This window comes from Diabrotica undecimpunctata, chromosome 4 (genome assembly GCF_040954645.1).
Source record: "Diabrotica undecimpunctata isolate CICGRU chromosome 4, icDiaUnde3, whole genome shotgun sequence".
In the NCBI taxonomy this organism is placed as follows: domain Eukaryota; kingdom Metazoa; phylum Arthropoda; class Insecta; order Coleoptera; family Chrysomelidae; genus Diabrotica; species Diabrotica undecimpunctata.
The window spans coordinates 151407182-151529077 of NC_092806.1; the positions used below are offsets into that span (position 1 = coordinate 151407182).

General features: G+C 33.0%; 2 protein-coding genes across 2 annotated transcripts; one reads left to right on the forward strand and one right to left on the reverse strand.

Annotated features, from left to right (window-relative positions):
• Window positions 1–9103: 9103 nt before the first annotated feature.
• Window positions 9104–109909, reverse strand: LOC140438513 (melatonin receptor type 1C-like). The gene is made up of 8 exons (XM_072528174.1): window positions 109690–109909; window positions 48370–48514; window positions 47662–47919; window positions 31517–31726; window positions 29387–29646; window positions 15224–15527; window positions 11491–11796; window positions 9104–9319 (listed from the first exon to the last, which is right to left on the reverse strand). Exons 2-8 carry the CDS (start codon window positions 48466–48468, stop codon window positions 9197–9199), a joined length of 1560 nt encoding a protein of 519 aa, XP_072384275.1. The 5' UTR covers window positions 48469–48514; window positions 109690–109909; the 3' UTR covers window positions 9104–9196.
• Window positions 109910–119724: 9815 nt separating this feature from the next.
• Window positions 119725–121571, forward strand: LOC140438514 (thioredoxin reductase 1, mitochondrial-like). The gene has a single exon (XM_072528175.1). The coding sequence runs from the start codon at window positions 119809–119811 to the stop codon at window positions 121363–121365; it is 1557 nt and encodes a 518-aa protein (XP_072384276.1). The 5' UTR covers window positions 119725–119808; the 3' UTR covers window positions 121366–121571.
• Window positions 121572–121896: the final 325 nt, after the last annotated feature.

Here is a 121896-nt window from a genome sequence, read left to right on the forward strand (position 1 = left end):
CGATTGCTGATACTATAAATCAATATATACATATATGTATATATATATATATATATATATATATATATATATATATATATATATATATATAACATAATTAATGGTGCTTTTAGTCATTATGAAATACGGTTATTATTATTGATTCCATAATGTGTAGATGATATCACTTCATATAATGCTTTCACGCCTTGCAATAAAACTAACATTTTTTTATCGCATCTATTATCGCAAACCAATTTAAACAACAGCAACTGTTTACATGGAATTGTGTACGGTGAAATACATAAGTTTAAGTAAATACATAAGTTTGAATACATCAGGTGGTTAGATAGTAGTATTACATCTAACCAAGTATAACATAGTATCTAACGAAATAAAAATTTAGATATAGAATATAACATGTTGCCAGGTGATTTTAATGGCAAAATTCAAATTCAATCGAATAAAAAAGTTATCTAATGTCAGATTGTGGCGGTCTAAAATATGAACCTGAAAATCATGAACCCCAATTTATAGGCTTTGAAAACGAATGATTATCAACGATATTTATGTAAGTTAAATAAAAATTACATGAGATGTTGGTTCAACTATTTAACAAATGCTTAAAAGGACAAAATATTCTTGATGATTGGAATGTTGGATACATCAGCTCAATATTCAAGAAAGGGGATAAACGCAAATGCTCCAATTATAGGGGAATAACTGTTATCAGCTCAGTGGGGAGGTTGTACGGTCGAATAATAAAAGAAAGATTAGAATCAGAATACGAAGACATACAAGAACAAAATGGATTTCGTGCAGGAAGATCGTGCACTGATAGTATATTCGTTCTCGTAATTGAAAAACGAAAGGCAAGGAATCTATCTATCTATCTGAACCTATTGTTTGTAGATTTAGAGAAGGCATACGATACGGTACCTTTGAAAAAACTGTTTCAAACATTGACGAAAGTAGGTCTCAGTAGAGAGTATGTGGATGCTATCGCAAATATATACAAAAATGAGTGTAAAAGTGTCGTTAAAGAAGGAAACTTTATATCTGAATCATTTCCAATAACAAAGGGGCTTGTTAACAAACAAATTTCCAATAACAAAGGACAAACAAGGATGTTGTCTATCTCCGACCTTATTTAAAATATATATTGAATCATCACTAGAGCAGTGAAGGAAACAAGTATCCGGAATGGGAATAGACATAGGCGGTGGTAAATGTCTAACAACTTTATTTTTCGCAGATGATCAGGTAGTCGTAGCGAATGATGGGGAAGACATGGACTACATGTTTAGAAAACTAAAGAAAGAATATGAAAAATGTAACCTAAATATGAATATATCAAAGACAGAGTATCTTAAAATAGGAGATGATGAAGATTCAGAGTTAGAAATTAGAAACACAAAAACATGAAATGAATATAAATATCTCGGATCTATAATATCTAAAGAAGGCACTACAGAACATCGAAAACAGAACGCAAGAGGGAAAAAAGCGGTAAACATTCTAAACTCTCTACTATGATCTAAAGATATTAGACAAGAAACGAAATTGACAATCTATCGAACCTTGGTAGAGCCTATTATGACTTATGGGGCAGAAGTTTGTCAGATCACGAAAAATGATAGAAAAAGAACAGAAGTAGTAGAAATAGATTGTCTAAGGAGAGCGTGTGGTGTATCCAAAAATAATTAGATCAGGAATAAAGATATTAGAAGGAGGACACATACTGTGTACTCCAGTGTAGACAGAATTGAAACGAGACAACGTGAAGCGAATGAATAAAGATAGATAGCCAAAGAAAGCTTTAAATTACATACACAACAAAGAAGAAGAAGGGGAAGGCCTTCAGTTGCTTGGGAAGAAAATGTACGGCACATAATGAGAGATAGAGCCATCAAAGAAGACGAATGAATGGACAGACAACGATGGCGGTCGAAATGCGAGAAGCGGCACAGGCTGTAGCATATATATATATATATATATATATATATATATATATATATATATATATATATATATATATATATCTATATATACATATATATATATATATATATATATATATATATATATATATATATATATAACCATAACCACTACCAAACAGTCTATAGAGTTCTAAATTATATCGAATTCTTCACAGCCTTGTTCGTTATCTCCGCTATATATGGTACTCAATACTCCATAACTCCTCCATTTTAGGCAGAAGTCGTTCTCCTCTGGTGTTTCTAGTGCCCAAGCTAGATGACGCTACAATATCTCTTAAATGTGGTTCATTTTTTATTTTTTCGACCTTGGCGTGAAAGTTTCCAATAATATCTACTGGCTCTTTTTGTGGGATTTTCTTCATGATGTTTTCTATGTTGTTGTCAATATCATTAATATCTTTATCTGCGGCATATGTTGTGAGCATATATACTTGAATGACATGGAAATTTTCTGGTTTTACTTCTAATGTTATTTTTATAAATCTATCGTTTACTGTTTCATATTGCTTGATATATTTCGATATTTTATTGTTTATAAGTATGGCTACTCCACTGTATCCTGTGTTTTCAGATATATAGACATTGCGGTTTTTTGTTCTAAAGTATCCTTGATCTCTCCAGTGTGTTTTTGCTAGACCACATACGTTTATATTTTGCCTTATTAGCTCCTTCTCTACTATGTGAAGTTTTCCAGTTTGGAGAAGACCTCTGACGTTCCATGTCCCTATATTCATCGATTTTCTACTTTGAAGCTTCTGTGTTTAGCTTTTTCTTCCAGTCGCCCATTTACCATGAGTGTCTTGGTTGCTCGCGCGCTCGTGCCCGGTGACCCATTTCACACTGTCTGACCCGGAATGAGGACAGCGCTGGTCGCTTCCCGGATCGCATGGCATTTTTCCTTTTTTCGTTACGCTATTCATTCATTTGAAGTGTACTCTTGGGAAGATAATCAGGTGGTTCAGACACATTATACTGAGACTTCCCTCCCCTCTATTTTTGTGTGTTCAATACTATAGAGTTAGTTTGGGGACAATTGAAAGCTAGTACACGGTGTGCAAATAAATTTTCTAATTTGGATAAGACGGTAATAAAAAAAAAGAAGTATCTAATATTGCCAGAGAAGACTGGTAGAAAAGAGTCACCAAAGTAATTATTTCTTATCATATCACCAATAATCCCTCATTATTTTGTTACAATTATTAATAAAACACGAAAGTGTATTCTATTTATTTTCGACATATCTCAGCTCAAATAAAACGAGTACTTGTCTCGTCTGCTTTCCGCCGAGACGCCTACTAAAGCAGGTTGTTTTAGTAGGCGTCTCAGCGGAATTTGGTATCGAAACACACATCGATATTTTGTTACTGCCAATTTTCCTCTTCTCAATATAAAAAGTTGTCATTTTTACGACCACAACTGGTCATAAATGTTTTTTTTCTAATACCAACCGCTTTGCTAATTCGTTACAAAAAACAAGTTTTTTGTCTACTTAGAAATGGGCCAATAATGTTTATTTGTTCTGGAACTCGTAAAAGGGCAATAAACATTTAGTTTCATTGTTTGAATATTAAGCAGTTTTTTCGTAAATGTATGGAAAAAGTGGCTTTTTAGAACCCACTGTTGGGACGTTTAAAGGTCGTTAAAACCGTTGAAATTTGGCGTCTCTTTTTGATATAAAATCTTGGATTGAAGCGGCATTCACAGACTTTGTGCCGACTGTGTCGACACAGTCCTTGTGCCGGACAGTGGTTACATTCGAGACTGCTCTCTCGATCCTCATGTGGGATAGTCTTCCCATCGGGACCAGTCTCCGTTCTTGGTGCTGGTACCTGTCAGTAGATACATCACTACCTCTCAAGATTTCTGTAAAAATACACATGCCCTACGTAAACTTTCGTTTACACGTAGGAGAAAATTCAAAGTATTAGTTACATTCGTGTGTAAATAAATATCTTTTGTAACAGTGCAACGTAAAATAAAGTAGCCTTAAGCTCATCTTTCTTATTCACGTGTCATCTCCGCGACGGAGGTTGGCAATCATCATCGCTATTCTGATCTTAGATGCTGCTGCTCTGAATAGTTCAATTGATGTGCATCCGTACCATTCCCTCAACTTACGCAACCATGAGATTCTTCTTCTTCCTACACTTCTCTTGCCCTGGATTTTCCCTTGTATAATCAATTGAAGTAGGTTGTATCTCTCATTACGCATAACATGCCCCAGGTATTGCAGCTTTCGTGTGTTGATGGTTTCCAATACTTCTATTCTTTTGTTGATTCTTCTCATGACTTCGATGTTTGTTACACGCTCGGTCTATGATATCTTCAGGATTCTTCTATACACCCACATTTCAAATGCTTCCAACTTTTTAGCAGTCGACGCCTTAAGTGTCCATGCTTCTATCCCATAAAGCAGAGTCGAGAAAATATAACACCTTGCCAGCCTAACTCTCAAGTCCAATTTTTGTTCTCTTGCACAAAGTGCCTTTCTCATTTTATTGAAGTTTGTACGTGCTTTCTCTATTCGAACTTTGATTTCTTTGGAGTAATCGTTTGTGTGATTAATTATTGTGCCCAGATAGTGGTAGTTTTCAACTTGTTCTAAAGCACTACCGTTAATTGTCAGGTTTTAACCATTATTTTGGGTTTTTGATATCCTCATAAATTTAGTTTTCTTGATGTTTATTGATAATCCATATTCTTCTCCATACTCAACTATCTTGTTCTTAGCTTTTGGAGGTTTTGGAGGTTGTCTGTTAATATGATAGTATCGTCCGCATATCTAATGTTGTTAATTGGTGTTCCATTGACCTTGATTCCTGCTGTTTCTCCCTCAAGAACTCTTTTCATAATTTCTTCAGAGTATGCATTGAATAGTAGTGGTGACAATACACACCCCTGTCGCACTCCTCTTTTAACTTCGAACTCTTCTGATGTGTGTTCATTAATGCGTACGTGTGCCTGCTGTTTATAATATAGATTTGTTATAATTCGAAGGTCATTGTGTTGTAGTTGTTTTGCTTTGAGGATGTCCATTAGCTCTTTGTGGCGGACTTTGTCGAAAGCTTTGTTGTAGTCTATGAAACAGACGTACATATCTTGGTTCACATCCAAGCATCTCTGGATTAGTACGTTGAATGCAAATAGAGCTTCACGGGTACCTACGCCATTACGGAATCCAAATTAAGTTTCTTCAATATCCATATCAAGTGTTTTGTAAATGCGTTTATGAATGATCTTTAAAAACAATTTAAGTGTGTGAGACATCAGGCTTATGGTACGGTGGTCGGTGCATTCTCTAGCATTTTTCTTTTTTGGGAGACAAATGAATGTTGAGGTCAACCATTCGTTGGGTATGTCACCCGATTGATAAATTTTATTAAAAAGCTTTAAGAGGACATCAATGTACTCATTTTCTATTATTTTAAGGATATCAATAGGCAGTTGATCTGGCCCCGGGCTTTTTCCGTTTCTGGTGTTCTTTAATGCATACAGTATTTCTTCCTTTGTAATTTCTACACTTGTTTCTCTGTCCTCAAAAGACAAGTCTTGTGGGTTTCCTCTTTCGTCGTCGAAGAGCTCTTCCATATACTCTTCCCATCGTTTTAGTTTTTCGTCAGTCGTTATCTTAGTATTTCCATTTTTATCTAAAAGAGTTGTGTTGTGGTTTCTTTTTTGCAGTCCTGCCATTTCTTTAAGCTCGTCAATCATTATTATTACCACTTTGACTTTAAAAATTATTTCGACGAATGATTATTTAATCCAAATTCACATACTTAGCTAGTTCCAACTTCTAGAGTATTCTTCAATCAAAATTGAAGAATACTATAAGAAGATTGGGAACTTCCAGAATAATGGTGGAAATAAATTTATTATTGAATTCGTTTTAAAACAGTTGTTATATTTATAGGTTTTGTATTTTTGAAATAAACACAATAAACATGGAACGGGTATATGCTTGCATTTTATGCTGAATTTAAAACATTTTGAACTGTATGCTTACGTTAATTTTAGATTTAACTCTGTTTATGTAAAGATCTTTTAGTATTAATAATTCTAACAATAACAAGATTAATTACAAAAGCTATTCTACATCAGTTATCAACGCAAGCATGCGGGAAGAGGGAGAGTCCCTGTAAGGTGAAATATAAATAAATAATGGTCAAAATTAATTTTAGAACATACGATGTGTCATGATTTAACGTTATATAACTAAATAAAACCTAATGATACCTAATAATACCTAAGTAAAAAATAAATGTTTTTAATAACGTATTTAATTACCAGAACAACCAGCCGCTGCACTGTATTTGAAAGCAGAACTATCAAAACCCACAAATCTAAGCGTTCTACTATATTTCTTACCACACCTATACTTTTTGCCTAATTATATTTTTTGACATTATGTTTCTCATGTTGTGTCATCAATGACCGGTAGTTTTATTCCCACAAGTTTTCAAAAATTGATTGTGTATGATTTTTATTGCATTGCAAGCAGTACGTCTTTGTTTCGAATTAATATTTTTGAAAAACGTATCTACTAGAACTAGATCTTTTTTGTTTCGGTAAATTTACGTTTACTATTAAAATCACTACCCATAAAATTTTATTAGTTGTCATTAATTTTGACTTTGTAACACAGTCGTTAAAGTATGTAACATTCTAACTGATCGGTATTGGCTGCTGTGTTCAAACGTGTTTTCATTTACGTAATTCCATGTAAAAATTTGCTGTTGTTTCATTTGGTTTGCGATAAAAATATTTTTATCGCAAGGCATCAAGCATTATCATACAGGGTGAGTCACGAGGAACTGTACATAGGGGAGCTTGAGTTACAGTGAACTACTTTTTATTTTAAATGGTATAACTCAGGAACGAATGTAAGAAATACATATATGTCTGAAAATTTGATGATAAATGCTATAAGGTACGAACTTCTACTGTCAGTAGTAAAACAGGATCTAACCAGATGTTTGGTACTAGTTAAAATATATATTTTTTAAAGCGGTAAATGATTAAGTATGTCTCTGTCCTTGTGAACAGTGAACCAGGTTATGGGTAATATTGAAACAAATGGGGGTACAGAGAATCACCAAGTTTCTTGAAGAAAAGAAAACGCATGATACAGCAAAAGCTTTAATAAGTCACTGCTACTTAAACTAGCGTATGTCTATTTGAGTAAAATTTAATTTGAATGAATAGAATGACTGGTGTATTTTAGTACTCCCACAGATCGTTGTGTGGTAATATGGTAATGATCCCAAAGATTGTGGTAATATAAATTTTACGTCTGAGAGTGCAACCGGAGACACGTCCAAAACGTCTGGCAAACGGAATATGTTTTCCAGTTTATAATTCCTCCTTAAAAATCTTATTTCTACTTCTTGTTCCTTGACCTCTTGTAATACCTTGGCAACGTAATATATTTTAAGATTCTTCCAGTTGAATTTAACCAATATATAGTCTCCTTCACTGGGTAATTTTTGTACAGGCTTTAAAGAGTCGGGTTCATAAGGTTCTTCTCATCACCGCTTTCATAAAAGTCTTCTTCCCCAGAATGAACACTGAACGTATCTTCTTCACCTGTTGTGTCTTCTGGTTCTTAAAACACTTTTTTCTTTATGAGTTGAGCTTTCTTCTTTCTCTGCTTTTGTGCTTCGTGCTCCTCAATTTCCATTTTTTCTGGAGTGTCCGTGGCTATCATAGATTTACCCTTTCGTTTTGGTTATCTATTATTTTTTCTTGAACCAGCCTTTAGCAGCCCTCGAATTTGATTCGGAGTTATAAATGCCAAAGATATTTCAGCCTCAGAGTCAGGAGTTATACTTCTACTATGTTCTGTTTCGACTGCTAGTGGATTTTCTGCATTTTTAGTAATGGGCCTGCTAGTAACTTCACTTGACAAGAAGTCCATATCGGTAAAAACATTTCTATCATACGGGAAGATGCCGGTCTTTTTAAAGGCACTACAAATATTTGACGGAGTCATTGCCTTCATATGTGCTTCCCAACGCAAGTAGCTACCTCATAAATCGTTAGAGGTTTTTCCTGGATTCTGCATCATCCAACTGTCTTCAGCTGAATTGTATGCAGTTTTAAAAGGTTTATAAATGCAAACGTCTAAGGGTTGAATCTTTCTGGTAGAATGAGGAGGGACTGTTAATATTGTCACATAATTTTCCTTTGTCAATTCAATAGCTTTTATGTAAATATGAGCTTCAAAGTTATCCATTATCAGTAAACTAAGGTTTTCTTTGCCAGTGTTTGAGAATTTAATAAAGTGTTAACTTGTTACACTAAAGTGTAACGTGCCGGTGGGAGCCCCATTTGTCATGTGACACTTAAAATGGACACGAAGGAAAATAATGACTGGTGGTAAAAAATTGTCGAAAGCATTGATGATACAACAGGTACTTAATGTTCCCTTTTCACCGCTAGTGACTTTGCTTAGCTGTTTTTCCTTTCGCTGCGAGCACCGTTTGAGATTTTTGCACGGTCAAGGAACTAGTTTCGTCAAAAATCCTAGCCTCATTAGATTCAGGCTTATGTAACATAATTTCTTGTAACTTATCATAAAATATTTTCTTATTATGTCGGTTAAATGACGTAGTTTGGGACAGGCTACAACCTTCATGTGTCATAAGGTTTAACCGGGGATGTCGCTTTTAAAAAATTGTATAGCCATTCCATGACAGACAGCTGTCGATCATTCCATTTTTCAGGAAAAAGACTATTGCCATTTCGTAGGCCAGCTGACGGCATGGGATATTTACAGTCCATTAGGTCAAAAATTTTGCAGTTTCCGTTAAAAAAGTATCTCCGCATGGGCGTAGTACTCTTATTTCTAGCCGAAGAAAAATGGTTAAATTGAAAATGGATAATAAAGTTGTTCTATTTAAAACCAGCATTTCGTTTAGTTCTGACATGTTCGCCTTTTTTTTTTAATAGTTTACGCATGGTACAACTCTTGTAAAATCCATTTCATTATTTCACAAACTTCGTTCCAACAGATTATGTGTAAAATATTCACAATGTGTATTTTATAGAAGAAGATAATTATATTTTTAAATTCGCCTGTGCGTGTATTTTTAAATTGGAAAAACAAAAAAAAAACTCACATATTTCTATCATAAACTAATATTTATTTTAGCTAAAGTTTCATATATTTCTGTTAAAGTTTTGCACTGTACGATTTGTGGGGGAGCAATCTGTGTTTAGTACTGATATGTTGAAGTTTGGGGTTTCTCGATATGTTGTTCTTCAAAACTTGGTATATCTAAGATAATGGGTTTAAAGGTGCAACTTTCTACTACGATTTGACACTTCGTTTCTTCCTCCTAAAACAAACCGAAAACATATTTTAATAATAAAAAATGCAGATGTTCAAAGTTTTTGGTCATCGCTGTGATGTTTTTGTTGACTTTTTAAATTCTTGGTAATAAGTGCCTAACCTAAACCCTCTATTGCATGAATTTATTTTATTTTATTTTTTGACAAAATAAAATAAAATTATATTAAATTACTCTTAATAGATGTATGTAGAATTTACCGTTACACATTTTTTTTAAATGATCCGGTTTTTGAAAAAAAAATGTGTCCATTTGGGAACATTATGTATAAAAACTTTTATTAGAACCAATTGTCATACACATTAGATCGATGTATTGTCAGTATCAAACTATTTCAAATTGTGAAACTTCTTAAAACAGTTACTATTAGGATAAACGCATAAATGCACCTTACATTTCTCGCACTGGACCCTTGATTTTCCCTTAAAGTTTATCATCTTACATTTTTCCCTGTTTACAGTCCAGTTTGGCCAGTGTAAAAACTGATCTGTTTGTACATATATATTGGGTCTAGGTTCAATGCATCTTCTTTTGGATGGTTGTTCGGGTGTGGAACTTATAGGCCGACCTACTTTTCTTTTTTGTAAAACATCACTGTTAGTTAGTTGTTCAGCTAGAATTGTTTTAAAACTCAGCAGTGGTATATTCTTTTCAGTTTTTTCTAATAGCCAAGCATTGACTACTGCTACATCCAGCATATGATAGAAAATACGGTGGTACCATTTTTTGCTTTTGATTTTGATTGAATATAATCCCAATAAGGAATCTTGCAGATCCAAACCGCCCATGTGCCTGGTATATTGTTGTACAATGTCTGGGCAATCAATTTCTTTCCTAAATATTCGTTCTCCTTTTTTTTTATAGTTCTTTCGGTGCGAAAGAATCTTTCCACTTTGGCTGTTGGTTGAGTTCCACAATAATCTGACAGTAAAGACACAATTTTGTTGTCAGAATACTGGACTGTATGTATTGCAGAATTCTCATAGCTACCAGAGTGTTACTAAATGCTTCCCCTTTGTAATTTTTTAATTTCTTTCTTTTGACAACCTTTATAAACCAGAATTCGATTTGTACGGATTGTTGCGATAGAATGTATGCCTAGTTTTGACAAATATGACACCAGTGGTATACTTGAAAAATAATTATCGTAAAACAGTTTGTGGTGTTTATTGGACGGTATTTCTCTGCTAAATCGAACTACAACATTACTAGCAGCTCCCAAATTTACTTCATTCGGTAATTCTGTGTAACCATCTTTTCCAGCCAAAATTTCAAAATTATATGAAAATCCTCAGATTTCTGAGAGAACCCACATCTTGTATCCCCATTTAAGAGGCTTTTTAGTATTGCATGTCTCCATACTCGAACGTCCTTTGAAAAAACTTGTTCATCACAAAATAAATGTTCTTCTATAGGTATCTGCAAACACGGTCTTTTTATTTGTTTAATCAGGGGCGAGATTTTATCAATACTCCGTGTATTTTTTAAATTATTACTAAAACGAAAAAACCTTTTAATCGTTTCAAAACGATTGATAGGCATTACGTCTGCAACTTGTGAAATTCTTGTTGTCGGAGCCCAATAGCGTCTTGTAGTAGGTTGTCTTATTAAAGTATCCCTAGCAATATCCCCATAAATTTTCAATTTTCAATTTCTACAGAACATGTGGTAGATTTGTTTGAGCACTGTATATACAAGTTTTTCGAACTACCTCAATTATAAAATCTGGTGTCAAAAAAAACTGAACAATGTGTAAGGAGAATTGAGCTGCAATATGTTGGTTGAAAAGTTGAAAGTAATTCACTATGTTCAAAATGCAGTTCATCTCAATTTCGCACATTTATTGAAGAACACCATGTCATATGACTTTTTTGGAGCAAAGAGAACATCTCAGGTTCCTTAGGACGTCTTAGTAGAGTTTAATAAAAGAACATGCTTTGGAACAAAAGTCTCACAACAATAACAGAAACAAGTTTTGTTCCACCTGAGTTAAGATACATATATTATAGATATATTACTTGAGCCCAACACTGTCAGGAACATCTTCTCTGTGGTACATGAGGACTTCCTTGACAAAAAATTATTACACGACTATGATAAACTTCTGACTTTCCGTTACATTTTCGTTCTGAAATATCGTAAATAAATTAAATACTTACCAATAAGATATTGGTTGTTTTATATTCGTTCTCGAGCAAAGGCTTTCGATTGGCATTGCTCTCAGAACTCGAAATACTTTTCTCAGAAGAGGCCTTCGTGAGTAATATCGTTGGTGATTTTTTCTCCGTGTGATTTTTAAAGTTACTTGTTAACGGTATATACATATTAGGTACATCCTCTTTTTTATGTTTTCCAAAAATATTTCGTAGAAAATTATACGTTGAGCTTTTTTTGTTAGATTTCAATTTGTGGAAAATTTCATCCTCTGTCACCAAAGAAACTCCTTGGCTGTTACTACTTGGCACCTAAAAATAATCAATTAGGAATTTGTATAACATTAAGTAGTTATGTAGTGCATAAAATATCATTTTTCTCCATAAAAGAATAAATATTTCGAAAATTATCAACTTTTTGATTATCAACAAAATTTTCAAAGACACCAATAAACGTACAGGTGTATGCAAAGGGTCAAATAATAGAACAGGCAAATTCCATAAAATATTTGGGAACAAATATTAATAGTGAGTGTAATCCAAAAAAAAGAAATCCTATCAAGAATCGAACAAGCAAGGAAAACATTCATGAGCATGAAAACATTTTTTACAAGATCAGACCTTAGTCTACAGCTTAGAATCCGAATGATCAGATCTTACGTTTTTTCTGTCTTACTGTATGGCTGTGAAAGTTGGACAATGGACTCTGAAATAGAAAAAAGAATAGATGCCTTTGAGATGTATATATACAGACGAATGTTGAGGATTCCATGGATACAAAGAGTTACTAATGTTGAGGTACTTTGTCGCATGTGTAAACAAAAAGAATTACTAAGAATAATCAAAGAGAGGAAAATGCAATACTTGGGTCATGTGTTGAGAGGCGAAAGATATGAATTACTTCAAGTTATACTGGAAGGAAAAGTACAGGGCAAAAGATCAGTAGGAAGACGCCGGAACTCGTGACTGAAAGACCTGAGGAGATGGTTCGACAGCTCATCCGCAGAGATCTTTCGCGCAGCAGTTTCCAAAACTACAATGGCCATTTGGATCGCCAACCTTCGAAAGGAGACGGCGCAATGAGAAGAAGAAGATTCAAAATTGCTTTAATATACATGGTGTTCCTTTTTAAAAAACACAACTTTGTTTCATTCCTTTGTTCCTATTGACCATGTATAATCGAAAATAATTTTAAATTACAGGCGTCTTTGATTTACATCAGTTTCGTTGTAAAAATTTTTATATACTCCATAATTTAGCCGTATTAAAAAAATCGATAGATTTGGCGCATACTATATATATATATATATATATATATATATATATATATATATATATATATATATATATATATATATATATATATATATATAATATATATATATAGTTACAATAAAAAATGCATTTAACCATTAACAGCCTGTTGCCGCATTTCCATCATCCTTCGCAAACCATGATCTACCACGTTTTTTCCTTTGTGGTGTTCAATGAAATATTCGTATTGGTCATCACTCGTATTAATAAAAGTCCGAACCACATTAACGTCATCTTTTTAAGAAATCCACTACCTACTCTTTCTCTCGATTTCATGCGAGTTCTTACTTTGTCATTACTTACTTCTCTTCCGTATTATCTAATCTGTCAAAAATTCTCTGTAGCATAGCATCAGTGATTAATTTTTATTCTACTGATACTTGGATGCAGTGCCTTGCTTCTTTAGTTCCTTCGGTTGCTTGACTACCTTAATTTTTTTCAGTTTTTTAGCCATAATGCACAAATCGGAAATGAAATAGATCCAGGAGTAAAACAAAGATTTAATGAAAACCATGTCAACGCAAATGGGTAACTCATGGATAATCTCTGTGCATTTAACGAACTGAGAATCAATAATACATTTTTCGACCATAAGATCCAGTATAAATATCAATTTGAAAACTTCAGGGGGCACAAATCTATGATTGATTTTATAGTTACTAATAGAAAATCCACCCAAAGCAGATTCTAGATATCCGAACTTTAAACTTAGCAGACGCAGGGGGTGAACACAAACTAGTACTAGCAAAAATAAGAATGATAACACCACAACATTTTCTACAGGAAATCACCGAGGAAAAATTCAATGTAGAGTCACTATGGAACGACTCTACAAGGGAAATGTACTAAAGAAGGCTAGCACAGAAGATACAGCTGAAACAAATAAATAAAAGAGAAATGTAAAGAGAAACGAGAGGCCTACACGAAATACAAAATATCAAATACTTCAGAATCCCGAGACACCTATAAAAGAATACGAAATGAAACAAAGCAGTTAAGAAGAACAAAAAATGAACACTGGGAACAGTTTACAAAAAGGATGAAAAGCGACTTCTACGGTACACAAAAACAAATATAGAGATTCATAAGAAACCAACGGAAAAAATAAAAGAATTAAAGGAATACAATAACATACCAGCAAACGAATGGGAAAGATACCTGACGGAACTGTTTAAAGGAAAGAAAAATAATAATCAACACAATAGCATACCTGAATTAAGACACCAAATAGAAATCAGTTTTCCTAGAGATAGCCATAAATTCACTGAGAGAATGATTCATTCTCTCTCCTGTTGCCGACAAGAATGTAGCGTAGAATCTTTTTAAATAATTTTAAACTGTTTGTCCTTGTTCTAGTGTAGTGTTATGTACAATTTATGTTTCAATTTCATGTTTATTACATTCTGCGCTTGCTGAAAAGCCCAAATTTGACGAAATGCCCCTGATGATGCTGTAGAAAGCGAAAGTACTTGGGCAAGATTTGATTATTAAAATTGTGCTCGATATTTGCCTTAAATTTTTCAAAGTTCATTTATTCGAGCATTCAACCTTATATCAAATGTAAATAACCCTGTTCTTCTTCTATCGACAATCGACAACGGTCCTGTAGAATGTGATCCAACTGGAAAGCCAGATATCATTAAATTTTATAATGCAACCAAGTAAGAGTAGACACACTTGGCCAAATGTGCGGAAACATGAACATCTTCAGAAAAACAGGAAGATGGCATCTTTGCCTGTTCTATGGCATAATAAATATACCTTGCATAAACTCTTGGATAATTTATAATCATAACCACAACGACAGCAGAAAAAAACCATCACCAGAAAAAAATTATGGTCATTTTGTCTGAACAACTGACGAAACTTTGGCTACGGCATCGTCTAAATTGGCCAACTTTGAACCGCTCGGTAAAGTTGTTTATTGAAAATATTTTAAATCTGGAGCCACAGCAAGAACGAATATGCCCTATTGTGTCGTCGAAAACGTCGAATGTCAACCCATTATTGCGAGCACTGCCGACTTCCATTTTGTGGTGAAAATCGCGCCCTTTGTTGTCAGCAGTGTACTTGTAAAATGTAGAATTTTTGATTTTGAAACATCTCTTTGTTCAAAATAATTTGTAAAATTAAGACAAATAAAATTCTTTTTCAGTAACCACTTTTTTTCTCAGCGTAGTAAATTTTACGATGGTTAGGTAAATAAAGGTAAAAATACGGTTAGTATTCTAGGGTTAATAAACTCAAGCATATGCAAATAACGAGCTGATAAAATATATCAAGTTAAAATTTCTAATTAAGAATTAAGAAAATAAACAATATCCAAACATGCCTTACATATTATATCTATACTACCACAACATATACGTACATTTAATTCCTAAAAGACGGCACAAATACATCCAAGACATTAAGACTCCTTTACCTGCAAAGTGTTCAAGTTGTTCTGGCTTCTTAAAGGGGATCTTAGGATTTTATTAACGTCTCCAATAACATTCTTCGGATTAATGAGTATCGAAGGTCGTCTACTGCCGCAAACGGAAGGTGTTCTCGCTTGAATCTCCTGATTTAAATCGTGCGTGTTTTGCTTTTTCCTCCAGTAGTTCTTTATTACTTGTCTCAGCGGTTTGCTTTTGACGCCGTATAAAAAACCGTTTACCGGAATCGTAAAAAGCAGGAGACTGGAAGATATTGTGTAATAATTGGAGTTTAAGCTTTTTGTGCTATCGCTAAAATAATATAAACAATTAGATCTAAATACCTATATTAAACAAAAAAAAAAACTGATAAATATTTGCATAATCAGAGTTGAAGTTCCTGCATCTGAATAATTAATTACTATAAAAGGTAACGATAGCACAAAGGGAACTGATAAACACGCACTTTCCGAGTTCATCAATTCTGGAAGATAGGCAAACCAAGATAGACCAACTCACTAGGCCAAGGTCTTCAGATTGGGAAATAGCCACAGCAATCACAAGACCAAACACAATTAGATGGGATATAAATAAAGTATCAGACCTAACACAAAAGTCATATAGACCGATAAGCGTATCTTTTTTTCTATTAAAAACGCTGTAAAGGCTTCTTGATAGGTACATCAGAGACGAAGTGCAAAAAGATAATCGTCTAAGCAATCGTCTATATGCATACCAACCTGGTAAATCTAAGGATGATCTAAATAGGCTTATCTCAAAGTCAATGGAAGTTATAGAGATAGCAATGGCCGCTTTTTTAGGTATAGAAGGGGCATTTATTAATGTTACTTCCAGATCTTTGATAGGGGCTATTAGTAGACGAGACCCACCTGCGGTAATATGCAGATGGATACAGAATTGGACAGTAATATCCACTCTGGGTAAAGCAACTATTAAAGCAAAAGTAAGTGTAGGCTGTTCACAGGGAGGAGTTCTGTCCCCTCTACTTTGGGCAACCTTGGTATGATCTCCTCAGAAATCTGTCCACAGAAGGCTTTTACTGTCTAGGATATGCTGACGATATAGCAATCGTTGTAAGGGGCACGTTTGCCCAGGTGGTGTCTGAGAGAATGCAAGTAGTCCTAAATATAGTTGACGATTAGTGTAAACAAGAGACAATGATAGTCAATGCTCAGAAAATACAAATCGTTAACTTCACAAAAAAAAAACAGCACTACAAGGCCTAAAACCACCGGTGCTGGGAGGAACAGAGAAAACCACACAGAAAACTACTATGTCCCTGGGCAGATGTAGAAGAATGTGCGGTAAGAGTTAGGGACTTAACCACAAAATGACTCCATGGTTATACACAAGGGTTATTAGACCAATGATAACCTATGGCTCGGTGACGTAGTGGACAAAGACGCAGCAAGTTGGAGCCATAAGGCTGCTAGGTAATACAAAAAGGCTAGCATGCCTGTGTATTATGAGGGTAATAAAAACAACTCCTACAGCAGCGTTGGAAGTCCTGCTGAATCTATCAACTCTTCATATCTTTATACAGGGCGAAGCTAGATCGGTGATGCACAGATTAATTCATAGTCAGCGACATATAAGCCAGATGCATGGTGCTGACCATCCACCTGATTAGCTGAAAGCTAATCGAGGAACTAAAACCCGATATTGGGATAGGGCAACCTATAAAGGCGACAGCTACGAGATATAGTTTTAACAATAAGTTCATAATTAAGATACCAGGCAAGGGACACTGGAATGAAGGTGTACCCATACAAGCTGCTGCTATATGGTGCACGGATGGCTCAAAACATCGGAGGGTGTGGAAGCCTTCATAGTAGGGACAAATCAAGAGATACATTTCTTGGTAAGTCTATCTAATAATGTGAGAGTTTCCAAGCGGAAATAATGGCAATCCATCACTGCGTGGAAGATATAGAAAGGCAGGAAAGAACGTTCCGCTAAGTTGCTATCTTCACAAATAGTCAGGGAGCGCTTAAGGAACTCAATTCTGAGAGGTCAATTCTAAGCTAGATTGACACACATTCCCCGGCAAATTCAAGAATAGGTCTAACGTATATTGAGTAAAGTTTACCAACAGAGGTTGGAGATATACGTGTAAAATATTTACGGATCAAAAACAGTTTCGAGTTTGCACGTTTACATACCAACACGATATGATCAGACCAATTTAAGTCACTATTAATTATCACTCCGAGATCATTGTGGGATGTTACCGGGTTTAAGGGATCTCCATTAATAAAGTACGATAGTAATAGGTTATTTTTGCCGATATGTAGAACAACACATTTTTCAATGTTAAGCGGAAGTAACCATTCTGAGGACCATTCGAATATTGCATCAAGATCGTGTTTTCACACTTAATTTCGTATCATCAGCGTAAATGGAAGCCTTACTGGGTACAATGAGCGAAAGATCACTAGAGTAGATACAAAAAAATAGATCCTTGTGGAACTCCACTCTTGACTGACTTATCTAGTCTAGTCAACGCGAGCCCTGAAGTATTTGTCGGATAGAAAATCTTGAATCTAAATGTTTAACTTTTCGCGGATAGCATATTGATCCAATTTACCTAGTAATCGATTTCGGAACACGGTCGAAAGCTTTGGAGAATTCTAAGTAGAATACATCAACAGGATGCCGATTGTTTAAAGATAATGACCAATCGTTTACACAATAAAGTAAGTTAGTGATCACTGAACGACTTTTGATAAAGACATGCTGTTGGTGAGGGATGACAGTTTCTTGAAGGAGAAACTCAGACATGGATTCCATGACTTTGCCGACAATAGGAACCAGGCTGATTGGACGATAATTATTGCAATCAAGTATATGTTCTTTTTTGAATAAAGGAGCAACTGAAGCCAATTTCCAGGACAAGGGAGAGAATCTTGATTAAACGAAGCATTCATTATGAGAGTTATAGGTATGACTATAGATTCTGCACACTGTTTGAGGAAAATGTTATTGCGTAGTTTCCATAAATAATGTTTAATTTCATTCGGAGTGAAAGAGATATTATCAAGAGTTTTAAGGAAACGTCGACAAATTATTTAAGGAATGGTATCGTCAGGTTTATCTGTAAAAACCTAAGAAAAAATAGCGATCAACATTCCGAAGATTCGTTATTCGAAGAACATAAAGACAAAGATCTGTAAATCTACAGATAAACTTTTTAGAAATATTACGGTGAGCGAGAAAATCATCAAGAATACTAATGAGTTTATATGTTTGGGTTATATAAATCCAACGTTTTAATCGATTTCCATATAGCTGCCGTTCGATTGTATGATCAAAAATGGTTGTAATAGCAGTATGAAGAAAAGAATCCCACATTGACGATGGATCAGAGTGATTAAGAAAAATAGATTGCCAGTTTAACTGGGATAAAACTGAATTAACATTAACGAAATCAGTAATGGCATACGTTACGAAATTATTTTTGCAAAGCGGTGTTCAAGTAAATTGAATGTAAGCAATCATAAGCGAGTGGTCAGAAAGACCCAAAGGAGATACAGCAGTAATTTCCTTCAAATGAAAAATGTCTAATTTAGTAGCAAACTGGGTCACGGTTTTAGACACATATTTCTTCTGCATTATCAGATTTCCATTAAGTAAGCTTATGACCGTAAAATGTATTGTAAGTGGGTTAATAAATTATTTAAATAAACAATTATTTTGGAAATTATTTAAAATTCTTTGTTCCCGATAAGGGAGGGGCACGTGCATACGTCACACTGGATGATATGAATACTGGACGGAATATATGTCACTTCCGAGTATCTTCTACTTGATTACTTGACGTGTAAAATAATGACAGAACCAATTAGTGGTAAAATATCTCATGAAAAATATAATTTCTTCAAACCGTAAAAATATTTTTATTAGTATTTACTTTTACCGTAGCACATAACATATTGTTAATTCTCCGTATGATTTATTGGGTGTAATTTGGATTTATCGTCTAAATTTTACAACATATTTATTCATGGCTCTTATTTTGTATTTAAATTTTTGTTCACGATATATAATAGAAATATAATAAACACGTTTTAGCTCACTTCTTAATTACCCTTAAAACTGGATAATATTTTTAAACTCCGAATTTCCTCAGGTCGTTTTATGTCGCTTGTGCGTATTTGCACCAATTTATTTGCACTATTTATAATTTTCCAACAGTTGATAAGATTGGGTTGGCAAATATAAGTCAGTGACAGTGACCTTAGAAAAGATATGTGCAATTATATTCATATATATGTGCATGATAGTTTTATACTTTACAATGTTTACACGCTTAATCACATGTCTACAACATTATCTTTGTCTTTTATCAGTTAATTATGTTTATTAATGATACCTTTTTACAATTACAATTGCGATTACAATCTTGTTAATATACGGAAGACTATTTAAAACTTATCAACTTATATATATATATATATATATATATATATATATATATATATATATATATATATATATATATATATATACGTGGCATGTTTTTTAAGTAAGTACCGTTTTGCGATTCCGCCGCCGCAGCGCTACGGTCGGCGTTCCGCGCATGAGCGCTGGTTACCTACATCTCTTGTCTACGCACTGACGCCATTACAGTCTGATTCTTCATTGTATACTTGTTTACTCCAGTGTTTAAGATGCCTCCAACAATCGTGAGTCACGCTGATTGTGAAGTACGGGCTGTTATACGATTTCTTAGTGCTAAAGGCGTAAAACCGATCGATATTCATCATGAGATCGTTGAAGTTTACGGACAAAACATTATGAGTGATGGAATGGTAAGGAAATGGGTGAGAGCATTTAAAGATGGCCGCACAAATGTGCATGATGAAGAACGGAGCGGGCGTCCTTTGGTCGTTAATGAAAATTTGGTGCAGAAAGTGGACGAAAAGGTGAGAGAAAACAGACGCTTTACAATTTCATCATTGTCCGACTGCTTTCCTTAGTATTCTCGTAGTGTTTTGTATCGCATTGTTACCGAGAACTTGAATTACCGGAAATTGTGTTCACGTTGGGTTCCTAAAATGTTGAAGGATTTGCACAAAACCCAATGTTTAGGCAGTGCATTGACTTTCCTTGAGCGGTACCACAGTGAAGGTGAAGATTTTTTAAAACAAATTGTTACTGGTGACGAAACATGGGTGGCCTACGTCACACCAGAATCGAAACAACAATCCATGGAATGGCGACATTCATCATCACCCAAAAGAGTGAAGTTTAAGCAAACAATTTCTGCCCGGAAAATCATGTGCACAGTTTTTTGGGACAGAAAAGGAGTATTGCTAGTGGAGTTTCTGCCTCGTAATGAGACAATCAATGCAGCGTCTTATTGTGCGACATTGATAAATCTGCGTCGTGCAATCAAGAACAAAAGACGTGGCAAGTTGAGTAAGGGTATCGTTTTGCTGCATGACAATGCCCGTCCACATGAGGCTAATCAGACCAAAGATCTCATCAAATCATTTAAATGGGAACACCTGGGCGGTCAGCGTCTTCAAGACGATAACGAAGTCAAAACATTTGTGATGCAGTGGTTAACAAGTCAGGCGGCAGAATTTTATCAGGAGGGTATTCAAAAACTGGTGCCACGTTATGACAAGTGCCTCAATATTCACAGAAATTATGTAGAAAAGTAGATTAAGGTACAGGCTTTCATGTAAAAATAAAATTATTGCCATATCTTTGCACGTCTTTTTTTAATTCAAAAACGGTACTTACTTAAAAAACACGCCTATATATATATATATATATATATATATATATATATATATATATATATATATATATATATATATATATATATATACACTACCGAGCATAAAATTAGGGTCACCCCGTAATTTGAATTTATTTTAGAAATTATTATTCTGTTTTAACTATTTTCGATTGTAACATAGTTTACTAACGGATTGCTTAAAGAAAACAACGTTTTTTTCGTTTAAAGTTTATTAAAAATAATGAAAATGAAGAATTTTCCTTTGATATACTAAATATTGAAAAGGGACAATTTTAATTTGATGTGCTTTTTGTTGAAAAAAAGAAATTTTAAGAACTTCAGTAGCGAGTATTCCCTCCTCTGGCAGTGATAACAGCTTGCAAACGACGAGGCATGTTTTGGATCAGATTTTGGATCACATTATGCGGAAGATTATTCCATTCTTGCACCAATATGTCGCGAAGCTCTCTCGAATTTCTGAGGGCCGGCACATGACTCCGTAAACGTCTCTTCTTCTTATCCCAAACATGTTCTATGGGATTGATATCTGGACTGCAAGCAGGCCAAACAAATCGTGTGATTTGAACCTCGTCAAGATACTCAGTAACTATCCTAGCAGTGTGGTGCCGGTGCATTATCATGCATAAATGTTGCGTCGTCTCCAAGAATAACCATAAACGGTAAAACATGGTCTTCCAGAATTTGTGTCAGGTACCTATGCACTGTCAATGTCCCATTCTCGATAAAGACTAACTCCGTGCAAGCATCAAACGATATGCCTCCCCATGCCATAACTGACCCTCCACCAAATGGAAGACGCTCGGCAATACATGCTTGAGTATATCTCTTGCCTGGACGTCGCCACAACCTTACACGTTTGTCTGAGCCCGTAAGACAGAATCTCGATTCATCGGAAAACAATACACGACTCCAATCCTGCATTGTCCAAGCCAAGTGCTCTCGTGCAAAATTCAATCTGGCAATTCGGTGTTCACGGGAAAGCGGTGGTCTAGTTACTCTAGTTCGAGAAGATAAACCAGCAGCATGAAGTCGTCTCCTAACTGTCCATTCACTTATGTTTACATTTTTCACTTCTTGGAGATGATTTCGAAGAGAAACTGCCGTGACCGTTTGGTTTCTCAAAGCACTAGAAACGACAAAGCGGTCATCTCTAGCTGTTGTAATCCTGCCTCGACCTGAACCAGGTGTTCGAGTAAGCAGACCGGTCTCTTCGTACCGTTGCCATACTCGTTGCACACTCGAGAGACTTACACCAACGTTTCTCGCAGTTTCGCGCTGACCGTGGCCATCTTCTAACGCCGCCACAATTCTTGCTGCCACAACAGAATTTATGCTCATTGCAATACATTGACAGTGATAACAATACACAAACAATTTACAATTGAAGGGGTCAGAAGCAAAACCGCCTAAGTAGCAAAATACACATTTTGAGAAATAAAGCATCAAAGTTTTTCCTCCTTTAAAAATTCTGGATGTTCAAAATTAAAAATTTTAAAGTGCTAAACAATTCAAAATAAGTATAAAATTTAAAAGATACTTCTGGTGAAAATTTTTTTTTATTTTTTTGCCTCTTTCGACAAAAAAATGCACTTAGGTTGTTTTACCTTTAAGCAAAAATGGCTTTATAATACACAAAAAGAACTAAACAAAAGCTTAATTTTCAATTAATATTTATTTTTTCTTAAAAAAAAAACGAAAATGTTACTCTTTTAGAACGCTAGAGTTACTCATAATTAGAGAAAAAATCTATGTAGTCGTCTTGTTCGTCGTTGGCATCTTCTTTTTAAGACTTGACAGCAGTGCTTTCTTTTTTCCTTGTTTTTTTGCTGCTTTGACTCATGCGGCAAATCATTCTAAAATTGATGGAAAATGGGGTGTATGAACTCTAGCAGCTGTTGTAAATTTTCTCATTTTTGATACTTAACTTGTCTCGTACTTCTTTTTTTTCGTCTTCAGTTGATGATGAGATTAAGTTTACCAATCTATCGCATTTATTACAAGTGTATGAATGAGGATGGTGAAATTTTAAATTTTATTGAAAATATGGCGGTGATATAATTCCTCAACTTGGGGTTCATTGTTATCAGTGCAATTATCCTTTTCCATGCATGTATGTTACGCTTCCTTTTTCGGGTAGTTTTTGGAGTTACTGAAAAGAAGAAATATGTTAACCCCTTAAGTTGAACGTAACTTCGAAATTTCTTCTTCTTCTTCAGGTGCCATCTCCGCTACGGAGGTTGGCAATCATCGTAGCTATTTTAATTTTTGAGGCAGTAGCTCTAAATAGTTCTTTTGAGCTGCATCCAAACCATTCTCTTAGGTTCTTGAGCCATGAAATTCGTCATTTTCCGATGCTTCTTCTGCCATCTATCTTTGCTTGCATTATGGGTCGCAGGATGCCATACTTCTCGCCCCGCATCACATGTCCGAGATACTGTAGTTTTCTTTCTTTAATTGTAAGTTCAACTTCCTTCTCTTTACCTATTCTTCTCAGTACTTCATTGTTCGTAACTCTATCTACCCAGGAAACCCTCATAATTCCTCTATAGGTCCACATTTCAAAGGCGTTAAGTCGTCTCATTGTGTCTAGATTTAACGTCAATGATTCCATAGTATAGTACACTGTATACGTAACATTTTGTTAGGCGCACTTTAAGAGCTAATGTTAAATCTTTACCACATAGGACCTTTTTCATTTTCATAAAATTAGAACGTGCTTTTTCGATTCTGACTTTGATTTCTGTAGTGTAGTCATTATTTTCTGTTAAGTTCTGTTAATAAGTGTTCCTAGTAAGTGTACGTTTTACACTTTCGATCTGCTGGCCTTCTACTGTCAAGATTTCGTTAGTATTATGGTTGTTTTTACAAATTTTCATAAACTTTCGTCTTTTTGATATTGAGCGAGAGTCCGTACTCCCTACTACACATTACTATTTTACTTATGATATCGGCTATATCAAAATTTCTAAAAGTACATAACTGTAATAGGTACTAAATTTACCAGTATCTACAAGTTTAATATTTACATAATAAATTAATTTTTGTTAGGGATATCACGCTTAAACTGAAACTAACAAGCTAAAACACACACTTTTACTGCTCAAATATTATACTCCACATGTGTGCTTGTAGTTGCTTCCTCGGCAGATATTATGGAATTATCGCTGTCGTTATCTTCTTCATATTCACTCGGAATAAAATCAGATTCTCCATCTGTAGCGTATAGATCACTATCTGACTCTAAAAATAATATTATAACATTAAAATTATTTAACTAATAGATTCTGATTTTATTTTTTTTTTCCAAAAATCATTATAACTTACTTGACTCAAAAAACATGATCGAAATAGTATAATCACAAAATATATAATTTCTGCAAACAATAGTATTACGTAAAACACTGTTATTAATCCAATAAAGAACCTTTACACCATAAACAAATCCAAACCGTTGAGTGGAACCCAAACAACATAAGTAATAAAAATATATATATTTCCAGTCGCTTGTTTGGAAGTAAAACAGCCTAGGTGCGCTAAGGCGATTTCTGCTCTTAACGGTTGGTGAATTTCATTTTGGTTGTTTTTTCTATTCATCAAAAGATGGCGATAAAGTAGGGTTGGAGCGTAGTCGATTTTACTACCAAACAATATAAGATATTCAGAACGTGAAACATCACTAAAGTCGTTTTGGTGAAAATTGGACTTAGGCGGTTTTACTTCTAACCCCTTCAATTGACTTTAAAACCATAGAAACAAAAACTGTGCTGATAACGGTTTTTAGGAATAAGGCTAAGGGGCCCTTTTTATCTCAAACGCTTGTCGAAACAACAACGACAACAATTTTTTTTTCAAGAAATCCATTAGTAAATTATGTTACAACCGAAAATAGTTAAAACAGAATAATAATTTCTAAAATAAATTCAAATTGCGGGGTGACCCTAATTTTATGCTCGGTAGTGTATATATATATATATATATATATATATATATATATATATATATATATATATATATATATATATATATATATGTATATATATGTATATATATATATATATATATATATATATATATATATATATGTATATATATGTATATATATATATATATATATATATATATATATATATATATATATATATATATATATATATCAATTTTTAATAGGTCCGGCCAAAAACTATTCGATAACATTATTAAAAACCCGGTTTTATCACTGAGGATGGAGCCATCCAATTAGCAAAAGAATTTGCCTTAGTTCACGCCAGCGGAAATTTTGAAATATGAAAGATTCAATAGAATTTTAATAGAAAGATTTAATAGAATTTTAAGAGCAACTGAATATATGTTTCGATTTTTAAGAATTGTTTTTGCAAAATTGATGAAATCTGAAGAGCCTAAAGAAATATTAACTTCGGAAGAACTTTTAGATGCTAGGAATATTTTAATAAAGCAAACTCAATATCAATATTTCAAAAATGAAATAAAACAATTAAAAACTAATAATTCTTTTAGTTTACAGAAAACAGTTAATAGATAAAGCAGTTTATTTAAATTATCGCCATATCTGGATGAAGATGGTTTACTCCTTATAAGAGGAAGATTAGGTGAAGCTAGAGATGTTATTTCAGAAACAAAAATGCCAATAATTTTACCGAGAGAAAGTCGTTTAACTTTACTATTTGTTGAAGACTATCACAAAAGATGTCACCATAGAAATCATGAAATTGTAGTCAATGAGATAAGACAAAAATTTTATATACCAAAACTTGGACAACTAGTTAATAAGATTAGGAATAATTGTCAAAATTGCAAGGTCAAATTTGCTAAGCCAAAACCACCAGAAATGTCACCTCTACCGCCATGTAGACTTGCAACATTTGCTGCACTATTTACACACACTGGTATGGATTATTTTGGTCCAATAAATGTAACTGTTGTGGACGATGGACGGAGAAAAGATGGGGAGCTTTATTTACGTATCTCACGACTAGAGCAGTCCATCTCGAAGTAGCTTACAAACTAGATGTGGACAGTTTTATTTATTATATTGGGAATTTGTCTTTATTGTACAGCCAACAGTTGACGGATTTGTAGTAAACTATTTTTATTTGCGAAAAAACAACTCAAATTCCTAATTCCAAGATACTTTCTTATTAAACTTGAAAAAGAGCTAAAATTTCACTTCAACGCAGCGCTGTTTCCATATATGGGTGGAGCCTGGGAGCGCGTAGTGAAAGTGGTTTTTTCGTTATATGATTCATTACCAACCAGAAACCCTACTGAAGAATTATCTCCCTTTAAATCCCACCACATTCCTAGAACCTTCTCCCTATTATTTACATGTCTCACGACTAGAGCAGTCCATCTCGAAGTAGCTTACAAACTAGATGTGGACAGTTTTATACTATGCTTGACAAATTTTATTAACAGAAGGGAATGACCAAGAATGGAAACAAAGATGTTTTCAGTGAATTAAGAAAGCCAACAAAGCAAGAAATTATACAAATCTTAATGTCTCTATATGACAGTTTGGGTTTGTTAGCAAACTTTTTGATTTATGTGAAGATTCTTTTATAGGAAATATGGAGAAGTAACATTTCTTGGAATCAACCAATAACCAATGAACAGTTTCAAAAATGGCTGGTTTGGTTAAAACAGCTTCCAGAAATAGAGAAGGTTTCAATTCCAAGATATTTTTTAATAAACTCGAAAACTGGAAGGATACCAATACGTAAATGCACATATTTGTAGATGCCAGCGAACACGCAATTGCTTTTGTGGCATATCTAAGAATAATGAAAAAAGATGTCATAGAGTGTACTTTGATTGGAACGAAAACACATGTAGCACCATTAAAAGCACAAACTATTCCTCGATTGGAACTTTATGGTGCGGTAATGGGTTAAAGGTTTGAAGACCCAAGAAAATTACCAAAATATGTAGCTTACAGGGTGGCCGAAATTTAACGAAACTCAATGGTATCACATTGGAGATATGTACCTACTAAGAATAACATAGCCAACGAAGCTACTAAATGGACAAAACGTCCCATTTGAAAAACACGAGGTGTTGGTTTAAAGGTCCTGATTTTCTGGATCAATTAGAAAACAGTTGGCCTCCAGACACCACCCTTAAACAAGGAAAAAGCTGATGAAATCTTAACCACTCATGAAGTAAAATTTAATAGTCCACTTTTAATAGATTTTTAAAGATTCAGTCAATTTAATAGAATTTTAAGAGCAACTGCATATATATGTTTCGATTTTTAAGAATTGTTTATGCTAAGAATATTTTAATAAAACAACAACTGAATGTGAATATTTCAAAAATGAAATAAAACAATTAAAAACTAATAATTCTGGTAGTTTAGAAAACAGTTAATAAATTAAGCAGTTTATGTCTAGATGAAGCCAAAGATGTCATTTCAGAAACAAAAAGGCCAATAATTTTACCGAGAGAAAGTCGTTTAACTTTACTAGTTGTTGAAGACTATCACAAAAGATATCACCATAGAAATCATGAAATTGTAGTAAATGAGATAAGACAAAAAATTTTATATACCAAAACATAGACAACTAGTTAATAAGATTAGGACCAATTGTCAAAACTGCAAGGTCAAATTTGCTAAGACAAAACCACAAGAAATGTCACCTTTACCGCCATCTAGACTTGCAACATTTACTGCTCCGTTTATACACACTAGTATGGATTATTTTAGTGCAATAAATGTAACTTTTGGAAGATGGATGAATTTATTTACGTGTCTCACGACTAGAGCAGTCCATCTCGAAGTAGCTTACAACCTAGATGTGGACAGTTTTATACTATGTTTGACAAATTTTATTAACACAAGAGGACGACCAAGGCATATTTATTGTGATCGAAGTACGAATTTCATTGCAGCTGAACGAGTATTGAGAGAAGAGCTGCAAGAGGTTGACAGTAAATTAATAGACAATTCATTGATTAGCCCAGATTTCACTTCAACGCACCCCAAATCATTTTTTAATTGGATCTTCAAACGGAGATAAACCAATTGGATTTTTAAACGAAGACGTTAAAGTATTTAAATTTAATTATTTATACAGAGAGCAATTTGCAAATAAATGTTGGCCACGCTTTATTTCTGAATACATACCTGAACTACTACTTAGGGCAAAATGGCATAAACAAATTGTACCAATTAAATAGGGCGATATTGTAATTATATGTGATAAATATTTACCAAGATGCAATTGGCCAAAGGGTAAGGTAATTGAAGTTAAAAAATCACCTGATGGGCAAGTGCGACGAGCAATAGTTTAAACGAAAAATGGAATATATGAACGCTATTTGCGTTCATACGAAGCCATATTAGAGTTGCTTCCCAAGACAGGAAAAATTTATTTTCACGTTCAGAGCGTCTGTGAATTTCCGTCTCTGATGATCCCTATTAGGGTGAAATACGTATAAGCGGATATACAGACGCACTATAAGTGAAATCAAATCTTAACTGTCTTTTTCCTTTTGTTCCGGTATACTCTTTATGAGTACTAGAAACCAATTCGCTAAGGATTTTTGCTTAGTTGATAAGATATGTTGTGGAATGCAATTTTAGATTCCCCATGTTTTAATAACATCTTTATCATCGTCTATTTTGCCTTGCAATTCTTAGAAGGCACAGATAAAAGCATAAATCTGAATTTGGTTTCGAAAAATTAGTTTACGGATTTATTATCAGATGTCGCTATTTGCGTCCATACGAAGCCATGTTAGAGTTGCTTCCCAAGACAGTTAAGATTTATTTTCACGTTCAGAGCGTCTTTGAATAGCCGTCTCTGATGATCCCTATTAGGGTGAAATACGTATAAGCGGATATACAGACGCACTATACGTGAAATCAAATATTAACTGTCTTTTTCCCATAATATTAAAACTTCAGACAACAAACTGTCACCGATTAGGAAAAAAATTTTAAATAATTTAGCAGAAAGCAAAAGAACAGTAAGTAATGAGAATTAATTAGTTTTTTATATTGTTAATTTTATATATTGTAGGAATTTGAGTTGTTTTTTCGCAAATAAAAACAGTTTACTACAAATCCGTCAATTGCTGGCTGTACAATAAAGACAAATTCCCATCAATGCAGCTTGAATAATAAATAAGGCTGTAATAAAATTCTGCCTCGTTAAAATTTCATATTTTTCTACCTCTTTTATAACGTCACTTTTTTTACTGGACCCTTCAATGACGCTATAAGCAAGTTCCACTGTATATATAATGGGTAATAGCATGTGCTGCTTTAACAAGCTCGATTTATATCATAGACCAGGGAAATCAGAAGTTGTTAAGACAGTATGTAACTATTATTTTATAGTAATTATTACATTAATCCTACCTGCTGTAAAATGATTCTATAGCCGCCTCCCACAGTATAACCAAATAATGTGGCAAATACAGGAGAAAAAAGGATCCAACGATCTGCAAAAGTGTATATAGGGCACTGTGAAACTTTGGGCCATTTGGGGGTGTCGCTATCCTTCCGAAAGACATCGATAACGGATTTTTCTGATGCGTTATAGCAACTTGAGCTGAAATCGCTACTTGAAATATTGCTGAAGCTATCCTGTGACGGTGATATCGAGCTATTATAAATATCTGAAAATACAAGGACAATTTTATACGGCTATATTATGATTTATTGAAAAGTTTTTGATTTAGTTCAAAATATAATTTCTGTAACCAATACAAATAAATTCTTTTTCTTCTTTCTCTTAATAAGCAATTCTGCTTGTTAATTGGCAGATTAATAACTCTATGGAAGGTTGTCACTCCATCTTTTGCGCTATAGTACGATTCTTCTTTTGCCGATTGGTGGCTTATCTCTTGCTATTTTGACGACACGGGTCTCCTCCATTATTTTTTTCTATTTTGTATCCATTCATTTATACACTGTACTTTTTTCCCAGTAGCCTTTGCGTTGTGGCTGTGTCGGGTCTTGTTTCTGAGGCATATGCCATTATTGATCTTACACTGTCTTTATAAATTCTTGACTTCATCTCAGTGTCAATATGTCTGTTTCGCCATATAGTGTCAGTTCTCCATAGCTGGACAATGTAATTCTCAGGTATTTTTATTTCCATTCCTTGTTCAATATTGATGCTATCAATTTCTATTTTAAATCTTGGTTGGTTCTTTGCTGACTACTATTGTTTTAGTTTTCTGAGATGAGATTGTCATATTAAATTCTTTTGCTCTTATGTTAAATCTGTGGACCAGTCTTTGCAGACTGTCTTCATCTTGGGCTATCAATATTGCGTCGTCTGCGTAACAGAGTATTTTTATTTCTTTGTTTCCCATTCTGTATCCTCTTCCTTTGTTAAAGCGTTGATGATTTCATTCATAAATAAATTAAACAGCATGGGGCTCAATCAATCCCGTTGTCTTATTCCGCTGCCTATTTCTATAATTCTGTAAGTTGTCCATCTATTATGACTTACATTTTGTTGTTTTGATAGATGTTTTCGATACTTTTTATAATATTTATTGGAACTTCTCTATTATACAAAAAAAAAGGATTTGAGTCTTACTCTATCAAACTCGTTCTTTAGGTCAATCGGACACAAAAATGATGGTCAATTATACTCTAGTGATTTCCCAATAATTTGATTTATAACGAAAATTGCATCTGTACACGATCTTCCACTACGAAATCCCTGTTGTTTATCTACTAAACTTATCCTCTGATTTATTAGCACTTGTAAATTTTTAGTTGTAAGTTTTAGGGTAATATTTAACAAGTTTATACCTCTGTAGTTTTCTGGCTGCTTTTTATCTCCTGTTTTGAATAGTAGAATTAGTTGGCTCGTTCTCCATTCTTCTGGTATTTTATTTTGTTTTATAATTTTATTAATTTATGTTGTTACAACACAAATCAACGAGTAAATAAAATTAAACTTAAAAGCTAGTTGTACATTATACGACTATATTGAACAACGCAGTGGCTACCAAATATGACTACAGAGAGATTTATTTTGTAAGACCATTCAAATTAACGAAAAATAAGGCGTCTACATTTTACAATCCTATCTTTCCCCCGTGTGTTTCTACACTATTCCGAATTTTAGCCTCCAGATCATTTTCTCTGCTGGATAGGCTTAATTCAAATCTAGGCCTTTCCCCTATATAGTAAGATTCACTTCGTCCTTCTAGAATAATTAAATTTTACTTCTTTTTTTTTGTTAGTAATCTCTTTGACAATTATCCATTGTTTAAGCTCTTTCAATTTTCAATCCTTTGTAATTATCATCTCTCTTTGTCAAAGCTCAACATTCTATTTTTCTATATTTTCTACTTTTACTTTATGATTATGAAGCTTTGTGTGAATTTTTATCATTTTTTAAAAGCGTAAATTTAGGCAACCATTTCTTCTCCCCATTGTGTCCTCTAGCACAGGCTCTTGGAAAATACTTATTATTTTCAAGATATTAGTCACTAAAACAGAGCAAAAAATATACTGAAACTTTACCTTTACATTACAAAATATGATGAAAAGGGCTGGTACGAATAACGTGAAAATTGCGTATACAGTAGAGTACCACAGGATTCCAGTTCCGGAAGTGTTTTGAGGTCTGCAAGCTCCTAGACGTGGGACGAACGTAAACGGTGTTAGTTTAAAAAATGGCGGAGTGCTCAGCAAAAGTGATATGGTCCAGCCGGCTCCAATGGCAACCAAAATCTGAAAAAAATATTTTAATTCCAATTTTAATATTATAAGCTCGCAAAGTTACAAATACCAATACGAGTTTGTCTTTTTAGTTTTGCATATAGCAGCACCAATAAATCTTACCTTGACATTTAATAAAAAGTCATTTTTTACTTTAAATATTTATTATTTTTATATTGTCGTAATCACAATAAAAAATTAGTCTTTATTCTGACATGTTGGGGCAATATGACATTTAGAATTGGACAATACGTTAGATCTTTTTTTCTTCAAGTGCCATCTTCGTTCCGAAAGTTGGCGATCATCAGGGCTACACGTATTTTCGAAACTGCTGACCGAAACAATTCGTTGCTGCTACAGCTATACCATTCCCGTAGATTCTTTAGCCAGGAGTTTCGTCTTCTTCCTATGGGCCTTTTTCCTGCTATTTTCCCTTGCATAAATATTCGAAGCAGTTCATATCTTTCGCCTCTTGTAATGTGTCCCAAGTATTGCAGTTTTCGTTTTTTGATCGTAAGAATGACTTCCTTTTCTTTATTCATTCTTCTCAAGACCTCGACATTTGTGACTCTCTCGGTCCATGATATTCTCAGGATTCTGCGATATATCCACAGTTCAAATGCCTCTAATTTTTTGGTATCAATCTTTTTCAACGTCCATGACTCCATTCCGTAGATCAGCACAGAAAGTAAGTAACATCTCATCAGGCGAAGTTTCATTTCAGGGCTCAAATCTTCCGCAGAACACTCTTCATTTTAGTGAATATAGATCTGGCTTTTTCTATTCTTATTTTGATTTCTGCTGAGCTATCGTTGTCTTCATTTATAAAAGTGCCTAAATATTTGTATTTGCTAACTCGATCGATAATTTCGTTGTGTAAATATAAATTTTGGACATTTTGTGTTGATTTCGATATTACCATAAATTTAGTTTTCTTTATGTTCAAAGATAGTCCATATTCTTCGCTCCAGTCTGCTATCTTATTCACCAATGTCTGTAGCTCTTTAAGTGTTTTTGCGATCAGAACGGTGTCGTCGGCAAATCTCAGATTGTTTAATCTAACACCATTTATTTTAATACCTACGGATTGCTCAGAGAGTGTTCTATTCATTACGTCTTCGGAATAGAGATTAAACAGGGTTGGTAACAGTATACACCCTTGTCTCACACCTCGCTTTATTTCAATTTCTTCAGTGGTATTATTCTCTACTCTCACTACTGCTTTCTGATTGTAGTACATATTTGCTATTAGTCGGATGTCTCGTTTATCTAAATTCTTTTCTGTCAGGAGTCTGATTGGGTGATCATGCCGCACTTTATCAAAGGCCTTGTTGTAATCTAGATCTTTTACATTTACATAATTTTAAAAAGCATTTTTATTGCAGTAGCAGATTTTAAAGTCTTGTCTCCTAAATTTGGAATCTTTTACCCTGGTTTCTCTTAGAGACAGCTGAACGTTGGGCATATCTTGGAGATTAAGAAAATTCTCTTTGCATTCTTTTATTTGATTTCTCGAAAAAGTGTGTTTTTTGTTTAATGTTTTGTCCCTGCTCTGTATAAACCGTCAACTGTTTTATCTTGTATGATACCCAAAACATTTCGAGCATCTCTTTGGCTCTGTCAAAGCTCGAAATAGGTATGATTACAGTTTTTCCAATGGCAATTGGCGGAAATTTTCGTTCAGTTTGTTTTATAACATTAGCTTGAGCATGAGCAAGAAGACCTTTATATGCATAACTAAAAAGACAACCCTTCGGGATTTTTATTCAACAGAGAATTATCATTTCGTCTGTTTTCAAATTGTTAAGAATAAATTTTAAAAATTGACAAAAATATTTTATAGGTAATACATAATAAAGTGGATTCTTTGGTTATAATTCTAGTATAACTTGTGCCAGGATAGGCACGGACTAGGACGCAGTTAGTGCTCTTGGCTAAAAATATCCAATATCGAACACATTTTTGAAATTAATTTGCCAAAATTTTGCCAATATGTCGAAATATAAAAGATATAAGATTGTGGTTAAATATTGCCATTGTTCCTAATACTGCCACCCTCTATATCACAGATAGCATCAACGTTGCAAGTAAGGTGGCAACAATGGCAAGTTTCTTTGTCTATCAGAAACTTATTTTCTATTCGACGGTTTTAGTCTATGGTATTCGTCAGAGCTTGCTATGTGATTTTTGTGTCCTCGTTATAAATAAACATGTTTCTCCCATTGACCCTATGCAAGATATATTAAAATTTTCTGGATTTTTGTAATTAAGTTTAGGTAAGTAGACTCCAGTGGTTATTATTCTATGAATTGCATACATTATTTCAAATGTATTTTTAAGTTACGGATTTTTTTTCTGCACGTCATTTGTTCCTAATATTGTCATCGCTAATAATTGCTAATATTGACAGTGACAATATTGGGAACTAAATATTAAACTCTTTTGCAGAATGCCAAGAAAATGAGCTGAGTGGTCAGAAGAAAATTTACGCTTGGCGCTGAAAGCCATAGCGAACGGAATGTAAATCAAAGGTGCTTATAACATTCGTCGCTCAAAGCTAGGTCTTCATCACAGAACACAATATCCCGTAAGAAAGCTTGGAAGATTACCAGTATTGTCAGCAGTACAAGAAAATGATCTTTTCGAAAGAATTCACAGATTAGCTGAGGTAGGTATGCCTATTACAACCAAGATTCTAGAGAAAAGTGTGTTTTCTTATGCTACAACAAATCGCATACCACTTGTTACCTGGATCAAAAGCTATTGTCACAAATAATTTTGGTCACGCCACAAAACATTTGTTTTGTGGCTTGATCATTTCTCTTCATTCAGAAATCCTGGTCATACCGTACTGATATTTGATGGAGCTAAAAGTCACCCTGATATTTCCGTAGTTGAAGCGGCTTACCGACTGGACATAACTTTATTTTGTCTTCCTAGCAACACATCACACTAGTTGCAACCTATGGACAAATCAGTGTTTTAAAGCTTTTTGATATTTTGGGACCAAGAAGCCCCTGCCTTTGCACCAAGTTTGATCACTCACAGAGAAGAAGACGAAGTAGACCACAGTAGCTCCCAAGATTTATCAGATGTCGTTAGAAGTTCTAGCAAGTCGAATGAACCTGCATATAAAAACCAGGCGATATCAAGCGGATATCAAGTGCCAGAGAAAACTAATAACAAAAAAAAGCATTTAATTACTGTCTCAAGTAGCGAATCATTATCAGATCTTAGTCATCACGACGACTCACTTGACGATGTCTCTAGTGAAGATGAACCTATGAAAATCGACCGGAAGACAGCTGAGATTCGAAGATAACATAATTTCAGAATGCCATAATATACCCAGTGAAACACATGACAAAAGTGTATTGAACGGATATCTGCTAATAGGACTAATAATACTAATAATAATATATAAGGGTCAGCGAAAAGTACGAACCCTTCTCACGAAGACGCAAAAACACCATCCACGCAGTGCAGTAGAGAGAACAACGTTACCGCGGTATCAAGGGGGAAGAGGACTTATGGATATAGGTGAGCAACTGGATAAACAGGTTGCTAATTTAAGAACTTATTTTCAGGTTCAGGCTGAGACATCTACTTTACATCGAGCAATTTGCGCAGTAGATGATACAACGCCGCTTAAACTAAGGGAACAAGAAATGCGCATAAACCACCTAACTAAACAAAAAAAGCGCACCTGAATGAGTAAACCTCTGCATGGGCGACATCTCAATGAGATCAGTCAAGAATATGTCGATAATACAGCGTCGAACTATTGGTTGACTGATGGTTTCCTACTTGCCATTTAGGATCAGGTTATTCCAATTAAAAATTACCTGAAATATATTCTTAAAGATCCTCTAGACCAAAATGACAAATGCCGATATGGATGCCAAGTTCAAGAAACTATCCAACTTCTTACCGGTGGTTGCCAGGCGTTTGTCGGTACTGATTATAAAGAACGCCATAACTCAGAAGGAAATATTATCCATCAAGAAGTAGCTGAAAAACTGGGACTTCTCCAAACCGAGAATGGAAAGTACGCAGACAGTACTTATTATTCTATCTACTACTGGTGTTATTCCCAAAAATCTCGTAGAGAACATAAAATAACAGAGTCTAAATGAACATTTCTATAAGGCCACGCAGAAAACTATACTCCTCTCGACGTCCAGATGTGTACAAAAATGTTTGGGAGATACTTCAGCGTACCAAGTCATCTAGGGCTCGATAACAAGGAAACAGTCCCACCAGAGCAAAATCCTTTTGATACCGTAAGTATCTGGGATAAGTGAATTTTTCCCTTAGAGGGAATGTGAGCCGTATTGCTAAATCTGGATATATAATAATAAAAAGGCCTTTGATTCAGTACCACATGAATGATATATTGAAAATATATAAAATCGATGATAATATAGTGATCTTTTTAAAGCATAAAATGACGGAGGGAAAGACTAAAATTCACCTTCAAATACCCGCTGAAAACAATATCGAAACTGAAGATATCCCAATTAACAGAGACCTCTTCCAGAGTCCCAGCTCAAAGAGTCCCTGTAGAGTTCAATCCTTTTGATACCGCATGGTATGAATACCGGATGAATGAATTTTTCTCTTAGAGGAAGTGTGAGCCGTATGGATAAATCTGATTATTTATAGCATAATATTATTAGAACTACGAAAAAGAAACAGGAATCAACTCAAAGTTATAACGTGCTTCTTCCTTATTTGACATGCGCTAGTCAAGGGACACCTGAATACAATGGGACAATGTAAAATTTTCTTTTATGTCATAAAACCTTTGATTAAGAAACGTCTAATTATTGTATGCTTACTTTTCTGGTAATTGTTTTTAGATCTGCTTCGACTGCATCAAAAATAGGTAGTTCTTGTAACGATATATTGCTCAGATTATTATATTATTCAAATTAATTTAAAAACAACGTGATCCTTATAGAAACAATTTTTTGAAAACCAATAAAAATTGCTAAAGGCTGAAATGTTCAGCATATTTTTTTATTTTTTTTAAGAAACCTAAAGATCATTTTTATGATACAATTGATGGCGACAAATTACGTAATCTGAAATACCAGACTACCAATATTTTATTGATACTTTATCACTTTCATTTCGAAATTAAAAATTATGACAAGTCGTACTCTACGATAATTCGTTAATACTGTAATAATTTTATTACGATTATAGTGCTTAAACTATAAGTGTTTTAATAACTTATCACTTTTAAGAAATGTATTACTAAGTACTTGTCTTTTCATTTTCTTTATCCTAGGGATAATAAACCTAGAGGTTTATTATCTCTTGATTTATTGATTATTTAACTTTTCATCTTTTTATTATACATATCTGGCTTTTTTATAATGTTTTTTGTTTGTTAAGATGACTATATAGCTGATACAATAGCCAAGGAGCGACTTAGTTTGCCGACGAACGGATAAAAAATAGATATGTATTATCAAAAATTTATTTATTTTATTAAGTCCTCTCCATGTAAATTAATATTGCTTTGAAATTTTTGTCCTTTAAGGATTTTTTTTTATTTTTCTACATTGAAATAATTGTTTGATTAAAAAAGTTATTGAAATTAAACTCCTTAACGCACGATTTGCTAAAAAAATAAATGGGAACAATAGAAACAACATGGAAGTTCTTCTTTTAATTCCTTTAAAATAAAAAGCACTTACACAGTGGTCTATACAAACTTAAATGTGGCGACTGTCCAGAAACTTATATCGGTCAAACTGGTAAAACTTTTAAGAAAGTAAACGTATAGCAGAACATAAAACTCTTCTTATCCAAAAAGGCCGTAAGATATCTTTATTTGAATCTATAAAAGATACAGACATAATTCTGAATGACCAACTTGAAACAAACAGTTCTTCCCTTCTCAACCTATTCAGTTAAAGACTATAAAGTGTAAATATATACCAAAAATCGATCACTTGAGAAAGGCACTCTGCCGAAACAGCTGCAGTGATAAGATATAACAAATTTTGTAGAAGTTTTGAAAACAAAAGTTTTCAGTGTTTTATTGTTATATAAAATGAATTTCCATCAAGTAACGGTCTCTTTAAGTTTTATATTCATAAGCGTTTAAGTCTTCTTTCTACTGGGTGGTTGAATAGTTTTCTTATTAGATAATTTTTGGTGTAGTCTGTAATGTGGTGTCGATATTTTTTTGCACAAGAGAACGCTCTATACATGTAAATTAGCTTCAATAGAATAACGACATATCCTAGTGCAGACCACAATCATCTAATACAGGGGTTTCCAAACTTTTGTGTACCACACCCTCTTTTGTTGAAATGAAAGCGTCTCGCGCTCTTCCCCTTAAAAATAAATTGTATGGGCCAAGGAACAAAATAAAAACAAATAAGTATTACATTGAAAACAAAACATTTATTGATACTGCCATAAGATACAACAATATCAGCTATCACAAAATACAAAAATTATTAATAAAAGAAAAATAGATTAACATTTAGCATAGCTTGCATTTTTCTTGATTAATATACCCATTCTTGGCTAAGTCTAAGTTTTAGTAAGTGCACATCGTAAGTCACTAGCAATATCAAGTTTATTTCGATACTTTGTTTTAATTGCCACAAGTGTTGAAATTTCTTTTTCGCACATATAGGTGCTTGAAAAAGGCAAATATAAACGAAGAACTTCGGTGATACACTAGGATACATTTTAAAATATTTTAACCAAAATGAAGGTTTGTCCATTATATCAATGTTGTATTTGGCAGAGTAATCATATTTTATTTGCAAAACATCTTCTTAAAGGGATTCGGGAAGGAGATCTATGTTAACATGGAATAGGTCAGATGAGATTCAAATAGGCTCTCCAAATGGTTTGATATATGGATTTTCAAACTTGATCCTGTATAAATGTCCTTGACGTATTTCTTCTGAGATTTACTTTACTTTAGGAACATTAAAATATTTGCAGGGGATTTACATCAAGATAAGTAACTATATTTGAGTCTCCACGATACAGTTTTAGGTTAAGGCTGTTCAACGAGTCGAAGATGTCTGACAAATAAGCCAATATTACTTGGGTACAATGTTTTTTGAAGGCCACGCTTAGTTCACTTTGCTTTTCCAATGTTCCAATACGGTGATTACTTCATCTCGAAGGCCAAGAGCATAATAGATCAATATAAAATAGCAGTGTTTTGTGATCACTTCCTAAATCTTCACAAAGTGTTTTAAACAATCGAGTATTCAACGCACTGTTTTTTTTTATGTAATTCATTACTTTAATACACAAATTTAAGAGAGCATTAGGTTTATTTGGAAGCATTTTTTGCTACCAAGGCTTGTCGATGTATAAAGCAATGTATATAAGTCACATCAGTATTTTTCTCTCTTACTAATTGCACAAAGCCTAAGCGAGAACCAAGCATTGAAGGAGCACCATCCGTACATAAACCGTTTACATTTTGACAAGGGAGTTCACATTTGTCAAAAAAGTCTGATACTGCTTTTATAACATACCGAACATAAACAATTAACTGAGAACATTGTGCTATGTCTGTACTCTTGTCTAGCTGAATAGCAAAAAATGGCGATTGTTTTACTGCATCAACTACCTGGTTTTGTATTTCTTCGGCCATATCATCAATGCGACGTTTCACACTGTTGTCAGAAAGAGGTATTTAAGATAACTTCTACTTACTCTGCGTTTCAAGAATAATATCAGCTGCCTTTAAAAGACACGGTTTAACAAGCGCCTTTCCAATAATATGGCTGTTCTTTTCTTTAAAAATAAAAAGTGAGAGCTTTTATGAAGTTTTAAGCACTTTTTTAGATGACTGAGCAGTAGAACCAGTAGTATCCAAGTTCATGCGTTTTAAATTTTCAGATTTTGTAGCGAAAAGTTCCTTTGGTTTTTCCTTAAAAGAGTTATTTTAATGACAAATATTTTTCAAGCCGATTAGGTCTGATTGCCTCATTGCTTAACACTTCATAGCAAATTACACACAAGGGTGTTCGACATTATCTTTAAACATGCAAATAAACCCGTATTTGATATAATCATCACCATACTTGCGTTTTTCTGCTGAGCTCATCTTGACTACAATATCTTCTCTCATTTCAATCACGCTATATTGAAAGTCAACAATAAATACAGTCTTATAATGCAAGAACACATATGCAGGCTAGGCCGCGGTTAGCTGGTCTGCGTTTGGGGGTAGGGGAGGTAGTTAGGAAGAAGAATGGCAGTGCTTGGAAACGCTTGGTTGTCTAAATGCGCGCTGTTGCCACATTAAACGGCTCACATTTCATTTTTTCAAGCCTTTGATTTCAAGTTTATGTAGTAAAGTCAGATGTTACAGTGGTGTATTTTAATTTTTTAAACATCATGATTGATTTAGAATTTTAGAAAGACTACCTATATTTAATTTAATGTTTCTTCTTAGATTCCCTCAGTTTTCCCCAAAGTTCCAACAAAAATAAATATAACAGAAGACAACAAAAAACAAAGAAGATCTATAAATAATAAAAGTAGTGTAAAATCTATGAACACTGATGGAAAACAGTAATATATTTAATGATATTGAAAACATAAAGGTTGTACAAAAAGAATGTACATATTATGTGAAATTATAAATATAATTGCAGTTAATAAGGACTGTATTACATAGGGATGGTTCAAATAAATTAGGATATGTGGTAAAAGGTTATACAGATTATAGCAAATTAAGTTTATACAAAGTCTTACCAATATTTTTGCTCCACACACTCGCGGTATTGACAGGCTTACACGCGCGGTTATTTTTCATACGCGGAATCTGTCCGGGTACCGGTTTCTGAACACGTATTTCGCGGTACTAACACTGAGATCACGAGATAGAGCACATTTGCGTCTGTACACGATTTAAAACAGTATTTGCGGTATTTTTCGCGTAACTAAAAGCAGGAGAAAGATAATTAGTTAGCGGCAGTCAACAGTAGAGAAAACACCCCTGTCACCAAACGACAGTCAACAGGGGAGAGAGTGTCCGTTCTCATCGATAGACAACAGGCAAGAGAGGTACGTCTGTACCAAGCTATAGGTAACAGGCAAGAGAGAGTATACGGCTGCCTAGCGAGACTCAGCAGACAAAAGAGCGAACGACTATCCCTAGCGACAGTCAACAATCAAGACAGAAAACACCTCTGTCACCAAACGACAGTCAACAGGGGAGAGAAAGCGTCCGTTCTCATCGATAGATATGGTAAGAGAGGGTCTTCTTGTTTGCTATTTTAAAACTGTCTGTATTTCTAAAGGAGGGGAAACAGAAATCGCGGAAGGATTATCAAGGATTGGACTAAGGTAAAGATGGTAAAATTGTGGTAGAAGGAGAGTTAGTAATACAGCGAAAAAATGACATTTTCGCATGTGAAAAAATTGAACAAAGGTGTTAAAATAAATCTTTTTGTAGATACATTATTATTCATGCTGGTAATGAAAATGGCTTTATTGAGGGTGCAGAGGCTAATATTTTCCTCTAAATCTTATTATTTATTATCTAATACCTATTTATTGTTTTTTTAATACTAATTTTTTTATTTATTTAAGTACATTAAATATTAATTTTTACATATTTTATATATTACAGTTTTGTTAAGTGTACACTTCTGTAATAATTATATGATATATTTCATTTAAAATACTTTTTATAATTTTTTTATAATCTGGCAACACGGTCAACGTAGATCTCTGACGTAGATAATGACGTGCATCGAAATTTATACTGTACCAATTGTACTTCAAATAATAATATGGTCAAAAGGGGCAGTCAATACTGGAATACAATAAAGTATGAAGTATACTATGTGTATTTGCTGATAAATCGTAATTATTGATCAGTTCAAATTAGAAATAAAGCAGGAATTGAAATTAACATAACGTGCAATATTTATTTCGCGTATCATACATTATGAATCAATGGGATTAGAGTGTCAGTAGGTATTAGAGCTAGCTTATAACGTCAATTGACATTATTTAAAATCAAAAAATATTTTTTTTCTGTTCACCTTTGATATAAAATACCAAAAGCGCTCTTTTTACACCAGGTTTAGCGAGTTAACACTCATAGCTCATCTATATTCAGTAATTTTGTTTGTGTCAAAGGAAGTATCTGAAATGCCGGACAAAAAAAAAACGAAATAAAACAAAATTTTGTTTAAACAGAAAGGGCGCCAAATTTAATTTATCGAAGTTTATTCGGGCAGAATTTAATTTTCTTCCGTTCAAACTCCCATTTCCCTTTGGGACATTAAGTAAAATAAATATTTTACAAATACTTCACGGATCTAAAAAAGCGTACAGAATCATTTACTTAAAAATACAGTCCAGAGAGTGTAATTTATTTAGGAGGCAGTTTAATATTGACGTACAGAGTGGTGTGTAGCAAAAGTCAAGAGTATATTGTTACGTTTTATTGTGGGTTCAGAGATTAAGATAAGCAAACGTGGTTTAACTAATTTTATTTTATCAAAACTAATAAATCACTAAATTACAAATATCTCATAAAGTCACCATCATCATCATCATTCTGGCTTTACAACCATGCGTGGGTCCTAGCCTCCTCAAGAATTTCTCCCCAGTCATATCTATCCATCGTCTTCCTTCGCCAAGCATGTATTCCCATATTTCTGATATCTTCATCGATGTTATCAAGGAACCTTGTTCTGGGTCTTCCTCTTCTTTTATGACCAATGGATCTATCAAGAAGCGTTTTTCTAGCTGGGTAATTTTGTTCCATCCACTTTACATGCCCTATCCACCTCAGACGTCCTATCTTAATGAACGATATGTAACGATATAAAGACATAAATGAAGCATTAAAGGTCACAAAGAAAAACGATATCAATATCATAATGGGTGATTTTAATGCCAAAGTCGGTAGGTGTAGATGTGGTAATGCGGTCGGTGATTTCGGTCTGGGTAACAAAAATAAGCGAGGAGAGTTACTAATTGAATTTTGTAATGACCACGATTTCGTCATATCCAATACGTGATATCAACTCCCATTAAGAAGATTGTATACATGGCGAGCACCATGAGATCGTCCAGGTCATATGATACGAAATCAAATTGAATACATCTTGATAAACAAAAGATTCCGCAACTATATAAAAAGTGTGGCCGCTTACCCTGGTGCGGACATTTCGTCTGACCACAACCCCCTAATCGCGAATGTAAGGCTTCGATTGGTAAAGGTTAAAAAGCCATCTAATAAAAAATATATAAACACTAGAGAATTATTGAGAGATGAAGAGCTTAGATCTACATACAGTAAGCACATCAACGAGAACTTGAGAAACATGCGAACATAGAACATTTGATCTAATGGAGCAACGCAGACAGTACAATATACATCAGAATCAACAGGAATACAAGGAAATCCAACGTACGTTAAGGGCAAGAATTAAAAACGCAAAGAAAAGCTGGATGAAAGAACGTTGTGAAGAATTGGAATCACTACAAGAAAAGGGAGACAGCTTTGGACTACATAAAAAGGTCAAAGAAATTTCGAGTATATACAAGAAACACCATGAGACTCGCCTGAAGAATGATCAAGGAAACTACGTTCATACCCAGGAAGAACTAGCTAAATTCTGGGCAAACTATGCTTCGTCCCTCTTTGCGGTTAATACATCGAATCTGCCAACTACTAACTTACCCACGGAAAATTTATCCGGCCCTTCCATTATTCACGCCGAGGTGGAGTACGCTATAAAAGTAGCAAAAGTAGGCAAGGCCCCTGGACCGGAAGGAATTACTACGGAAGCCATAAAACTGTTGGAAGATGATAACATCGACATGCTGGTAACAATTTTCAATGCCATATATAACACCGGCCACATTCCAACCGATTAGTTTTATTCAACCTTTATAATGATCTCCATAAAGGTGTTTCTTCGCATCCTTCACACAAGAATGTTCAGAAAGCTAGAAGATCTAAGCGGTGAGACACAAATTGGTTTCAAGAGCGGACTGGGTACCCGTGAAGCAGCTTTCTGCTTGAATACGCTTGTACAAAACTGCATGGATCAACGAAAGGATGAAGTCATAACATTCCTTGATTGTGAAAAAGCGTTTGACACCGTAAAACATGACGCAATGATAAAAATGCAACACAACGCTAACAATGACGAGAAAGATATAAGAGTTATCCAGAATCTCTATTGGAAGTAAAAAGGCACGAATGGTATTTTGTCTCTTATGCGCTTTTGTCTGAGAGAGAACTATTCAATTTGATCAAGGTACGAAAAATTGAATACCTAGGCCATATTCTGAAAGGAAAAAATACGCAATGCCTCAACTAATTATCCAGGGAAAGATTAAAGGCAAGAGAGGAGTAGGTCGCAAACAAATGTCGTGGCTACGGAACGAAAAGAACTGGACATGCATAAATAACACTGGCGATCTTTTGCATGCCGCAAAAGACAGACGTCTGGCCGTAAGATAATTCGCCAACGCACTATAAGTACACGGCACTATAAGAAGAAGAACGATATGTTAGAACTGGGCGTATTATTGTTTTGTAGAGTTTGATGTTTGTATTTCTCGGTATAATTGTGGATTTAAAGAGGAGATTAAGCCCAAAATAGCATCTGTTGGCCGTGCAAATTCTGCGGTTTATCTCTGCAGTAGTATTCTATCATAAAAAGTAGTATCATAAAGTCTACGTACAATATAATTATCGCCTACAACGAAACGGGTAAAGTTTTACAAAATCATTTGGCTAAGACTAATCATTACAAGCCATATCAGCGCGTTAAGCAATAAAACATCTAATCTAGAAATAGCTAGTAGGTGACGACGTGCGATAAAACAAAATTCCAGAAAGATTCTGATAAAGAGGTTCTCGAACGTTGCTGATTAAGAAGTTAATTCGGCTTCTCGAATTATATGGCCTTGTTCTTTTGGACAACGGTATGTAAGATACATATCTATGATGTGATTACACACTAAAAGTTGTACTTAAACCTATGTCAGTTTCATGGTTACCACTAGAAAAATGTAGAAGCCAATGTGATACTAATTTTAACATACTATATTTTCTTAAAACTTCAGTCATACTCAAATTACTTTACGTAATTTTTAATATTTATTTATAAACTATTAATTTAATACAGCTTATTGGGGTGCTTTTTCGTTTCGGATGTTGGTGAGCAACAAAACAACTCACTTTTTGGAAGCATAGCCTTTTTCTCAGGGGTTGAAGCGCGTCGATTATCATTGCACCGAGTTTTCGACATTATCTTTGATGTCTTCTTGAGAGCCTTCGAGATCTCCGTCTTCCGAGCCCCCAGACACTACTATATTGATCTCTAACCAACGCATTACTGCTACTGGGAACAGAGGACGGTTAATTTATACCATTGATGTGATGTATATTATTGTGATGTAGGGAATATTACGTTGGCATTTACAATATTGTCAGATCTTCCGTTTTTCAGGAAATACATTTAGATAGCTATGATTGTTACCGTAACAGCTTTGAGCTTCAATCAATTAGTATTGTTGGTGTTTTTAATGTTACAATGAATCGTATATCCGATAAAGAACGAATTGTGACTTTAAAAACTTTTATCAGAGTATTTATTGACCTGTTTCAAAATATGCTACGGATAATAATCAACACGTGATAGACGTGAGTTGGCAAACGAAATTGGCATGCTAGATGAGCTGCTAGTTTGGACTAGCTATGAAGTTTTTTAGGAAATACAACACTGTCCAGGGGACAGCCTGAAAAGTGTTCTCTTCCTCGTTGCACATCATTTAATCGTCATATCGGTAATACTTTGTACGATAATATTGAAGTAGCCTTACAATGCCTTACAACTACCACTGTAGCGGTTGGAGAAAAAGGTACATTGGTAACAATATGTTGTTATATAAGCGCATCTGGAAATAGAATACCACCGACTCTCGTTTTCCTCCGTGTGAAGCTCAAAGATAATATTTTAATAAACGGCCTACAAAGATCTTTATGATTGACAACTAAAAGTAGTTGGATGACTGCTCATATTTTCCATCATGCCATTAAGTATTTTATTAAACATATATTGTCCTCAAATGAAAACTCAACGTTGTTTGTAATGGATAACCATCACAGCTTTTTATGCATTGAAGTCATAAATCTAGCTTAAGAAAATGGTATAACAATAGTCACACTTTTAACTCATTGCAGTAGAAAATTGCAACCATTTAATGTTTCAGGTTATGTTCCATTCAAAACACATTTTGCTGCCGCCGAAAATTCTTGGGAAAAGCAAAATCTAGGAAAGGTTTTCTCAATATATAAAATTGCTGGTTGTGTAATTAAAGCACATTAAAAGACCATGATTCCAACAATACTTGCCAATGGTTTTAGGAAAAGCTGTAATTTCTCTTAATAGCTGCGATGTATTTACTGAAGCCTACTACAAACAGATAAACTTTGTATACTAGTGAGTGTTAAAGTTGAAAATGGCAGTGAATTACATGTCTACGGTGCCAAAGTTGTTAGGCCGCAAAAATTATGATGATTGGGCTTTCGCAGTGCATAATTATCTTATTCTAGAAGGTTCGTCCACGTGCTAAGACGGAACTGAAACTAAAATAGACAGACAAGAAAAAGCTAATGGCAAGTTAGTTCTTTTGCTTGATCCATCGTTATATATACATATAAAATAAGCAAAAGCCAAAAGAGATTTAGTGAGGAAACAAAACAAATATAATGTTGAAACTGAGACTAAAGATGATGGTAATAATTTTAGTGGCGAAGAATCAAAGACTTTGAAGTGCACAATTTACCTGAGAAACATTACAAGAAGTACATAGAAAGTCAGAATGAGTAATAAAAACAAAAGAATTTAGCGAATATGTAACATACATGTGTGCGGAGACAAGTGACATAGATGATGTTCCGTTATCAGTCTCGGAGGCATTACAACGTCCTGATAGAGCAAAATGGAGAGAAGCCATAATGGATGAAATCCAATCTTTCCGTGACAACAATGCATGGGATGTGGTATATGTGCCAGAAAATGGTAGTGTAATTGATAATAAGTTGGTGTTTAAGTTAAAGTGTAATAGCGAAAATAAAGTTATATATCGTGCAAGACTAGTGATTAGAAGTTTTAATAAAAGAGAATATATGCCTACTGATGTTATGCTAGCTGATGTGTTGACTAAAGGTCTAGTTGCTGAAAATCTGCAGATATTATTGAAACTGTTAAATATAGGTAACCTATAAATTTTGTTTTATTGATAAGTGGGGGTGTTAACATATTGATATCAACTAAACAAACTTGAAATACATATTAGCGCCATATGTCATTTACAGGAAGTTAAGATTGGTACAATGTAAACTGTCAATTGTATTCACTTTTGGAACAAAATAAAGTTAGTCTTAACTCTATACTCAACTGGCGCGTTTCATTTAATGGATTATATCTGTCAACTCATTCATTTTGTAGTAAATTTTATCAGTCTGTTTTTTTAAATACCCTATACATAAATTTAATATTATCGTTATTTGCAAACAATTCGATTTGAGATACAATTTAAGTCACATTAGTTACTGATTATAAATTTAGTCACTCAGTAACCACAAACACTAGTAATGATTTGACTGAAATTATCGATTTTAAAAGTATTAGATTGTTATGTTAACACATTTTGTAACAAATAAAAGTAATAAAAATAACTTAAACGTGTTTCAAAGTTCTTTATTTCATTTAAAATTATGTTTTTAAAAAATAAAACAATTATATAAATTATTCACAAAAAAAGGTTATATTTATTTAAATTTGTTTTGAATTTTCTGAGCAAAAAAGCCACCCAAGAGAAGGAATGCTTATGTTATATAGCACAATAATTTATAAAAAAAACATAATCAATATTTATATCATGCTCTATCTTGTAAAATTTACCTTCTTAGAAGTAATTATTCTATTATAATGTAGCGGAACAGATATGATGTAGAATCTGTCACAATTTAAGCCGCAGATCGTCCAAAGGGCTAAAGGTTGTAGTAAGGTAAAGAAAAAACCATGGACTATGCACGGTGCTCCAGCTGACGGCCACTCCTTATCATTCGCTCCGGGTATAAAAAATACTAAGAATAGTAGTCCTATGCATACTTCTATAATGCCTAAGTGTAGAAGGAGAATTTGGTTGGCAGATTTAACCTAAAAATGATTTTTAAATGTTTATGTTTGTGTCACATTTTAGAATAAAAAATACTATTTGTTTGCAATAATATTTTTTATATTTTAAAGCACTATTTATGGCTAATTTTCGAACATTTCAACAACAAGTCACCAGTTTGACTATAATAATGTTCAATTTCTACAGACAGTAAATAATTACAAAAAGAGGCTGTTTCAAGAAATATGTTACATCACTAGAACAAAAAATATATTTACTGTAATATCCTACAATGTATTTAATTTAAAACTAATTTACTACGTATCTACTAATTCATTTTATATATACAAAGAAGTTTGTTATGTCTGATCAAATCTGAATTTCTTTCCGTAAAAGCTAAATTTTTAAAATTATTGAAAGTACGTTCGTTGACCTGGCGAATTCACCAAAATTTTAAAATTTAAAATATTCAATTCTAATGTTTAACTTACCTGTTTCGTTAAAATTATTACCATCAACACATATCCATTTATTAAAAGGCCAACAACTGCTGTTAGTATAATAAATATTGAAAAAAATAACGATTTCATGCCACTAAGTAGTCGCCATTGGATTGGAGATGGTGTTCTCTAAGTTCTGAAACGTAAAATATTTACTAATTATTTTCTGTATAAACGGTAAAGTGATATATATGAAAAAAATTGTAGGCCTTTACAATATTTTAAATACATATAAAATTCAGTAATAATTTTTTTTGCCGCCCGGTGCAAGAACCAAATTTGCCGCCTTATCAGCAGTTTTGGAAAACGTGTATAAGAAAATTAGGGAAAATTAATAAAAACACAATTTTGAACATTTAAATCATAAAAATATATTTATTAAGTCAACGAATAGACACGTACCTATAATATAAATATGAGCTTATTGAACCAAAATACAAAAATCTGTATAGTTATTTTACGAAAAATAAAGAAAAAAGAAATACAACACTAGGTAGGTATACACGTCTAAATACTAAAATCGACTTTTCTTGCCTTTTTAAGTGCAAATTTCCTAACTAGGTCAGTCACATCTAAATTAAAACAACTATCTTCCACGATACTTATTATAGCTAAATTTGTAAGCTTGGATTGGCTCATGGTAGATCTTTGGTATCTCTGGTATATGGTTTTTTATTAATTTCTTCTTCTCATGTCCACGTCTCCTTTCGAAGGTTGGCGATCCAAATGGCAATTGTAGTTTTGGAAACTGCTGCTAGTAACTCTTTGTACCCATGGAATTCTCAGCATTTGTCTGGATATATACATCTCAAAGGCATCTATTTATTTTTCTATTTCCATTGTCCATTGTCCAACTTTCACAGCCATAGAGTAAGACAGAAAAAACGTAACATCTGATCATTCGGATTCTAAGCTAAACTAAGTTCGATTTTTGGTAGGATTTCTTTTTTTGGATTACAATGACTATTGATGTTTGCTCCCAAATAGTTAATGGAATTTATCTGTTCTATTATTTGACCCTTGGCATACAAATGTACGTTTATTGGTGTCTTTGAAAATACTTAAGTTTTAGTTTTGGAAACGTTTAGATGTAAACCGAACATTTCGCTGTGGTGAACTACCGCATTTATTATATTTTGTAGTTCTTGTGCGTTGCTTGCTATTAAGACGGTATCGTCAGCATATCTGATGTTGTCTATGCTGATTCCGTTAATCTTAATTCCGCCTTGGACCTTGTCTAATGCTTCTCTGAATGTAGACTCCGAATATAAATTAAACAGTAGCGGTGATAAGACGCAACCCTGTCTCACTCCTCGTCGGATTTGTATATCTTCGGATGTTGTGTGCTCTATTTCAATTGTTGCCGTTTGGTGCCAGTATAGTTCTGAGATAATTCGCAGGTCTTGTTCGTCAACTCCAGTTGTTCTCAGAATTTCGATCATCTTTTGATGGTTAACGCAGTCAAATGCTTTTCGATAGTCAATAAAACATGCATATACATCTACATATTCATCTCATTCAAAAACACATTTAAAGCAAAAAAAAACCTCTCGTGTTCCCAATCTGTTTCGAAATCCGAATTGAGTGTCACTCATCTGGAACTCGCACTTCTTGTAAATTCGTGTATGGATAATTCTGAGAAAAGTTTTAAGGACATGAGAGTCATAAGGACACAAGGACAAGTCTTTTTTTTCTTGATCGAACTGTATGAACTGCAGGAAATGAATAGCTTCTTAAGCTATTTTTTAGCTTGATTGAGCACATTTATAAATCTATTGTCGGATCTCATGTCTGTTAAAAATATTTTAATTCCATTTAACATTTGTTCAGCTTCTGGTGAAATAATGTCAGATTTTTGCATGATTTTGCCAACTACATTTATTTTTAATAAAATATTGTACCAAACAACTAAGGAACATATAAATTTAAATTATTTTATTTTACTAATCAGGGAACTTGCGGTATTCCTTGTGTCATTATCTCTAGATGTATCATTATAAAAGGCGAACAGTGCATCATAAAGTTTTTTCAATTCATACCTAAGAGTCTTTACGGCATCAATTTGACTCTCCCACCGGGTATCAGAGTGCGGTTTTAGCGTTAACCTAAACTTAATGGACTTATTGCCTATAGTATATATAGCTCAGCCAGCAACTCTAACTTAAAAATTATACAACGTTTTTAAAATAAGTCATTGAGAACCATAGTGAACGCTACATTGTACGTCCCCAACGCAATAATAGAGAGATACTTGAAACTTCTTAACCGTGAACTTCTCCGTGAATTGTTAAACACGGAGGGTGAAGTTAGCAGATTGAAGTGTTAATAAACCAATTGACCTTTCAAGTAGATTTTAGATAAATTATAGCTATTATATGTAAATGTTAATTTATTTTATTAAGTATTGTCTATAGATGAGTTGGTAATTTAGAAAGAAAAGTTTTAGTTGTTATTCTTACCTACATGTCCTACTTTAAGAAAGTCATAGCTGTAATTTATTGTTCCTAATAGTACAGATTGTTAAATAAAATAGAGTAATGAAAAAAGATGAATGTCAGTAAAGTAAAATCAATGGAAAGATAAAATAACAACAAAGCAAGAATACAGAACTGAAATTAAGAATAAAACATCTCTTAAGAGTACAAAGCATACATTTATGCACACCCTAAATTCCAACAGGTAAAGGGTTAAACAAATTTCGGTTAGTAAAACTATTCAATAATTTTAAAAAGCGAGTTCTCCTATGAAATCGATTTGACCTTGACATGTTGTAGCTCTGAATATTTCAATAACGGAACAATCGATTCCAGTAGTTTTGTAGACACAGCGTAAATAATATATTTTCTTTCACTTTGTCCAGTCCAAAAATAAATAGATTTACATAGTAATGAATTGAGTTTACATATTTTGGCTGTATTTCGGAAGTCACTTGTAGAATTTGACACCGTTTAGAATATCGATAGAAATGCCGGGGACAAGGCTAGACTGTAATAGAATTATTAATAAATCTATTCAGATTATTAATATGTAATGGGACGTATATCTATTTGTCGATGGTAAAAATAGAAACAGGTCATACTTTACTTGTCTATTATCCAGGTTTATCAATACTTGTGTGCATATGCTGAAGTAATAAAAATACTTCTACAAAGCATTCAGAAAGTCTTTTATTGCATGTATCAACCAAAAATCTAAATAGAACATATTTTTCGACTTATTCGTCTGAATTTAATTTGTTGTTTGTTTATAATTAGCGTTTGTTAGCTAGCTAATTTTCGTCAATTGTATTGACATGTTACATTGTTGTTTTTATTTTATTGTGTCAGTTTGCTTGAATTGAAACTGACTTAAGTTTGACTTGAAATTAACTCAAACTTAAGTCAATTCTTTTGACAACCAATTCAAGTCAAAACAAACTCGACAATTTTTGGAAAAGTTTTCAAAGTACAATTATATATACTACATATATATGGATACTGGAATGTAGAGAATAAAACACCTCTACACGTATGCAACACAGAATGACAACTACTTTATTGTTCTGTCAAGATAGCCAACCTGATTTACATAGTGTTTGGGGATGAGGATAGCCAACATTTCAATACATCCTCTTAATGTATACAACATTTGAATTTATGGATAATTTTGGATCAATTGTAAATTAAATAAAATAAGAACAATTTAGATAATAATTTAATACAATTAAATGGCATAAAAATAATACTTGTATATACTACAACATAGGTTAAAACTTATATCTACATAGTGAAATTTCCCAAAAGTTCCAGTGACACAAAAAAAAACAATAAGATATTGAAATAAAAAAATAGATGATGTTAAGTACCTTTCAATTGCCTTGAATGTTGATCAAACTTCTAAGATGTAAAAATATTTCGTTTGAAGGAACTTTAGTGAAAATATCAGCACAGTTCGATTTTGTAGTTATATACTGCAAAGTAATTATGTTATTTTCAATCAAATTTCGGATAAAATGATATTTTGTATCAATATGTTTAGATCTTTTACCTTTAAATGAATTTTTTGCATACATATAGCTCCCTGGTTATATACATATAATATAGTACCAGTTATTTTCTTGTACAATAATTCTTCTGCTAGGTTTTTTATGAACAGTAATTCACAACATGTAACAGTTGATGAAACATATTCTGCCTCAGTTCTACCTAATGAAACAGTACTCTGTTTTCTTGAATACCATGAAACTGGATTGTCTAAGCAATATATTATGCCTAGAGACATGCTTTTTCTGTCACTCACATTAGCTGCCCAGTCTGAATCTGAATATGCAAATATTGAAGGTTTTCCTACTGTACTTTTACTGTATATGAGACAAAAATTAATTGTATTTTTTAAATATCTAACAACACGTTTTGCAGCATTCCATAATATATTATTAGCACAAGCTAGGAATTGACTTAAATAAGATATTGAAAACAATATGTCAGGGCGACTACCTAACGCAATATACATTAGGCTTCCAATTAATTGCCTGTAAGGCGCATTCCTTGCAGAAATTTGACTATCAGTATTAGTTTTTTCAGCTTGAAAACCTGTTTTAATTGGTGTTTTACTAATATTGCAATTTGTCATATTAAATTCATCGATTATTTTATTGATTAGGGTTTTTGTGAAATATGCATTCTTACACTATTTTCATTAACAGAATAATCAAAATCAATACCCAAAAAATTATTTACACAACCGAGATTTTTTGCATTAAACTCACTTTTTAAACTTCCGATATGTTTTTTAATCGAATCACTATTTTCACCACACAGTAGGATATCATCGACCCATATACACATACACACATTTTTCTTTGTGTAAACACAACAGTCACTCGGCACTCCTAAACCCAATTTTGATTTCCCACTTGTCGAATCGTTGGTTCCAGCATTTGGGCGATTACCTCAGTTCATACAAAGCCTTTTGTAGTTTGAGAACTTTATTTTGTCCTTTATCTCCTTTGGGACGATGAATATAAATAATGTTTATGTTATGTTATAACACTACATTCATGAAGGCTGAAGGAATCATACTATCCAGTCGTTGTTGAGAGCTAGTGACAATAAAACTTTGACAGTTGCTATTTTAGCCACAAGTGAATATATATCTAAAAATACGTCTTCTTCATAGCCCTTGGCAACTAAGCGAGCTTTTTTCGTGCCGTCACTTTTTGTTTTAAATACCCATTTTGTCTTTATGATTTGTTGATTATGAGGTACCTTTGTAGCTTCAGTCCAGGTGTCCATTTTTAAGACATTCTAGTTCTGTTTCTATTGCCTGTTTCCATTTATCCTCCTTCACTGCTTCTTCATAAGTTACTGGGTTGACGTAACTAAACAATATGCATAATAAAGTTCGTAGTCTTTGAACTTCGAAAGTGGTTTTATTTTTCTATTGGAGAAACTAGTTTTGGTATTTTGTAAATTTACTGGTTCTGTATAATGTGAATCACTTATATTATCAGTGGTATTTCTTAATGCTTCGACTGTACTACTATTATAGTTTTTCTCTTCAAAAGTTTTCATTTCATCTTGGCTTGGTAAAAGTTCCTTAATATTTTGATTATAGGAACAGCCTGCTCGACAGTTACGGATAAGTAACATACTAATTGACCATGTAGAATCTTATGTGTACCTTGGCACCAACGTAAATGCAAAATGGGAACAGGCCACAGAAATTAAGGCGAGAATAGAACGAGCTAGAGCAGCATTTAGCAATATGAAAAAGCTCCTCATAAGCAGGGATTTGTCTCTTCCCCTAAAACTACGTCTAGTTAAATGCTACATTTTTCCGATCTTACTGTATGGTGTGGAGGCCTGGACGCTGACGGAGACGCTTACGAGAAAACTAGAAGCATTCGAAATGTGGGTGTACCGACGCATTCTTCGTATATCCTGGACCGAACATGTCACCAACACAGAGGTAATCCAAAGAATCGGAAAGGAGAAAGAAATCGTGAATACAATTAAACAAAGCAAGCTTGAATATCTAGGCCACATATTGAGACACGATAAGTACCGTCTACTGCAATTGATTGTCCAGGGAAAAATAGACAGTAAGCGAGGGCCAGGCAGGAGAAGACACTCGTGGCTCCAAAATCTGAGGAAGTGGTTCGGGCTCACATCGGTCGAACTATTCAGAAGCGCCGCAAATAAGATCAAAATTGCCATGTTAATAGCCAACGTTCGCAACGGACAGGGCACTTGAAGAAGAAGAATAGGAACTGTGATTTATCGAAAACAATACCTCTTGAAATTTTGATTTGATTAGTCAGTGGATTACAGATTCTATAACCAGCTCCACTGTATCCAACCATTATACCTTTACTTGCTCTTGGTTCTAATTTACTTTGCTTTGGTAGGTTGTAGTACCACATTCTTGAACCAAAAACTCTGAGTTTAGACAAGTCGAGTCTTCCCGAGTATATTTCTGCAGGTACTTTAAGTTCATTTGCTCGTGATGGGGTTCGGTTAAGCTGATAAACAGCTGTTCTAACTGCTTCTCCCCACAGACTCTTTGGAATATTTGTTTCCACAAACATAGCTCTTACCTTATCCAAAATAGTACGAATAAATCCTTCGGCTACACTATTCTATTGGGGTGTGTACCCAGCTGTAAATTCTTGTACTATACCATGTTGTATACAATAGTTTTTAAAAATTTTAGCACGTGAAAGAATACTTTTTCTTTCAAAAACTTTCTCTAAATTTTTTACTATTTCATAAGCTGACTTACAATCACGAATGTATTCTAAATGTTTATCTGTAATGCATGTGACAATAATAGACTTTGCTGTTGCATCATGCTTTTTATGTTGAGATTGCTCGTGTCTTGATAAATCTGCTAGTTGCGTTGCAGTGTTAGTAGTAATTAAATCTTTAACACCTCTGGCATCTAATAGATTGCACAATCTAAATTTTCAGGACGAAAAATTGGTTGATGTTAATTGCGGATACAAACTCACGGTTGAATTCGCGCTACTTTGGGCTGCCATTTTTAATTTCTTACTGGTCGCTAACAAACAACACTTTTTGCCGGTTTAAAAAGGAACACGAAACAGATACTTTACTTTTTATAGAATGTACTCTTGGCATGTACTCTGGGCCTATAACCTTTTTAGAAAAGCTTTCAAAGTACAATATTATATATATTAAATATGGATACTGGAATAGAGAAAATAAAATACCTTTTTACTTGTGCAACACAGAATGACAACTACTTTATTGTTCTCTCAAGATAGCCAACCTAATTTCAATAGTGTTTGGGGATCAGGATAGCCAACATTTCAATAGGTTACAGGTACTGTATATCTTTTTTCTTGTGTTGTCTTCCCACATTCATCATTTTTAATATTTCATTAGTCATCCATGGTTTTTTTGCCTATTGGTTTGTGTTTTGAGATTGTCAGTTTGTTTAATTATAGTTTTTAATTCAGACCACAACTTGTCAGGATCATTTGGTCTACTTTCTGGTATCCTGTCTCTTCAATTTCCCTATTTCTATTCTTAAGTGCCCGACATCTTGATTGATGCTTCCTTCTTCAGCAAGCTGATGTCTCGTTTTTACTTGCAGAAAAATGTGAAGCTTGCCAGACTTATTTGTTGCATTAAAATATAGATAAGGGTATTAGAGAGAAACATTTCAATTTTGCAGCATTGACCTTCTCAAAGCGATGAATAAGGAGTAGACCAGACTTACAGTGTTTCAAGACGTGTCTATTGTATATTAATTGATGGAGCTTCCAACCCTGTATATTTAACAAAAAAAATTATATTAAAATATAAATTTTTTTGAAATTTAATTATAAAATTGTTTACATTCTCCTTAATTAAAAAGAGCGAAAATATGCCGGTTCAAATTAAAAAAAAACATGGACCATTAATATTATGTTATTGTGTTGATTTATCTGGATTATTGATCATTTTCCAACAAAAAATTATTAACGTGCCTAAAGGACTGTTATGCTTATTTTACGAATGGAAAAACATTTTTTTCGTCTGGTTAATGGCGAGTTTCGTACAAGGCCAGGAAATTAAATGGCTCTTATCAATATACAGCTATATTTATGGTAGAAGCGAGCTGAAGCTTCGTAGCACGTCCGTACAATTGAATTTAACGTACAACGTGTATATATTAATGTTTTTACAGCAAAAGGTACTTTTATTTGCAAGAGAGCTATATACATCTACTGTTAAGATGATATGAGATAAGTAATCTAATTTAAAACCAACAGATGTGGATCTGAATAGAATATAATAGATATACACGGAAAGTGCATCGAATATTATAGAAATTTAAAATGTACCGTTTATTTTATCATCATCTTACCGAATATTACATCATGCGGGCTATAATAGTTTTTTATTTTTCACTTGCATACTATTTGTTTAAGTTTTTTTTTATTTCAAACTATTTTCAAAGGAGTAAATACTACAGAACTAACATTTTTTAAGTTTTAACAATCTTGTTAAATATTGAAAGTACAATTTTCGAACGTTCCTAAAAAGTTTGAAGTTCCGAAATTTTCCGAGTTTTTTGAAGTTTTCGAAGAAAAAACTTGATCACTACTACCACTAGTGCTTTGACATGTTCCTAAATCTTATACTGGGTGTGCAGAAATTCTCCTGACAAACGAAGACCGAAGATTCCTCAGATAATTTTAAGAAAATTTAACTTAATTCACCCAATCCGAAAATGCTTCCTAAGGAAGCTAGAGCTCTTTGAAGATTGCGCTTTGTAATTAGTTTTTTTTTAATACCTCCAGAACTCGTCTATTTACAAAAACGAAAACTGGCACGATTATTTATCCTCTAGAGTAGAATCGATTTCATAAATTGCTAAATTCTAGTATAGTTTATTTCACGAAAAATGGTTGAGTGCTTAATGATTGCAATAAAACCGCAAATACCCCAGCTTAGTCAACATTAGTTGAGCAGGTAAGTATTCAGGTAAAATTGAAGCTACTGTGGAGTGTCGTTATCTTGTTTGTATAATAAATTCCTGGTAATATAAAAACGATTAAAAATCGTATAAAATTATAAAAACGATTAGAATACATTTTATTTCATAAAGTTGTAAACATTTTAACAGTGAGTTTCACTATCAATGGTTGATCTTTTAATGACCACAATAAATTTGTTGATCGTTAAGTATTTCCTGGAATAATTATACAGGTTCCCTCTATTCTGTATAATTTGTAAAAGTATATAAAACCGATGAGAAATTTTTAAATATACATTTTATTTCATTTAGTTGAAAGTGTTACAAGTGTTACCAGTGTTATACCTATTTATACTTATAAAACAGCATTATGTGGCGTCCGTGGAAAAACATTGATGGTGCTTCTTCCAGTGTTCCAGCAAAGAAAAAGCATTTATCTGCTGACGCTAGAGAAATCGTAAAAACAATATATGGTTCTTTACTTACAAGAGGACTTACTGCTAATACTGCTGCCAGTGAAATATCTGATTTAACGAAAATACCTCTAACCACAGTGAAAAGAATTACATCAAATCCCATTAAGTCAAGAAGGAAGCGTAAGGATGCCGGTTCTACCAAATGTATTGACGAAAGTGATAAGGACTTAATAAGACAAAAAATTGACACAATGTACGAAGAGCAACGGATACCTACATTATTTGCTTTAAAACAACGGCTTACTAATGATGATACACAAATAAACTGTAGCCGCATTAGTCTTTGAAGGATTTTGTCTAAAATGGGCTTCAGATATCGTACAATTGACAAAAGGCAAGTGCTTATGGAGTCCCATCGTTTACAAAAGTGGCATGCTGAATATATAACTTCCATAAGAAAGTTCCGTACAGAAGATCGACCAATAATTTATCTGGACGAGACATGGTTTGACACTCATGAAACACCATCCAAAGGATGGTCCGATTCTTCCAACAGGTGTCAAACAAAAGCTCCAACAAAACAAGGGAAAAGAGTAACAATTTTACATGCAGGATCAGAAAATGGTTGGGTCCCAAATGCCTTATGGCTTTCTGCAAAGAACATTACAGACTCCTGTGTGGACTACCATGAGGATACAACGGCAGAGCTTTACCTAACCTTCCTCAAAATAGTGTGATAGTAATGGACAATGCAAGTTACCAAAGTCGTCAATTACATAAGTCTCCAAGTGCAAATAACACGAAAATTGAAATTTAAAACTACCTGTTAGAAAACGATATATATTTTGAAGAAAGTTATTTAAAAAATGAACTGTTAGAAGTGTTAAAATCATTTTTTATTAAAAAAGTATATGTTTGTGACGCATTGGCCGAGGACATGGGACATACAGTGTTACGGCTTCCGCCCTACTATTGTTTATTTAATGCCATAGAGCATATGTGGCACCAACTAAAGTCAAATGTTAGGTCACAAAATATTTCTCCGACTTTAAGTGGTAGTGTAGTCGAATTAATAAGGAAATGTGTTGATGATATCTCCCCAGAAAGTTGGAAAAATTCAGTACGCCATATAATGGACGTAGAAAATTCATATGTTACTTTGAATCACATAATTAAACCAATTTTTATCAATCTTGAAGAGAATTCATGTATTTTTTGTACATTATGTATTCGTTTGTATGTATATTATATACTGTAAATATAACTATTATTACTGTATATTTTTAACGATATCCGATTAGGAAGAGCAAAAACTTTTAAACACGCCAGTTTTTTGCTGACAGTCCTAAGCCTGTAAAAAGTGTGAAGGAAAGTACCTTTCTGACTTCAGATCCAGATACTACAATTATTCACGTAGAACAAAAAAACTACTTTCTTCATGTTAAAAATTGTTCAATTATCAAGTATATTCACTTGAACAACCTGAAAATACCATATGAAATAATTTAATAAATTTTTATAATCGTGTATTACACAGCTACCAATGAAATATATTAAATAACAAACTTTCTGAAGTGCGACCCTGTGTACTTCGGTAGTTTATTGAGAGACTCTTGTATACACAATAGGATCAACTCAAGTAACCATTAAGCACTTAACCATTTTTCGTGAAACAAACTATACTTAAAAGATATTAATGTTTTGGTACCTATTAATATTTTGTTAACCCTATTTACAAATTGTAAAATATGACAATTTTACCTAATTGTGAAACTAATAATTAATCAAAAATATTCTTTAGATTTAAGTATCTATGTATTAACTCTAGTACAGCTAATAACCCAAAGTAGTTGATGCTGGTATCAATAAAATAAAAAAAAATCCTAAACTGTACTAATGAAAAATATTGTAAATTCGATAGGAATTATAAATAAAAAATATCACAATAAAGTTGTGAACAATAATAAACAAACAATATTAATACTTTTAAGAGTAATTTTTGTAAACGTATTCTAACAAAACTGATCTAATGAAAAAAACAGAAGGTAACTAATTTCGGTGTGAAAATATCCCCATGTGTTCTTATTCGATTTATATCTTATCCATCATCTCTAATTTATTAAGTTCGCCCATTATTTGCAATGCCGGTTACAACAAAGTTGTTTTATCGGTATATGAGTATTTTCCCTGGGAACTTGGGGAACTATTATCTTTATACGTCGTCGCATAAAATTGTTGTACTAAACCAAGCACATTAGGAAATATTGCGGTATAAATTTCGAAATTAGTTATAACATTTAGAAATTGAATTAAAATTGTAGTGGAAGGTATTTATGTACTATTATAAAAATAATCAAATTATTACTTTTAAAATATTACTTATGATTTACAGTAAATATAGAATATAGAAAATTCGAAAGTAAATATAGAAGAAAAATATTAAGAAAGGATAAATTGCCAAACGTGGATGTCCTCGAAGTGAATCAGGAGTTTAAAGGTGAACTAAAAAAGAAACTTCTACCTCTATCAGTATCGTTTTTACCCATTTTACAACATTAAAATGTAAAATCCTTGAATTATCCATGTCTGTATGTCCGTCCGTCTCTCCTTAAACACAACTCCTCCGTTATTAGAACAGATATAGTGACAAATGAGGAGTCGAATGAGAGCTTATAACCCTCTGTATCTCTATAATCTATAAATTTGACCTCTAGCTTTTAATTCTGAGTTGCAACCAAGAGTACTGTTTTTCGCTAGTCACCGCTTAAAGTCGCTCAAATAGTAAAAGCGATATATTATTCGACGCACCTTAATAAAATTACAATAAATATATACTTCCGGTTTGATCACTTCTGATTAAAAGTGGTAACCAGAAGTGCCACATTATAGTCACAAAAATAAAACATCTTCTTCTCCTTCTTCCTCTTTCTCTGTATAATCAATTTTGCTTGTTTATTCTTCTTCTTCAGTGCTTTATCCGGTCCGGATGTTGGCGATCCTCAAGGTTATCATGATTTTGTTGACTGCTCTGCGAAACAGCTCCGCGGAGGTTATCCCAAACTATTGTCGGAGGTTTTTCAACCATGAGATACGACAGTCCACAAAGAGCCACAAAGAGATGAAACGTGTCAATGTTAAATTTATTAGTTTTTTCTAAGATGTCTAAGACTTCTAAGAAAAATTTGGTTAATTGTTGACCTACCTAGCCTAAAACCGCTTTGATATTCACCAAGGAGTTTTTCCACGTACTCACTTAAACTGATATTAACAAGTTTCTATCAACAAGTCCTCGTAGACACTTCGTCTAAGGGTCTAGCAATCCCAGTGTTGGAGTCCTACGTTGCCATTATGTAAATTTCTTGTATAACTTAAACATCCTATATTATTATCTGCACAAATATAACTTAAAATTAATTTAACAATAATTTAAGGATTTTTACCAAGGTATTTAGTGGCTTCAAACATGTTAACCTGATGCACTGAAAAGCACTGATGATGGAATAGTCATTCCGAGAACATTCTGCAATGTAGCCCTATAGGGTTTTATATTATTATTATATTATACCTTTTGTAAAGGATTTTTTAAATAAAATTTTTGCGATTTATGGTATACAGCAAGCTACAGAACATCATTTTCCTTGTGGATTCTATAAGGATCTTTACAGATCTACCATACGCAACCCCACAACAGATCACATATTGACCCCCGGTCAATAAGTGAAAAATCATCTATTTCACGTAAAAATCTTTTAAAGGTTTTTGAAGGTTCAAAACGGTGTATGAGTGATAGCTGATGACAAATCCTGGAAGACGTAGAAGAGTAGAAGATTTTTTTATGGTCTACAAAATTCTCTTGTATGAAAATCTTGTGAACACATTCAAAAACATTCAAATTTATTAACCGTATGAAGAATTTATTGGAGAATTTTTAATCACTTAATCAGAACCTACATCCACGTGTTACTGCAGCTTTCCAGAGGATACAACATTTAATTAGGAAGACCTAACATCTGCAACACACAAGCAGCCTTATTCTTTTTAATAAATATGTTTAGTTAAAATTTGTCTTATTTGCTATCAGCTAAGAGGTCAGGTTCAATCCCTAGTTTAAGACAAGACGAACTCACACTTGAGATACTGAGCTAAGCAAGGCATAGACGATAAGCTCCCATGGTTGAATGAGGTATTATTTTTATAATAGTACTTTAATTCTCTTTGGTAGTCTTCGCCACACATTCAAGAAAAAATTTAAAGAAGTAGTAGAAGATTTTGCTTTGTTCTTTTAAGCAATAATATAAAAAAATTAATCATAAAAAGTTAAATAAACGTTCTTATACACCGAGATAATTACAAAAAACTTTTATAAATGTTAATAACTTTGTTTTTTGAATAATGACGTGTAATTTAACAAATTGAAATTACGGAAATTAATTAGTTTTGGAAGTGTGTTAAATCTCAGCTTGATCGACAAAATAGTTTGTAAACTATTCAATTTATGTATCCCGCAGAGTGATTATAAATAACAGTACTTGCTCAAACAGTGACTCTGAAGGTAAAATATATAATATATATATATATATATATATATATATATATATATATATATATATATATATATATATATAGGTATATTTATAGATATATTTAGCAGGACGCAACCGATTCTTTGAGGCTTTCATTTTAAAACATAAAAAAAAATTAATTAAACATTTTATCAAAATTTTTATTAAAAAAACCGTTTGACAAAGTGCTGACTTCTTAGTTCATAATCATTTATAATAACTTATATATTTTTTTTGATGCCAGGTGCTTGTAAGTAGGCTCTTTGAAAAAATAGTGAAAAACACAATCTTTTAAAAGAACGTCGTATGACCAATAGGAGCGAAGACAGCATTTTTTCTTAAAATCATATTTCCATTGTTTTTTAAAATTAAGAACTGAAAACTGAACAGATTATAAGAAAAGATCTAGATTTTATGATCCAATTTATAGATGGCATATACAGGGAAAGTGTAAAAAGTTATAACCTGTTAAAGTGATCGTACTCGTAAAATACCGCCGCGTTAAAGTCGAGGGAAGAACTTTCCGAACTCCGATTTTTAAAATAGAACTTTTATTATCTCACCTTCTATGGCAGGCAGGATATTTATTTTTTTTAATGGGTTAGCTCGAGAAAATAATAAGAACTTGTCTACTTTCACATCCCGAAAAAATCGAAAAATCCTTGAAAATAGTTAATTAATTTTTTCCATAAAATAGTTATTGAATTTTGCTATTATATCGTAGGATATATTTAAATGTTGATAATTAATGTATATTATTTATATAAATATATAATATTAATTATAATTTAATATTAAAAATGTGTTAAGTTAAATTAAAATATGAAACGATTTATTTTTTAAAAAAGTTTTTACACGCTCTGATTCAATAGTTTTAAAACAAATTTGGAACGAATATTTTTGTACTTTACAAGAAGAATTAATAATTGCTATATATTTACATAAATAATATACATTAATCAATATAAATTTTAATATTTTTTACGAAATAATAGTAAAATTCAACTTTTTTATGACAAAATTTAACTAATTGATGTTTCCGGCTTTATCAGAATTTTATGGTAGGTAAAAGTAGTTCTTTTTATTCTATCGAGCTAGCGCAATTTAATAAAATCAAGCTTCCGAGTGCCGTAGAAATCACAATATTGCTTGCTCGAATTTGAAGTTCTATTAAAAAAAAAGACAAAGCTCGGACAAGCGGTATTTTCCGAGTATCCTTGTTTAACGGGTTTGGTCAAAAACAAATTTTGTTTTTTGTTGGTGAAAAATGCTTCTAATCATTTCATTCATTTAATTTTATCTAACTTCTTCATATTGACATTTCAGACATATGTTCTACATTTTAAAGTAGACGACTTTAAAATCATATTGCCAACATTGTTGACTTACTTTCCTGTGACGACTTTGTTGTAACATAATTCATTCGATTACATGAAATCAACTTTACTTGAGAATATATATATCAGAAAAACTCATAGCATGTGATCCGTCTTTTATAAGACAACCACATGCAATGATGACAATAAAATTCTCCCGCTAGTGATTCCAGGAATTCCTGGAAATCCTGTGATTTAGGAAAAATCATGAGGAAAACCAGGGAAAAAACTCAACTATGATACTATTCCGACATGTTAAATATTTGGTCTCATTTAGCATAATTAGAGCCAATTTTTTCATTTTTCCCTTTGTATCATCTGTTTCTTTCAGGACTATACTTAAATCTTTTCATTGAACCCTATATTCATTTTCACATGCGTGTTTACATATTTGAGATCTATCAAATTCTCTATTTTTAATACATAATTATTGTTTAATTTTCAGATGTACAATATTTAATGGTTTTGATGCTTTACCTAAATAAAAATGATCGCATTCATAAGGTATTTTATAAATACAATAATTATTCTACGTCATCGTTACCCCTCAGTTCGGGTCTGTCCCTACTCAACTTTTCCCACATACATTGATAAAAGATTTGTCTGGAACGGTGGGTTTCATTCTCTTGTCACAGGATGTGCTGCCATCCTATTCTACTTAGTTTTATGAAGGATATTACATCCCTTGCATTCACATTTGTTTATACTTCTTATAGACCACATTATATTATTGCTTTATCTAGAGGTTGTTTTTACAGATTATGAAGCATTATTCCTTCGCCAATTTAGCCGATTGTGTTAATTATACAAATTGATTACATATTTTAACATTATTACCGTTTTATTAATATATCATATCATTTCTAATTGCTTGGAAATGTTTTTTCCATTATGATAAGACCATATATTTTTAATATGATCGCAAAATAATATTCTCTGCATCTTCTACCTCTCCTAGGTATTTAGGAACCCATGCATGGATAAACCGCAATCGACCGATTTGTTTTATTGAAATTTTGGATAAAAATCCCTTTATAACCATGGTTTTCTTGGAATTGTGTTTTGAATTTCTTTGCAATATTTGCCCTTTTTATTGATGATTTCTTCCCATCTTGCTTTTCAAATGTGTCTAGTACCTAACTGTCTTAATTTCATTTGATATACAGTTGTATTTTGTTTCGTAGCGTTTTTTTCCACTCTGTATTTCATAGAAGTTTTCTGAGAGTTTTTTCAAACATTCAAATTAAGTCTTTAATCTTTGAAGAAAAACACTTCGGTGTCTCTTCGATTCGTTCTCTTCGGTTTGTTTATATTGACAATCAGCAAGTGAAAATCATAAAGCCGGCAGGAAGAATTTTTGCCAGCGAAAGGAAGCGTTTTAAAAAATAATAAATTATTTTTTCATCCTAACATTTAAAGGGTACAGGCGAAAAATCAACATAGTCCAAAAATGAAAAAAAATCCGGTTTACTTTTCCAGACTTTCTGTTTACCGTGTATTTTATCTTGACAAATCGTCAAGGGGAACAACAAACGTAGACCTGAGATATTCAAGATTCAGATGTTCAAAAACTAACATAGTCAACATGAAACATGGGAATAACCTACACAGTCCATAAAATTCGTTATTACTTTCAGGCAGGTCATCGCAGGTGTGTTTATTAGTTGTTGTTTCGACATGTTAATTCAAGCTTGTTCGTTAAGTTGTTAAGAAGTATTCAGTATCATTCAGTTTTAAGAGTCTTTGTTGAAAATTTTAGTCTTTAAAATTGCGGTAAAAGTGCAAGCGGTATCAGTGCTTTCAGAATATTTATATTGCAGAACAAAGTGATTTAATAGAACAGTTTAATAACATTGGCGGTGACAATGGTAATGATGTCCAAAATAATTACTTATCTGGACTTACTTCGTTACACCCTTTGTCTCAACGAAGGCCAAGGAAAAACAAAGAAGATGCTAGATTTAATGAAAGCTACAAAGTAAGAGTTATTAAAAGTGACAGTGCAGTAGAGATACCAGTATGTTTTAAAGCGTTTCAACCACTGTTTGGAAGTAAAGCCTTCAGATTACATACAATAAAAACATCTTTAAGAACAACTGGCAAGGCGCCGATCAACAGAAGGGGAAAGCATACCAATAGTCCTCATAAGGTAGATCAACAAACTCGTGAATTGTTATTGCAGGTTTTTGGCTCATTAAAGGGACGTAAAGCACACTAAAGTTTGAAGAACACTCGGAAGATATGAATGTTAAAAAGCTTCTTGAATTATTTTTGACTAAACTTCTCCATATTAATATGTGTTATGAAACATTCAGGCAAATATTTGTGTCAGAGTTTAACATTTTCTTCGGTTACCCACAAACTGAAACGTGCTGTTGGTGTGACAAGCAAAAAGCCAAAATTATTGAGAAAGGCAATCAGCCGAAACAGCTGTAGTGATAAGAATTTAAAATAAATTTTGTGGAAGTTTTGAAAACAAAGTTTTCAGTTTTATTGTTACAAAATTATTGAGTTTGATAGAAAAATTGCAGAGTCAAAAAGTGATGACGAAAAAATAAAGTTAGAGAACGATATCAGGAAGCTAGAATTTGAAAAGACACTCCATTTAAAGAAGTCTGATTGGTTTTATGAATTGAAAAGGCGTGCAAAAACTGAAGCTAGAAAGTCATCAACTGTAAAAAATCTCCCTACTCTGAATATAACTTCTGCTGAAGTGTATTTTAGAAAACAGCTGTTATTCTATGTTTTTAATATTCATATTTTGTCAAATGGTGTTTCAATGATGTACACGTACGACCAAACTGTCGCAAAAAAGGCGTCAGGTGACGTTGCCTAAATGCTATATCATTTTTTTATCACCTTCCGGAATCCTCTTGTTAAAAAACTTTATGTGTTTGCGGAGTCTTATGGAGGACAAAACAAAAATCACACTATAATCCAGTTCTTCCACTATGTAACTGCTACAATAAAAAGATTTGACACTATGAAAGTTCGCCCAGTGCGCGGCCATACCTTCATGGAACAGAACAAAAACATTGGATTGATCCCAAAGTGCAAAGGCTGAAACGCCAGATGGTTGGAAAGAGGTTATAGAAGCCGCGCGAATCAAGCCACATCTGTTTGTTGTTGTATCATGTGAACAAATTATATTTAAAGAGTGGGGTACATTTTTCTCCTCCAAGTTCTACAAAAAGAAATTTTCTTTTCTTATTTGGCAACTAAAACAGTCCTTACATATAACTAATCTTTCACGTTATCCCTAGTAAAAGATCAACGGAAGAACCAAAAGGGGAAATCAAATGTATCTGATCTTCAAGAACCCAATCAGTTCTAGCAAACGCTTATACCTTTGTCCAAAGAAAAGTGTGCTGATCTAAAAGTTCTAATGAAATTCTGTGAAGACGAGGGATCTAAAGAGTACTACAGCCAACTTCTTTCTGCCAATCAAGTTACCTGAGTTACCATCTGAGCCCGGTGATGTTCCATCAAAGCGATTTTTGGAAATCAGATTAACTTTAGTTAGTAGCTTCGTTTGCTCTTTTAATGTGATGTAGAAATGCCTTACGAAATAAAAAAATAATAAAAATAAAAAAAATTTAATCTGTTCAGGGGAAGAACCAACTTAGTCCCCATTTTGCTTAAATAAAAAATATCTAACTACGAAATAATAATTCAATCATAGCATTATTCTAGCTATTTATAAAAATACATATCGAGCTAAATATCGTCATCGTGGATGTGAAGAGAGCTAACCCACATTTTCTTAAAAATGAGCTAACTGCAGCATCGCAATCAGAAAGAATGATTTCATATTGTAGTGAAGAGATCTAAGTGAATATGTTGTTTCAAATGGTTTATATTCTAAAGTGTGAAAAGACGCTAAGTAAATTCACAATCCTTATTTTTTGCAGTGAAGTGATCTATAGCACTTACCACCATCGGGTACTGAACATATTGTCAGTGGTGAACAGAGCCATCAGACGCTTGAGCTTAGTGTGCAAATAACAACAGACAGATAAGTTATTATGACACAGTCGATTAGTCACCTTATCGTTAGCTGGGGTTTGCTGTTAAAGCAAAATCTCACGGTACTCGATTGTATTAACAAGTCTAGTATTAAATTTATAATTGATGGATTCGACCGTTACTTGATGGAAATTAGTTTTATGTAACAATAAAATACTGAAAAATGCACCTCACATAATCTAAAACACTGAAAACTTTGTTTTCAAAACTTCCAAAAAAATTTATTATAAACACTTATTACTACAGCTGTTTCGACAGAGTGCCTTTCTCAAGTGATCTAGATCTAGATCATCAGAAGTAGCTACATGCTTATGGAACATGCTTTCTGAGCTACCATCTGAAGTGAATGAAGTAACATTTTATTCTGATACTGCAACAGGTCAAAATAGAAATTCCATTTTATCTGCAATGTTTATAAAAGCTTTGTCTTCTTTTGATAATTTACAAATTATTAATCAAAAGTTCATGGAATCTGGACATTCTGCGACAGCATTCATTCTGCGATTGAAAGTAGGGGACGAAAAATAAATATGTATGTGCCTGACGGGTGGTACACAGGGGCAAGAACAGCTAAAGTAAATCACCCTCTATACGTTGCTAAGGAAATAGATTACAGCCATTTTTAGATTTTAAAACTACAGCGAAAAATTAATTATTAACAAAACGAAAACAGTCAATGGCGATGTTATAAAGTTGCTAAATATCAAATAGCTGCAATATATAAAAGAACACCTTGATATAATCTTCCATAAAATACAACTTAGTCAGGTAGACTTCAAACAATTGTGCATTCGTAGAAACACTCGAGTTGACAACAATGTTTTCAATGAGGTTCCGAAACTGTATCCTTGTGCTTTAGGAATAGAGCCTAAGAAACTAAAAGATCTACAAGATCGTTGTAGGTCAGGTACTATCCCAGGCACCTATCATGATTACTACTTCCGACTTTTAAAACCAATAGAGAGAATCGCTGTAGACGGTTCGGAATCCGAGTAGCGATAAAATAATTAGATTTGTGTATATTCAATATTAAATAATATTCAATGTTAAAGACTAAAAACTAAATTGAATTTCCCATACTTTTGTGTTATTTTTGTATCCAAAATTAAACATTTTAATCATAATATCACCTTGTATTATTTAATTTCGTAGACTTAGATCTTTTCACACAACAAAAAGCAGTATGACTCGTGAAAAGTTATCTAGTGGTGAATGAAGCTAAGTGAACGAAACCCTTCTACCCTCATATAAATCAATGTTTTACTAGTGTTTCGTTCAGTATAAAGTAGGTAACACTTTGTTTGATAAATCCTAAAAAAATTTTAGGAATAGTTCAATGAACAGAAAAGTAATAAGCTAAAATGTATTTTTTCGTGGACATGGTAATCTAAAATGCTCATTATTTTGAAACTGACTTTTGATGGTTAGCTCTCTTCACATCCACGGCGACGATATATAAAAATATTTAACTAAAAATGTAAAAAGCATAGGATTTTTATTGTTTCAAATTTTGTTTTCTTTCTTCTGAAAAATATAGTTTTTTGACTTAGTTGTCTTTTTCTCTGTACCCTTCAGTTGGTATTGATACTCTGTTTCAAAAATTATGTAGCTAACCTCGTAACTTAGACCTCACTAAAGTTGCCCATCGCCATCGATTCAAAGCTAACACGAATTAATCACCTTCACCGCAACAGCTTTCCTTTAATTTGCGTAAGGACCTAAATATTTATTATTTCGTATTGGCTGCCTCCGATTACTTCCAGATTAGTGACAGGTTAACAAGTAGGCCTGTTGTTAATTTACTGCAAAGCAACGATCGATAACCTCTCGAAACAGATTTAATAGAGGCCTGGAGTGTAGTGATAGCCGCATCACTCGAACTTCGAACGTTCTTTACAAGTGCACATTGGGTCCTCGATATTGCCGCAAGTACACGTGCTCCTCGAGTAAATACTGTAAGACGATTTATTTTTTTACAACCACCCACATTCGTTCGTTTGGAAAATATCTCGATTTGGTCAATAACAGATTCTCGAAAGTTTATTTTTGGAGTATTTCCAATAGAGCGGAAATCTAAATTGAAACAAAACAATAAATAAATCGTTAGACACAAAATAACCATATTTTATCATTTTTTAAATATTCTTTAATAGCCCAGGGAAATAAGCATTTTTTCATGACACTCGTCCGGCCAGGCAAACGACAGTTGTTTTGAATAGTATGGACCTCTGTAACAAAAACCTATATGTTTCCTGCAGTCGATTTTTTGGACTTAATTAGTTATTAACAAATTAAGGTCAAAAAACGGAAAATTTTTGCTTTTTTTGTCCATCAGCAAAAAGTGAAGCATTTTAAACAAATTTTAGAAGAAAAGAAACTTATAAGTCATATAAAAACCTTCAAAATGGCGTTTTCTAAATGTTTCTATCCTTATTTGTTGCATAGGAAATTGCAAAATAGGTCAATAATTTCGGTTTTTTATAAATCTTAATAACTTTTTTGAAAATAAACTTATAACATTTATATTTCATGGAATGCTGTGCCTTCTAGTGCTTAAAATATGATCAAAATTTCAAAGTGATCAGTCAAATAGTTTAAAAGTTATTTTATTTGTTTATCCCAAATTAATTTTTTTTGCAACAATATAAGTCAGAAAATTATATAGTTTTAGTAATTGTAATGATAGTTTCTGGAAGAAGAAGACTTGTTCTATTATTAACATTAAAAAAAAATCAGAAAATTAATTTTAAATATTGCAAAATAATTTTTGCAAGAACATGTCGCTTTTTTGCTTATAAACAATTAGAATAACTTTTTAATCGTTGCCTGCAAGAATATTATTTTTTTATATTTAAGAAGCCTGAATTATTTCACAAATTTAAAAGAAAAAAAATTTGTTCTAAAATCATTTGCGACAAAGTTAGCCTCTTTTTTTTATTTTATTCATAGCAGCTTTGTTTATAACAATTAATAAATCTAATTAGCGTTATTTAAAAGACCATACTTTATAGTTTTAACATACCAAATTCTAAAAAGATTACCTATCAATAAAATCGTCCACAAAGCTTCAAAATGTGGTCCTTAAACTCGGCTGGCTTCGAAACTCACGGGAGCCGAAGGGAGGGGGAAAGGAGCTGTTAGCTGTGTCTCTGGTTCTTATTTATGGATTTCGACGTTCCTTTTTTTAATTTGTATGTACTGTTTGCGTACATTATGAATATGCATTAATTTAATAAATAAATTGTTAAATAAACTATCTAATTTGCTTCAATTTTTTTTTAATTTTTTTGTAATATTTGAGATAATTTTAATTTAAAAACATAAATATTTATAATTAATTTATACCTCTTTAATAAAATTGTAAATAATTTATTTATAATAGATTTTATGAAAACAACAAATTGTCGTATTCAATTGTTTCTAAAAATAGTATTGCTTTGGAAATATTAATTAAAATAATTTTTCTAATGGCTATTCTTTATTATTTTATTATTATTCAAGTTAATTTCATGTTATCGAATGAACTATCCTACAATAAAGTCGTCCCAAGAATGCAACTCAGTAATATTGGGAATATCATTTTAAAGTCATCTACTTTAAAATATATGTTAATGTATATATATATATATATATATATATATATATATATATATATATATATATATATATATACAGGGTGATTGATTAGTGCAAGGAAGCTCAGTAGATCTGTTATAGTAAAAATTACAAAAAAAAGGTATTAACAAAAATTGTAGGCAGCTTTAAACTCCAAATTTTAAAATTAGTTAGAATATCTACCAAATTAATACTTTGATAGAAAAATAAAAATATCTAGAAAACTAATAACTTTAAAATCCACAAGGAAAATAATTCCTGTAGCTGGCTGTATACCACGTATAACAAAAGAGGTTAGTCTTTGTATGTGGTTATATTTTATTTTATAAAAACCCTTAAAAGGGCAACATTAAAAGCACGAACGTTTTCGGAACAACTGTTCCATCATCAGGTTAAAATACAGGTTACCATGCCTGAGCCACCAAAATATTTGGGTAAAAACCCTTTAAAATGAAATGTGTTACCAAAGATTGTACATGATGTTGATAATATTATATGATGTTCAAAAAGTTTGGTCTGCCACCATCTTATGGAACACCCTGTACGATTTTAACTAATTTTAAAATGTGGAGTTTAAAGCTGCCTACAATTTTTGTCAATAACTTTTTTTTTGTAATTTTTACAATAACAGATCTACTAAGATATCTTAATTGTTATAAACAAAGCTGCTATGAATTAAATAAAAAAAGAGGCTAACATTGTCCCAAATTATTTTAGGACAAATTTTTTTTCTTTTCAATTTGTGAAAAAATTTAGGCTTTTTAAATATAAAAAAAAACAATATTCTTACAGGCAATGGTTAAAAAGTTATTCTAATTGTTTATAAGCAAAAAATCGACATGTTTTTGCAAAATTATTTTGCAATATTTAAAATTAATTTTCTTAATTTTTTTTAATGTTAATAATAGAACAAGTCTTCTTCCAGAAACTGTCATTATAATTACTAAAACTATATAATTTTCTGACTTATATTGTTGCAAAAAAAATTAATTTGGGATAAACAAATAAAATAACTTTTAAACTATTTGACCGATCACTTTGAAATTTTAACAATATTTTAAGCACTCCAAGACACAGCATTTCATGAAATATGAATAGAATAAGTTTATTTTCAAAAAAGTTATTAACATTTATAAAAAACCGAAATTTTTGACCTATTTTGCAATTTCCTGGGCAACAAATAAGGATAGAAACATTTAGAAAACGCCATTTTGAAGGTTTTTATATGACTCAAAAGTTTTTCTCCTGTAAAATTTGTTTAAAATGCTTCACTTTTTGCTGATCGACGAAAAAAGCAAAAAATTTACGTTTTTTGGCCTTAATTTATTAATAATTAATTAAGTCCAAAAAATCGACTGCAGGAAACATATAGGTTTTTGTTACAGAGGTCCATACTACTCAAAACAACTGTCGTTTGCCTGGCAGGACGAGTGTCAAAAACAGGGTACTTTTTTTGCTTATTTCCCTGGTCTATAAGTAATATCGTATTTACCTGAATCGTATCGTATTTTCAATTAAATTTTCTTTAAGTAATATCGTATTTAATAATAAATGATCATCTACGAATGAAATATCGGTTAAAACAAATTTTTAATTTTACAGTAAAATAAAAACTGTATTTTTCAAGTAACGTTAAAATTCGATATTATCAGTCAATATGTTTTGACAATAAAATTGGGGAGAAAGTATTAAAGTTTAATATAGAATTGGTTATAAAGAGAAATTCAAAAGTTTGTAACACAAATTATTAATTAGAAAAAAATATCCGACGATGAGCATACGATTTTTTACTTTACAAAGGATTAGCACTTGTTCAAAAGTTTAACGAAAAATTTTTTGGTACGCCACTGAACGCTTCCATAATACATCTATCAAAAGTTTTAATAAAATGTTTTAAAATTTTTCTTAATAAAGAAGATATTTAACCCTGTCGTTTTCGACATTTTTCAATAATCGCCCTATATCTTTTGGGCAATTCATTGGGCAATCATTACTTTAACGAAAAAAAAAGTCATGACATTTTAACTACTTTTTTTTCTATCTCCTCTAGTTTTCGGTATACCCTGCAAAACATACCAATTTGGGACACCCTATAAAGTAGCAAAGGTTATCTCTCCATTGGTCTATGAACTAAAAGACAATTCGACTAAAAGATGAATTGGACGAATTGGTCGTTTTCGCGTAATTATTTTATTTTTATAATAAAATTGTAGTCTCATTTCTTTAGTTCTCTAATTAATAAGCACATTAAATAGCCTTTGTGTTATGTACCTTTAATCATCAATTTTAAATTTTAATAACCATCATCATCATCATTCTGGATTTACAACACTACGTGGGTCCTAGCCTCCTTAAGAATTTCTCTCCAGTCGCCCCTATCGATCGCCTTTCCCCGCCAAGCACGTATTCCCATATTTCTCATGTCTTCATCGATGTTATCAAGGAACCTTGTTCTAGGTCTTCCTCTTCTTCTCTGACCAATGGGTCTATCGGTGAGCGTCTTTCTAGCTGGGTCATTTTGTTCCATCCGCATTACATGCCCTATCCATCTCAGACGTCCTATCTTAATATGTTTTACGATATCAGGTTCCTGGTATATTCTATAAAGTTCGAAGTTGTATCGTCTTCTCCACACTCCATTGCTATCCACTGCTTCATAAAATCGCCTTAGTACTCTTCTTTCCAAACATCCTAACATGTTTTCATTATTTTTTGTTAGAGTCCAGGTCTCTTAACCATATGTTAGTTACAACTGGGCGTATTATTGTTTTGTAGAATTTTATTTTTGTATTTCTCAATATAATTGTGGATTTAAGGAGGAGATTTAGTCCAAAATATCATGTGTTAGCTGTGCAAATTCTGCAGTTTATTTCTGCGGTAGTATTATTTTCAGTGTCAAGGAGAGTTCCCAGGTATACAATTTAATTCACTGCTTCGATAACGTCGTTTTTTTATAACTAGTGGTCGTAACATTTGTGATTGCGTGCTTATTTTCATATCATTCGTTTTGTTTTTGTTTATTATTAAATCCATATTTGTAGCTGATTCTTTTAATGCTACATACGCCTCTCGTACAGCGTTTTCGGTTCTCCCAGCAATATTGATATCATCAGCATAGACCAGGATTTGCACTGATTTATCATGTATTGAACCAGTGGTTGTGATTTGTGACATATGTATTACTTTTTCCAGAACCAGATTGAACAGTATAGAGGAGAGAGGGTCTCCCTGGAGCAGCCCAGGGCTGCATACTTTAATAACTATAATGTATGTTTATACAGGATGTCAAATATATGCGAGATTTTATGACGCGAGATTGCGCAGTCAGCTAATTGGATATCGTAATTAATGGAATTTTGTTATAGCAATCATCACGGTTACCAATAACCTTTTTTTTGCTATAATGTTTATCTTCAGTTAGAATGGGCTATCTTCCTTTAATTAGTTTGGAATTACCTTATGTCTCGAAGTTTTAGCCGTTAGGCATTTCTGTTGTACCAATTTGGGCTTACACTCATGTTGTATATTGTGTGAAGAGATATCAGTCTCTCCCACATATTTCCTTTCATTTCTAAAGACTGTTGTTTATTTTTAATATAATCATTGCACTTTTTTCTTTATTTGTTACAAACTTCGCTACCTAGATATGAACTAGAACCTTTGGTGTAAATTTCATTAAGAAACGTTAAGCATTATTTAATTTCATTTACGCCGCCTATGTTTTACAGAAGGCACCGACACTCAGTGTCAAATTTTATTTTTATGCTTGTTCAATTGACATCGTATAAACTTTACGTCACATTTCTAGATCATTAGTGTGATTTCTAGTTGTTTAAAATCATAAATTTATGTCAGTTCTATATTGCTAACTTGTTAGTGATAGGAGAAATCAATTATAAAGGCGGTACTAATAGCATCAGCTTACCAGAAGTACTGTACTGATATTTTAATTGGTTATTTTAAAGAAGGCGGAACGGGTTTGTTACTAATTGAATTTTAAGTACGCATCATCCTACCAGAAGTAGTGTACTGTTAATTGGTTAGTTTAAAGAAGGCAGAACGGGTTTGTCACTAATTGATTATTAAGTACCTACAAATATTTTCTTTCTATTTTCAGATTTGATTTGACATAATTTGTAAAAAAGGTACAATATTATGATTCACCAAGAATTTATTGGATATGAAGATTTTGAAGGTTCGGCTTATACATTTTTTGTTTTTTGTACTACTACTTGTCATTTTTAGTTTTAATTTGTGAAGTTTTTTGGCACATTTTGGCAAAAATTAAATAAAAATGGCATTCAACACACCCAATATTCGCAAAACAGTGTGAATGAGTTTGTAAATATATAGTGTGCCCATTATAAATACATAGACAAATTATGTTCATATTTTCAAAGTATTTTTAGAGATAGAAATAGTACTGGTTAAAAACTTTCTACATCTTACTATAATCTTGCTCTGGAGATATTTTCGTGTGGCACCTTAATGCAATTTACTGTTTTTGTTGAGAATAAGCCACAATTTTATTTAAAAATTAGGTAAGTTTATTTTTGACGTTTTGATTTCCCTTTCTGAAATCCTTCTCAACATACAAAGCATTAATAAATTAAACAAATTTTGTTTTTTGTTACTTGGTGACAAATTCTTATAATAATTTAATTTTATCTGACCCAGCTAATATTGTTGAGTTGCGTTCCTGGGACGACTTTATTGTAAGATAGTTTATTCGATTACATGAAATCCACTTTAACTTGAGAATACCTGTCAGAAAAAGTCCTATCATGTGATTCGTTTTTAAAAAAGAAAACCACGTGCAATGATGACAGTAAAATTCTCCTGTTAGTGATTCCATAGTAAATCATGAAAAAAGAAACCTCATAATACTATCCCGACATGGTAAGTAATTGGGCTTATATTTAGTTTACTCTCAATAAACACCAAACTCTGATTTTATATGTATAATATTTAAAAAACATAAATGATGTAAGTATCCTCGATATGTTACTGACTTACCAATAGTGGTACTTTCTGTTTATTGATTTTCTATTTTAATATGGGTAACCATATCCTACTGCACTCTGCCGAGGAATTTGAAACGCAATAGGGATGTTCACAAATTTTTAAATATATAAAAATATAGTAAACATGAAATTGTTTAAAAATATATATTTTTTAAGATAAATCAATTCTTAATGTTAATTTTGATGGAGGCTTTAAAAACGGCTCCTCGCAGCGAGGCTACGGTGTGTGACGTCAGCAGTCGTATCGACAACTTGTTGTGTATAAGTATTTACGAAGTGTAACCAATTCTTTAAGTATTTATACAATGATAATGAAGCCAAATAAGTGGTGTTTGCTACAAAGAGAGGGAAAAACTAGAAAAGGCTGTTATTATGCAAGTTAGAAAAAAAATAAATGCAAATATCTGTACCTCGGAAGGAATCAACACTATGTTCATTTTTAAAACTTTACAGGAGAGCAGTTTTAAACTTTTTTTCACCAAAAAGTATTATTGCTGCAGCTCTTTATTAAGATATTGAAACAATATTTTACTAGAACATTCTGTTTATTTTATTTATATAATACATTTGTTATAATTAAAAACAAATTTGTTCCTGTGTTTTTTAACTCTTTTAACGGACATGGTGTTGTATCCATCTAGTTATTGTACTATAAGAATTAGTATGGGGTATTCAATAACAACTACAATCCTATTTGACTTTTACTGACAAAATTTATTTAACCATACAATTTACGTTTACAAATACAAATATGTATGTAAAAATGGCATTTTAGGTACAAACCACTCAGTCATCCTCAAGTAAGTCTCCTTCTGGATAGTCACTATTAGTATTACTAGTAGGTATGCTTTTTAAGCTTTGATAAAAATCATGACAAAATGTAGGAACATTTGACAGTAATGCCAATAGATCGTTATACTTTTGTTGTGATATAAGTATTGGACTTTGTGATACCAGTTGCAAATCTTTTGGCAATGTAAGGTGTCGCCTTCGAAACCTAACAAGGTCAATTTTCTGGTTTTCGTCATGAAAATTACTTTTTAAAAACATAGTTCCAATGCTGTTTTGTTTAACTGCAAGTTGGAACAGTTTGACAGAAGAACTTGTTGTTTGTTAATGTCTCTTTTCTATTAATCAAAGGTGGATTTTAAGATGTTTTGACATCATACAAAGACCTTAAATTTTTAAATTCTTCTAGTTCCATAGTATGTACGGTATATTTCATTGAGGTGTATCTGACTAACGGCTGCCAGTCCCAGGGCGTGTAAATAGAAATGTTAAGTTTTTTCTCTTTCGCTCTATCAGCGTATGGACAGTGTCCGCCTCCATGTGGGTATTACTCTTTAGTAGAAACTTCTGGATGATAATTTTTACTTTTCTAAACAAGTATTAATGCTAACATTTTTATTCTGGCCGTAACATTTGTAAGACCGTAGTATGATTTCTTCTATATTACTGTCAGGAATGACGGTATCTGCCCATTTTAGTAATGCAGATCTTATTTCATTTCCACTACGAATAGTTTATCAGAACTTTTCTCTATATCAGACTGATCTTCGTTGTCACCACTCAAGGCATCTCTAATAATATGCTCTTCATTTAAAACATCATTGCTTGGTGTATTATTTGATTCTGAAATTAAACAAGGCGTATAATATTGGTTGTAAAAGATTTAATTATATTGCTAGTCTAAGGTTGGTATCAAATCACTACATTATCCTTTTGAGGTTATGTTTTTTAATAATTTAAAAATAATGAGCAAAAAGGTAGCTTACCTGTAAATTCAGTAGAAGAATTCGCAGAACTTTTTAGTAGGTACTTCAAGAATCTTTCTCCTACGAGAATTATGGTTCATTGTTCTTATTATTAGTAACAAACCACTGTAAACACACCATAAATAGCAAAAGTATTATTATTAGATCACTAACAGTCTACCTCTCATCATAGAGATATGCGCGGCGGTAATTCACATGCGTAGAGAGAAAAAACGTTAAGTCCACATGGTGTTTTATCCCTCTAAATAAAAATGGACTTGGTGTTCTTTTAAAGGTCACTTTCTTTATCAGCAAATGGTTTAGGACCTAGTGCTCTATTCCTTTAAATAAAATTATAAAAGTTAATTATTTGTTTGTAAAATTGCCAAAATTGAAAAAATGGACATAGTGTTGTAGAGTATCCCTCCGAGGTACAGATATAAAAACCTGTGGTTTGATAATTTTATGTGAATATGGTGTTAAATTGTTTGGTCACACTTCGGAAATACGTATACAAAACAAGTTGTCGATACGACTGCTGACGTCACACACCGTAGCCTAAAAATATATAAGAAATATATATTTTTAAACAATTTTGTTTGCTATGTTTTTATATATGTTATAACCTATTGAATTTAACAATATTTAAAAATTAGTGAACATCCCTATTGGTCGCATTTAGAGCCGCAGGAAGTAAAAAAAAAACACTTTAAAAACTGCGGGTAAAGATGGCCTACCAAATAAATGATTGAAATACCTATGTGTGTTTAGATTTAAATGGACACCTTTAACAATTTTTGTAGTAATATTATGTTTTGTTTGAATAAACTTTTATTATTAAAATAATTATTTGTTTTTTTTTGTGTATAGTGTTTAGGTTATAAAATTTGTAATAAATATAAGTATCAAGTAATCAATAAAATACTCTTTATTGTGTATATATCTAAAATATAAAACCTAAGGATATTTTAATATTCACCACAAGATAGACAAATATTTTTTAAACTAAGATTTAAAAAATATGATTCGTTAAGCCATTTTTAAAAATCTTGCTTTATATTTGACTAACATTCTTTTTAGTAGTAAATAGTTTATCAAATGCACAACAAGTGTATTGTCTGGTATTTAGTTATCGATTTTGTGACCTCTACTCCGTTAACAACTGCTACGTTTGCAATATATATTTAATTAAATTTTAATCAATTAAAAATTATTCACGGAAGTCCTACCGCGGAGAAAACCAAATAACCTTATTATAATTTTACGTAATTCTTTCCATCTGTTTGTTTTTAAAGGAAATAAATTAGAAGTTAATTCGAGTGGCTAATTAACGTGGCGCAGTCGAAGTATTTGTGATGAGGGAAAGGTCGGCTTTAGTTCAAAGGAATTACCGATAGTCTAGATCAAAGTAACGTCGGCGATTACAAACCAATGATTCATCACAAACAAACTGAAACGAAGTAAAAATAGCGGTCAATGCAGAAGTTTCTTTGTTCGAAAATATAGATCGCGTCTGTTAACTTTACGTATTTGCTACAAAAGTCATTTTTCTTTAAGTTTTATATTTATTTTACGGTCTACTCGCTTGAGTATGCTGTCTCTGGTGAGTTCCAAACCAATATTTCTTCTAATTTTGTGGTAAAAAAGGCTTTATCTTATATTTTTCAATATTTATTTCAAAATTTAATTTCAAAAGGAGTAATATTTATTAACGCAGTTTCAAAATATTGGTAAATTATCTGAAAAATTAAGGTGTTTTTAGGCAAGTTTCACACTTATAGGTACGCTTCCATCGGTTTGTTTTGTATTGCACCCGAAAACGAATGAAACCCTTTTACACATATATCGTTCTCACACGGTTCATATTTATAAGGTATTGTGTTTTCTGTTTAAACAGTTTAAATAGTTTATCAGTAATCAATATTATGAATCAATTGAGCGAAAAATATTAGGCAAACCTGTTGATTTTGGTTACATCTACTTTTGTCCAAGGCTAGAAAATAGGAATATATTTCACTCAAATGCTTAATGTCAGGTTTTATGTTAATACAATTATCACACTCTGCTTTAAAAGCCATCTCTAAAAAGATTCTCTTACTATAGTCCATCGTGTGAATATCATCATGCATATGTGCGGTAAGAGTGCATCTTTTTGAGTGTAATCTACAGTCACTTTTGTAGAAGTAATCGGAATTGTTTTATTTGAAATATTTACATCTATAACATTCTTCAAGACTCTGGTTAGAGCTGGAGTGATTTGTTTGATATACGATAATGAAGCAATTTTTAAGTGTCCGTGAGGATTTTTATGGACACAGAAATTCCTCCCCAATGATTGGAATATTGGAATACTTTGTTCAGGCACAAAAAAAGGAGATATCTTTGAATGCCCCAACCACAGAGGAATTACGCCTTTAAATGCAGCGTATAAAATATTTTCCACAGTACTATGTTGCCGTATGGCGCCATATGCAGAACGGAGAGTAGGAAAATACCAGGCTGGTTTCTGAGGTGGTAAATCTACAATTCAGTAGACTGCAACCCTGAAACAAATTTTGGAAAAAACACTTAAATATGGCATAGATACTTATCACATATTTATAGACAACAAAGCAGCCTACGACTCTGTGAATAGAAGAGAAATGTTCATAGCAATGAAAGAGTTAGGAATACTAAATCAGTCGGTAAATTTAACAAAACTAACTCTTGAAAAAGTTAAATGTAGAGTACTTATTCAGGCGGAACTGACTGAACCTTTTAAAACAAATAATGGGCTGCGCCAGGGAGACCCTATCTGCCGTATACTGTTCAATCTGGCTCTGGAAAAAGTAATACGTATGTCAAAAATCACAACCACTGGTTCAATATATAATAAATCAGTGCAAATCCTGGCCTATGCTGATGATACCAATATTGTTGGGAGAACGGAAAACGCTGTACGAGATGCGTATGTAGCATTAAAAGAATTAGCTACAAAAATGGGTTTAATAATACCACCAACAAAACAAAGTATATCAAAATAAGCACGCAACCACAAATCCCACGAGCATTCGTTATAGAAAACGACGTCATCCACGACGACGAGAATGAATTTGTATACCTGAGAACGCTCCTCAACACTGAAAATAATACTATCGCAGTGATTAACCGCAGAATCTGCACGGCCAACGGATGCAATTTTGGGCTCAATCTCATCTTTAAATCCACAATCATAACAAGAAATACAAAAATAAAACTCTACAAAACAATAATACGCCCAGTCCTAACATATGGTTGAGAGACCTGGACTCTAACAAAAAATAATGAAAACTTGTTAGGATGTTTGAAAAGAAGAGTACTAAGGCGATTTTATGAAGCAGTGGATAGCAATGGGGTGTGGAGAAGATGATACAACTGCGAACTTTATAGAATATACCAGGAATCGGATATCGTAAAACATATTAAGATATGACGTCTGAGGTGGATAGGGCACGCGGATGGAACAAAATGACCCAGCTAGAAAAACGCTCCTTGACAGACTCATTGGTCAGAGAAGAAGAGGAAGATCCAGAACAAGGTTTCTTGATAAAATCGATGAAGACATGAGAAATATGGGAATACGTGCTTGGCGGAGAAAGGGGATGGATAGGGACGACTGGAGAGAAATTCTTGAGGAGGCTAGGACCCACGCAGGGCTGTAAAGCCAGAATGATGATGATTTATTTTATCGTCTTATTGGATTGTCACTGGATCAATGTGGTGTTAAAAAGGTTTTTTTATTATTGCATGTGGATAAGAATTATTAATAAATAGGTTGTAAAACATATTAAAGTTTTTTGATGAAACGGTTTGTCTGATATTTGACTCACTCTGTCCTCTATTTGTGTTACCAAATTTGCCTTTATGGAATGTTTATGGATCGACTCTTAGTTCAGGGATCTTTCTGAGCTCATTGATTTCCTCTACTAATCAACTACTCATGTGTCATGTGTTGAGAGGCAAAAGATACGAATTACTTCAAGTTATACTGGAAGGAAAAGCACAGGACAAAAGATCAGTAGGAAGACGCCAGAACTCATGGCTGAAAGACCTGAGGAGATGGTTCGACCGCTCATCCGCAGAAATCTTTCGCGCAGCAGTTTCCAAAACTACAATTGCCATTTGGCAGAGGAAAACAGAAAGTTTATCATCTTCCGTTTCAACCGTAAATTTTAAGGATCATAACTATTGCACGGTAATAGTAATTAATCCACTCCATCTTTAGGTAATGCCAATATGATATCATTTACATATTTTATCATAAAAGGGCTTTTGAAAGATGAAACTGGTGTACTATATCTAACAAATCATCCATGAAATGTGGCAAGGATAAGACTTATTTCTGCTCCCATTGGTTTCCAAAAGTTTGTTTATCTATTTTGTTATTAAAAGTGAAATAATTGTTCTCAAACGAAACGTTATAAACGTCACATATGTTTTTTATTTTTCTTTTAATAATCATTTTATTTCAATTTCTTTTAATTTTATTCATCTATTAACTATTGTTTCATTTTACTATTTTTATTTTAAAAATAGTTGACATTCAATTTTTGACGCAGATATATTGAGCTAAACGACTCCTAACAATTGGCTCCCAAAGAAAGTTGTTAGTTTTATTGTTCTACATTGGCTCCCAACTTTCGGTATATTGTTACCCATTGGCACCCACCGTTTCTGATGGATCGTTCAAAGGTTACACAATGTTAAGCAATATCAGATCATTTTTTTGTCTATAGATCTGAGTCAAATATTTAAATATACATTCCTAAAAAGTGATACCACATCCAATCTAAGCAATATTTAGTTTTGAGGTAGAGACATACCATTAAAAAGTTTATTAACTTCAAACGGAACTTTATTATTGTGTGGGTTATTAATATCATATGCTTTAGTAAGAATATCAGTTATAATCATTGCTATACCTTCGGTAGTAGCTTCAACCATTTTGTAAATAGACTTTTTGTTTTATTTGTTACTTTATGGCTCCAGAGGATTGAATTTAATTGGCAAATAGCACGTCTTTCTTGTTCAATTTTGTGTTTATTGTCTTGCCGGCTCTTTCCATCAGATGTTGTTGTTACACCCAAGTATTTGAAGGATGAGCAATGCATAATATTAAATTATACTGTTCCGAGATCTTGTTTGTTTTCATCGAAAATTAACATATAATCGGCCTTATGTACATTCATTTTTAATTTCCATTTCTCGTATCTCTCAAACAGTTTCCTTCGCACATAGCTTAAGTCTACAGTGACAGTAGCTATCAGTATTTAATCGTCCCCAAACAAAATACAGTACATTGTGTCATTACCCACCATTATTCCCATTTGCCACATTTCCGTCGCCATACTATGACTGTTGCTTTAAGATATATTTTAACCAATAGTAGCGCTAAGGAACATCCCTTTCTTAAGCTCTTGAATGATGCCATTGATGCTTAACTTGATTAATGATAGGGCATCGTAGGCTTTCTTAAGGTTGACAAGGGTTAAGTAGACAAGGAAAGGAAAAAAGACAGTTAAGATTTGATTTCACGTACAGTCTGTGTATCCGCTTATACGTATTTTGCTCTAAAAGGGCTCTTCAGAGACAATTATTCACAGTCGCTCTGAACTTGACAATAAATCTTTTCTGTCTTAGGAAGCAACTTTAACATGGCTTCGTACAGACGCAAATAGCGACATCTGATATTAAAATCCGTAAACTAATTTTCGAAACTAAATTCAGATTTTTGCTTTAATCTGTGCCTTCTAAGAATTGCATGGCAAAACAGACGTTGACAAAGATGTTATTAGAGACATGGGGAATCTAAAAATTGCATTCCACAACATATCTCCTCAACTAAGCAAAAATCCTTAGCGAATTGGTTTCTAGTACTCGTACAGAGTATATCGGAATAAAAGGAAAAAAGACAGTTAAGATTTGATTTCACGTACAGTGCGTCTGTGCATCAGCTTATACAGACGCACTATACGTGAAATCAAATCTTAACTGTCTTTTTTCCTTTTATTCCGATGTACGAGTACTAGAAACCAATTTGCTAAGGATTTTTACTTAGTTGAGGAGATATGTTGTGGAATGCAATTTTTAGATTCCCCATGGCTCTAATAACATATTTATCAACAAATTGATATAAGGTTGAATGCTCGAATAAATGAATTTTGAAAAATTAAAGGCAAATATCGAGCACAATTTTAATAATCATCATAATCAATAATCTGGGCAAGATTTGATTATTAAAATTGTGCTCGATATTTGCCTTTAATTTTTCAAAGATCTTTGTCAACGTCTGTTTTGCCTTTCAATTCTTAGAAGGCACAGATTAAAGCAAAAATCTGAATTTGGTTTCGAAAATTAGGTTAAGTAGACAGTTGACGTTCTCTGCGATTCACTATGTTGATCCGAGGGGAGAAAATTCACTGGAATAATACAGACATTGTTTACAGTTGTAATTTGGGCATAATATATTATTTTCTTGAAGACAAGAGAGCAAGCAGACAAATTTTTTAATTACACGTGAAGTTTAATAGAATGTTTGGTATTTTCTTTCAAAATACAGGTTTTACTAACCTATCGCCTAGTGACTATTGATTATCAATGGAAGGAAATCAAGTTGTTACTAAGTTGATCGTTTATTGAATAATAAACAACGAAGGAGGAATAAATATTAGAATTATCGGGAGTACACAGTAATCACTTTACAGCTGGAATTTGTGGCATTCTATACGATTTTCCGAAGCAAAGAGAGCAGGAAGAGAATTTTTTTAATTACTTCAGGATGGCAATCAAATTATATAATTAATTATACTCGAAGTTAAAAGACCGTCTTAAGCGTTAAAATTTATTTATGAAGGAATGTCTTCAATCGATTCAGATTTTCATCGTAATAGTAATTAGTAATAGGTATTAATTTGTTACAAATTGTTAAACTCATTTTCAGAGCTCTCGTTAGAAGACGAACTGTCAAATTCTAAAAACTAATCGCATGCAACAGTGTTCAATTCATCGTAGAATTGAAAAAGCAGGACACAACTGGCAAAATAGTTGCTGGGAATTGGCTGCAGGAAAAAGTCCATTGACTGAGTTTTTTGCTCCCATTAACATGTTGCTTCATGTTAATAAAATTCACTATCAGGGAATAAACCACAATTTTTGTTTAATATGTTTGTTTTGACGTTTCGATTTCCACTTCGAAAATTTTTCTCAAAATACCATTTAAATGTATTTTTTCACAGGAAATTGATTGGTAGAACTGGATTCTATTTCTAGAATATCCGAATAATTTTTCAGGATCAGTGGTCGGTCATCTCAAGAGTTTTGTTTTGCAGAGTAAACATTGATAATGCATTAAAAATGTGTTACCAATCTTTTACAACTTTTTTACTTTTATTTTATTAAAATCTTCTATATTTTGTTTTCTTGATTAGCCTTTTGATTATAATGATTCGTGACAAATCGGAAATATTGTTTAGTTTAGTTAAATAGGTCAATCCACACAAGAAAAGCCCTATTTGCAATAAAACTTTTAATTCGAAAATATTCAAATGGCGAGATTGTAATAATGGTCTGTCCCTTTGTACAATTAAACTTTTGATATTTTCCATCATAGTGAACCTTTCAGCTTCCCAGCCACATCCTTATAATGAGATATTGTTCTAAAGCTATTTATCTGCGGTATCTAAACTTTTAATATCTCGTCAGTATATTGCCCCATAAATGGAAAAATAAAATTCTTAATTAACGTTTTGATCTTTAAATGAGAAGCCACAACTTAAAATTTTTATGGAATCTCAGTCGATGCAAGCTTTATTGTGTACAATAATTAAGGTTCATTTACAGCTGCGGCCATTGAATAGTTTACACCCTTACATATCTAGTAGCCCATTTTTTGAATTTTTACCTCGTTTAAACGCACATTTTAAGTCACGGTGACGTTAATTACCGAAGGCGGACCCATAGTAGGTTGATTAAAATTTTAAAAATAAAAAAAAATAATCTATTTTACAAAATGTAACAAAATGAAAATTATAGAAAGAAATTTTATTTAATAAAATTAATTATGTTCTTTAAAGGATAATAAGGAAGCTACAATTTCACCGAGCAATCGACTGGAATGACCGGTAAAAAATCGATGCGTGTGCAAGCGTGTATTTAGTCACCTACGTCACTACTTTCCGGTATTGCCGGCCATGCAGTGGCAGTGGCCGGCGGTTCATCGGCATTTTACCGACACCGATCAGCGGTCGACGTGTGTGTCAGGTCCCGTTCTCCCATATGGTTCACTAATAGAATTTGGACAACCGGTATAAAATCGGCCGTCCAAAATCGGTGTGTGTGAAATTCCCCTTAGGTTATGTGTGTAAGAAGAATATCGGAAACGGAAAAATAGTTTGATAACGACGCACCTGTGTGACGTGATTTCATTCTTATCGTAAATAAGTTTGCGCGATAAAATATTTCGTGGAACTATTCGCCACTGCATTCGAAACCCCTTTCTACCACATTATCCACTTGCATAAATCAGCAATTTATTTAAATATAATGCAAATTGATATTTGGATCATATTTAGCCATTTTAAACATTTACTACAATTTTTATTTCTTTCATCATTCATTTTAACACTTAGGCATTTGTGATTCGTGGTATTGAACCACGATCGATAATTCGTGGTGCGATTTTCCATTAAGTTTTTGATGTTTTTTTATTTTATGCGAAAAAATTCTCGCCGCTTTGAAATTAAAAGCACCTATTAATGTTTTAGATGGTTTTTTACCAGAATGGAAAAAGTTTTATACTTGAATAATCTTTAAAGTCAAGAATTTAATTTTTGTCTAAAGAGAACAAATTATTCTGTCAGTTTTACTAAAATAAGTAAATTGAAAACTTTTTTAATTTTAATACTGTTACTGTAACGAATTATGCCAATTACAAAGTATACGAGTTCACAAAACTACAGAGTAAATATTCTTTGATATGAAAAATAATTTTTAAATCTTTGTTCTTGATTCTTAATCGTCTGCTTTTCTTAAGAAATATAATTATTGCCTTTTCATAGTGTATACAAACATTTAACTGAATCGCTTATTTGAGAAACTCCACATGTTCAAAAATAAACATTTTGATAAAAGTTAAAAAACTGTTTTATTTAAAAATAATTTAAAAATTCATAAAAGCAAGTACTCCAATTTAAGTATGGATACTTTCTGTAAAGTTTTTAGTCCAAACAAAAAAAAAGCCTCTGATCTTGTGAGAGAAAAAGAATAAAATGGCGGTAGACATATGTATGATACCCAGTTAAGTGACAATCATATTATTCATGTTAACAAGATAGCATGACAGGAGGTGACAGGACAGATTATTAGGTTAGACACAGTTGTTAGGTTAGGTTACTAGCATGTGAAGTTAATATACTTGTTGCTTATACAACTACTCAATCTAGTATTTGTTTTTTTTTATTACACCTTCCATCAGGCTTATGCAGACATTTGGGGTCTTTAGAATAAACACAAAACTTTTTTTGAAAAATAGTTTATTTATTAGGTCAAAATAAGATGGAATATATTAAAAAATATCCGCTCAATCTTTATTAACATCGTCTTACTCACCACCAACAGCTGGCCATTCAAATATTTGCCGATAAAATTTTTAATGTTTACATCTTTTCCTACGATAAATCTTTCAAACTTTCCGATATTCAACATCTTTTTTACACTTATTGGGACTTTTGTATTGGGGTTTACAACTACTTCGGAAAGAATGTGACAACAGCAGATGTCCCTAACCTAAATTCACGTATTATTACGCCATCAATAAAGTCGCGAGCAGTCGCAACACCTTTGTCCTCCTTGCTTTAGCTAAAGTGAATAAAATTAGAAATCAGAAAAAAACTTTATCTTGCTTTTTACCACCTTTTTCCTTTAAGATGCTGTAGACAAAGATTTTTTTTGTAGTAAACAGGCCACCATTTTTTATAGTCTTTGATCAATGTATATTCTTCATCCATTACATTTACGAAAACATTTTGTTTGTGCTTGAATTGGCAATCAACAAAACATAATCATTTATTCACCATGCAAAATCCCTATCACATGACATGTAGGGGTTTACACTTTGAGATCGTCCGAGGTCTGTAAGTCTGTAAGTAAAGTCCATTATAAGAAGTGTATGGTTCTTATTCTGACCTCCAGATCCAACAGAAGAAATATGGAAATGTTTAATGTCTGTTTATAACATTCTTAATAAAGGAGGAAACCTTATTTGGTCCTTTTTTGCCCGTACCTTCATGATATACATAAAACATGGTTTTCCCAGTTTTTAGATCGTGGATATTAAAAATATTTACAGTTAGTTGATGAAGGTAAAATGTGTCTTGAACCAGAATTAGAGGGAGGGCAAGATTTTGCATGTAGACCACGCAAATTGCTCCTATCGTGGCATCTATTTGGCATAACTCTTGAATCGACTTCATCTTAATATAAAATTTTTTGGCTCTTCTTTGGTGAACAATTTTGTGTAACGTGTAGCCACAGCTACACGTTTAGCAACGTCGTTTAGGGCCTTGGACCTAAATTTGTTGGAAAGTTCCTCACAGGTGCAGCAGGTGTCGATCTGTGGTCTACCAAAAGATAAGCTAAATCGCTCCTTGAATATCTTGCGGTAAAAGTTGTACTTCATAACTGATTTGGAATTTTTTATAATATCCAATTTTTGACTATGGTTGTAAAATTTACGGCTACCATAATGTGAATTTTTTATAGAAATTAACGAATATGTTCCTCACTTAAATGACCACCCCTCCGGATTTGACATTCCTTCGCGTATTTTAACCTCTTCTATCGTTATGTAATTTTCCCAACGACATTAAATTAGCCAAGTCCAAGTGCCGAACACGGTATACAGCGGTCCCATGAATATTAACAAAAGTGGTTTTACCGACACTTTATCTGCCCGAACTAGAGGACACACAACGATTTCTACAACAATAATCCAAATAATTTTGTTATTTTAATAAAACTTTTATTATAGAAACCTTGTACTTTGTAAAATGTTTTATTCGCTAACTAAACACTTTGGATGAGAAAATGAATGTGAGAGTAATCCATTTAAGTGTCTAACATCCATCGGTATTGCAGAGTTATACGGAAATCTATAGAAATCTATGCGGGTAAAGTTAGAGCTTGATGGATTAAATGGAAGGAGGTGAGTGGTGAGTTATGTAAAAGAAAGATTCCAGTCAAACTGAAAGGCAAAGTTTATAAAACTGGAGCTCTTATGAAGCCAACTTATCTGACCGCTTATTAGAGAAGCCGACTCTACATAAAGATACAGTCAAAGATCATGTTGATGACAAATATGCACACATTATACAGGTATATATCTGATACTTATCTCCGTACAAAAATGTTGAGTACCAGACATAAATTCGCTTTTGTGTTTACACATTGATAGAAATTACTAGGAATTTATGTTATTGATAAGTATACGACACTTCTAAAAATGTCGAATCTGAGATAAATGTACACGTTTACATATACATAAACAGATATTTATATTTTGCGGATACTTCTCACTTATATGCTGTATCGCATTTCTTTGCAAAATATTTATTTAATCTCCCTATGACATCTAAAGATGAACACAAAATCGCCACATGTTTAATTATTCTAAATATGAAAAAAAAAGGTATATATATATATATATATATATATATATATATATATATATATATATATATATATGCTGCCTTCCCTCGCTCAACCGTTTCCATCTGTCTCTGTTGTCCCATTCTCCATCGTTTAGGCCTCTCTTACTCATGGCGTCGTCTACTTCGTTCCTCCAGGATCATCGGGGTCGTCCTCTTTTCCTCCTTCCCATGGGCTCTATTGGGTTATTCTCTTTATCCATCTGATGTCGCTAGTTCTTCTTACATTTCCATACCACTATAGTCTTTTTTGTTCTACATATGTTAGTATGTCTGTTTCTATTGATGTTCTTTGCTTTATTTCATTACTTGTATCCATTGTTGTTACTCTGCAGCATCTTCGCAGGCATTCCATCTCTGTTGCTACTATCTTGCTGCTGTTTTTCTTGTTTATAATCCAATTTTCAGCCCCATATGTCATAATACTCCGCAATAATGTTTTATAAATCTGTGTTTTTGTCTTCATATTTAGGTGTCTATCCCACCAAACGGAGTTAAGTTGTCGGATTGCTGTTCTTGTCCTAATCTTTGCTTAATTTCTTTCTATGTTGTTGCCTTTTTCTTAATTATAAGTATTTGAATTTATCTTTTCCTTTGATTGTTACGTTGTCGTCAATCTGTAGATCTTCTATGTCTTCTTCACTCGTAGATAGGTTCTCTGTTTTCGCGAGGTTAATATCTAGGTCAGCCTTGGTATATTCTTTTTGTAGTTTCTTCATCATGTATACAGTGTATATAATCAGTTAATGTCTGAGCTCATCATTAACGATCCAACAATGTTTTTGAATTTTTTAACAGAATTAAGTCAGCTGATTTCGAAAGACTTGCTTGTATTCAGAAAAGCAATTAGTGTAAAAGAATGACACTGACACAATGCTATAACACTACTCTATATCATCGTAGTATCATCAACATTAGCTCTGTAGCACTCTTTTTTATCACTCATCTTGTATCATGACACAAGTGTAAAAAGTAGAGTCACGTCCAAATTTTGCAATAAGCGTCCGACAGTTTCAATTTCGAACTAATAAGTGTTTACATCTATCATCAGTAGGCCAATATGTCGGTTTACCTGTTGAAAGTGTTTCGCATTTTAATTACTTAATTGCCTGAAAAACTTCCTTTCTCTTGGTTGTGATTAGCCCAGGTTGTGTTTGACATTAAAATCACCACCAATTATAAACCTTATGTCATGTCTATTCCAAAATTTTAGATAATAATCTTTTTTACGGTTATGTTTTGGTGGAGAGTAGACGGCAGTAACGATAAGCTCAAAAGATTTTGTTTTGACATTTACTTACTTTACTTTATCGTGTCCGGTCATGTTATTCATTAAATTTCGGCCCAGTATCGGGCTACGTCGGTTCCATCTTTGTAGGCGAGCCGCAAATCTTCGAGGGTACATCGATGGGGACAGTTTCTGCATATAAGATGATGTTCCATATTCTGTGTTTCTCCACAGTCACAGTTCACATCATCTTGGTCGATTTTTTACCATTTTGCCATGTTTGAGTTTACTGGAGCGACCCCCGTTCTTATCATATTCATAGTTTTCCACGTTTTAAAGTCTAAGGACTGGCCGGTCCATTCAACCTGGGGAAGAGGAAAATCCTTAGGCGGTTCATCCTGCACTGTTCCAAGGAAGCTTTTCCTAGATTCCAGTCGCTTTCGTGGTGTTCGAGCTTTGTATAGGGCATGCCGCTCGTCCGCGATCTGTTTAATTTTCTCTATGTGCTTTGCAACGCCTCTGCGTGTTGAGGGTTCTGCAAAACCCGCTGCTTTATAGATTTGAGAGTGGCGTTGGTTTCATGGACCCCGGTACTATCCTGCATGTTTCATTTCCCGTTAGCTTTCTGAGTATGCTGTTCCTAGTTGTTACTTTCCCTCTCGTTTTTACGCAATGTTGTCTGTAGGTGAGGGACCGGTCCAGAGTTACTCCAAGATATGTAGGTTGGTTTGTGTGTTCTAATGTATTACCATTCCACGCAATTTGGAGTTTTCTCTTGGCTTCCTTTGGGCGAACGTGGAAAGCGCAGACTTGGGTTTTAGAGGGATTGGGTCTCAGGAAATTCTGCAGATAGTCATTCCGCTGTCATTGTTTTTAAGGCAGTTTCGAGTTTCTCCTTCACTTCTTCAAAACTATTTCCTTGACCACATATTGCAAGATCGTCAGCATAGAGGAAGTGCTGAAGACAGTCTGCAATTTGTGTTAATATTGCAGCAGTCCACTTGCAATTCCATCACATTATCCTCAGACTATTTGGCCTTAAAACTCTTAGAAATAGCTCCTTTCGTACTATATTCCATCCATTTTGGTCAATGTCCGCAGTATTTGTTGGAGAGTAATCTCGTTGTTAAAGCTATGTTTTCAGTTAGTACTTTTAATTTTTAGCTTACCTGTAGCGGCTTGGCTGTAGGTTTTTTTGTTTTCGGTAGTTTGGATATTGGTTTCTGTTGTTGCATCCTTTGCAGCTGCTTAGGTATCATGTATCCTCTGTAGTTAGCTGAATGACGTTCTTCAAAGTGGACCTAACGCACGCCACAAAACGAGAGCGAAAGATACAGTTGGTTCTGTCCAAGCAACATTCCAAGCGCTTCCTTCATTTTAAGGTCGTTAAAATCATTTCCTTCTTCTTCTAATTCCATGACATTATGGATATCATGTTGGCTACCATATTCGCTATCGTGACTTTATTGAAAACAGCTCTAAATAATGATGTAGTCGATTTTCCGTACCACTGTCTTAGATTTTTCAGTCATGATGTTCTTCTTTTACTAGAACCACGTGTACCTTGGATCTTTCCCTGAATGATCAGATGTAAAAGTTCGTATTTCTCAGGGTGTCACATAATGTGACCGAAGTATTCCAGCTTGCGCCTCTTTATTATATTGACCAGTTGTGTTGTTTGGCCAAGGCGTTTAAGGACCTCCTCATTTGTAACTCTGTCAACATAGCTTATTCGTAGTAGTCGTCTATATAACCGCATCTTAAAAGCTTCCAAGCGTTTAAGCATCGCCTCACTTAGGGTCCTCGCTTTCACTCCATACAGTAGCAGTGCAAAAATATAGCAATATGTCATTCGAACGCGAAGGTCTATAGTAAGATCGTGGCTGCAAAGTACGTTCCTCATTTTTACAATAGTGGCTCGGGTTTGTTCTATGCGGTTTTTAATTTCTACGGTTGGATCCCAGCTGACATTGATATTACTGCCGGGATACACGAGTTTTTTTGCCCTGTCCAGTATGGCATCTCCGACTTTTATACCGTCATCCTGTATATAGTTTTGTTTGAGAGGATTGTTCACAGTATGGTAAACAAACTTAAATCCACTCAACAAACAATTAACAAACACTTCTACCTCTGCAAAACGCAAGATCTTATGAAAACATTGCCGATGTCCATGAGATTGTGTAGGAGAACTCGAGACAATCGACTTCTAAACGAAAGACCATATACAACGACGTGTGTTCGCTAAATGGGCTCTATATAAGTTGAACACTGACCCTAATTTTCAGCGAAAAATCATCTTCAGTGACGGGGTCTATATTTGGATAAATAGGTACGCCAACAAACGGAATGCATCCCAAAAATTAAGTGTTTTGTGTTGATTTTGAGCTGGCTGCGTCAATCATAGCTGCTCAACATCATTATTTGAGAAAGTCTTATAAATATATATATATATATATATATATATATATATATATATATATATATATATATATATATATATATATATATATATATATATATATATATATATATATATATAATCGAACACCTCTCTACCCTAAGGTGTGAGGTAAATACAAATACAGGTTACAGATATACATTACATCTTAAATCCAATGAAAATACAGATTTTTTTTTTATTTTATTCTGTGCACGAATTTTGTCCATTCTCTCTTGTTTTTTGCCTTATTTTGAGCTTCTGACCATTCCATTCCCCTACTTTTCAAAATCTGCCCTACTTCGTCATCTCAGGTTTTCCGTGGTCTGCCTCTGGTTTTAAACTTTTTCACTTTAGCCTTCCAGACTTGCTTAACGGGTCGGTTGTCGCTCATTCGGCACAGATAACCAAACCATTTTATTTGTTGTGTTTCAATAGCGTGTAGTACAGATTCTATGCCCAGTTCTTCTCTAACATCTTCATTTCTTATTTTGTCTCGTCCTGTTATTCCTTTGACTCGTCTTAGATATTTCATATCAATGGCTTCTATCTTGCTTTTTAATTGCTTTGTTAAAACCCAGCTCTCGCTTCCATATATCAAGATTGGTCGGAATACTGTCTTATAAACTGACATTTTGGTTCTTCTTCTTTCAGGTTTACCTATGAATGCTCTACTAAGATTATGGTACACTTTTGAAGCACTACTTATTCTTTATTACGTTATTTCATTTTGCATGGTACCTTCTCTGTCTATTGTAACCCCTAGGTATTTGAATGCATCTACTTGTTCTATGAGTTGTTGGTTAATTTCTATGTTAACATTTCGGTTAGTTTTCGCTATTAGCATCACCTTGGTTTTCTTAACATTAATCTTCATGTTTCTAATTGCTCATTATTCCATCTATCTATATTTTTCTGGAGGTCCCTCTTGTTGGAAGCGCATAACATGAGATCATCTGCGAATGCACACTCAGCTATATCAACCGGTCGTAGTTTACTATATCCGATATGTACTTTGGGTATACTTGCTTTTGTTTCCTTAATTATGTCGTCAATAATCAATATGAACAGTGTGGGGCTCATAACACCTCCTTGTCTTAGACCCTCGTTTATTGCAAACATCTCTGATTCCAAGTTATCCTTACGTACATAACTCTTGTTATTTTGATACAGACTTTTGATAGCACCTGTTAGTTGATGGTCAATATTTCTATTTTGTAGACTTTTCCAAACTGCTTCCTGGGACACTCTGTCAAATGCTTTCTCAATATCTAGAAATGCCATATATATTTCTGTGTTCTTTATTCTAGCTTTCTCAATTATTTGTTTTAACGTAAATATATGGTCTTATAAATAAAGTATTTAAAGATAACATTCCATTTGACTCCGAAAAATTGGCAGAATTTAACGACAGTACCAATCGTTTCTTAATGGTCCAACACATTTGCACGCCACGTTTTATTCTTTATTTAATCGTTGTAGAAATTAGAGAGAATCCAGACAATGGTTTCTTTAAATCCTATATAAGGCAAATTAAATATTTTAGCTAAAATTAAATCAATTTTGGGCGTTCAGCAAGCCTCGGGTTCGTTCGAACAAATGTGATTTTCCAAAAAGTAATTAAATAATTACGATTGATAAATTTTTATTAGCAACAGAAAAAAACTGACGCTGTGTGTTTTTTGACTTAGCGAAATCCAATAATTAAGTTATTACAAAAGTTAGAAATAAAATAATATGAGAGCAAACAAACAGTAAAATAATGCCGCGAAAATCAATGATTATACAAGGTGTCCCCAAACGGTCTTTACAAAAGAAAACTGCAAATTGTGAAACTCATTTTACGTCGCTTTTATGTAAATTACCTTATGTAAAATGTTTCTGCGGGGAGTTACAATGCTCTTTAGAGGTGGCCTTAACATCACAGTTAAACAGTTTAAGTTTTAATAGTATAAAACTTTAACTGTTCTTGAAATTGTTCTTGTAACTGCTCTTGTACTAATATTAATCTTAGCTCTATGTTTAATTGTACTATATAATATACCGAGAAAGATTTCCGCGGTTAGTACAATTAAACATAGAGCTAAGATTAATAGGTACTATTTTAAGAAGTAATATTCAACTCAACAGTCTTCCGGATCGAACCGAGTCGACTCTCATTGCGTCGAGCTTTCGACATCCTCTTTGATGTCTTCTTTAGTCCTCTGTGACGTGGTTTGGGTGGAGGTTGCTCGATTACGAATTTCGAGGGTGGATTTCGATCCGAGTGGTCAAACAATTGTTGTAAATAATTTAATTAAGAATTTAATTTAGCTCGTAAACTAAAAGAGATAAAAAAATTTTCAAATAAAATTTTGTTCCTTGAAAAAAAAAAGAACAAAGAAAATGACATCTATTAAACTTTAATCCAATAATAATCCAAAATGGTTGCAAAATAAGTCTTTTTCGAAGCTATTAGGATCGTGACCAGGCTTCTACACATGCAAATTATCTCTAGAAAGTCTCATTTTAAAGTTTAATTTATAGACTTTCCAACAAAATTTGTTAAATTACTTTAACTTTATTTGTATTAAAGTTATACCCTTTTGAAGTTGTAATTTTCTTTAAAAAATAGTAAATTTAATTGTTTATAAAAGTTTTAAGCAAAGAGCAATAAAGATTTATACTTAAATTAACAGTAATGATAGAAGAACTCAAAAGGAACATTTTGAGATTGGAAAAATGTTCGTAGGTTTATTTTTGGCCAATATATGGATATTTTAACCCATTAGTTCCCAACGTTGCGTAAACGTTATATTACGTCATTACTCAAATATAATTTTTATTGCTACATTTTATTTAAAACCGAACATTAAATACGAATCTAATAAAATATTTTGAAATAATTAAAAAGGTATTTATTTTTTAATTTAGTGAATATTGAAAAAATCGAAAATTCTTTTTTCATATTTTTGTCGATATAATTTCCGTACTAAAAATAAAATTATATTTCTGAAATTATCAATTTATATTGATATATCTATCAGTAGAAAAGAGAGTGTGTCGTATTTCAAAAATCTTTTTTGGTTTTTGCATACCTAATCGATTTCAATAATGTTGCGTTTACGGGACGTTGGGATTTCCTGTAATCATCATTCAATCTTCGCTTATCCACTGCTGGACATAGATCTCCCTCATAATTTTCCATCTATTTCAATCTTGTGCCTCTTGCATCCAATTCCTATGACAACGGTTTAGATCGTCAGTCCAACGTGTTGGTGGACGACCTCTACTTCGGTAGGCATCATCTCTTGGTCTCCATTCCAGTATCCGCTTTGTCCATCTATTGTCTGTCATTCGAGCCACGTGACCTGCCCAGTTCCATTTTGGTGTTGCTACTCTCTCTACTGCATCCGCCACTCCTGTTCTTTGTCGTAGCTGGCGATTTGGGATCTTGTCTCGTAGTGAAACGCCCAACATAGCACGCTCCATCGCCCTTTGACACACACGGATCTTTTGAACTGTTCTCCTTGTCATGGTCAACGTTTCGGCACCGTAAGTTAACACTGGCAAAACACACTGATTAAACGTTTTTCTTTTAAGGCATATTGGTATATCAGACGATTTGAAAATATGGTTCAGCTTGCCGAAGGCTGCCCAAGTCAGTCTTATACGACGGAGAATCTCAACGGTTTGGTTATCTTTTCCTATGCGAATCTCATGACCTAGGTATTTATAGGCCATTACCTGGTCTATGGATCTTGTTCCTACGCATATATCTTCGCTGACTACAAGATTTGTCATCATCTGGGTTTTAGATATATTTATTTTCAATCCCCCTTCTAGTGAGGAAAGGTAGAGCTGGTTTAAAAGTTCTTTGGCCTCATCTATCCTATCAGCTATTAGTACAATATCATCTGCAAACCTTAGATGGCTAAGCTTTTCTCCGTTTATGTTTATGCCCTTGTCGGTCAGTTTTGCCCTTTTACATATATATTCCAAAAGCGTAGTGAACAGTTTCGGCGATATGGTGGAAATTCGGCACCATATCGCCGAATTTCCTGTAATAGGCGCCGCTAAATTGGCAGACTAACGGATTTAGATAATAAAATTTAGATTTTGCATATTTGTTTGTACAATAATTCTAATTTGATTAGATAAATGAAAAGAACATGCAGTCTGGAGTATTTTCTGATAATCTATCCATAGATGAGCAAATGGTGCCATATTTTGGAAGACATAGTTCTAAGATGTACATAAAAGGAAAACCAATTACATAGGTTTAGGTTGAAACCATGTTGTCTATGTAGTACAAATGGCTATTTATTTAAATTTTTACCTTATGGTGAAAAAACAAGTGCTTATGAAAACGAGTTGGGTCTAGGAGAAAACGTTGTGCTGGACTTGTTGTCAGTGATTGAACGGAAATCTAATCATAGCATATTTTTTATTAACTTTTTCTCATCTTACAAGCTATTAGGTTTGCTAAAAGAAAAAGGATTTTACACTACTGGGACGATCTGCGAAAACCGTACTTGTAATAGTACAATGAAAAGTGTAAAAAATATTAAAAAACAAAATCACGGTACTTACGATTTTTCTTACGATTCTGAACAAAGTTTATTGTTAGTTAGATGAAATGACAATTCTGTAGTGACAGTTGCAACAAATAATTGTAGCATTGAACTTCTCGCAGGTGCAAAAAGATATGACAGGAAAGAAAAGAAAATCCAACTAATTCCTCGGCCAAAATTGATAGCTGAGTATAATCAACATATGGGTGGTGTTGATTTGCATGATAACGGCATATCAAATTACAGAATAAAGGTAAAAGGAAAGAAATGGTGGTAGCCCCTTTTTATAAATAATAATGCTTGGAAAAAATTTGTTTTTCTTCTACTCTTGGGAACTAATGGGTTAATAGCGCTCTCTGAGGCAAAGATCGGCTCGCAGCGAAAAGGTACGCACGCAAACCGCTCGATATAAATTATAGTTAATACGAGATTATACACTTTATCTTTATTTTTGAAGATCCTAATACATATTTCTCATATAATTCTGATAACTGAATCCTCATAAAGTACATTCCTTTTATTATATTTACTTTTTACTTTAATTTTTCTGTACTAAATGAGAAAAAAAACATGAAAAACTAAAATAGAAATATAACTTAAAAGAACATTGTTCATATTAATTAATATTATGTTTAAAAACATTTTCTTTTATACTTCTAAGGTAGGTGTAGTGATATGATTTCTTTTGTTACAGAAATAAAAAATGCCTCAGTATCAGTGCAGGGGCCTACGAGGCAACTGGACCAAAGAAAATTTGTCAGCAGCTTTAAGAGCGGTGGAACCGCAGTTAACACAGCTAGTCGTACATCTCACATTCCAAGGTAGACACTTCGACGATATTTAGAATAGGGAAAGCAAGTAAAGTCTTGTCTAGGGCGAAAAACTATACTTAAAATGTCCAAGAAGCAGAATTTGTCCACCGTATTATCCGTCTTTCGCAAATTGGATATCCACTTACTGCAATGGTATTTTGTTAGTGTGTATATCGGTATACAGAACTCAGTAAAATCCCAAATCCTTTTCAAGAAAGAAAAAGAATGACTGGTCGTTATTGGCTACGTGCTTTAATAAAGCGAAATCCTCAAATTAAGTCTAGGAAAGCACAAAACTTAAATCCTGCTAGGGCACAAAAGCTTAATAAAATCATTGTAAAAGATCATTTTACTAAGCTGAAAGATATTTTAAGAGAAATGGAAATAATCGATAAACCTGAACGAATATATAATGTAGACGAGAAAGGTTGTAGGTTAACACTTCACCATCAGCAGAAAGTTTTGGCACACAAAGGGGCACGAAGAGTATATGTTGTTGCAAACGAACATGTACAAATTGTTACCATCGTTTCTTGTAGTGCTGCTCTTGGTACAGCAATCACTCTAATGGTGCTTTGTAAGGGTAAACGTAGTAAGCCAGAATGGTTTGACTCATTACCTCCAGGTGCCTTTGTTCAAATGACTGCAAAAGGCAGCATGAATATTGAAACTTTTTCAGTTTGGCTTCAAAACTTTGCAAAATTTAAGATTGCTGTTCCGTGCATTATCATATTTGATGGTGCAAGATGTCACTTGGATGACACTATTATAGAAACTGCCGAAAGATACGAAATCACTTTATACTGTTTATTTAGTAGTACTAGTCATGAGCTCCAACCAATGGACAAAGTTGTATTTAGAGCTTTTGAATATTACTGGGATGATAAAGTTATGACATATTATTCTATTCATAGGGATCGTGTTATTACTAAACAGAAATTTGGGGCAATTTTTTCGACTGTTTGGGACAAAACAATGACACCATCTATAAAATGGGGTCTTTGTTTTTTTTTCCAATGAAAAAATTTTATTTGACAAATATTTTTATCTCCTTCAGTTTACGATCTAGAGCCTTACAAACAATTAAATTAATTATAAGAATTGATTGACCACTCGGATAGAAATCCATCCTCGAAATTCGTAATCAGCAGCCAAAAATACATAAAATACTTGAGTGGAAATCAGAATTGAAAAGTTCACAGTTACCTAGCTGGCTCTTTGACTATGAAACTGGCCTACTTCTACAATTTGATTACTCTATGGCGATTGCGAAAGCATTATAGAACGTTTTCGAATAATTCCCAAATGCTTTCATTTATTTTTTTCAATAGTATATGATTACTAATAATTTTAAATCACTGAATAGATTAAACAGTTTTAAAATGTTTTAATTTAATCACCTTTAGATCCCCAGTATTTTGATCTTGTTGTTATGTTTCTACATTCATATTTCTGTGCACACATAGAAGACAGTTAATATTTTTGATGTTTTATTCATAGTTTATTAATCATAAAACCAGCTAGCTCTTACCCTTCACAGTTTTTGCAGTCATAAAATTATTGAATTATTAAAAACATCATTTCTGCCATCAGTATTTTATTATTGTCGTATAATTTTACGACAGGAGCATATTGGATTGGATATTTAAATCCATCACACTGTTTTTAACAAAAAGACTTTTTGTTTTTATTATTCTTCTTTCTAAATAAATAAAAAGTATAAAATCAGAGAAGATTTAAAGAGAATAGTCCCATAGTTTGACATTTATAGATTACTAATTTTAGATTAAAGTATCAAGTACAAGGTTTTACCTTCAGCGTTGATAAAAAATCTCATAAAACAGAAACGAAAATAAACGACATAATTCCGTATTAGATGCCTATAGTCACGAATCTATTATAGAACGTTTTTTTTTTTTTCTATTCGTTTGGGGCTTATTTGGTATTTTATTAATTAAGATACAATGAGATAAGACAAATTAACGCAGTTTTTAGTTCATAAAATTTTTGTACATATTTGCTTTCCAAATAGACAAAAGCTGAACCCTTTGAAAAGGGTAAAACTTGAAAAATAATAGTAAAAGGATGAATCTATTGTAAAATGAAGAAAATATAACAAAAATTAAAGGAAAAATAATTTACGAGCAATCTGAGGTCAACAAGTGAAAGGGAGTCAGTTGTAAGCGGTAAAAAACGGCTTAATGCGATTTCCGGCAAAACTACAATTTCAATATCAATATCAATATTAAAGAGGGAATCATTAAATCCTTATATACGAGTACGATAGAGCCAATATTACTTGCTTTAGTGAAAATTCGTTTTTAGAGGAAACACATTTGCTAACATCTGTTTTATTAAAAAATGATTATCTTTTATCGTTTATAATCGCTTATAATAATCATATATTCGTTTTATAGAGTCTCGTATATTGTATTCTGCAGGTGTTTCGTTTCTCTTGTGTTGACATATCTGTTATTCTTAGGAGTATAAATTGCTATTACATTCAAAGGATATCTAGTTTACTTTTTACGTTAAGTAGGGTAGACCGGGGGAATCCCGACATACGGGGCAATACCGACACAGTGGGTTTTGGTTTTATTTTTAGTTGAACACGTTACTGTATAGTGCTGCTTCTTAGCGAGTGACACCACAGTTAGCTCTCAGTTAGTTTCTGTTATCCAAACAAACTAGTTATTTTATTCTGAATTGTTATGAGTTTTATTAGTTTTTGATCTAATTATTGACTTCTCTACAAATAAATGTAACTCTATAACAAATTATAATATTATAAAAACACTTAGATAAATAGAATTTACTTACCCAGAATTGCGTAACCTCCATATTGTCCTACAGGGGTAATGCCGACACACCAATGAGGAAAAATATCGATAGGTGTCGCTATTACCCCATTTATTTTAAAATTAAAATTAAAATAGTTATTTGAAATCAAAGACGTTGCTTTTGATGTGTTTTAGATGGTGAGATCGAGAAGAAGAACAAAGGAAAGGGGCAAATTGAACGAGGAGTCACTAAAAAGGCCATTTGAATTGGTTCAAAGTGGACGATCCGTAAAAAGTGTTGCCACTGAATTGAATATTACAAGAAATACGCTTCACGACAGTCTCAAATCTAATTCTAACGAAAAACCAGCCTTGGGAAGGAAATCGTACTTTTCAGCAAAACAAGAAGCTATATTAGCTGATCTCATCAAACCAGTTTTATGGCATTACTTTGACAGACTTACGGAGATCTTGCTGAAAAGTTAAAAATAAAACATAATGTTAATAAAGGTACCAAAATGGCAGGGGAGGACTGGGTTTTTGGATTTTGTAAGAGGAATAATACCTTAAGCCTAAGACAACCTTCAGCAACAAGTCTGAACCGAGTTATTGCCTTTAACAAATCTGAAGTGGATTTATTTTTTTCCAATTTGGAAGCAGTTTATAAGAAACGTCCTTTTAAGTCTACTAGAATATTAAATATGGACAAAACCGGTATATCTAGGGTCCAAAAACCTGGAAAGCTTTTAGCTACTAGGGACCGACATCAGGTGGGCTCTGTTACAAGTTGGAAAAGAGGCAGAAACATTACGATTGTCTGCACTTTGAGTGCTTCAGGAGCATACATACCACCTATGTTTATATATCCTAGGCAGAGAATGTCACCTAAGTTATAGAAAGGTGGACCAGCTGGAGCTATTTACAAATGCTCCCATAATGGCTGGTCAAATGAAGACCTCTTCATGCAGTGGTTCACACATTTCAAAGACAGCGTAAAACCAACAGAAGAAGATTCCGTCTTACTGATCATGGACAATTAGGGGAGTCACATCTCTCTTGATAGTTATGATTATTGTAGATCTATTCATATATATGTTGTCTCAATACCACCTCACACATCACTTAAACTACAGCCTTTGGATTTGTCGTTTTATGGCCCCCTGAGGAAAGCATTCAACATACAGTGTGACAGGTTCTTCAGGAAAAACCAATTTCAGAAGATTTCTATGCTTACTTGAAAGTCACAACGATGGATAAAGGAGTTTCAGGCTTTAGTGCTTCAGGGATCTTAGCGTACAGCCCTGAAAAATTTACTGATTTAGACTTTGTCACTGAACAAGACACTCAAATTCCAGTCGTCGTTGACTCTGAAAATGTTTATGAAACAGCATTGCTTCAACTCTTCATGAACACAATCATAATGTCACTGGGGAGCTTGCAAGCGCTAACGAGACTTGTGTCAATCAGAACTTGTCAGATTTTAGAACATAATCCAAAAGATACGGTACAGGAATATGGAACCAAGGCACCAACCAGCTTAGAATTAAGTAGGAATTATGAAAATCCATTACCTGGTAGTTCGAAGACAAAAATGTACCAAATTCTTGTCCAAAATCCTCTGAGAATCTGTCTTATTTCAAAGACATTTTGGAATCAGTATCACCTCTTCATTTAAAGATAATAAACCAAATTCAAAAAATTCCAGAAAACACTCAGTTATTATGACTGGCAGCCATGAAAACGGTTTTGGAAGACACAAAAAAGAAAAAAGAAATTAGGGACTTAAAAGGCAAGCGTAGACTAGAAAAAGTTATACAGGATCCAAAGGTCAACCCGAATCTGAAGCTAAAAATTTTGAATAGTGAAAACAGTAAACAACTGAAAGTTGAAAATAGATCCCAAATAAAATTGGGCGCATTAAAACGCAAGACTATAAATAAAGGAAGAAGGTATCGAAAACAAATTAATATTGAAGAATCGAAGAAGATATAGATGAATCAAAAATATGTGATGACAACGAATCTTGATGAAAGTTTTGAAATATTTTTCGAAACACTAAAATGTGTGAAAAATGTGAAACTTTGAACTAAGTTCTTTGTTATAGAAACAACTTTTGATTTTTAATATATCTACGAGGGAAGGAATAGAAAATAAAATAAGAGGACTAAAAAACCATAAAAGCCCAGGAATAACAGAAATATCGGCGGAAATGATAAAGGCAGGAGGAAAAAGACTACACAAGGAGATAAAGATGAAAATTATATGGGAAACAGAAAGAATGCCAGGAGAATGGGCCAGGACAAGGATATGCCCTATACATAAAAAAGGTGACAAAATGAGATGTAAAAATTATAGAAGTATCGCGTTGCTAGAAGTCGTGTACAAAACATTGGCTAACATCATAAGAAAAAAGCTGAATCAATACACGGAAAAGATATTGGGCGAATATCAGGCACGATTCAGAAGTAATAGGTCAACGACAGACCAAATATTTGTGTTAAAAGAAATCCAGACTACGTGCTACGAACATAAAATAGCAGTATACCTCCTGTTTATCGACTTTAAACAGGCCTACGATATGGTAAAGCGGCTACAGACGTACGCACTAATGAAAGAAATGGTCCTACCAAGTAAAATCGTCAGGATGGTAAAGATGACTATGGATAACTTTACAAACGAAATAGCATGGAAGGGACATAAATCAAATAATTTTGAAACAAAGGAAGGATTAAGACAAGAAGACCCACTATCAACCACTCTTTTTAATATAATACTGGAAGGAATAATTAGAAAAAGTAAAATAAATACACAGGAAACGATTTTTAAAAATGATCATCAATGTATAGTAGTCGCAGATGATCTAACACTAGTAAGAAAGAGCCAAAAAAAATTAATGAGCAATATAATAAAAGAAGCAAAAATTTTTGGTCTTGTCATAAATGAGGAAAAGACAAAATACATGATAATGGGAGAAACAATTAAAGAAAAAGAAGACAATTCCACATTGGAGGTAGAAGGAGAAAATTCATGCGCGTTTAAAAGAGTTTCAGAATTTACTTACCTGGGTGTAAAAGTAGATGAAAAGGGACACGGGGAAGCGGAGATAAAAGCAAGAATAGCAAAAGCAAACAAAAAGTATGAAGCATTTCGTCCATTAATGAAATCCAAATATGTCTCAAGAAAAACAAAAATAAGAATCTACAAAACAGTTATCAGACCTACAGCTACATATGCATGTGAAATATGGGTGCTTAAAAAATCAGAAATTGACCTTTTAGAAAGATGGGAGAAAATATAACATGCAATATATGGAGGCGTAAAAATAGATGGACAATGCAGAAGAAGAAATAATTAGGAACTTGAAGAACTATATAATGAACCAAAAATAACGACGGCAATCAAAGCATAGAGAATCCGATACTTAGGACACATCGAAAGAATGGGAAAGGCGAGAATGCCAAAAATGGTTCTATTACGTAAACCAATACAAAAAAGAAAATTAGGAAGACCGAGAAGAAGATGGAAGGACAGCGTATATGAAGACTTAAGAAAAAGGAATATTGTAATTTGGAAAGAAAAAGCTTTGGACAGAAAACAATGGAAGGAAATGGTGAAGAAATGTATGAAAAGACTATAAGGAATATTAAGTGTAGTATTAAGTGTTTTATATAAACAAATGTAATATTGTTTATATTATAGTAGTATAGGATATAGCATTATATATAATATGTAATAGTAATTGTAAGGAAAAATTAAATCTTTCAGACCTAGGCCTTCAAGGCCTCTTGAGCTTAATAAATAAATACTTATGTATCTGCTTATCTTATTTTTGATTAAGTATTAGTAACGTTTTTGTATATAGCGTTACCATCAGTTGTCTTATTATTTTCTTATTATTACTACTGTCGGGATTACCCCAAACGTCTGTTGTAATTACCCCGGTGATCGGAGAAATACCGACACTTTGCTAAAGTTAGGGAAATATTGTTATTAAATACGTAAATGACATTGTTTTACCAATATTATATACCCAATGAAGCGGAAAATTTCAATTATAGTATAGGTATTTTCATAAAAAACCTAATATAGAATAAATCTAAAAATTTAAATTGTCATAAGATGTGGGGATTAACCCGGTCTACCGTATCCTTTTAGAGATATTACATTTTCTATGTACTAACAAGACGAATTATTCTTCAGCTCGGGTTTCTTCGCAACACCACTGAAAATTACCAAGAAATTATCTCCTTATTCCCATTTGCCGAGGTGGAAATATAAACATCAAATATAATATTCTTAATAAAAAAATTATTTATTCTAATTAAATCTGGCACATAATATAGAAATGTCACGAGAAATAGAAAAATAATAGAAAATTGGATGAGATGAACAATGCTAAATTGTTGAAATGCCCTGTATTCAATTAGGAACATTTTGTGTCGCATAAACGATTGATTGCGGGAGAGCATTAACTCCAGCACTTCCCAATTTTATGGTCAATTACCCTATTTAATTTCTAATTTCAATTATTATGAAATGAAATTAATTATATTCAAAATTCATATTTAGCTGTTGGGAATTAAATTTTGTAGTGAAGCATTAATTCCTTGTAGTCATTAAGTTTCCATCCTGATTTATCTCTATTAACAACGTACAAATGACAGAGGGTTTAGATTTCACATTCAATAATTCAAGCTCAAATTGTTAGAGCGTTTCCCACCGTTCTGTAAAATTAATTGCTTGCTACTCACCTAAAAAGTCGCAATTTAATATTTTTACGTTCATCCAGTTTTGGATTTCTTGATTTAATGAACTTACCTTGCTCATGATCCGCGGTTTCCAATTAGTGTATTGTGTTTTAAATATGGAAAAAATACCGAGCATACTTTTAAACATATTACGTTAAAAATATTATAAATTACAAAAAAAAAGAAATAAAAAAAAACAATATTACATATATATATATATGTATATATATATATATATATATATATATATATATATATATATATATAATATATATATATATATAATATATATATATATATATATATATATATAATATATATATATATATATAATATATATATATATATATATATATATATATATATATATATATATATATATATATATATAATTAAGGATCACTCAGAAGAGTGGTGGGTTTTTTCGGTCAAAAGGTGGAGAGAAAAGACAAAGTTGATGACTACTTCATCTATTTATTGAAGACGTTTCGCTTTCTTAATCAGAAAGCATTATCAGTCTTAATAAATAGATGAAGTAGCCATCAACTTTGTCTTTTTTCTCCACCTTTTGACCGAAAAAACCCACCACTCTTCTGAGTGATCCTTAATTTATATTGGATTGACGGTCGTACTCCTTTTCTCGATATATTATATATATATATATATATATATATATATATATATATATATATATATATATATATATATATATATATATATATATATATATATATTTAGGGATTCTACAGTATTCACTGCCTTCCCTCGCTCAACCGTTTCCATCTCTCTCTGTTGTTCCATTCTCCATCGTTTAGGCCTCTCTTACTCATGGCGTCGTCTACTTCGTTCCTCCAGGATTTTCGGGCTCGTCCTTTTTTCCTCCTTCCTATGGGGCTCCATTCGGTTATTCTCTTTATCCATCTGCTGTCGCTAGTTCTTCTTACATGTCCATACCACTTTAGTCTTTTTTGTTCTATATATGTTAGTATGTCTGTTTTTATTGATGTTCTTTACTTTATTTCGTCATTACTTCTCCTATCCATTCTTGTTTCTCTGCAGCATCCCCACAGGCATTCCATCTCTGTTGCTACTATTTTACTGCTGTTTTTTTTGTTTATGATCCAATTTTCAGCCCCATATGTCATAATACTTCGCACTAATGTTTTATAAATCTGTATTTTTGTCTTTATATTTAGGTGTCTATCCCACCATACTGAGTTAAGTTGTCGGATTGCTGTTCTTGTTTGTCCTAATCTTTGTGTAATTTCTTCCTCTGTCGTTGCCTTTTTCGTGATTATTGAGTGATACAAAGTGCCGAAAATTTAGACTATAGAAATTATAGAAGACTTTACAATACTGTTAGTTTCATAAAATATTAAAAAATATTTACAAAGACTACTTCAAACGTTCTGCAGAGAAAATGCACTTCAAATAAAAAAAAAAACGGAAAAAAGAATTTCTAGTCCATTAGCACTATTAACAAAAACGCATTTTGCCCAACAATTGCATAGATTAACACTTTTTCAATTTAATAAAGGTCTATGAGTATTATAAGTCCTTCTACATTTCCTATAATTTAAATTTTTGTCGCTTCCTAAAAAATTTTAACTTTAAACAGTAAGCAAAATTAGCGTTCACGTAAACTGCCATAACTTTTATTCACTATTACCTAAAGGCTTCCTTAAACGCTTAAAATGTAGGTTTTTGTAATCTATTTTAACAATTCGTTGAGTTTTAATACTGCACAATAATTAAACCACAATTCATAACCACATATGTTTGAAGTCCGGACCAAGAAATTCAATAAGTAGACATTGTTGCATACATACATACAATTTTTATGCAATTTAAGAGTGTCAGGAAAAAGTATTACCTGACTATTTTTAAATAGCTGTATCTTTAAATCTACGAAATGGATTTTAATTTACTAATGCTCGTTAGAAAGATTAAAAATTTAGTACCGGTTTCTAAAATGTTTTTCCTTTTTTGGTTAAAAGTTAATTTTTGGTCGTTCCTCTTTACCTATAAAATATAACTTATCTAAAACTTTTGTAAATTATTTCATGAAAAAGTTGACAATGTAACAAAAAAAAGAGACCTTGTGAGTTGAAATCAGTTCACTAGACTCAGAGATATAGCTCTTCAGATATAGGATAAAAGAGCTCAAACTTAATTTTTGGGCAATCAAAAAATAGTTAAAGGCCCGGGCCAAGAAATTCGATGAGTTGTGAACATAAAGAACTGCTGTCACCAAATTTTTTGTGAAATTTGAGATTGCTAATAAAAGTTTACAAATAATAACAAATTCGATTTTTGAAAAACTGGCTGCTTTTAAACAGCTGTATATTCTAATCAGCTAAATGGATTGTAATTTACTAATACTCGTTTAAAAGGTTTTTTAAATTCTTTAATTCAGCTGTTTTTACAATTTTTCCCCATTTGTGACGATTGTGACGCCTTTTTAACTGTTTTTTAGAAGGTTCTTCTTTAGGTGGTCGTCCAAATGGTAATCTTTTTGACCCTCTAGTATTTCACAACTTTCTTCAGCTGATTGGAGTTGGTTGCACTCTTATATTGGCCTTGTGTCCAAATCGCCTAGCCGAGGAACTTCCTGTCGTGTTTAAATAACTTTTCCCAGTTGTTTTTGTTTTAATATAGGATAATCTTTTGTGCAATAATTTTAACATTTATGAATTATTTCCGAATGTAACATTTTTACCTTTTATCGTATTAATAAAATCTTCAAAAGAAAATTCTTGTTGTTCAGCTGTTTCATTTTTGTTTAAAATAATATATTCTCTAACATTATTTTCTTCGATGTTGGCCAAATTTTGACAATTAATTGAAAATCATAAAATTCTGTAGGTTTTCTTTTCGTTCTTCTTGAGCTATAAAATAAAACTTATCTTTTGTGGATTTGTAAATTATTTCATCAAAATGTTAAGATAATAACAAAAAAAAATTAAATCTTGCGAATTAAAATCGGTTCGCTGTGCTCAGAGGTATAGTTCTTTAAATATAGGGTAAAGAGAGCTATTTTTGGTCCTTTCAAGGGGCATATCTCAGGCCCAGGAGCAACTAGAGGGCTCCCTTTTTAAAGTACAATAGAATACTAAATTTTTTTTTAATCTATTGTTTTATTGTCTTGTATTGAAAAAGTATTGTTCATATTTATGTATATATATCACAGATTTAAAAGTAATACAAATTTATATTTTGTAATATTTCAACATAAAAGTATTAAACAAATATTTAAAAAAAACTGCTTTATTCAAATGTTTTTTACTCACCCTTAAAACTGTAATCCAAATTTCCGTCACGAGGTTTGAAATTCAAACCCGAGCGCACTTCGCGAGTCCCCCAACTGCCGCTCTCCACGATGTCGTCGACATAGCGTTGGATACGGAGAATTAGTGGAGAGAATATTGGAGAATTATTGTTGATCCATTGGCTGATAGGAGACTGCCGAGCGCATGGAAATTTGAATGTAGCTCTGTCTCACGGCTACACAGGTGGCACATGGCTGGAAAAAATGAATCTTTCATCGGGCGGTTGATACTAATCGGTGGAAAAGTGTACTGGATAATGGATTATGTGAGTTTTAACGTTACGTGGTTTATGGAAAGTCATATCTAATATTAACTTGGCATACAAATTGCGTGAATTTTATTTCAAAATTATTAAACTTGTCTTTTTTTTTAAATTTACATACACCGATAACTTTAAAATGTTTTAAAATATAATTTATTTTCTTAGTTTTAAATTTGAACAGAATTACCAATTGGGAAAAAATGGCAATTTTAACGTTTTGAATAAGATTTGTTTAGTGTTATTTTCAACTATTTTCTTGTGGTATGATAATATTATTTACTACATTTAATTGGAATAATTTATCAACAATTCAAGTTAAAAATATGTTTATTTTGTGGTTTTGATTTCCATTTTGGAAATTCATGCTACTCCACACTAATATTGGACCATTGGGCAGGTATAATCAGAAAATAAAAATGTTAAGTGTGCATTTCACATCTAGGCATAAATCGTATAATCAAAACTTAATACAGTGGAACTAGGATATTACGGCCTTGGTAGTTACGTCAATTCGGTTGTAACGTCAATTTTTAATAGGTCCAGCCAAAAACTATTCGATAACATTATTAAAAACCCGGTTTTATCGGCCAAAAAATAAAGTAAGCCTCGTGTATAGCGTCATAAAATTTTACAGTAGGTTGTCGTTTTTTATTTTATGAAGAATAAAGTGCAATGCGTTTCCGGCTTTGCGGCATTGTTCCTTCCAAGAATGTGAGAAAGCCCGATTATCCCGTGTACAGTTATGTGACCTGGACAGTTCTATGATTTCCCATTTATCGGTGCCATCCTAACAGTTAAATTTTGTGTTTCCGAGAAAGAAACCTGTCAGTTTAATAAATTTTCGCTACAGTGAAATTGTGTTCGGCTCGGCTTTGCCTATTAAAAATAAAGATCGTGTTAAAAGAGTATTTGAAAGTGGTCAAAAATTGCTTATGTATGTCGGTAATTTGGACCTGTTAATTCGACTGTCGGCTCAATTCTAAAAAACAAGGACAAAATTTTAAACAAGCCTTTAATGAGGAGGGAGAAAATGTTAAAAGGATTAGGAAGTGCATTCGTGGTGATGTAGATTCAGCTCTACTCAAATGGTTCAAGCTGTGTCGCAGTTCTGATATTCCTGTGTCCGGGTCACTTTTAAAGGAGAAAGCTACTGAGTTCGGAAAACTGTTTGGTGAAGATTCACATGCTCTAACGGCTGGCTAGATCGGTTTAAAGCTCGGCACTTAATTTCCTTCGCGAAAATTCTTGGAGAGACAAAATGTGTGGACGAGAACGTGACAGGTGATTGGTTACAAAACACATGGCCACAACAAAGGCAACCATACAAGGATGAAGATATCTTCAATGGCGATGAAACTGGTGTCTTTTACAAATTAACGCCAGACAAAACTTTAAATTTAAAAAATCAAAAATGTGTCGGTGGAAAGCTTTCAAAACAAAGAGTCACGGCTTTAGTTTGTGCAAACATGACAGGTACAGAGAAAAGAAAGCTTTTGGTTATTGGGAAAAGTTAGATATTTCAATTACATAAAAAACTGCCTGTAAACTACACAGCCAACAAAAAAGCGTGGATGACTTTTGCTTTTTTTGAAGAAGAGTTGAGAAAGTGGGACAAGGAACTCTCTCCAAAAAAAAAGGAAAAATTCTTCTATTAGTTGATATCTGTGCAACCCATCCCAAGCTTAATTTGACCAATATCAATCTAGTTTTCTTACCAGCCAACTGCACGAGTGTCTTGCAGCCTACCAAGGACCAAGGAGTCATGAGAAGTTTATCGGAGTGCCATTATCGGAAACAGCTTTTGAAAAGGATGATTTTTTGTATGGACAATGGCGAACCCATGAACATTACCATCCTTATATAGGTACAGTTCAGTTTTTAGATATGGAAATGGATATTGAAAAGATAATGAAGAAGAATAAGACGGCGTTGATTGTCCTACAATCCAAGAATCAATGAGAGCTGCTGAGACTATATTCAGGTTTTACCAGTTCAGGGAGGCATCCACAATTACTAAAGAAGCAGCTTAGATTATTAAGGACACTACAGAAAAACTTTATTTTTTGGAAAGGGTTGTGCAGAAGAAAATAACTGACTTTTTTTAGCATTAGAGAACTTTTTCATAAAAAATATAAGTTTCATATACATAAGTTTTATTTCTTAATTTTTTATCCTAAGTGCAGCTGTAATAAATAATGCCGTAATGAAATTTTGCTTCGTTAAAATTTCATTTTTTCTACCTCTTTTATAACGTCACTGATATAGCATCATTTTTTTACTGGACCCTTCAATGACGCTATAACCAAGTTCCTCTGTATTCAATTCTTCGCAAATCATATAGAATCAACGTCAAAACTACGAGAAAATCCCAAAAAACCGATTAGATCAAACCATTTTATCTCGTTTAAGGATCGGGAATTTTACTGAATTGTTATCTATATACCGTACTCCTCCTGAGATAAAACGTTCCAGAATCAAACTGAGCCTTCCTTTGGATTTTCGGGCGAGGACTATTTGGTGGGAACACCATTACAGGTTAAAAAAAATCGGGATAGAGGCTTGAAATCTTAAAAATCTTACACGTAAGAGTATGGAGTTAGCAGATACACTTAAAAGATGGAGATTACAAGTTGTTGCATTCAAAAGAAGCATTGGAAAAAATTGGAAAAAAAAAAGAAGGAAACAGAGAAACGGGTCAGGGACAGGGTCAGGATCAACTGACAGTCTGTGGATAAATAAAGGTAGTGCTCTGGAAGTGTTGCTCGGCCTCACAGAGGCCACTTCAGTTTTCGAAGTGCTGGATGACAGAGTAGACTCGGCGACGAGAGAATCTTTTTTAAAGTACCTCGTAAACTATCGCCGGGAATACGAAGAATGAATCCTGCACTAAGTTCAATTAGGCAGCGTGTCCTTGACTGAGATATCTATTAAAGATTTTAGACCCCTCTCTATGAAGACGAAAAAAAAAAGATCAACAACAGATAAAATTTTCATTATAAGGCAGCTGGTGGAAAAATACAGGAATAAAGAAAGAACCACGCAAAAAAATATGATAGAGTTCTTTGAGAAATTCTATGGTGGGCGCCCTTTAGAGAAGAAAGAAGTGCAACGAAAGCTCTAGAAAGCAGGACCGACTGTTGCAAAGAAAACTAAAAATAAAGAAGACCGAATAAGTGATGGAACAAAACGGTTGATAGAAAAGAGACGCACATTTCTAAGCGAAGGAAAGCGAAACACCAATGGTTTCAAAAAATTGAATAAACAAATAAAGAAGGGAGTAAAGAAAGATTTAAGGATCTATAATTAAAACAAGGTAGAAAACGTAATAGAAAAGAACCGAGGCCTGAAATGCTTAAGATCAAACTTAGGAAAGCCTATAATAATCTCATTGAAGGATAAAGATGGAAAAGAAATAAGAGAAAAGAACGAAATCCTAAAAGTTACTTAAACATTTTACCGTGATTTATATTCCTCAAACAAGAACCCAGATAACACAGCAAAGGAAGATCTTAACAAAAAGATAACGAATGTCAACTCAGAAATACTCCCTAGATAGAATCCTTCGAAATAAAACAAGCTATGGCACAACTAAAGAACAATAAGGCTCCGGACCCAGATGGAATAATTGTAGAAATGTTGAGGGGAGTGAAAATATTTTAGAAAAATTGAAAAATTTTTTCAACGAATGTCTTCACAAGTTTAACAATATTCTCTTCAAAAATGCAGACAGGGGAGATCTGCAGAACTATAGGCCAATCTGCCTGGTGCCCCAAATGTACTGTTTATGAGAGTAATAACTAACAGGTTAACGTCGAAGCTCGATAGCTATCAACCGGTAGAGCAAGCAGGATTCCAAAAGGGTTACAGTACAGCGGATCATCTTCTTACAGTCAGAATGCTAATAGAGAAGGCCAATGAATATCACTTGAACTTATACATTGGCTTCGTTGATTATGAAAAGGCATTCGACTCCATAGAACTTTAGGCAATAGAGAGAACTGTTGCCTATAATGTGCATTGTCCTGGAGGAACCCTTAGGCAGGACATATAGGTAAAGGGAATTGATGTTGGTATGACTCGAGATAAAAACTTATGTAGATAAGGAAGTAGTATTGGCAAAATTTGCAACGTGAATACAAAGGAAATTAGATAAAGTCTAGTTGGTCATCATCAGTACGGTACGGCCAAGTTTGAACAGAAAAAAATAACTTGGGAAATGATCACTACAAGAGCAATGAGACCAATTTGTGGCAATAATGTCTGAATGTCCTGTATTCCAGAGTTACAACTCTTTCAAACAACAACAAATCAACAATTTTGTCCTTTAATACTTGACTTTATTTTGTCAATTTTGCTACTCTACTGTTCTTCCACAAGAATTAATGTAACAAAAAAAGAACTTCATAAACTTACATTAAAAAAGAAAAAAAATTGTCTTTATACTTTTTATACACATTTCCGGAAAAACAGTAGGTACGCCACTGGCAAGTTGGAAGCTTGTTGAGGTGTCTATTTTAATTAATAGTTGAAAAAGTAAATCCTCCTTCTTGAGTTTTTATTTATATTCTAAGGCGTAACGTTATTATTGATATTCTCTGTCCTTCAAAATAAATTAAAATATTTATTTTCAAATAAACAAATTTACAATAGTTTAATATTCTAATAAAAAGGCTTTTATTTAAATCTTCTTATCTGCATACTTGTTACTTAAAAGTTTATTGATTTAAATGTGACCACTATAATGTTTTTATACATGTTTTAATCAATTATTTAATAACTTGTTTAAGTTGAACAGTAAACATCAATAACACTGGTAAACACATAGTTTGCTGCCGGAAATTTTTTTACTGTTTCTAGGTAATTTGGGTCTGCTGAATCCAAAAATGCCACCAGATTTGCTCCATCAGATCGTTTTCAGGAAATACGACAGATCACATTTCTAACATATTGGGTAATTTAACGCAGCACTAGCTACATATATGTAGTGCTGCTACCAATTAAATAAAAACACTAATAAAAAGTAAGATATTTATTGTACAATAATGTACTTACAAAAATCATCACACATATCTGCCAATTAAAATTGTTGAGCATTTCTTTCACTATATCCCGGTAATTTTCCGATTTATTGTTTCCAAGAAAATTTTACATAACTTTCACAAAAGAGCACCATGCATTACATTTAATTTTAGTCATCGATTCTGTAAAATACAAATTTTTTATAAGTTGTCGTATCTGAGGCCCATCAAATATTCCGGCTTTCAATTTTTCTTTACTAAGTGCAGGGAATTTGCTGGACAAGTATTCAAAACAAGGACGATTCTGGTCTAGGGCCTTTACAAATTGTTTTATCAGCCCTAGTTTAATATGTAACGGAGGTAATATTATTTTCTCTCGGTAGACCAATGCTTCATTAACTACATTAGCTTCTCCTTGAACTAAAGCATATTTGGGATGCCATTTTCTTCTACTCCAGTGTTTGTCCTTAGCCCTTCTATCCCAAAAACACATTAAACAAGGATATTTTGTATAGCCACCTTGTTGTCCCAGAAGAAAGTTCACCATCATAAAATCAACACAGATCGCCCACTGATGTTGGTTATACTTGATGTTTTTTAGCACCAGCGAAATTGTTTTATATTCTTCTTTCATTTTTGTAGAATGCCCAATGGGCATACTTCCATATTTGTTGCCATTATGTAAAAGGACACTCTTTAAACTTCGTTTGGAACTGTCGATAAAAAGACGCCAGTGATCTGGTGTATATTCTGATACACCCATTTTGTCTAACAGTCCTTTAATATTATTACAAAAAACCATATCATTTTGCTGAGAAAAAAAAGGCAAAAGATCTTTTTCTCTCTCTATTACGGTAGTACGTAATTTTGGTGTCTCTAATGGTCTCTAATGGTATGGTAACTTCATACCATTGGTACACCAAACTTTAAACATTTTCGTTGTCCTTTCGTCCACTGTCGCAAGTTTTGCAGTCAAGTTTTGCACACTACATGTGGAGCCCAGGATTTATCTTGATCTCCTAAATGAACACCAAAATAGGATTGATATGCCCTTTTTATAAAATCACAAACTGATTTTCTACTTTCCTTTACAATGTACTCGCCACATATGTAGCAAAAAACGTCCGGGTTATTCACACAACAATACATGGTTTTCAGTTGTCAAAAACAAACTCTTGCAACGAAACTCAAGTTCAAACTAAATTTTACAATCGAACGCAGTTGACTTTATTTAGGAATTTATTAAGGCCGTTTCAGAGAAAATACTATTTACATATCGGACAATAGGTAAAAAGCAATTAGCGCTAATTTCAAGTTATGGGCATTTCCAAAAAGTACACTTCAATTAGAAGTCATTGGTATGTATTTGTATTAGAATTTGTTAAGTTGGTTTATAAACATATTGCAGTTATAGTGGTGGAATATACAGAAATGTAAGAATATTTAAGTATTTGATGAGTGTGTTATATCTCGAAAACTAGAGCTGATACAAAGGAAAGGTTTGTATTTTTGGAATCAGCACAGATGAATTAACCAAAACCAGTTGATTTTTTTTCGGCAGCAAGAAAACAATTTTTTTTTGTTGGGCTGTGTAATTAATTAAATAATCGATTGACTTTATCACTAGCCTTTTGTATGACATTGCTTGAAGTAGCGCTAGATTATATGGCTTCAAAAACACACAACTTATTTGAAACTGATTTCTAAAGGTTTTCTACTAGTAGCTTCGCTTATATAGATACTTCGTTTTGGCTCTTTAGCAGAGCAATTAACTTGTAAAATGAACTATAGTGTTTTCGCAATCGCCACGCAATAATAAAATTGTAGAAGTAGGATTCAGGATCAGAAGCAGTTTCCGGTGTGGATGCCTGCATTATTATTTTTTTTTTATTTACATTAAGTACCTCGACAACTATGACCATTGGTACAGGAACAATAATATTAAATATATAACTACTATTTGAATGGGAATAAGCCACAATTAGAGGTTAAACTAATTGACGTTTCAATTTTCACTTCGGAAATAGTTCTCGAACTACTATTTGAATGGGAATAAGCCACAATTAAAGGTTAAAGTAAGTTTATTGACGTTTCAATTTCCACTTCGATAATCGTTCTCAAAATACAAGCATTAGTAAATTAAACAAATTTTGTTTTTTTATTCTTCTTCTTCTTCTTAACGTGCCCCATCCCTAAGGATTGGCGATCATTATGGCCCATTTGACTCTATCTGCGTCTTCTCCGGTCCTCTTTTGCCTTCCACCTTCCCTTGTATGACCAGTCGCATCAATTCGTATTTCTCGTTTCTTAGTATGTGACCAAAGTAGCTCATTTTTCTTTTCTTTATAGTGTTGAGTATTTCTTTATCTTTTTTCATTCTTCGTAGCGTTTCCGCATTTGTTATGTGTTATGTCCAAGATATTTTCCACATTCTTCATACCACATTTCAAAGTTAATGAGTTTTTTCTCTGTCGCCCCTGTAATTGTCCAGGCCTCAACTCCATACAACAGTACAGAGAACACGTAGCGTCTCAATACTCTAGTTTTAATTTGGATGTTGAGTTTTCCATTGCATAATATTGCTTTCATCTTATTAAAAGCACTTCTAGCTATCTCAATTCGCCGTTTTATTTCCGTACTTCTATCCCATTCTTCATTTGGTTCGCAACCTAAGTACTGATATTTGTGCACCTTGCCTAAAAGTTTTCCTTTAGCATAAACAGTGTCTTCCTCAATCTGGTTCTTTCTTACCACCATGATTTTTGTTTTATTTGTATTCAGTGCCATTCCATACCTTTCGCAGTATTGGGTAATGCGATCAACCAAGATCTGTAGTCCTCCTCTGCTGTCTGCAAGGAATATTGTGTCTTCTGCGTATCTAAGATTATTCAGAAGTGCCTTTTTAAACAATGTTTCTGAATACATTAAAAAGTAAAGGGGAAAACACGCATCCTTGTCTTACTCTACGATTTATAGGTCTATTCGTAATATGGCTTTCTGATATCGGTATAGATTGGCAATGATTCTCACGTCTTCGTCTTCTAATTCTGTGTTCTGCAGTATTTTTGCCATTCTTCGTTGTTGTACTTTGTCGAAAGCTTTTTTGAAGTCGACTAGACATATGAATACGTCGCAATTGACATCTCGACTAAATAATGCTTCTCTGGTGCCAAAGCCTTTTCTGAATCCCAATTGGTTTTCAGCTATTCTATTATCTAGCTTTTTATAGATACGTTCGTGTATCACTCGTAAAAACACTTTTAGAATATGGTTCATCAAGCTAATTGTCCTGTGCTCTTTACATATTCATATATATATATATATATATATATATATATATATATATATATATATATATATATATATATATATATCAATCGGTTTTAAAACGTCTTGCGACGTTGTCCGATGCCCAATTTCCATGACACTCTATCATCCCATTGGCCCTCTCTAAGATCTCTTGCGCTCATCGCCTTCGTTACTCCCTCTCTCCAAGAATCTCTTCCGTATAATAAAAGTCATTAAATAATTCTGTTAGTGTGCCTATATGATTTTTTGTTAATATTCTTAAGATTTCTCTAGGTATTTCATCTGGTCCCATGGCATTTTTTGTACGTTTTAGCGCTTTCTCAATTTCGTCTTTGGTGATTGGTGGGCCATTTCTTCCTCTTGGTTCAATGACCTCGATTTTCTCGTCGTCTTCGAATAGCTCTTTTATGTATTCTTTCCATCTGTTTATCTTTTACCTTTTATTTTATCTTTACATATCGTTATTATCTTGTTATTTTTATCCATGATATTTCCGATACCCTTCTTCTTGTATATGCCAGCTGTCTCTTTGATTTTCCGGTGTATGTTAAAACTGTCATTTTGTTTATCTAACCTTTCTATTTCTTCACACTTTTCTGATAGCCACGGTTCCTTAGCTTTTTTTGATTTTCTGTTTGATTATTTTATTAATTTTTTTGTATTGTTGTTCGTTTTTATTCTTGTGTGCCCTTCTTTCCGTCATCAGTTCTTTTATCTCTTGTGTGATCCATTGTTTATTTTTAGATAATGTGTCTTCTTGAAGTTTTTGTTTTTTGATATTTCTCAAGATCTCCTCTACTTTCCTCCATGTACCTGTTGTTGTCAATTGCTTTTACCGTTCTACTTCCTGAACTTCTTTGTGCACTCGATTTATTGGTATATATCAGTTTCTTTTAGTTTTCTCAGATTGATTCTCGGTGTTAACAGTTGTTTTTAACTTTTTTAACTTGAGTTTCATGTTTGCTAGAACTAGATCGTGGTCACTTGTTATATCTACTCTTGGGTACGCTTTAGCCGATATTATGGCATTTCGGAATCTTTGATTTATTATTATGTAATCGATTTGATTTCTTATTATAATTTCACCATCACCTCTAGGTGCTTTCCATGTATATATTCTTGGGAGTTTATACCACGTGTTTTTGATAAGTTCGTTATCTTTGTAAAACTGAACTAGTCTTTTACCTCTTTCATTACGTGTTTAAAGTTCGTGTTCTCCTACTACTTCTCCATCTCTTCCTTTCCCTACCTTCGAGTTGAAGTCACCTAAAATCAAATTTACTTCTTCTTTTTTAGTTTCGTTGAATGTTTTGTTGTTTCAATGAATGTTTTTTTGTTACTTGGTGAAAAATTCTTCTAATAATTTAGTTTTAGACGTCTGTTATTTTCAATATTATTTGACACTGACTGTGTCAACCTATAAATGAATTTTTAGATCCCTGATAGAAAAAGTATTTTCCCAAATTTATAGTTTCGTTATTCCATGATGCGATGTCCTTTAAAAGATCCCATTGTGAATTTTGTCCCAAAAAAAATACTGTGAAGAAAAATGTTGAACAAATACAGTGTCCTGGAGTTTGCCATCAAACTGCAGAATATGACCTCATCGTTATCGGAGGTGGTTCAGGTGGCTTGACCGCCGCCAAAGAAGCTACCAACTTAGGAGCCAAAGTCGTCGTTCTCGATTACGTCACTCCCAGTCCAAGAGGTACGAAATGGGGTTTGGGAGGTACGTGTGTCAACGTAGGATGCACCCCCAAGAAGCTGATGCACCTGGCGGCGTTATTAGGAGAAGCCGTCCATGATGCCCAAACATATGGATGGCAACTACCTCAACCAGAAAATATTTCACACAATTGGGAAGCGCTCAAGGATGCTGTACAAGGTCACATTAAGTCAGTTAATTTTGTAACCAGAGTGGAACTTAGAGATAAATCTGTTGAATACATCAACGGTCTAGGTACATTCATCGACCCTCACACGATCCACGTCCAAACGAAGAATGGCGAGAAGATAATCACAGGAAAGAATATTCTGATAGCAGTCGGCGGCAGGCCCCGATATCCAGACATACCCGGTGCTGTAGAATACGGAATCAGCAGTGACGATATTTTCAGTTTAGAAAAACCCCCAGGAAAAACTCTAGTCGTTGGTGCTGGGTACATCGGCTTAGAGTGCGCTGGATTTTTAAACGGTCTTGGATACGACGCTACGATCATGGTGCGAAAAACCCTCCTGAAAGGCGTCGACCAACAGATGGCCAATCTAATTCAAGCCGAGATGAAAGAGAAAGGAGTTAAATTCTTACACAAATCCGTCTCCACTGAAATTAAAAAGGAGAATGACGGCAAATTGCGTGTTTTTTGGAACAACGATAGAGGAGAAACATTCACAGACACTTTTGATACAGTTCTCTTTGCTATTGGCAGAAGAGCCATGACGAAGGAGCTACATTTAGAAAACGCTGGTGTCAAAGTTGCCGGCGACGGGGAAAAGATTGACACTGTCAACGAACAGACCAACGTACCTAATATTTATGCCGTAGGAGATGTTTTATATAAAAAGCCAGAACTTACCCCAGTGGCAATTCTTGCCGGACTTTTCTTAGCTCGTCGTCTATTCGGCGGTGCAAGTCAAACTATGGACTATGAAAACGTAGCCACTACAGTATTCAGCCCTCTAGAGTATGGTTGTGTTGGATTAAGCGAAGAAACTGCAATAGAACGATTTGGTGAAAACAATATTGAAATATACCACGGATATTACAAGCCTACTGAGTTCTTAATTCCAAAAAAAAGTATTGCCAACTGTTACTTAAAGGTAGTCGCCAATAGAGAGGGTAATCAAAAAGTTTTAGGATTGCACTTCATTGGACCAAATGCTGGAGAAATCATTCAAGGATTCGCCACAGCAATTAAATTAAATTTGACAGTAAAGGATTTAATGGAAACTGTAGGCATCCATCCAACTATAGCAGAAGAATTCACAAGAATCAATGTCACTAAACGGTCAGGCAAAGATCCCAATCCTGCATCATGCTGCCTTTAAAGAAATAATACTCATTTTTAAATATTTTTATTTTTTTATATGTACAGCCTAGTTAAGGTTATCCATCACTCTTGTATTAGTAAAATAAACACCTTGAAATCTTTTGTCGCACCCGAAAAACTATTCAAATTAGATTTTTGTTATTTTGATTTAAAATCCTATAAACTCTGTTAAACATACTGTATTGCTGATAGTGAATGAAAATTTTTTCACTTAGTAACAAAAAAACAAAATTTGTTTAATTTACTAATGTTTGTATTTTGGGAACGATTTCCGAAGTGAAAATTGAAACGTCAATAAACTTTAACCTTTAATTGTGGCTTATTCCCATTTAAATAGTAATTACTTTAAAATGACACCAAAAATAGCTTAAGAACAATATTAAATATATAATAAATAATGAAAACAAATAATAATTATACCAATTTAACTAATGTCTATTAGGTTAAATCTTCTTGTAAAGTTTAGCGGTTTTTGTAAACTGTATAGTTATTATAATAATATGTAAAAATAAAAATTTTTACACATACC

Excerpts from the sequence above, each read along its gene's own strand:
- LOC140438513 (XM_072528174.1), bottom strand. The coding sequence starts at position 48,468 with ATGAAATCGTTATTTTTTTCAATATTTATTATACTAACAGCAGTTGTT. Across the intron at positions 29,647-31,516 it reads TCATATTTTGTAATGTAAAG|ATATTTATAATAGCTCGATA; the intron begins GTAAAGTTTCAG and ends TTGTATTTTCAG. Across the intron at positions 15,528-29,386 it reads ATAGAATCATTTTACAGCAG|CGATAGCACAAAAAGCTTAA; the intron begins GTAGGATTAATG and ends ATATTATTTTAG.
- LOC140438514 (XM_072528175.1), top strand. The coding sequence starts at position 119,809 with ATGTCCTTTAAAAGATCCCATTGTGAATTTTGTCCCAAAAAAAATACT.